This window comes from Myxocyprinus asiaticus, chromosome 46 (genome assembly GCF_019703515.2).
Source record: "Myxocyprinus asiaticus isolate MX2 ecotype Aquarium Trade chromosome 46, UBuf_Myxa_2, whole genome shotgun sequence".
In the NCBI taxonomy this organism is placed as follows: Eukaryota; Metazoa; Chordata; class Actinopteri; order Cypriniformes; family Catostomidae; genus Myxocyprinus; species Myxocyprinus asiaticus.
In genome coordinates this window covers 12,833,108-12,977,286 of record NC_059389.1, presented here as the reverse complement: position 1 = coordinate 12,977,286, position 144,179 = coordinate 12,833,108, and the positions used below count along the sequence as shown (strand labels likewise).

Genomic DNA, 144,179 nt, shown 5'->3' with positions numbered 1-144,179 from the left:
ATACTTTTTTAAAGGAAACATCTGAAGCGGGCTGTACCCTCACTCCTCCACATCTGAATCTGTTTGCTTCATCTTTGAGTGCCATCCACTAATATCATGGTTATTGACTGAAATGAAAGACCATTATCATGTGGTTCTGCTTTGACCTGCCTTAGCAGTTTGATCTTGCAGTGATTTATCTTCCGAAGGGTTTGATAGATCATTATCTTTTAAAGATGAAAGCACAATGTTATGGTGGGCCTCCCTCCACAACTCCTCCTTTGTATCCCTCCGTAACCTTCATACCTTTCTCTGCAACAGCACCCTTTTAAAAACCAAAAACAGTGACATGTTATCTTTTTGCATGACACTTTTCTTGCCATCAAACAATGTGTGTCTGTGTGTGTGTATTTAGGAAATATCAGTTTAGGTTTCCAAACATTCCTTTTACAAATAGAAGTAGAACAAGGAGTCCTGCAACAGATGGCTTGGCCCGCACAGAGTCTGTATCTCAACATTATCGAATCAGTCTGAGATTACATGAAGAGGCAGAAGAAATTGAGTACCTAAGTACATAGAACTGTGGCAAGTTCTTTAAGACAGTGTTTCCCAACATTTTTTCTGGCACGACACACTTTTTACGACACAAATTCTACGGCACACCACTATCCCACATAGGCTAACCATTGTCAATATTTTTCCTTTTCAAGAACTTGTCCATGTTTTCTGTCATGTCTTAGTAGTGTGTTTACTTGTAATGTTTGAAATTCGGCTAGCAAAAAAAAAAAAGTCACATAGGTAGGCTATGCTGTGTGAGGTCACAGGTGGCAAGAGTGCTAAATGGGTAATGGAAAAACAACAAATTTGCTTCTTTTCTAATTTGTAGATTTGTTCTTGCAATGCCACAACAAATTACAGGAATGCAAACTCACGAGGGGCGTAAAAGGTAAGACAATCACTGGTCCACGAAAAATTTTTCTGGGGATATTTTTTTAAAGAATAAGCTAAAAGCATCAATTCCAGCTATTTTAGTGATTCAAGTTTATTCAAGTTTACAATTGTGCAGAATTAGCTGCAAAAGAGTATTTTGGTGAGGCTTGCTTCTGTTTCACAGATTTGTTCAATTTTATTAACTGATTAGTTCAGTGACCCCTTCTGGAAATGTCACTAGATGGCGACAAATGAGCGTCTTATGAGCTATGAGTGAGTCAGTGAATCATTTTGAGTCGTTCATGACCGAAATCTACCAAGAGACTTTATAGTGTTTAAGCATTAAAAGAACACAGCAGATCTGTAGTCTTCCTTCAGTCTGAGCATTATTTTTCATCCAAAAAGACAACAATAATAGTCTAATAATAGTGTTTCAATAACGTCCTTCTCCTTTATTAAAACTTGCATGGCTACAAATCTACTGACTTCAGTATAAGAATTATAAACACAAAGCAGATCTACAGTATCATTTTCCTACAGTAGCCTATTTAAACTGCTGAGCATGGCTTTTATCAGAAAAGACCACAATAATAGACAAATAATAATAATTTTGTGTTTCAATAATGTTCTTTCCTCATTGTAAAGCGCATTTCACGTTGAGTTGAGTCGAGGCGTCAACGCTCCGTTCAACTCCAGCGTCAAGTGCCGCATTGCCCTCCACATGACGAGTTGCAGAAAGTGTCACAGAGGGGCGATTTTACGAGTTTGCCACATAAAAAAGCGGGAGGTGTGCACAATAAACATTGAAAATGTATTTGGAAGAGAGAAAAAAGCTTGCAGTTGCTTTGATAGCAGAAAGTAATAAAAGGACTCGTTTATGTTTAGGTCTAAGCGTTTTCTTGGTGAATTTTAATTAGTTCAATAACTGGGGTCTCTGATATTTGTAAACAATAAGGTAATATTTAATTAAAACAAATTATGAGACATTCAATGTCTCTTCACAAATTTGGACAGTTTTTTAATATTTCTTGTTGCTTAGTACTCTCAAAGACATTATTGGTGAAGCAAAAACGTGTGTGTGAAAAACACTTTGGTGTAAAGTGGCATCACTTCATAGACGTGAAAGACCCTTAAGGCATATAAATATCAGTCACTTTTGCACATTAATCTTTTCTCTTCACAATCACAAAAGTGACCGATTATGGTTTCAAAACGCCGAATTTCTCCGAAAGGTGAGGAGTTTGGATCCCTGAAATTATTATTTTTTTTTTCATGCATTTATTTATTTTGTGGAATTTGATCGTTTTCCACAGCACACCCGACAATCTTTCATGATTTTCCGCGGCACAGTGGTTGGGAAACACTGCTCTAGAGCAGCGGTCGGCAACCTATTCAAGTGTGCTAGCATTGACACGAAGGGGTAATCAGTGGCACGCCAGCAACCGCGAGAGAGGAGTAGACTGTTTTATTTATTTAAATTCCGCACCTGCATTCCTTGCACCGCGGCACAGTGGTTGGGAAACACTGCTCTAAGATGCTTGGAATAACCTATCTGCCAACAACCTTGAAAAACTGAGCGCAAGTGTACCTAGGAGAATTGATGTTTTAAATGTAAAGGGTGGTCACACCAAATTTAGATTTTTTTTCTTTTTTTGTATTTTTTTGTTTACTGCACTTTGTATGAAGGTAATATATAAATGAAAACTATTCATGGCATTATTTAAACATTCTTCACAGCCCTACTAATTATACAACATATACAGGTGCATCTCAATAAATTAGAATGTCGTGGAAAAGTTCATTTATTTCAGTAATTCAACTCAAATTGTGAAACTCGTGTATTAAATAAATACAATGCACACAGACTGAAGTAGTTTAAGTCTTTGGTTCTTTTAATTGTGATGATTTTGGCTCACATTTAACAAAAACCCACCAATTCACTATCTCAAAAAATTAGAATACATCATAAGACCAATAAAAACATTTTTAGAGAATTGTTGGCCTTCTGGAAAGTATGTTCATTTACTGTATATGTACTCAATACTTGGTAGGGGCTCCTTTTGCTTTCATGCCACGCCGAATTGAGGCAGTAATTGAGGTGATCAGTTTGTGGCACTGCTGAGGTGGTATGGAAGCCCAGGTTTCTTTGACAGTGGCCTTCAGCTCATCTGCATTTTTTGGTCTCTTGTTTCTCATTTTCCTCTTGACAATACCCCATAGATTCTCTATGGGGTTCAGGTCTGGTGAGTTTGCTGGCCAGTCAAGCACACCAACACCATGGTCATTTAACCGACTTTTGGTGCTTTTGGCAGTGTGGGCAGGTGCCAAATCCTGCTGGAAAATGAAATCAGCATCTTTAAAAAGCTGGTCAGCAGAAGGAAGCCTGAAGTGCTCCAAAATTTCTTGGTAAATGGGTGCAGTGACATTGGTTTTCAAAAAACACAATGGACCAACACCAGCAGATGACATTGCACCCCAAATCATCACAGACTGTGGAAACTTAACACTGGACTTCAAGCAACTTGGGCTATGAGCTTCTCCACCCTTCCTCCAGACTCTAGGACCTTGGTTTCCAAATGAAATACAAAACTTGCTCTCATCTGAAAAGAGGACTTTGGACCACTGGGCAACAGTCCCGTTCTTCTTCTCCTTAGCCCAGGTAAGACGCCTCTGACGTTGTCTGTGGTTCAGGAGTGGCTTGACAAGAGGAATACGACAACTGTAGCCAAATTCCTTGACATGTCTGTGTGTGGTGGCTCTTGATGCCTTGACCCCAGCCTCAGTCCATTCCTTGTGAAGTTCACCCAGATTCTTGAATCGATTTTGCTTGACAATCATAAGGCTGCGGTTCTCTCGGTTGGTTGTGCATCTTTTTCTTCCACACTCTTTCCTTTCACTCAACTTTCTGTTAACATACTTGGATGCAGCACTCTGTGAACAGCCAGCTTCTTTGGCAATGAATGTTTGTGGCTTACCCTCCTTGTGAAGGGTATCAATGATTGTCGTCTGGACAACTGTCAGATCAGCAGTCTTCCCCATGATTGTGTAGCCTAGTGAACCAAACTGAGAGACCATTTTGAAGGCTCAGGAAACCTTTGCAGGTGTTTTGAGTTGATTAGCTGGTTGGCATGTCACCATATTCTAATTTTTTGAGATAGTGAATTGGTGGGTTTTTGTTAAATGTGAGCCAAAATCATCACAATTAAAAGAACCAAAGACTTAAACTACTTCAGTCTGTGTGCATTGAATTTATTTAATACACGAGTTTCACAATTTGAGTTGAATTACTTAAATAAATGAACTTTTCCACGACATTCTAATTTATTGAGATGCACCTGTGTGTATATATATATATATATATATATATATATAATTTGTTCTCTCTCCAAATTATAGCATGACAAAAACATGAATAAACATAAGAGAGTATGTTGAAAGACGATTTATATGATTTATAGATTCACAACTTAACAAAATTGTGTACAGGGTTACAGTAAAAACACCTGTATTGACCATAACTAAATGTTTCCCTCTTGATAACACTGGATCATAGCCTAGGATTTGTCCAAACAGAAGGAAAACAATTAATCAGTGTGAAGACACCTCTTGTTATGTGTTTACTCTCTGCCAAACCTCCTCATGTCCACTTCAATCTCTTTAATGTCCTTAGAAGTCAGGGCCTGGATTGTGTCAGCAGCACACATCGTAACTTTGCTGCGGGAAACAGATGGCTTACCATTAAAAATGTTCATGTGTCATATTGCCACAATCAAATCCAAAGCTGGATGGAAGCCTAGAATTGTTCTCGTTAGCGAAAAAAGCTCTCTTTACATCCAAATGTGGTTTGAGTGATCGGATCACAAAACATTTTGGACCCTGTTTTAAACTATATTTAGCTATGTTCACTGTGAGCTGATAGTTCAAAATTAATATTTAAAAAATATTAATCTTACAGGAATAGTTCACAAAAATCTGAAAATTCTGCCACTAAAAAAGCACCCCAAAGTGTCAAAACTCATTGGTTCTTGTGTCATGACATCATGACATTTTTCCACAAGATGTGCAGAAACCAATGAGGTTTGATGTTATTGACAAGTTGATCATTGATTTTCTTTGACCTGAGAGAGATAAACATATGGAATTTTGGCTGTTCATAATATAAAGGGATAGTATGCCTTCAGAAGACTTGGAATATGATACATGAGTCTAATGGACTATTTTTATGACACATTTGTGTGCTTTTTTATGCTTTAAAGGTAGTGACTGTCAACTGCTATTGTATTGAAATCAGCAATACAATAGCAGAAAGTTGTATTACTTTTCCTAGTAAGTAATATGGGTTTGGAACTTGAACGAGGGTGAGTAAATGATTACCAAATTTTCATTTTGTGGCAATCCGTATTCCTTTAATACCAGGTGTGAACGGGTTCAAAGAAGTGAGCATGTTCATGGATGAGATTTTATGTCATAAGTCACCCTTAAAAGAGTTCTTAATCACTAAATGACATTGTGTTATCTCATGATGACCCACAGCTGTAACATAAATCTTATCAAAGGACATTAAAGTAGTTTCGCATGCCAGCTATACTCTGCAGAGAGACAGGTCTTTTAATGTTTCAAGAACTCACTTAAGTTCTAAATATTTTTTAGATTGTGATGGATGGTGACAAGCACGTTTGGCTTCAAGTTCAAAAGTCGTTATGAAACAGACACATACAGTCAGCAGATTCCCTTTGTGGTGTTGTGCATAAAGTATTGTGTTCCTTGGCTCCATCTCAGGACATTTGACATTGTCTTTGTTAAGCTGCATGTTATCCGTTTTCCTGCACTTACAGAATTTGCCGTGTAAACAGTGTTGTGTTATGAAGAATCAGTGGTTTTACATACAGTGGGGTACGAAAGTCTGAGTCCACTTGTGAAAATGCTTTTTTTGTATTTTCATTACTAATTGAATTATCAGCATAATACATTGAGTAAAAAAGATAAACATACACCTCAGAATCCCTAAACTTTGTTTATTTCCATATTTAAATGAAAAATGCTGAATCCTTGATGTTTATTGTCCAGGCCTAAATTAGATTTTGAATCCTGTATTTTCAGTGTGGTCAAAGGCACTGTATCTTTACAGCATGTAGTTTGGAATCAGTATTTTTAATTTTTTTTTTAAATATGTTCTTTGATTGCTTGGTATGATGATATCTGGGAAAACAGAAAGAATGGGCCCGAGGATGTAAAAGTTACAGAAATAAATGTTACATTTGTATTTACTTTTCAGTGCATGATCACTTACAGTCCCCTTCCTCATGGTGCACTGATAATGAGTTATGGAACACTGAAGTTGGTACTTGAACACTGATAAGATAACCTGCACTTTCACAACACTTCCATGAGCATATGATTTATGCTTGATTATGATCCTTCTGATAATACAGACAAAATTGATAGAATTCAGTAAACAAAGACAAAAGATCCAGTTCCTGCCTAAAATCCTGACATTTTTTACATTGTTTGCCATGAAGTAAAAACTTAGTTGTATAATTGTACAGTTTTGTCTCTTACTGTATGTCATATAGGGCAGTGGTTCTCAAATGGTTTTGCTTCAGGACCCAGATTTTACATTGGACATCAAGTAGCGACCCAACACAGTAAAACAATTTATATACTTATATTTAATGTATCCTGGGTCGCATTTTCTTTTATCTTGCTTATTTATTTTTTTTAAGTATAAGGGCATGTATTAAGTCACATTATAATTGTTGTTGATGTCAAAAATGAGGTCTAATAGATTCTAACTAATAGATTAATTTTAGTAATGGTGATGATGATGTGTAATTTGTAAAACCTTTATTTTGGCGTATGGCGTATGTTGTCTCTTTTCCACCGCAGTGTTGTTTAACATGTCAGGGCTCTCTACTGAAATTAAAATGGGTTGCATCGGTTTTGTGTTCAGCTCGCGGGCACCAAAGATTCTGTAGGTTAGAGTAGAACAGATGTTTGGCCACACTCGTGAAAACAAGACTTCAATGGCACCGCGCAAATGCATTTCAGATGAGAAGCATATTTAGCACGTATAAAGCGCTGAACGAGATATGAATATCATTACATTTGCCTCAGTGGACCGAACTTTCGCTTGGGCGGATACCTAAACATTTTCAATGGTCTGCAACCCTATCCGAACAGATCTGCGATCCACCAGTTGAGAAACACTGATATAAGGCAATTAAGGATAAAGCAACGCATGGCCCTTAAAGGGTCGTGAAACACTTCTCTTTCAGCTCTAGTCTGCCTCGCAACCATTTTGAAAAATGCAACTCAAATGGGTGTGGACAGCTGTGAGAACAAGGGCCCTAGTGGGTGGGACAGGCAGAAAGAAAGAAAGAGGGGGGCGAGCAATCTGTCATCTGTCAGTTGCCCATGCTGGCTCTCACTAAATATCAGGATGAAGTATGACAAATTGTAAGATTTGTATAGCTGGCAAAGTTAGGGAACAAATCAACTGTTTGAATTAGTTACTCAGCATTATTACACTAATACAGTTAACAGCGTCAAAGATTCTCACAATTGCTCATAACAGAATGCACAAATTATTCACTTTTGTAAGCTCACTATACAGTACACAGTATACTGAACCACACTGGTGATTTTATATCTGTAATTTAATATGCAAATATATGCCAAGCCATGTACTCTGTATTGAAAATATGTGAATGTTTTTACACTTTAATAACTTTGAGACTTATTCCAAGATGTTGATTCATAAATATAAGTGCTTGGATCAGTTAACACACCCACATTAAGGATGGATGGATGGATCAGTAGCATTTGTGTTTGGGACAATCAATGTAAACCGCATCTCAAACGAGTCCCAGTCAGAGACAGTCCACCTCACCGCATATCTCAAAACACTCACGTTAAAAAACACTTTTATATTGATTCTTATACAGAATAAAAAAAATAAAATAAAAAAAAATATAGGGGGCCTGGGTAGTTCATCAAATAAAGAAGCTGACTACCACCCCTGTCGCGAGTTCGAATCCAGGGTGTGCTGAGTGACTCCAGCCATGTCTCCTAAGCAACCAAATTGGCCCGTTTGCTAGGGAGGGTAGAGTCATATGGGGTAACCTCCTCGTGGTCACTATAAAGTGGTTCTCGCTCTCGGTGGGGTGTGTGGTGAGTTGTGAGTGGACGCTGCAGAGAATAGCTTGAGCCTCCACATGCGCTATGTCTCTGCTGTAACGCGCTCAAGCCACGTGATAAGATGCGCGGATTGACGTCTCAGACGCGAATGCAACTGAGAATCGTCCTCCGCCACCCGGATTGAGGCGAGTCACTACACCACCACGAGGACTTAGAGCACATTGGGAATTGGGCTTCCTAAAAGGGGAGAAAAAAAATGTAATAAAAAAAAATAAAACGATATAAATGAGTAGAATCAACTATTATCCCTTTTAAACCCCCATTAATTCCAATAAATGTACTCCCGAACCCATACATGTCCAAAATCCTAAAAATTTAATCCCATTCTACCATATCAAATGCCTTTTTGGCATCAAGTGAGATGGCAGCGACCGGAGATTGTTCATTCGCTACTGACCACATGATATTGATGAGACGCCTAATGTTATCAGAAGAGCTGCGGCCCCGAATAAACCCCACCTGATCTATATGTATAAGAGATGTCATAACTTAATCGATTAGCCAGAATTTTTGACAACATTTTTACATCTAACTGGATCAGGGAAATTGGACGGTAACTTTTACACTCGCTTGGATCTTTGTCCTTTTTAAGAATCAGACTGATCCGGGCTTGTGTCATGGTTGGTGGAAGCTTTCCATTCTTTAATGATTCAGTATAAACTTCTAGCAAAAGTGGAGCCAGTTCTGTAGCATAAGATTTGAAAAACTCAGCAGCAAAGCCGTCAGGCCCCGGAGCCTTGCCTGTAGGTAAGGCCTTAATAACCTCGCCAAGATCCTCCAAGGTTTTCTCAGCATCAAGAGAACTTTTTTGCTCAGTCGTCAGTTTAGGGAGATCTAATGGTTCCACAAATTTCTAATATCTTCATCAGTAGATGAAGACGTGGAACTATAGAGATCAAAGTAGAATTCTTTAAAAGCATTAGTAATATCAATGGCCGAGGTAAATATTTCACCACCAGCAGATTTCACTGAGGGAATGGTAGAAAAAGAGTCTCTCTGCTTTATATATCTAGCCAAAAGTTTTCCTGCTTTGTCCCCCGACTCAAAGTATGACTGTCTTGCCCTGAATAACCAAAACTCCACTTTCCGTGACAAAATAGTATTATATCTGTATTTCAATCGAGTCAATTCTCTGAGGCCATCGGATGACAAATGGCGCTTCAGCTCTGCTTCGGTATTTTTAATATTTCCTTCCAACTCCACGAGTTCTCGTGCTTTGGATTTTTTGATGAATGAGACATACTGTATGATTCGACCCCTAAGAACCGCCTTAAATGCCTCCCAAGCCACGCCTGCAGTGGATACTGAGGAGCAGTTAGTCTCCATATAAACATTGATTTCAGTCTTTAACATTTGTTGGAATTCAGGATTTTGCAAAAGGGACACATTAGGGCGCCAACTATATGATTTCTTTTTCTCCGAATGTGGCACCACCACTAAACTCACCAGGGCATGATCTGAGACAAGATATTTCCAATTGAGCAATCCACAACAGATGAAATGAGGGATTTGGATATATAAATAAAAAAAAAGAATCTATTCTAGAATAAATCTTATGGACTGATGAAAAAAATTTATAGTCTCTACCAGATGGGTTCAGAAGTCTCCAAATATCTGTAAGACCAAGATTTTTATACATCATGTGAAGCGTCAGTGTTGCTCTAGGGGGTTTACACACTTTTGCTTCACTGTGATCAAGGACTGAATCCATCAAAAGACTAATGTCTCCTCCTGAAATTATACCATGAGGGGTGCCAGCGACTTGCAACCCCTTCAAGATCTGTAAAAAAGTCCTGATCATCAGCGTTAGGCGCATAAATATTAGCCAAAATCAAACTTTGCCCCTGAATTTCAGCTAAAACAATAATGACTCTTCCTAATTTATCTTTAATCTGTTTGAGACATTTGAATTGTAGATGTTTATTTACCAATATAATGACTCCCTTGCTCTTACTTGAGCCAACACTAAAGAAAACATGTCCACCCCATATCTTCCCATTTTTTTCAGCTTCCTGCAGGTAGAGATGTGTTTCTTGAAGAAACACTATATCATATTTCTTACATTTAAGAAAAGAAACAACCTTCCTTCTTTTTATGGGGTGCCCCAACCCATTTACATTCCATGTGGAGAGAGATAGTACACTCATATTAACAACTGACATATTAATATAATAAAAAAATAAAAAACTGTGTCAAAAACAAAATTATACAGACCACATTCCCCATTAGTGAAACAATCAAACCCCGAACTTCCCCCGAACAAAACAAACAGAAAAAAGAAAAACGTGCTCATTAACCCCGCGCACGAGAGTGCCAACTGGTGACAATCCCTCTAACTCAAAAGGTCCATGAACGCCCACGAGCCCCCACGACAACTTTGCCATCGGATTGCTCAATTTTGCCTCACAAATTTGTGAAGCAAAATTACATAACAAAAAATACATTGTAAAATAAACCCCAGCCAAAAGGAAGAATGAACACAGAACATGTAGATTAATTCACAGAACGGTTTTAAAGGTGTGATCCTCCACAAAACAAATTTCAGCTGATATAAAACCGTTCAGTTTCACGGATAGATAAACGAATGTTCAGTGAGCCAGCTGTTATGAGTTCAGCGGATGACGTAATCATTCCAATTTCCCGTAAACGGCACAAGCTCCAGCCGCTAGGTGGAGCCAACACAGAAAGAAACAAAACCGACATCCCGGTTCCCTGGATGGTCAAGTCAATTCACTCGGAGGCCGCATAAAATTATATACCATGACTTACTCAATCCGTCAACTTTATAAAAGGCATCCTTTGTGTGAGCATGTAGATATTTTGCGGTCATCCGTAGTGTCCTCTCTCAAACTGGCCGGGAACTTCTATGCAGAAGTAATTTTCCGTCAATGCAAAAGCTTCTTTAAGGAAAGTGTTATTCACAAAACAAGCTCCAGCCGCTCGGCGGAGCCAACACAAAAAGAAACCAAAATGATGCCCAGCTTCCTCAAAAGCCAGAGTAAGTACAGCGAGTCAGACCCATTCATATGAGAAACATCCAATGGTTTACTCACCCATTGATTCAATAAAAGACATTGCCTGATTGGGGGATGTAAATACTTTGCGACCGTCCTTCGTTTCTGTTCTCAGTTTGGCCGAAAACATTAGAGCAAAAGTGATCTTTCGCTGATGTAAGAGTTTCTTACATTCCTTGAACCGATCGCATTCCTCTCTTGTTGAACTCTCAAAGTCCGGGAACAAGAAAATATTATGATTCCTCCAAGAAAGCTTCCCTTTGCTCCTCGCCTGTCGCAACACGAGATCTTTATCCGATGACCTCAGAAATTTGGCCAGAATCGATCGGGGCCTATCTCCCTCAGCAGATCTCCGAGCAGGGACTCTGTGAGCTCGTTCGATTTCCAGCTTGTGGCCTGTTATGTCGAGCAGACTCGGGAAGAGCTCGTCTAGGAATTTCACCATATCCCTGCCCTCCTCATGCTCAGGAATTCCAACAATTCTGACGTTATTCCTGCGGCTTCTATTCTCAAGATCTTCAAGCTTTTCAAGAATACGTTCCAGATCAACTTTGGTCACAGGCGGATTAGCGGTTGATTCCCTCTCCGAAGACTCCAAATAATCTATTCGTTTCTCAGCGTCTGACACTCTTGTGACTAACTCAGAGAATTTTATTTCCATCACCGTAATCGATTGACGTATTACACCGAGATCCTCCAACTCAACAAGAACCTTCGTCAACATCACTGACATGTTGGACAACTGACGCTGGATTCCTTCTCCCGCCGCACCATCTAAATCGAGTCCCCGGTCTGTAGGCCTGTCAGGGCTTTCATCCTGAACACGTAAGTGTCTTTTATTGTCTCCAGAGCCCGAGGATTTTGACTTCTTTGCCATGTTTTACCTCAAAGAGCAAATGTGTAACTGGATGTATCGAATTTCACCAGATTATAACATGAAAATAATACAAAATTTAGCAAAGTGCGCAGAGCTCGTCGCTCACACGTCTGCTTCTTGCATGGCGTCACTTGACCTCCCCATTTTTTATTAAATAACTCTAGGTTGCCTAGCCATCTTTATGACATCTCTTAAGATGCCACTACCCTGCCCATCTCTGTGTGCCACTCTTGAAATGAGGGCGCTCCAACTGACTTCCATCCCCTAAGAATGACCTGTCTGCCGATCATAACACTGGCTAGGACCCAAATTTTTATATATTTATCCCCTATATTAATGACCGCCCCATCGCCTAAAATGCAGAGTCTGGGGCAAAATTAAATTTGAGTGCTCAATACATCACACATAAAACTCTGAACCCTCAACCAAAATTCTTGGATCTTAACACACCACCAAAAAACATGGGTCGTGTCCCCATCTTCTGATTGGCATCGCCAGCAGGTGGGTGTGTCTTTAAGACCAAGCCTATACAATCTAGTGGGGGTCCAATAGAATCGATGTAAAATCTTAAATTGTATAAGGCACACCCTTGCATCTCTAGATGTAAACTTGATGTTTTTTTAATCCTAGCCCACACTCCATCCTCCAATACCAAATTTAAATCTTTCTTCCATAATCTCTTGAGAGAAGTTGAAGCTCCGTCCCCCAGACTCTGAATTAGCAGGGAGTAATACACTGATACCTCATGACCTTTTCCAAAAGCAGTAATCACCACTCCCAGAGTATATGCTGCTTAAGGGGGGTGTTTGCTACTCCCAAGAATAGTACAAAGCAGGTGGTGCAGCTGTAAATACCTAAAGAATTGAGATCTGGGCATCCCAAAATGTTGAACCATATTTTCAAAGGATCTCAACACTCCACTCTCATATAGGTCACTGAGCATATTAATCTCCCTCACAATCCACTCTGTCCAGCAGAAAGAGGACTTATTAATACATAACTTTGGGTTCAGCCATATGCTCGAAGCAACATTTAAATAAATGTCCGAATTAAACACTCTGGACACTTTTGTCCATACCACGTACAAATGCGAGATAACGGGGTGTAACTTCTACGGTTAGTTTGATAAAAAGGCTTTGCAATGGCGAAATAGGGGCAAGAACTTCCTGTTCATAATAATAAAACAAAATCTTGGGTAGGCCTAGCCCATCTTTGTCAGTCGGCCTATGCAACTTATTGAAATGTAATCTGGGGACATTTACCATTCCAAATGAAGGACTTATAAAGATTATAAAGACCACATTCCAACATTGGTGCAACCATCAAAACCCGAAAATCCCCCAGAACAAAACATACAGAAAAATGAAAAACGTGCACATTAACCCCGTGCACGACAGCGCCAAATGGCGTCCATCCCGCCAAACTCAAACAGTCCATGCACGCCTACGAGAGCCCCTCCGACAACCTTGCCTTCGGATTGCTCAAGTCCGGTGTTTCTATACAAATTTTGTGAGACAGAATTACACAGCAAAAGATAATCTATAAAACAAACTCCAGCCGATAGGTGGACTAAGCACAAAGAGCATGTAGATTCATTCATAAAACTGTCCTGAAGGTGTGTTACTCTACAAAATAAACTCCAGCCGCTAGGCGGGACCAGCACAAAAAAAGCATGCAGATTCTTCAAACAGTCAAGCGAATGTTCAGTGAGCCGGTCCACTCGGCTACAACGTGAGTACAACAAGAGGACTTACACATGCCATTGACTTTATGAAGGACATCGCTTGCTGTGGGCATGTGTAAGTTTTACGGCCATCCTTAGCACCTATTCTCAATTTGGCCGGGAATATCATTGCAAAAACGACCTTCGGTTATGTAAAATTTCTTGCATTGCTCGAGTCGATCACGTTTCTCTCTTGTCAAGTTTGCAAAGTCTGGGAACAAGAAAATGCTGTGGTTCTTCCAAGAAAACCTTCCTTTACTCCTCGTCTCACGTAACACAAGATCTTTATCGGATGATCTCAGAAATTTGGCCAGAATTGATCGGAGCCTGTCTCCCTCTGCGGATCGCCGAGCAGTAACCCTGTGAGCTTGCTCGATTTCCAGCTTATGGCCTGCTATTTCGAGCAGATTCGGAAAGAGCCCATCCAGGAATTTCTCCATATCCTGTCCCTCTACTTCCTCCGGGACTCCTACGATACGGACGTTATTCTGCCAGCTACGGTTTTCCATGTCCTCCAACTTCTCCTAGACATGCTCCAAATCCACCTTGGTTGCTAGCCAATTACCAGATAATTACCTCTGTGATGACTCCAGGAAATCGATCCATTTCTCGACATCCCCCACTCTTGTAACCACATCAGTGAATTTCGCCTCCATGGCGGTGATCGATCGACGTATCACAGCAAGATCCTCCAAGTCTGCAACGACCTTCGTCAGCATTGCCAACATTTTCAGCATCTCCCGCTGCATTTCCCGCACCTCCCCGACCAAATTGACTCCCAGGCCCGCGGCCTGCTCGGGGGCATTAGCTTGAGCACTTAACTGTCTTTTATTGTCTCCAGAGCCCGAGGATTTTGATTTCTTTGATATATTGTCCCCCTAGAACAGTTATGGAACAGAGTGTATCGAATCTCACTTATCGTGTATCGAACTTATGTCATAAAGTATTAAAACTAGCAAAGTGCGCAGATCTCTCCATTTACACATCCGATCCTCACATGGCATCACGTGACTCGCCAAAAAGGTGTTGCCTTTGACTGAAAGTCCTGTCCCTCTGTTAGTAGCGCAGAGGGGAATCACGTCACGGAAAAATCAACTCTCACAACTGAGGCACTTGCACACTGACAAACCTGCTGCACTCGCTTGTCAAAGGGTAAAGGCCACACCTTCTCTTGAATAATATCGAGAACACCCTTGACGTAGAGGCGCTGAAATTAAATGGAAAGCTAAACCTTGTTGTCATGTCCTGTGGCCTTGACTCGATGTTCATTTCAAACCCGGAAGACGGAAATAGCCAGAAAAATCCCTAAATTGACCATTTTCCTCTTGAAATTTAAAAAAATAATGAATGTTGAAATTCTCTTCCCTTATGTGCAAGACATATATACCTGTTAACGTCTCAAAAAATGTGTTATAGTGTTTCATGGCCTTTTAAAAAGGTGCTTTTAAACTTCAGATCAAAACCTAAAGCTGCTGATTAGACACTACAATCCTATGAATGACTCCTGACATTAGGTAGAGTTAATGAAGATGATGACCCTAGCAATGCCCTATCCACCACCTAGAACTCCCTAGAAACCGCATAGCAGTTATGGCGATGAGTTTTGCATGAGCTAGTGCTAGAGGTCGAACGATATAACGGTTTTACCGATATATTGGCACCAATAGTTGCTTTTTGAACAGTCAGTTATCTGCAAAAATCTACACCGATAGTTGCCAATAGTTTTTTGTATTATTGTTATTATTATTCAACCGTGGCAGGTGCTGGAGGGTTCTGCAGTGTAACATTGGTCACTACAGTAGAGGTGGAATAAAAACAGTCACTGACTCTGCATGATGGAGGTCTAATTTGTTACTGTAAGATAAAAATGAGTGCTCCAAAGAGGTTTTGTTGTTCAGTAGGTATAAGTTAATTAAGTTTCATGTTAAAGTTCATGTTGATTTTGATTGATGGTGTGCCTAGAAAAAAAGTCTGTTTTTGTATAATACCGGATTACCAGAATATCGTACAATTATGACGAGCAATAGCTGATGATCTACTGTTGATGAATGATGATCTGCTGTTGATAAATTACTGCTGCTGTATTTATTAGCACAAACATTTCAAAATAAGTGTCCCTGTTGTATTTCGGTTTTGTTCATAGTTGAAAGTCCCATGTTATTGTGATTTTAGTTGCGTAAACTGCATCTAGTATTTTATTCATTTTGGTCTCTTGTTGCATCTATGTCTGTGCCTGTCTCAGTAAGGAAAGACGAAGAAATTTTTTTAACATTCAAGAAATCGATTTGAAAAACTATCAGCCAATTAATCTTTTATCACCTTTCCAACCAGCTTAGTTATCAGTATTGGCAAAATCTACTATTAGTTGACCTGTAACAAGTACCACTACCTTTTCTTAAGAAAATGTAAAAAAAAATAAAAATAATAAATAAATAATTAGCTATACTATACTACAGTGTCCTTCAAATATCCTGTGTGGAAGTAACTGCCTGCTTGTTCATAAAAGAGGTCAAGTCTCTATGACAATACATAGCACTGGCATCCAGAAAGAAACTTAAGGTTTAATCTTGGTCCTGCAGAGTTCCTGTGCACAGACGCCATGGTTACCGGTTGCCAGGCCAACATTGTTGCTCTTTGTGCGTCAGAGGAAGTTGATGCTATCAGGGTAAGAGCAGGAATATGCTTTAACTGCTGAGCCATGCTGACCTGCTTGCAACCCTGCACTGATTGGTACACAAACATCAAACCTGACATGGAAAAGGAGTTTTTGCACATAGGAATGATAAATCGTACATGAGATCTCTTTAAAGGAATAGTTCCCCCAAAAGTTAATTTAAATTCTTAAATTAGAATTGACTATCCTTCATGTTGTTCCAAATCCATATGACTTTCTTTCTTCTGTGGAACACAAAAGCAGGTGTTAGGCAGAATGTTAGCCTCAGTTACCATTCACTTTCATTGTGTGGAAAAAAATATGCAATGAAAGTGAATGGTGACTGAGAATAACATACTGCCTAACATCTCTCCTACTGTGCTCAGATTCGACAAGATGCAAAAGTCAGAGTTTTTAATATGAACTCAAATATTTCTCATCAAGTTCTTCCAAGTCCAAATTATGTCCATGAGTTAAGTGATCCACATTATTGTATATGCCTATACTCCTACTGCACTTCCACAATTGAATAATTTGTTTATTTTTTGTATTTCTCCTCAGGAATTCTAGGAGAAACATTTGAGACAAAGCTGATACTTAATAGAATTCACATTTTTATTTATTTTATGTGTCCTAAGCTACTGTATGAAAGAGCAATAAAAAAGGTTCTCTAATTGACTGGGTTTTGTGGTACTACAACCAATGTTAATTATTATCATTATTGCACAAATATATTGAAATTAAGGGCTTCAACTGTCCAAATAATGCTACAACTCTGCATTTTTGTCTTTTAAATTCAAATAGTTCAGGTTGAGTTATTCACAATCTGTCTTGATAACAAATTAATCTATGATGATGTTATCGTGTGCAGATTTTAAGTGCTCTTTGTATTCTGCTTTGCCTCCAGGGCTTCTCTTTGATTTGCATAATTGGGCTTTGTGCTTAGCCAAAACAGGTGTGTGACCTTAAAATCTTTTAAAGTAATCTTTTAATGAAGTGCCATTTTACAGATTTTTTTTGTACATCTTAGATTGATGACATGGATTTTTTTTTTTTAAATTTATTTTCACTGAAGCCAAAATCGTATGTATTAAGGCACAATACAGTTTTTCTTTGGAGACTGTCTGTCTGCTGAAGTTGTACATACCTTCTATTAAATCTTTGTTAAAGCATCCATTAAGTCATGATAAACATCCTATAATATTTACTGTGTTATAGATCTAAACAGTACCTAGTATGCCACAAATGTCTTTAGCAGTGTTTTGTGTGAGCCTTGAAGCTTAAAAGCTTAATCTAATTGATACACAGATTGTACCCCAAGTCTTAAAATGAAACATTAAAATAGTGGATGACAGTAATACATTCTCACTAGCACACATACACACAAAATGTGTGTGTATCATCACCAATGTGTTTACTATCATGTTTACACAGCCTTTAAAACACGGTCATTTACAAAGGCAGGCTTTTTTCTTGCGTCTGATAGATTACGATGGCCTTCTGGTTATCAATCCAGTCATGCAAGAGGAAAGCTGCTTTTCAGCATCATCCAAAACTGGCCGTATTGTTCTTCAAAGAGTGTTTGAGTCAGTAAGAGAGAGAGTGTGCAAAAATGAAAAGCTTTTCGGGGCTTAATGATAAGAAGTTCAGACTTTTATTTGCCCTGCCATAAAAGGGTTCACTTGCCCCACCACACAAAAATATTTTATTTTAAGAAACATATTACATTTATATGTGTCTGAAAAAAAATATATATGATTTTAAGTTTTCCTTACAAAAAAAAAAAATACATTTTCAAAGTTTTCCATTTACAATAATAGTGGGAAATTAAACCGCTATATTGTAATTCCATGACAAGTATGAATTGAAATGCAAACTTTTCCTGAAAAACAATGGCATATGGTTATTTTTTAGGATTTTCAACTCCTCTTAACCTTGGAATGGCTTCCAAGATCATTCATTATTCACCATGTACTAGTCATGCTCGCCATTAACAAAAACAATTTTTCACCAGCCAGATAACATTACCGTGGCCACATATTTAAATCAGCAGAATTTGCAACAGCAATATTGAGTACATCACAGAAAACAAAAGGTTTTCAAGGCATAATGACACTTGTACATGGTCAATGGACGTAAGAAATAGTGACAACGCAACACTGGCCCTGAGCCATCGTGCAATCCTTATTGTTGAGCCCTGGTTGAACAAAAACAGCCCAACATTGTCATGACCTCTTAATAACCCTCTGCCAACCTTCTCTTTTATTCCTTTTAAATTCATATTACTGCAAATGCAAACATTCTGGTTTCGAATCATTTCAAACATGCACCGATTCTTTCTAAACTGTTGTGAATCCTACCATCTGACATCTGTTTGTTTGTATATGATCTTATCCACGGACTTAGTCACATCAGTTTATCATTCTTCCCATTTTGTGACGCAAGTTGGTGGAGAAAAAAATACAATGCCTATTCTTTCTTTAAAATAGCACTGAAAATCTGTACTGTCAATGATGGATTACCCATCATACCCTCAGAGTAGCGGCTCCATCATTATGACATTACATCCATGGGATAAACCCACCATTTTATGCATCATCTGCTGATCTGTTTGGCTCCTGCTCTTTGAAATAGATGCCAGTTGAACATCCATGGTGGCATGCTCTAATAATTTTCATCCCCACCAACAAATTATAGAGAAACCCTCTGGCTTATTTTAGCTATATGTCATCATGAGGCAAAGCCACAAGAAAATGGACTGAATTAGAGGATTTCTTTCTTTAACTGTCCTTTTAGGCCCTTAGGTGCTTCTGTTACCTTCCAGCATTTTGTCAATAAGCTCCTGAGCATGCCAGAAGTTGTCTTTATGAGATCAACTGCTAACTAAAGCTTTTAAACTAGCGCTGTCATTGATTGAGACAGATTACAGTTCTTGCTTACTCTCCCAAGTTACTATGTTGACTCTTTGCACAGTTAAGCATACACAAACTAGAACGCCCGAGACCTACTTAACGCAAGTACGTGATTATAATTCTAGCTATTTTGTATCTCATTGCATGTTCATAATGCAACGTAAGTGTGCAATGCACTCTAAGCGTTGGTTATGCGATCAAAAATTTATAAAAGGTTTTGACGACCTTAAGGCATATCCAAATTTTTGCCCAATAAAATGCTCTCTAGAATAAGAATGTCCCCTCCCCTAACTCCACCCACATCCGACTAGCAATAGCAAGTATGGTTCATAGCTATGTTGTAAACTAAGGTTTATTGACTATTAAAAAAGAAGTGATGAGCCATTCAAGATGTTCTGTGTAGGGCTGGGCGATATGGCTACAAAAATTATACATCAACATTTTTCAGCCTAATTTTAAATCGTCAGAAAAATCATTGCGAGTATATGTTGAATACTTGATATATCGCCCATCCCTAGTCCTGCCCTGCTTCCTGTTTCAAGAGGAAAATATGTGAACAAAGGAAAGAAAACTGTGTGTTCGTCACACAATTTCATGGGGTCTTTTGTCACAAGGTGTTGCGCATCTGTCATGGATTGTGCACTAGGTTTTATTCACCCAAACATTCTTGTAAAACTTTTAACAGAAGAACATTTCTTTGTTTCACATTCTTTGCAGCAGAGAAGATTCAAAATGAAAGCGGAAAGAGTCATTCGAGTTCCTTCAGCGCCAGACAAAAAGATGAGAAACCTCGACTGAAAGTTGCCCAGAACACTTCCAAGACAGGTGAGCCGGTTCAGATGGATGTAATGGGTCATTGCTACAAGAGAGATGGATGCTGTATTATAAAGAAAATTGTAGAAATCCCCTGATGAATCAAATTGTCTTTCAGTATACCAGTACCACAATACGGCACTCTGCTGTTTCACCAAGAAGATTATATTGTCGTTTTGAGCCAATCACACGGCACGAGTTAATACTGCTGGCAGAGTGCCCAGGAAAAGAAATCAAGACAATAGGCTAAAACCCTTGACACACTGTATTTCAGGTCACCGATTCATGCATTCAATGTCAGCTGTATTACACCTCAAGGTAGAGAACATCTCAACCCAACCTCTGTCACCTACCCAATTCAAAACATCACACATCTCAAACACAAGCTTTGAAATGCAATACGGCTTACATTCTTGTAATGTTGGTGAGATTACTAGGGACAAGCAGGACTATTGAAATCCCTAGTGGCATATGTGGCTGGCATGGATATCTGCCCCAGCACACAGCCCGCATTAGTGCGAGCAGGCCTGCACCACCGGTGTAAATGTGATGGAGTGTGATAACATTAGTTTGTTTAATGTGGGCCCGTCTGTGGTGTGATGTTTGTTTTGTTGTACCTGGAAATATACTGCAGCTTACAGAAGTTAACTGATTGGTACTGTTTTGAGTTTACTGTCAAAAGAGACAAAGTGAAATATTAAAATTAGGGCTGGGTATTGATAAAATTTCCTGATTCGATTTCGATTCACAAGCTCATGATTCGATTCCGATTTAGATTCTGTTTGATTCGATATCTATTCATAAGGGTATATTTCAGTTATAATGTCCATTTTGCTTACATTTGAACGAAATTTTCTCTAGCTAATGCTGTTAATTATACAGGGGACATTCTAACTAGGTACATTACACAAATATTAATTTTACAAATTATATAAAGACTGTAAATCGATTAATTTTTAAAAACTAATTAATCACACTGTTTTCTGATTAATTGTTCGTCATTAACAAGCATTACAATACAATCATAAATATATTTAATTTATACCTTGTCTCAAAGAACTTGCAAGAAATTGGTTAGTCATCATTTATTTTAATTATTTAAATATGTACATGTGAATTGTTTAGTTATTTTAGTTTATTGAACACATTTCAGTGGACATGCTTTAATTAAAAGTTTAGCAAAACCTTCTGCCGATTTTTAGTGGGCTTTTTTAATAATAGCCAGATTCAATTCATATCAAGCTTTATTGGCAAGAGAAACTTAAGTGTACATTACCAATGCATCATTAGACTACACATGCAGATATAAAACAAATTGAGTGCTTAAGGTTAATTTGCTGAATTTTAAAATCTCAAAACTATTATTTTCGCTGGCTGCTGTTACATCTATGTAGACTGGCTGCTCTTGTTTTTCAGCGCCGCCTCTCCGGGGAGAAGACTGTTTTGCAGCTCTCAATGTTTTTGCTTGGTTTTAATCACACTACCAGTTATGTATTTATGTATTGTATGATACATATACTATCTAATTGAAAGTGTTTTTTTTTTACACCCCTAATTTACAAGTACTCACATTGATTTGTGGAACACATGTTAAAAATCAGTACTGTCTCTTTAAGAAAATGGGCAGTTCTATAAAGAGCATCGGTAAATGAGTGCATATTAACGAGAGAGGACTCGAATGGCTTCTTTATCTCATCCATGCTATTCGTAACTAGAATTCTTTACAGTCAATTGTATAAACAATAGACTGTAAAGAACAAAAAGGATATTAAAAGGGACATTATTCAATGACAAATGGATTGCATGGATCTCTTCTTCGGACACACATTACATGGAACGAGTCAAATCAAACTTTAACAATCAACACGCAGTGAAAGGATGCTGAATTTTTGTCACTATACTACTCAATCACTGGTGAGTGAAAACTGAACATTTACCAGCCAATGACCGATAACAGACATTTTTAGTCTTATAGCGCAAAATTTGGTCTCATATGCGAGTGGTGAGTGTAGAGATTTACGCAAGTAGTAAAAGTTCAATCTTGGGATTTAAGAATCAATATCGAGATCTTTCAAATGACGATCGCAATGCAGCGGAACATCATTCAGTCCTAGTTAAAATACATTCTTCTATCCAGCTTAATGTGCAAAAACAACAATGTAAAAATCTAGTTATTTTTGCAATTCCATATGGTGCCCCTAGTGCTGCAGAAATTCCACACTTTATGTGCAAGTGTACCTCTAAGTGTTGACTAGATTCACTTTTAGCAGATATACACATTTACAGTCTTCACAGACTGAATGACAATGTCCCTTCCTCTAAAAACACCTGCAGCCGACTAGCAAGTAGCAAATCATGGTTCATTTGACGTATCTTAAGCCTGTTGGGTTATTCCATGTCAAATCAACCAAATTTCAGAAACTTCCCTGGCTGGACTTTTTTTAATGCTTTTACTGAAGAAAGCCAAAATATTTAATGTCATGGATTAATATTTACTGAGTAATCCATTATTTTTAAAGTGGTTACTCAGTAATCCAAAATTATTTTGTCACCTTTGATTTTGGAGCAAAAAAATAAAAACTTTAGAAAGGTGGCTGCATTATTATTATTATTATTATTATTATTATTATTACACAGAGATTGGTAGGTATATTACTAAACTCAGTTTCTTTCTGCATTATATGCTCATTTTTGGATTTACATCAAAGTTGGTGAGCATATAACTCTAGAAGTATTAAAGATGTCTTAATACAAGAAAACACAAGTCTGATCTACAAATAACTAGAAATTTACCTTTATTATCTATCTTTCTAAGGTTATTTTTTGACCTGCGAAAGTTGTCATTTTGACCCCCTGTTCAAAATAGTAGATTACTCAGTAAATATTGATCCATGGCATTTAATATTTTGGCCTACATCATCATTTATGCTTTTCTACTTGTAAAAAAATAAAAGTTAATTATCAAAAAAATAATTTAGAGGTGGGGACCTCTGGTTGAGTTGGCACAGAATGTCCCTATTGAATATTTTAAAAGCAGGGACCAACCCCTCAATAGGTCGATCCATCTGTTTCAATAGAAAAATAAGTTTTAAAAAAGGTGTCTGTTTTATCATTCTATTCTTATTTTTTGATGTTTTCTTTTAGTATTGTTAGACACATACTGCTCTCCCCTGTAACAAATGAATAAACTCCATCTCTAAATCATGACACCAATCCACAGATTACATTTCTCACATTATGTGTTCCTCCAGAGACTGCAGGCTCGAACAGTAAGAATGTTTTCACACGACTGCTGAAGGTGGCTCAGCATTACCTTTTGGAAACAGGCAAGCACAGTGCAGCTGCAAAGTCTTCATCTGCCAAGAAGAGCCCCGCCCCCTCCCGCCTCCCCAAAACTAGAATCTCCACCTCCCTCACTCAGGCACACATAATTTATTATTCATCATAAATTCTTATGTTGTTCCAAACCTTATGCATTTCTTTCTTCTGTGGAAAACAAAAGTAGATGTTTTTCAGAATGTTAGGAACTGACACCCTCAGTCACCACTTTCATTGTATGATATGATAAAAAGATGCCTAACATCATTGTGTTCCGCAGAAGATAAAAAGTTATTCAAGTTCGGAACAATATGAAAGTGACTAAATGATGACAGAATTTTCATTTTTGGGTGTATGGTACATTTTTTTTAAAAAGAAGTATATTATTGATATTTTTTTTTTTTATATTGGGAGTTTGTTTGTGATTCTCAGGTTCGAGCCATGAGGAGCAGTAGCAGGCGTTCCCAGAATTCAATTCTGGGTGGCGTCAAGAAGGAGCGATTCCCTTCTCAAGATTCAGATGGAGGTGCCACTGAAGAAAGGTATTTTTGTACTGTATGTGTGAAAGGAACAATGGAGGGACCGACAATAAGACATAACACCACTTCTGTATGTCCCCTTGTGTGGTTTGTTAATTGGTACATTGACTTTAATTACTTAATATAATTTAAAATGACTGCAGCACCTATGCCTCATTGACAACTATGAATATATTGATACACTTGAAGTCTAACACTTCAGAAACTCAACTCTGTTTGGTTATATTGTAGAAAATGTTTCCAAACAATTTGTGCAAATTAGCTTTAGAAAAGATGACTTTAGCTGAAATTTGAGTAGTTTTCATCCCTGTGTACTGGCACTGCAGAGTCTGGGTGCATTATAATAGAAATAGCCACTTTCTTTTGCTTTCTTACTAAATTATGTTGTCGTCACTGATCAGGTCCTATCGGATTTTCACATCGTGACTTTGTACGTTTGTCTAAGCAAGAATGAATCTTGTTCTGGGGCTTTTACCATCTGGGAAAATGCTTCTGGCTAGATGAGATTTGTGTTCTTTTTGCATGTCTTTGTATACGATTATCTTGGTGCAGGAAAATAAAGTTTATTACGAGAGGTTGTCTTCATGCAGAACTTTGTTGAAATGCCTGGTAATGGAGCACACCTTTGGGAGGCAGATCTTTATGTGTTTTGGGCTCATTTCTTTACATACTGTATTACCCCACAATTCCAATCTGTTTTTCTTAGTCAGAAATTAATTTGAAATGTGCAGTTGAAATTATGCAATTAATTTAAAGGAGTAGTCATAATTTACTCACCCACATATGTAAGTATTTTAATGATAAATGTCTAAAAAAAAAAAAGGAAAAAAAGCATGCTAAATTGCACTAATTAAAAAATAAACACATTGCATTAACAGTGCTTGTATTTTTTGGGGATGTAATTCTATATGGCTGTATATTTGAGCTGTAAATATTTCAATTTAAAACACTTCGTACAAAATTTCATAACTAAAAATTCAATAATAAATATTCACCTTCCAAAGTTCAGTTCCAAAATATTCAATTTTTTTAATTATTATTTCATCTTTATTATTCGACAGGTAATATTCGGTCCATCATATTTCGCTTTGCAAATTCGCTTAGAAAAAGTCAGAGGTTAAAATTTGGTTGGAAATTCAAACTTTCCCCTCAAATCCTGGCATTACAGGAAAATATAACCATATGAAATTGCATCCTCAAAAAATGCAAGCACTGTAAACAGTTTATTTTTTAATTAGTGCAATTCAGCATGCTTTTTTTCCAAAAACATTTTGTCATTAAAATACTTCCATAAGTCGTTCCAAACCAGATTGTGTTCAGAAAAATACAAGTTTCACTTAATGTTCACACTGTTCTTTTCTATTCAATGAAAGTGCATGGCAACTAAAAAGAAAAAAAAAAAAGGTAATCATAAATTCAGTTTAAATAATTGTGCTTTACATTGCAAGTCTTCTGAAGTCATATGATAGTTCTTGTGATATAAACATATACAAATTTAAGTCATTATTCACTGAAAATCTCGCCCTCCATTGTAGCTCTCAAATGTCATGTACACTTGGACATTTTTTAAATGTTTAAGACTCATTTTGGCAAGTTAGATGGCAAACTTGACAGTATAAATCACTTTTGTTTTATGAAAAAGGTGAGTCTGGGCATGACGTACATGAGACAACATGACAGAATTACAACATGTACAACATGACAGAATTTTCTTTTTTGGGTAAATTATACTTTTGCAATGAACAGAAATTAAATCTATTTTTAGGTAACACTGCCCGCAGTGAAATCTCATCACAAGTTGCTTGTCACTGGAAGTGTGTAACATTGCACCTGTTTAGTGCATTGTGTAACAGTCATAAATTGAAAGTAATAATCATAACAGTGCTCTGTCTCCTTTAACTTGAGAATATGTTGAACACCCTGGCTGTCTTTATATTTCAACTCTTTTCCCTTTGAAAAGGGAGAGCGTAAAAGAGCTGTCGCAAGAAAGCGCCTGCATACAGTAATTTTCATTTCTGCCAGCTCCAGTATTAGCGTCAAGAGACTTGCTGGGAGCAGATGAGGTCAGCGAGGGTCAGAATGTGGATTATTCTAATTTGACATAATTAGAAAATAAGGGAACTGTGTCTCTGTGTGTGTCCAAACCTCCAGCTTAGCCTTTCAACACTTCACCCTGATCCCAGAAAAATAGATGCAACAGCCACCGGGATTTGTTCTGTTTGCCACAAAAAAGAATATCATTAGGGATCAAGTAATATTATGTCTGTAGCATAGTTTGTATTGAAATACTGATATTCATTAGCCTTAACAGAAATACACTTAATTGTGATGATGTTTTGTGGATTTGTAGGGGTCAGTGATTTGAGGGGTTTGGATGGCACTCAGAAAGTCCAACTTTGCATTAATAAAATGTGTTGTCAGAAACAAGTCAGAGCCTTGTCTGAAAGATCAGAATACTCAGGAAAAAGTATAAAGCAGCGGTCATATTGGACTTTGCACTCCATTCACTCCCATTCAAATGCATAAAAATGCAGGAGACCAGAAACGCAAGCTCACGTGAAGACATTTCGCATTCTGCTACGTACCAAAGTTCAAGTTTGGTGAACTCTGACCTGCAAATTTGTATGAAATGACCTGTGACTAATAGAAGATTGAAATTTCACAGATTTACTTCTTGGCTCAATACTAAGAATACATAGAGTATTTCAAAGCTAAATTTGTATTGTTTTTTTGTTACAGGAAAGTGAGAAGATATTTTAACATTTTGAAGATAATATAATATTCATATTATAATGTCTTAACATTATGAATATAATATACACTCTGAGGCTACTTATGTGATTATCTATTCAGCCAATTGTGTGGCAGCAGTGCATTGCATATGCAGATACGGGTCAGGAGCTTCTGTTAATGTTCACATCAACCATCAGAATGGGAAATAATATGTGATCTCAGTGATTTAGACTGTGGTATGTTTGTTGGTGCCAGTCGGGCTGGTTTGAATATTTCTGAAACTGCTGATCTCCTTGGATTTGCATGCACAACAGTCTCTAGAGTTTACTCAGAATGGTGCCAAAAACAAAATAACATCCAGTGAGCGGCAGTTCTGCAGATGGAAATGCCTTGTTGATGAGAGAGGTCAACGGAGAATGGCCAGACTGGTTCAAGCTGACAGAAAGGGAGTGTATATTTGTTAACATTGTTTGTAAAGATTTGTAATAATCATTGTCATAGAGAGGTTACATTTTTTTACACAAAAAAAAAAAAATCAACTGTCTGGTTGAAACTGTGCTGTTTAATGACTGAAGTCAGTACTTGATCTTAGTTCCATTATTCCATACAGACGAATGTGTTGGATGTTATCTAGTTCATCTGTGACTAAACCACATGTATTTTGTGATGCAGCAAGCTTATTCTTGTAAGTTTGGGTGCAGGTGTGTGTGTTTGTGTGAACATTGTAAACAGGGTGTATCAGGACTGCAGGTGCTTCCTCTGATGTACAGATAAATTGGCCCATAGTTATGTTCATGAACGTGTCTTTACTACTGTGTGTGTGTGTGTGTGTGTGTGTATGGTGTGTTGCTTTAGTGTAAAAATTATTTAGTAAGAAACCAAAAAGAAGTGGCTATTTATATTACAGTATAATGTACCCATACCCTGCAGTGCCAATACAGCACTGACACACAGGGGTTAAATTTGCCAAGAATTTATTGTGCCCGGTGATAGTGTCATGTATTTGCATGTGCTGTCTGCATTGTTTGTTTTAGCACCTGACACACAAAAGGAATAATGCAAATAAGTTAATGGCACAAACACGGCATACTTCACTGGGCCAGTGCAATATCCCTCCACCACTGTGATGCAGGTGGATCTGCACCTGAATTGGCTCTTTGAGATACCACATACAAAAAGTGCCACATCTGTTAAGTGATTTGGCTTCATAGTTTCAGAGTTATTAGATGTAGGAAAGTTTAGAATGAGACAACACTTTTACAGTATATTTAGACCCAGTACTTTATCCCTGTTCTGCTTTTCCACAGTTCTCAGTCTTCGACCTGGTGGCTGAGGTCAGGGCCTGTGGGCAGAGTAGCCCGACGAAAGAGCCGGGGTCAGTCTGGACGAAGAAATTCCCTCCTGCTGAAGAACCAGAAATCTAGATCTCAGCAACCACCTGCTCAAACATGCATGCAACCAGAGAACAGCAAAAACGATGATTGTCAAGAAACCCAAACCAGGTACTCAGTCATTTGCATTAAAGATTACTCTATTTTGATTGTTCAATTATGGCATTCCATGGTCAAATCGTTTTTTATAATGACCACCAAACTCTATATTGACTATTGTCCATGGAAACCAATTTCCTAAACTGTGCTTGTTTCTTGTGTCTCATAGCAGTCTCTTTCATCTCATGTAATCAAATAATTATATTAAAAAAAAAAAAACATTTTCTTTCCGTTTCTTTATTTATTTGGTAAGTAGCCATGTAATAAGCAGGATATGGTACAGTTAGCTGGTCACTATCGTAAAATAAACTCCCTCTTATTTGTTTCGAGGTTGGGGTATATTTCGTGATAATGTCTGTCTGACTGCACATTATATCCCTCACATTTGATCTTCCACCATAAACATTTCTTCACCAGTGCATACAATAATTACTATTTTCTTAACATTCTCTCTGTTATGGGATCGGATTAAACTGACAGGTGCCCACTCCAGTTCAGTTAGGCAGGTTTTTGTACTTGAAGACAAGTTAGTTGTAATGATGTTTTAATCTGGGGCATATTGTATCCTTAACAATGAGAGTGATTAATAGGCCCATTGACCATATGTACTGTATTCTTTACTGCGGAATAGGATTTAAATGACAGTACAAGGATCCACTGAAGATAATGCTTTAATGAGATGAATGGGAGTTTTAGGGGCTTTTTGCCACTTAAGAGTTGAATGCCTGTGGATTAGTTTGATTTAAGAAAAGACTTCAGAGTTCTGCTTTTTGTAAGAATTTAAAGGGATTGTCAGGGCTTGTACGTAGTATGGTTCAAAAGCCATAAATCAAAAACTCAAGCATCATTTAGATCAGTATTCCCATGTACAGAAATTCAACAATTTTCCAGCTTAGTCTGCATTGCAATGAGAAAAGCTGGTTATAAAGATATAAAAAAGATATATTTAGAAGGGCTGTCAATCACTTCAAATATTTAATCACGGTTAATATATTTTTATTTTCTGACACATCTCAGTCAGTTCCTTTTTTTTTAGGAAAGAAAACTAAATAATATGTTTTTGCATAGTCGAGCTACAGTCTGTATCTGTCTGTCCAAGTATACGTGACTGTAATTGAAAGATTTGAAGAAAAGACATCAACTGAGACACTCAAATACACGTTAAACGTAACCTCTGTTTTTCGGAGCATGCGCATAACGCTGAGGCCAGTTATGATCTGAATAACGTGTATACCTGCTGGATGAACCCAATTTACAATGGTTTTATCTATGTCTTTTAATCTGACTTTGCAAAAATCGGAAAATTGCATCAAAACGCACTGAAAATATAAACATGAAACTTTATGGAAATTACTTTCTCCACACTTTATGGACGTAATCGAACAAAAATAATGTAAAATTGAATTAGTCCTGAATTAGTCCTGAACAAATTTACAGCATTAAACAATTGTATTTAATCATATGTGTTTATGCATTAACAGCAAATATGATAGCTTTGTCAAACACAGATTGACAGAAGATAGAAGAACTTCTCTTATTCTACGTTCTCCTACTAACACTTGTTTTGTTTTTAGTTTTTATCTCGTGTTACCAGTCATCTGCTTATAAAAATACTCTATTTCCATTTTCGTCTGCTTTGGAAAAGAGGCACTACAAATGAGGGCAAAAAGTAAACCTTTATTATGCTTGCATCATCTTTTTTTAGTCCCTGAGACTAAAAAAGTTTTACATTCGACATCTTGCACCCTGTGGGATCAGGCGGAAAATCTGTAGGTGTGGCGGAAAGATGACAGAAGCAGTGATCTCCGGTCAGTTATGTCAGCAGTCTGTGTTTAAACCAGCACATGTACCCTCAGGCCCCCAGAGCCCTCATTTGTGCCATTTCCACCTGCCCCCCAGAATTGAGGTAAAACTGTCTAAACCTCCCTTTGGAGAAATCCTCAAGTGGGATTTTTATTCTAAAAAGTTTTCTTTTAGTGGTTGGGTTAGGGTTGGGTTAGTAATTATAACCAGATGTAAAAATTAAAGAAATCTATGGTATGTTCCAATTTTTGATGTAAATGTTTGTGTAACAAACACATTTCACAAATCTTTGAGAATTTTAATCCTCCCATGAACCAATAATGCAGTAAATAAAGAGGGTAAAGTAAGGTTCTCAGATCTGAACACTTGCCAGGAACATCTTAATTACTACTTTGATTCATAAAAGTGGTCCAACTACATTTTTTACCATTCAGATATACAGTATGTAGTCAAGTGGATAGAAACTGCTTTTCAGGTTCATTGCCTTGGGTTTCTTCCTGTAAAAATCTTCCACATAAAATGTAAACACAAAAAGCATAAAACAAAATAAATGTGCATTTTAAGAGGTTTCAGAGTAGCATATACAGTGTGTGTATGTGTGTGTGTATATATATATATATATATATATATATATATATATATATATATATATATATATATATATATATATAATATTATGAGTAAACCAATTCAGCATAAGCTTCCTTAATTTTTAAATGACAGCATAAAATCTAGTTAATGCTAGTTATTCTTTTATTTTATTAAAGTTTATAAAATAACTATTCAACTTTTTACTGCACTTCTGCAATGTATAAAAAATAAAAATAAACTGACACTTTGTTTGATATCTTAAGTTCCTAAAACATAATTTCTATAAACACGCTTATGTAGTTTTATGTATCGACACAACTCTGGAAGCTACAGTATTTCACAATTTGTACTAGATTTCAGCAATGAACATGATTATGATAAAACCCACATTGAGCAACAGAAATTTAACAAATATACTTTCACTTTCAAAAGAGTAATAGCTTCTTGCAGTTCATCAGAAGAGTACTACTACTTTGAAGTGCGACTATGAACTTTTTTCCTACTTTGAAGTTAATGCTTCTAGTGGAACTGTTTTTTTTTCTGTCACTTCTCAGTATCTTAACAAACCTGACTGTGTCTGTGGTGTGGTTCTCGTCTAATCATGTGATTTCCAGAAATCCCACAGGAGAAAGGAGCCTGAGTGAGGGAGAGGTTTGGGAAAAACCTGTCACTGTATGCCATGTGTGCGTTATGCTCCGTACAGAGTAGCAGAGAGACATGTGATCCCATGCCCAGTGTTTGATCTGCCTCTCTGTATCTGGTTTCCAGGGCCTCTCTGAGGGAAATGATTACAGAATATCTGGCAACCCTGAGAATGTATTGATAGGATACATGGGTTGAAATACAGTACACAAGCAGCTTTGAGGCTAAGCATCTATGCATCTAAAATGTACTAAAAGTTTGCATTGTGGTTATATTTTTTTAAGATGCCTTTACAGATCCTCTGTGCAGTTGTAACATTTTATTTTTTATTTTTTTATGATAAACACACTGGAACCAAGGTATGCTATTTCCTCATGTCTTTTTTAATTGTCACTGATGCCAGTGTTTTACGCTACTTCTTTGGCTCTATGATGAAGTAAAGCAGTAAGATCAGCACTTGTGCAAAGCACAAAGTCCATTTAAGACAAATAAGAAAAGCAAATGCGAGTTTTGAATCGCAGTACAGTAAACAAAGGATTGCAAGATTATTGTTTCGTGACCTAAATTACAATATAATATTGTATTGCCTGGTCCCTGATGATTCTCACTCTTACAGTACTGTGCCAGAGTCAGTTGAACATAAACTGAGGGATTAAATCCCAAAGGGAAATACTGGTAGTATAAACATGATTAACAACAGAGCTGGAGTGGCTTTTACTAATTCATGGTTTAGCTCCTGATTTCCCAGCATCACCCTGCTGTTTAGAAGGCAGTGGCTATCCCAGTGGAGCAGGTCATTAGGGAAGTTTTTCCACCTTCTAAGAAACCCAATTCCGTGTGAAGTTTTTAGAATGCACGGTCACTCAGTGGTTGTAGATGGAAACTAGAGAGTTCTGAAACATGGTGAGCTGCCTTGCTATATTGGCAGCTGCCTTCTAAGACAGCATCTTAACTGAATTTGAACCTCTCAACTGACTGATTTGATGCACTTTACATAGGCAGCAACTCTGCATGCCACACAAACAAGGACGACTTTAGGAGTTTGTTTTAAATGTTGATTAATCTCTTGAAATATCTGAAGGCAGACAAAACCAGATGTTTCCCACTACAAGACCATTAGAATAGAACAGATTTTATACAGTTGAAAAACTGTATTAATTCCAAGAGGCCCCAGAATTAAAGCCCTCAATTTTACTTGTTTTCAATTTTAAATAATTACCACAGGTTTGACCATGGATGGCTTGTCATTGAGTAGATCAATGTAACTATGTTTTCCATAACAAAAATTTTTTTTGTTTTTTTTTAATTTTGTTATGGAAAAAGTGGTAGCCTAAACACATAGAATCTATAATTAAACTGCCTTTGTTATAGTAAAAATGGCGTAGACTTCTTCCCCTTTTTATAGTTTTAAAGAATCTCTAACATTTCTGTCAAATCGTATCAGCTACTACAGTTGGTGTTGCTACAGTAATGGCATATTACGTTTTCCCGTCTTTTCCTCGTCAACGTTGTTTAAAATGTCAGGACTGTCTGGCCTAATGAGATGTTTGACATTCTCCATAGTGCTTAAAAGTTGAAAATTCACAGTCTAGTTCAGGTTATGTGGTCTGCGCTGCGCTGTTTTAGAGCTCTGCGCGACCCAGTCAAGTTTTTTTTTTAAGACGCATCCAGAGAGAGAAAGCGCACAAGTCTCGCCGTGCTGTACAAATGGGAAGCGCATTTTGGGGAAACCATTGAATGCCTTAAGGGGGATCCCATACACTAAATCATCTTTTATTATAAAGTAAGAGCAGTCTTCATTTTAGCTAACCAGTGTGAAGTGTCCATTTATCACAAAATCATGCAGAAATAAAGTATCTAGGGTTCTGCTGCTAGTTTTAATTAGCATACAAATATATAGCACACACAAATATTGGGTTAAATAGTTTTTAATAAGCTTAAATACATAGCACACCCAAATGTTGGGTAAAAGTTTTTAATAAGCATAAAAATTCATAGCACATACAGATATTGGGTAAAATAGTTTTTAATAAGCACAAAAATACATAGCTACATAATTATTTGGTAAAGTCATTTTTAATTAGAACTTTTTATCGATACTTAGTATTTAATGAAATATAAGAATTTACAGTCAACGTTTCTCTCAAAAAATAAACATCAATCTGATCTGAATCAATTTTACAGTGGACTGAATTATTATTATTATTATTTTTTTAAAGAAACAAATAGAGGGGACTTTCAGAAGTCCAACACCTGCCACTTGTGTTTATATGCTTATTTCTAAACTTGAGTCAAAATAAAAATGTTATTGAATGAAATCTGAAAGTTAGGTCCTTTTGAGGTTTAGGCTATTATTTTAAATAAAGAGTGAGGGTCTTTGGACTTTGGCCAGTTTTTGATACTCTTTAACTCTTTGCACTTAACAAATATTTCCCAACCGAGGGGAATGATCTGCATCACACACACATCTGTTTGTCCTGCACACAATCAGTGTACTGAAATGTATTACTTTGAAGAAGTGTAAAGTTGTTGCTCCACCCCAAGTTTTTCAAAGAGGAAAAACACTTAACCAAGAGCCTATGGTTCTTCTCTTTTTCAAGTAAGTTTTGAAGTATAGTTCAAAGTTTACACAAGGAACTCTTTTCATCTTTGAATAGTGCATCTTGTACTACCTTTTTGCCCAGTACTTTTTTGTTTAACGAGCCTCATTTGTGAAACATTCATAAAACCATTTTTCTTATTTAATTTATTATTTTCTTCTCTAGTATAGTTTTTAGTGAAATTACAGATTATGAATTATGTATATGTCTACCTGACCACAGGTGCAACAGTTGGTGGCTTAGTCTTATGTAATTAATGGCTTCTCCGATGTACAAGGTCCATCAAAGACACAATTCCAGTTCACTCCTATTGTGACCACATGAATTCTAAATGAAGTAAAGTCAATGCATGGTAATTTAAACCAAAATACTAAATTAGTAAAAGCCATCCATGTGTGTGCACCTACATGTATATTTACACTATTTGTGCTTTTGTTCATGAGATTTGTGCTTTTGTTGTTCTTTGCTAATGTGACGATTTTTTTTTTTTAATACAGTTTGTGCCTCTGCTGTTGAATAGTGCAGCAGAAAACACTGTCAGATTAGTACAGTGTGTATAGGCAGAAAAAGCTGTAGAGTCGAGCTGTGGAGCTTGAAAGAGACACATTGCAGTGTTTCCCCTATATGCATTTTGCAGCGGCGTTGTGCCACTGATGAATTATGCGTGCCGCTGTTGGGATTTCACATGGTTAATTTAATATTCTTGACGCAACATAAAGCTTGCCACCCCCAGTCAGCTGTGTGCTTTCTACACTGCGAAAGGGACCCCACCACACACAAAAATACACGCACTTACTCAGTGAAGTCACCGCATAACGTGTCAAACTCGCTTAATTTCAAGTGGCCCGTGAACTCATTTCTGAAACGTTTCACTGAACAATCAGTTATCACTTTCCTTGTGAATATTAATGACCCTTCCTCTCTCATCTATATGTTTTGGAGCGCATTTTGCTCACTTCAAAAACGAAACAGCGCTACATGGGTCAATTATCTACACTTCTTAATCATAGCAGCACGAGAGCAGAGCAGGTGCGGTAATTCACGGACTGGTCTCAACCGCACAGACTATTTTCAATGTGCCTGTGAACCAGTGAGATTCGCAGAGGGGATCGCAAAACCCGTTTTAATAAGGTACAGAGTTGTCTGTTACAAAACTGTCACAAAAAATTTTTAAAACAAACATCCCCCACATTATAAACAGTACTGACAAAGAAAACAAATTAGAAGGCTTTTTAATTCTGAAATCACAACACTTACAAACATTTACCATGGATTTACTGCAGTAACACTAACTGTACTTTATTACCTATGGTAGTTGTGGCAGAAAAAACTTTCTAAATTTATTTAGACTGCTGTTTTTTTTTTTTTCATTACAAAAATTTCATAGTTCTTTATATAGAACAGAGGTGGGTGGAGTAGCCAAAAACTGTACTTAAGTAAAAGTACAATTACTTGAGTAAGTGTAAGAAAGTATCCAATTAAATGAGTACTCAAGTAGTAACTCATTACTTTTACAAATGTCATAATAGACGTTAACTCCCCTATATTCCATTACATAATACACATTTAACATGTATTACAGAATTATTATTATTATTAATGTAAATTCTGTCATTATTCACCATCATGTTGTTCCAAACCCATATGAATTTCTTCCATGCAACACAATGAGATATTAGACAGAATGTTTGCCTGAGTCACCATTTACTTTCAGTGAATGTGTTTTTTTCCTCCACATTCTGTCTAACATATTTTGTGTTCAACAGAATACAGAAGGTCACATGGGTTTGGAACAACATGAGGGTAGGGAAATGATGACAGAATATTAAATGATGGCTGAGCTATCACTTTAAAGGGATAGTTCAACCAAAAATGAAAATTCTCTAATAATTTACTCACCCTTATGCCATCCCAGATATGTATGACTTCCTTTCTTCTGCAGAACACAAATTATGATTTTTTGGAAGAATATTTCAGCTCTGTAGGTCAGTACAATGCAAGTGAATGGGTGCCAAAATTTTGATGCTCCAAAAAGCACAAAGGCAGCATAAACGTAATCCATAAAACTCCAGTAGTTAAATCCATATCTTCAGAAGTGTTGTGATATGTGTGGGTGAGAAACAGATCAGTATTTGTCATTTTTTGCTAGATATTCTTCTCCCTGCCCAGCAGGGGGTGATATGCAGAGAAAAATGTGAATCACCAAAAACACAAGAAGAAGAATGTGAAAGTGATCTGTTTCTCATCCACAGATTCTCATATCACATCACTTCTGAAGATATTGATTTAACCACTGTAGTCTTTTGGATTACTTTTATGATTACTTATTTGATTTTTATTTTTAGCTTTAAAATGTTGGCACCCATTTACTTGCATTTTATGGACCAAAAGAGCTGAGCAATTCTTCTAAAAATATTCATTTATGTTCAGCAGACGAAAGAAAGTCATACACATCTGTGATGGCATGAGGGGGAGTAGATGATGATGAGAAAATTTTCATTTTTGGGTGAACGATCCCTTAAAGGGCTCTTGTCAGATCTGGATGAATTTGTCAGTAAGAAGAGAGGTTTTGAAACCTTTCTAGTAATTATTATGGTGAAACCATGAAAATATCCCACAGGGACATTATATATAATGCTGAAATATTAACCAAAGCAAGATCATGATTTATTAATGCCTACTTTCGCTATTTGATAGCTTTTAAAGTCCTGTGTGGATTCTTATTTCAATGTAGTTACAGTTTTCAGTGTCAGAAGAATTTAGATCATTAGTTCTGTACAGCAGTACTGCCATTCTCTAAACACAGAGTATGCAGCCTGGGTAGGGCACCGACCCCAGTCGCGGAACACTTGCTGTGTCTGAAACTGCCCCAACCACTATGTAGTGCACTATTTCGGGTGTCCACCATTTTGTAGGTGTGAGTCACTCGTTCCCTACTTCTGTTCACTCATTCTTACCCACAGTGCACTCTTTATTTCGAGTGTACATTTGATGTACACTCGACGATGGTTATTTGCCCATAATCCACCGTGGGGAAGACGTATGAGCTGAGAGTTCACTGCTTTCTTCACTCCTGCAATGTTTTATTTCATGCTTAATGTATTAAATTACTTTTTGATAAATCACTACTTGATTAAAATAATAACAGAGGCAAAACATACGAATACATTTTAAAATGTACTCTTATATTTATACAGGATTTTGCCATTAAAATGAAGAATTCTTTATTTACTAAATAATTAACTGAGGTGATATTATTTTAGCTCAGGAGATTCCACACAGTGGAAATGGCCCAGAAACGCTACCCAGCTTGTATTGGAGTTTAAAGATACTAAAGTATAACAAATAAATACAATAATGTACATTTGATCAAATGTGCTTACTCTTTATATTAACATATATATTAAAAATGACAAACAGAATGAAGATTTATTGTATTAATATATTATTTAATAATAATAACAAGTAAGGCTCAAGTATTTTATAAGTTAATATGTGACGTTGTTTCTGTGACAGCCCCAGAGCTCTGATGCTCGGTGTATACGTCAGCGTCTGAATTCACTCACTCATTTTGTTCACTCAATGCTGAGATATAGTGCACTCACTGCCATTCACTATATAGAAAATAGTGAATGAGTGAACGATTTTGGACACAGCCACTCTGTTCGCCATACGATTGCCTCACGCCTGCACAAGTGTGCCTCGTGCCCCTCGCTTTGCACGTGCAGAAATGCTGTCTATTCGCGCTCCAGTTGTCAATCAAGCGATCGGCAGAGCAAAAGGCATTTATTTACACTTAACTTGGATGTTTACATGGATTTATACAGTTAATCAGCCCGAAGTAGCCGAGATAGTTTCCAGTATCCCCGCGAGGACACGGGGTAAATGCATAAATACTACTAATGACATGTGGGACAAAGCGCACTGATATATTGCTGCATTGATTTAAAAATGTACACTAAAATTAAACCCAGGAATGTAATGACAGGAATGCTGTCCATTGTAAAGAAGTAAAAGTAATTTTTTCATTAGATATTTACTTTGAGTGAGAGTAATATGTACCCACTTTTAAACCTACTCTAAAAGTAACTTTTTTTCCCAAAAAGTTACTCGTAACGGAGTAAATGTAGCACATTACTACTCACCTCTGATATAGAAACCATAGTTACTAACCATGGTAGTGCGGAACCATGCATGGTTTTACCTATAGTTACCATAAACTATTACAAATGTCATTGCTAAAACTATGGATGCTATGGAAGATCTATGGTGAATCTTCATAATTATGGACCAAGCTATCAGTTTTCCATCTGTATAAAATCTGTACTCTTATAATGCTCTCTGATTGTAGGAAAATGTTAGTTGTTTTGTTTGCCTTCAGAAATTCCAAGACATGACTGTAGTTTAATTAGTAGGACCCTGATGAAAGGAATCTGTAAAGAAGACCCAACTTATTCACACTGTCAGAATATGTCAATTTAGCCATATAAAAATTAGGTGCTCATTTTTTGCACAGATGTTACTGTTGTTAATATCATAATTTTCATCTGCATCCCAACCTCAAAATCAATGCTGTACTACCAAATGTGCATTTCAATGCACATAATGTAATATTATTTGTATGGATGCTACCAAAGCAGATTCTGGTGCCACATTTTCAAAGGACCTTTTGAGGGCACAAATAAACCCTGATGTGGCCCAGGCTGATATTGAGTTTGACACCCCTGTTTTATTCTGTTCTTTGACCAACATGCGTTAATAGGGGTCTGGAGTTGCAAGCTTGTGGACGCGCACAACAGCACTACTGCTGAAAAAAATCCTAGGGGAAACGCTGCATTGTGATGAACTGTTTTTAATCTGAAAGCAGGCTGCACTGTTTAGCCACCACTGAGCTTGTGTTGTCTGCATGGGCGCAGTGGTGTGGAAGCAGATCGGCCCTATTCATAGCGCCAGCTGTTGGATTGTGATTCTCTTTGGATAGAAGAACACTTTAAAAACTTGTTGTGCTTATGTACAGAAACAGTAGTTTGTAATCTTTATGTTAGTAAAGTGTTTTTGTAATGTATACTACATGGCCAAAACATTGACATCCTAGAGAATTGTGTGCTTCCAAATGTATGGTAACAGTCTGGGGAGGACCATTTTCTGTTCCAGCATGACAGTTTCCCTGTGCACAAAGTACAAATGATTTACTGAGTCTGATGAGAAAGAATGCGACTGTCCTGCAGAAAACCCCATTGAACACCTTTGGGATGAATTGGAATGCCAACTGTGACCCAGACCCCATCACCCTTCCTGACCTCACTGATGCTCTTGTTTCTGAATGTGAGCAAATCCCCACAGTCATGTTCCAACATCTAGTGAAAGACTTCCCAGAAGGGTGGAAGCTGTTAGGGGGACGAACTCGCTTAGTGTCAGTGGTTTTGAAACTATATGCCCATAACAAGCACGTATGGATGTGTTGTTTGTGTGTCCAAATAATAATACACTGGCAAAAAAACAAATTTCTGAGAAAGACAATAACAAATCATTTGTATTATTACAGTGTATTTATGTAGTATAATTGTAGCACATTTTTACATTTGCATTAGTTTGAAAGAGTTTATTTGAGTTCAATCTGATGTTCAGCAAGTACACACTGAATCCCATAGCAGGGCAAAGTGACATTTTGAGTGCTCCTGAGAGACACGAGAGAGAAAATAAAGCACGAAAGTGCTCTTGTTGCCTGAGGTGACCGGAGCCATGAAAACCTCATGCTTGTAGTGCTCAGTTTTGTATAGTTTTTGTACAGGGTGTTGCTATTATAACTACCTTTTAAAGATAGGAAGTAGCATAAGGCTATGTACATGAGATGTGCATTGTTATTTCCCTTGTTTGAGAAGAGATTTGCATGTTTTGGTTTGTTGAATCTACAGTATATTAGGGCTGCACAATTAATTGCAATAGCAATAAAATTGCGACATGAGCAAATGCGATTTCAAAAATGCAGCAAGCTGCAATTTTTTTTTTACTCAGAATTCTTTGTTTAATTCTCCATTCTGATTGGTGCACATCTTTTACGCACAGACTAGATCTCACTAATCAGAATGCAGTCCGCAAAAAAGGTGAGTGAGAGAACAGAACAGAAATTGGGAAGTCTAAAAAAAAAAGAAAACAAAAAGGCATAAAGAAATAACTAACACAATCATGTATGACATGCAAAGACCATTTGTTTCAAAGCAAATAGATCCCATTATAATCAATGAAGCTGTCTACACTGGAAGCGTACGTTGGGTTGGGCAGCACTGACAGTAAACTGATGTCCCATTCCATTTTGCGCTGCAAGTCAAATAAACGTCCAGAACACGGTGTGAACTAGAAACACACACATCCAGTTTCCAGTATCATTTGCATTGAAATGCACATCACCAGAAATGCATCAAAACGGTCAAAGACATGGGGGCCTGGGTAGCTCAGCGAGTACTGATGCTTGTCCTCCGCCACCCGGATTGAGGTGAGTAACTGCGCCGCCATGAGAACCTGCTAAGTAGTGGGAATTGGGAGAAAAGGGGATCAAAATAAAAAACGGTCAAAGATGTCCATCTAGTGCATGTTTACGTACACCAACAATTAAAAATAATGCAGATGGGCGCGAGAATGCGTCCATGACATATTTGTGCTCAAAACAACAAGAGTCAGAGCAGCTGAAAGAAACCGAATGACTTCTCCTTTTCAGAGTTGTAACCTGACACTGTGTCTTTAAAAAGTGGTTTGAGATACATGACAATGGTCAAAGACGTCTGTCTAGTGCATGTTTATATTCAAAAAATAATAAAAAACAGTCCAGTGGGTCCCCTTTGGTGTTCAGTAATAGTGAGGCCACACTAGGCCTGTCTGTCCTGCTTTCTCTCTGTTTACGAACTCAAGCACCAGTGGGCTGGGCCAAGGGTGCAATTATGTGAAGTAGGCGTTGATGTTTTTTCGCTGTAGAGGTGGTCATGAATTAATGGGCCCCCAGTAGTGTAGTTGCGGAAGTAGAGAACGAGGCGTTTTTGCAGCTTTGTTTCAATAAATGCTTTTTTTTTACCGAGTCCACATGAAAATGGGGGTCTGGAGTACTGTTCAAGTTCGGTTCACAATTGGTATGAATATATCAAACCTGATTTTTGAAAGTGAATCACAGTTGATGACGAATTAATGACGACAAACAGGACTGCATGCAAAGCGGCAAATGCATTTCTCATTGCTGCAGAAATTTACTTTGGTGAGCAACTTGCATTCCTTGCATGGCTTGCAATGCATCTTTTGGCAGACAAGCGCAATTGCCATTCATTGCATATTAAGTTTTAGTACAAGACTTTCCATTTTTGGCATCTTTTCCTGGAGTCGTCACCTAGTTACAGTGATAAACAGCTGTCACAGTGTTCAGGGTGGTTCTCTCATCAATAATGCAAACTGCAGTTCATAGACTAATAATACAATAAAAAGAGACATGAAAGGGGGTGGAATCAATTTGAACCATGCAATCCAACCAAGTGTAAAAACAATCTAAAACTAAAAGGGGTTGTGGTGGCATAATAGCTTAGTTTGAGGTGGTAGCACAGTGGTTGCACTATTGTGATCAAGGGACTGTCCCTGTAATTATTGCACTTAAAGTCATTTGAACCAACACCCTGACTACCTACCTTTCTCTGTTTGTAAACACAGGAATGTTTCTACCCGGTGTCCACCTCTGACTGAGAGAAACTACATCACGTGCCCAATGACAGCAAATCAAGTGCAGGAATCACAGCTAATCTGAGTCAACTACAAGATTCATCATGGAACATAAAATGCTGACCTCAAAACCCTACCTGGCTCATGCCTTAATGTCATTGTTTACTACTAGCTTAACAGCATTCTTGACCGTAACATACTGACTGCATTTTGGTTATATGCACTACCGACTGAATGTCTAAATCAATGAATGTCCTATTTGTAGTTTTATGGCTCTTCAATAATTGTGGGGATGTCCATGTTTTAATGTAGCATTTATATTCAATTGAGAAAATAAAGGATTAAAAAGACACTTTAAAGCCTCTTGTCTTTATTCATGAATAAGGGATTCAAAACTTTAAGACCCCATTTAAAATCTGAAGAGTGTTTTAATCATTTTAGGATTTTGAAAAAAGTTGTGTAAAAGTTAAGCATTCCAACTGGAATCAAGTTTGTTTTCGTTACATAAAATATCTGGTAAAATATAGAGATAGTGTTCCATAATCAGAACAAGCTGTTTTAATATTATAAAACAGTATTCTGATAGTTTCATTCAATAAAACCTCCATAAAACACAAAATCTGACCTTGTTAGACACTAACTGTGTGGGATCTATTGTGTCTCACAGGCTTCACTGCTGTGGTCCCACGACCTTCCCTGATAAGAGGTTGATAGTAGGAGTACAGTGATGACACATAAAAACACTGACAAGTACTGTTTTTTTTTTTTAAGAGATAGAGCATATGTGTTTGTGAGGGTGTGTCATAAAGTGTCTGAGCGTCACGGCCCTATAATTATCTGAGGTGTAGGTTTCAGACAAGCAGCACCACACGCGAGCAAACCTAACACTGATGTCACATGTGGAGGAGCTGGTTTCTATTTTTCCTCTGAATTTTTTTATTTTTTTATCTTCTCATCTCTATACTTGTTTCTTCTTTATACCCCTCGATGGGTTGGTCTGTTTTAAAGGGATAATTCCCACCAAACTTAAATTTCTCATTTGCTCACCTTCTTGTTGCTGTTCTTCCTGATATGTCAATATGAAAAACAACCTAGGAGGGGCCCCATTCACACACTGGTCTTGTGAAAAAGGCTGATTATCTTAAGCTGATTGTCTTATAAGTCTTGTAAGGTTTATTCCGACAGACACAGCACTGTTTCACTGGTTGACTTTAGCTATTTTAAATTCTTTAGTTGGAGGGTTGGAGTTTACGTTTGTCTACATCTCCAGAACTGATGGTAAAGTATCCTCAATGGGTCAAAGTGAATATAAAGCATGCCAAAAAATACTACAAAGGAATGTTTTTTATAATGCTTTTCTAATGTTAAACTTTACTACAATGTGTACTAAGTTACTACCAGTTGAAAACTATGTAACTAAAAACACTAAGCAGGAGACCAAAAGTATCATAAAAGTAGTCCATGCGGCATGTCCGTCATATTCCAAGTCTTTTGAAGAAATATGAAAGAAACAAATCCATAACCCCAAGTATAAGCAATAATAATACTGATGCTTTGTTGTATTGTGAGACACCTAAGTTTTTTAAATAAATGTAGAATGTAAGAAACTCTCCTACAGAGACTTTCAAATGTTAGAGGCCTATTGCTTCCTGTACTTTGTCACAACTGCTCTGAGATACTGCATACCTGTGTCTAAACAACCCCCCCCCCCCCCCATCTCCACATAATCTATTAGTGTAGTGACCTGTTAAGTCAAGGAATGCTTTGAGTGAACCTCCATGACCTTGTAATGGCTCAGAGCCACTAGTTCAGGATCAAAGCCGGAAGGAATGCCCCTTCAAACCCGGGGCAGGCTTGCACACAGAGGTCAGCTTTGTTTGTATTTGAAAAACGTCTCTTGTCTGTTTGAACTTCCTTCTCTCCATAATGTGCTTGTTAATGTGACGCACCATTTATATTTCATCACAAGAGCCACATTAAAGATATTGTTTGTGACGACAAAGCGTGGAGAAAAATCCAATCCATCGCTCCCTCGAAGATGGCTTGTTTTCAGTGAGGGTCTGTGCATGTTAAAGCCGAAATATATGTGAACGCAGGCGCTTCTAGCTACTCAAGCACAATTTAAAATGTTGTGTTCAGAAATGTGTCAGGCCACAATTAATAACACAAGTTTGAGTTTCATTCTCAACGCTGCTGAAAGGGGTGGTATAGCGGACATTTGCGTGAACCGTCTCCTTCTATAGTTTTCTCTTTCAAGCTAGTCTCAGCCTCAAACAGCATGCCCACGGACTGCCCACCTTCTGATGCTTATAGCACACAAAACTGGAAAACACTCTCTCGATCAAGTCAGCGCAAATCTGATTAGCTTGTTCGAAGGAACTTCTGTGAGTAGAAGCACAGATTTTATCAGTCCGCCTGAAAGCCGAGTTGTTCACAAGGATCTGTGTTGATATAATGAGCGCTTCTGAGGACGAAATAATTACAGAATTTGCCAAATTTTGCCAGATTAGTGACATCATATCTCTTAAAGATATTCAGAGTTCCATTTGAGGTACGTAGCAGAAAGTAAAGCAGATATCCACAAGCAGAGCTGCATTTTCTACTTTGTTTACTTAGTTATGTCTGTGAAATTCTTTATAAGAGGTTTTCAGTGCTGTACTTTGACTCTGTACTGCTTTTCTCCTATGTGTTTTCTGTGCAATCGCTCGCAGAGACTTGCACTCCTCCTTGTCGGACCTTTATTATGGTATGGTACATCTCCGATAACCCCGCCCCTAAACACCCGTAATGACAAAACCGACTGTGATTGGTAGCTTTACATGTCAGTTAGATGATGGTTCTTGGCCATTTGAAGCGGCTATAGACACCAGACCTTATGCCGCAGTCATAGGTCTGGCTACTCGAGACTACTTTAAAGCAAATTACTGTCATGGCGGAGCAACAGCTTAAAGAAAATAATGCGTGGCAATAAGTTAGTCAATTTATTTATAGCAACTTACCTGAATAATAACACGTCCAGTTTAATGGCACAGACTTTTGAAGATAACTCTATCGCCCCCTTGAGTAGTGAGGCTTGTTACCGCCACAGTAACACATGAACATACATAAAGCATGTTTAACCAGACCGTGCGTTGGCAATGCTTTAGCTAAGCGCTCGCATTTGCATATGCCTACTTGTGAAAAGTATGTCTTGCGTAGCCAGAACTTTTAAAGTCTGGCTAAACATCACAAGGTCTGGTCCGCAGCTTATTCTGGCCAAGAACCGCCCACTACTAGACAGTAAGAGAGAGTCTGAACGACATTTAAAACAACCAACCATTGTTTGTTTTTTTACGTGTCATTTAGTGGTGGGTTTATCTGAAATTGATTGCACCACAATAATATAGTTGTGTTAAAAATTTAATTAAAATTAAATAATGCGGGTGTCGCTATGAACAGTTGTACAGAGAGCACTGGGAAATTAGCGAAACGTGTACAGACTGTAAATTTCTGCATTTCCAAAAGTATTAAATATAGACTAAATCCACAGAAAATAAAGTGCAATAAAGGCTGCGTCCAAAACCAGGAAAATGCTGCCTTTGGAGGCTGTATATGGAGGTAGGAAGGGATGAAGGAACATCCGAATCCAATGTTCACGTCACATCCTGTGTATTGAGATACCTTCATCTGATCGATTTTTGAAGACAGCATAGATGTATCCTTCGCTGCCTATGTAATTCCACAATCCTGTGTATGTGGATCCACACCGGTTGAACTAAAAAAAGAAAATGGTGTCAAAAGAGGCAGTTTATAGCCAGTTTGTGTATAAATGTTTGTTTTTGTCCATTTTTCCCAACTTTTGATTCCATTTCTAGCGAGAAAGTATTATTGTAGTTATTAAATATGTGCTTCGTTATCGCCAAAACAATCTTGATTTTGTTCTAGATTAATAGTCCGTTGTGGTTCAGTTGGACTGAATGAATGCTGGTATCCTAGCAACTATTCAAAACTAGTTTCCAGAGGTACCTAGTATGCAAATGCTGTCTGTTAAGCAGGGTTGGGGAGTAACGAAATACAAGTAACGGAAATGCGTATTTAAAATACAAAATATTAGTAACTGTATTCCACTACAGTTATAATTTAAATCATTGGTATTTAGAATACAGTTACATTCAAAAAGTATTTTGATTACTGAAGAGATTACTTTGCATTTTATTGTCATTTGTTTCATTTAATATTTAGTCCTTTCAGATGGAAAACATTTATACATATAAATGATGCGATCCAAAGTGCATTTGAACGGCGGTGAAACACTTTCTTATGATGTGTTGCATTCATACGAGCAGACAGAGAAGTAAGTTTGAAGTAAGTTTGGAGCAGAAGAAATAGAAATAAACCTTGTGTAAATTGTCAGCTTTACGCTAAGATAAAATGCTATTTCTAGCCATTTTACATGCACGTTACCAGGCACGATCATATTTTTTTATCAACAAAATTCACGTTGGATCATCATTTTTTTTTTCTTCTAGTAAGACCTTTGATATTAGGGCAAAAATTTTATTCTTGATCATTTTTTTATTGTTTTCCTGTAAAAATATCTAAAAATCCTTAAAACAAGATCAATTTGATTGATCTTGTTTTAGAAACAACTCCGCATAAGATATTTAGGTTTTTAACATGTGTATTTTGTCTTACTGTACTGGCAGAGTTTTTATAGTCAAAACAAGTGAAAAAAATCTACCAGTGCTGAAGAAGTAATCCAAAGTATTTAGAATACGTTACTGACCTTGAGTAATCTAACGGAATATGTTACAAATTACATTTTACAGCATGTATTCTGTAATCTGTAGTGGAATACATTTCAAAAGTAACCCTCCCAACCCTGCTGTTAAGACATTGACTGACAGGCCAGTGAGGCAACAAGGCAGCTACATAAGGATTCAGACACAATTCTACAATAGTGGAATATAAAATTCTGCACTAGTCTGGCAGACTTTGAAAGTGCTTGATTTATCCACCTGGACTGATACAAGATGATATTTGCCCTTTATCCTGGAAGTTGTGTTAAATCAGCCAATCAGATTAGAGCTTGCCAGATCAAGAAAGTGCTTTCCAGTTTTGTGAGAAGTTTGCATCAGACGGTTAGTGAACGGACTGTAGGTTGGTCTGTCTGAGGCTGAGACTAGTGCATGTTAACACTAGTGTTGCAAGTTGCAGTCACCTAGTTTTCTTTAGTCAAATTGAAAATTAAAGCTACTACAAGAGTAAAACATTTACACATATATCTCACACCCCCATTCCAATGTGATCCAGATTCTCAGCAATGCCTGAGGTTTCTAGATCATTTCACTTTTTGTCAATGTTTTGCTTGGAGGCCGAATGGAAGTGGAATGCATATTTTCAGCCTATTTTCAGCCTTTACCTTCAGTCCAACACGCAATGCAATATGTTTATAGACACTTTTAGTATATAGGTCTGAGGTCAGTTTTCATGAAGCTAATGGAGCTGTTCAGGTCAGGGCTTGGATACATGAAAGCTGGTCACAGATCTGCCCTGAAGGGTTATCTTTGCCAAGGACTGTGCTTTGGTCTACATTCAGGATGTAATTTGTCTCTCCCTGCTGTTTTTAGATGTGAGGTCTGATAGCACAATTTAGAAACATGTTAACATCTGCCTGAGTCGTGTTTAAAGGTTAAGGGGGCTTAATTATTGACCGCTTCCTTTCTCGCAAGCTTCTGCCCCTCTGACGAAATTTGTCAACATTATTGCACTAAAAGTGTTTAAGTGAGTCTTAACATCTACTGCTTCTATTGATTCAGATATTTTCATTTGTTAATAAAGTGTAATTTAATTAATATCTAAATTATGTCTCCTATCTCAGCTAAATATGCAGAGACTATAAGTCAACTATAAGCCATTTGAAAAGTGTGGCTCTGTGATGGTTTTGGCTTGTGGTGCAAAGAAATTTGCTGTTTGTTTGAGCATCCTGACCAGCCTGACACAGCAACATTGGCTAAACCAAAAGTTTGGGTTGAGACTATCTGTTTGTTTGACCAATGGAAGATGGGGGTAGTGTTCTGGGAATCCTGTATGAAGTCTTTGAAATTGCAATTCTGTTCTGTTCCACTAGTGGTGTATAAAATGACACACTTCGCCTGTAACTCTGAAAAGACAGTACACATATCATAAAGATCAACAATGCAATAGAGATATTTTTTTATTTTTTTTGATGGAGAGAGAAATGACAGGTAAAAAAGGGACAAGACTCGAAATTGTGGCACCTACATGAGCACTGCGACTCAACACTACAAAGCAAGTGTGTTAGTCTCAGCCTAAGATAGATAGAACCAACCAGGTCTTAAGGCAAGTCGTAATAATAGTACGAGATGAAGTCGTATGACTTAGCTCCTACAAAAATATACAACATTTATGTCCATAAAGAACAATAAATGAACCATCAAATTATGTTATTACAATTTTCCCTAAATTTAGTCTCTAACCTAAACGTAACCATAAAGTCTAACCCCTTACCCAAACCTTAAACCTTACCATGATTTTGCAGGAAATTACTTTTGTGTACCATGAAAGAAAGAAAACTTCAGGGTTTGGAACGAGAAGAGGGAAGTGTTTTACAGGTTATTGACATACATCAGTCATTTTTATTGCATAAACAAACAAGTAACGAGTAACCAAATTTGTTTTTAAAATAAAGTTGAATAAAAGACTAGCTAAAATTTATGCCTGGTTTGTCTCAGTTTGAAATTCTATTTGTTGATTAGTTGATCTCTGTGGGAATAAAAGTTGTACCTAAGTCATACAATATTTTACGATTTCGCCATCTTGTATGTATTATAATGAGTTGTCATGAGACTATGTTAGATGGAACACCCACGGACCGCCCACAGTATGTTCACTGTACAGATCAATGAATAGAGCTAACTGAAATTGCCAGTTCCGATCTCCTACACAACTTCCGAGAGTCATTGGCAAAGACTACTGTGCCATTATTTGAATGCTTTGGGCTGTTCTTGGCCAGAATAAGCTGCACAGTGGGCCAGATTCTATGCACATGGTCTGAAAGTCTGGCTTTGCAAGACTACTTGTCTACTACCAACCTAATTTGTAAGACTACTAACCACTGGGTCATGGCTCTGATTATTGTTTTACTTCTAAATAACCTCTTTGAATGCAGGTTTCTTGGAAAGAGAGAAGACAACAGCCAGGTGTTCTGTAGCAAGAGACTTATTGCTGAAAGGGAAATTCTGCTCATCTCTTTGAAAAGATCCTCCCTCTCTCTTTCTCTTCCTCTCTTTTGTCAATACATTTGGGGAAACAGTGTGCAGGAAAGGGTGAAAACCCATCTGCTTCCTGAGATTCATATTATGGGATGTCTGACAGTGCAGTTAAAATGAACTTCCGGCACATCTGCATGCTAATTTTGACTCGCTCTTACAAATCACAACTTCAGCCTGAGAAAAAGGTGGAAGGCTTTGCTTCTCCAGGCAGATTTTATATTTCATGTATGATGTCACCAGATTAGATTAAGAGTGCTAATCTGTATGCTTTATATATATATATATATATATATATATATATATATATATATATATATATATATATATATATATATACACTATATTGCCAAAAGTATTCGCTCATCTGCCTTTAGATGCATATGAACTTAAGTGACATCCCATTCTTAATCCATAGGGTTTAATATGACGTCGGCCCACCCTTTGCAGCTATAACAGCTTCAACTCTTCTGGGAAGGCTTTCCACAAGGTTTAGGAGTGTGTTTATGGGAATTTTTGACCATTCTTCCAGAAGCGCATTTGTGAGGTCAGACACTGATGTTGGACGAGAAGGCCTGGCTCGCAGTCTTCGCTCTAATTCATCCCAAAGGTGCTCTATCAGGTTGAGGTCAGGACTCTGTGCAGGCCAGTCAAGTTCTTCCACACCAAACTCGCTCATCCATGTCTTTATGGACCTTGCTTTGTGCACTGGTGCGCAGTCATGTTGGAACAGGAAGGGGCCATCCCCAAACTGTTCCCACAAAGTTGGGAGCATGGAATTGTCCAAAATCTCTTGGTATGCTGAAGCATTCAGAGTTCCTTTCACTGGAACTAAGGGGCCAAGCCCAGCTCCTGAAAAACAACCCCACACCATAATCCCCCCTCCACCAAATTTCACAGTTGGCACAATGCAGTCAGACAAGTACCGTTCTCCTGGCAACCGCCAAACCCAGACTCGTCCATCAGATTGCCAGATGGAGAAGCGTGATTCGTCACTCCAGAGAACGCGTCTCCACTGCTCTAGAGTCCAGTGGCGGCATGCTTAACACCACTGCATCCGATGCTTTGCATTGCACTTGGTGATGTATGGCTTGGATGCAGCTGCTCGGCCATGGAAACCCATTCCATGAAGCTCTCTACGCACTGTTCTTGAGCTAATCTGAAGGCCACATGAACTTTGGAGGTCTGTAGCGATTGACTCTGCAGAAAGTTGGCGACCTCTGCGCACTATGCGCCTCAGCATCCGCTGACCCTGCTCTGTCATTTTACGTGGCCTACCACTTCGTGGCTGAGTTGCTGTCATTCCCAATTGCTTCCACTTTGTTATAATACCACTGACAGTTGACTGTGGAATATTTAGTAGCGAGGAAATTTCACGACTGGACTTGTTGCACAGGTGGCATCCTATCACAGTACCATGCTGGAATTCATTGAGCTCCTGAGAGCGGCCCATTCTTTCACAAATGTTTGTAGAAGCAGTCTGCATGCCTAGGTGCTTCAGTTTATACACCTGTGGCCATGGAAGTGATTAGAACACCTGAATTCAATTATTTGGATGGGTGAGCGAATACTTTTGGCAATATAGTGTATATATATATATATATATATATATATATATATACAGGTGCATCTCAATTAATTAGAATGTTGTGGAAAAGTTCATTTATTTCAGTAATTCAACTCAAATTGTGAAACTTGTGTATTAAATAAATTCAATGCACACAGACTGAAGTAGTTTAAGTCTTTGGTTCTTTTAATTGTGATGATTTTGGCTCACATTTAACAAAAACCCACCAATTCACTATCTCAAAAAATTAGAATATGGTGACATGCCAATCAGCTAATCAACTCAAAACACCTGCAAAGGTTTCCTGAGCCTTCAAAATGGTCTCTCAGTTTGGTTCACTAGGCTACACAATCATGGGGAAGACTGCTGATCTGACAGTTGTCCAGAAGACAATCATTGACACCCTTCACAAGGAGGGTAAGCCACAAACATTCATTGCCAAAGAAGCTGGCTGTTCACAGAGTGCTGTATCCAAGCATGTTAACAGAAAGTTGAGTGGAAGGAAAAAGTGTGGAAGAAAAAGATGCACAACCAACCGAGAGAACCGCAGCCTTATGATTGTCAAGCAAAATCGATTCAAGAATTTGGGTGAACTTCACAAGGAATGGACTGAGGCTGGGGTCAAGGCATCAAGACACAGACATGTCAAGGAATTTGGCTACAGTTGTCGTATTCCTCTTGTTAAGCCACTCCTGAACCACAGACAACGTCAGAGGCGTCTTACCTGGGCTAAGGAGAAGAAGAACTGGACTGTTGCCCAGTGGTCCAAAGTCCTCTTTTCAGATGAGAGCAAGTTTTGTATTTCATTTGGAAACCAAGGTCCTAGAGTCTGGAGGAAGGGTGGAGAAGCTCATAGCCCAAGTTGCTTGAAGTCCAGTGTTAAGTTTCCACAGTCTGTGATGATTTGGGGTGCAATGTCATCTGCTGGTGTTGGTCCATTGTGTTTTTTGAAAACCAAAGTCACTGCACCCGTTTACCAAGAAATTTTGGAGCACTTCATGCTTCCTTCTGCTGACCAGCTTTTTAAAGATGCTGATTTCATTTTCCAGCAGGATTTGGCACCTGCCCACACTGCCAAAAGCACCAAAAGTTGGTTAAATGACCATGGTGTTGGTGTGCTTGACTGGCCAGCAAACTCACCAGACCTGAACCCCATAGAGAATCTATGGGGTATTGTCAAGAGGAAAATGAGAAAAAAGAGACCAAAAAATGCAGATGAGCTGAAGGCCACTGTCAAAGAAACCTGGGCTTCCATACCGCCTCAGCAGTGCCACAAACTGATCACCTCCATGCCACGCCGAATTGAGGCAGTAATTAAAGCAAAAGGAGCCCCTACCAAGTATTGAATACATATACAGTAAATGAACATACTTTCCAGAAGGCCAACAATTCACTAAAAATGTTTTTTTTATTGGTCTTATGATGTATTCTAATTTTTTGAGATAGTGAATTGGTGGGTTTTTGTTAAATGTGAGCCAAAATCATCACAATTAAAAGAACCAGAGACTTAAACTACTTCAGTCTGTGTGCATTGAATTTATTTAATACACGAATTTCACAATTTGAGTTGAATTACTGAAATAAATGAACTTTTCCATGACATTCTAATTTATTGAGATGCACCAATATATATATATATGTGTATATATATATATATATATATATATATATATATAGCTGTGTGTATACAGACTATTTGTACATGAAATCTAAACCTAGACATAATACAGGTGATTACAGTAGTACAATAAAACACTTCAAGTCACCTGTCAGCATGCACTTGTTTTGATTTGGTTCACTTGCAGGTCAACTAATGGATGTCCTGGCTAGTGCCAGAGCTATAAACCACATATGGTAGAGTGGGGTAAGCTATGCCACTGTTTCCTTAAAGGAAGTCTTCATAATCTTTATCAAGATGTAACAACTTGCTCCACCTCTGAAATGACTCCCTATTTTGGCGGATGTCATTGATCCCTCTAATTTTTCAACCCCTCCCCTCCAAACACCTGGCTCCAAAATGGCATATAACGCCCACTTTTTATTATCCGTTTCATCGCAGTTGATAAAATCAAGTCCTGCCCTTTATTTTTATCTCATTGACATCCAGTTTAATTTGAAAGTAGACTCTTTTGAAAAGATTTTTAATAAAGTCAGGCCTGAATCAGTTTTAGAGTTTTTAGCTAAAATAGACATTAAAAACCTTGTATACTGTAGGTTTTTAATCGCTATACCTTTTATTGTATTTTAACTTGTTTTTCACCATGAAAACAGCCATAGAAGCTGGCATGCCATTAAATCACAAACAAAATCATTAGAAAATATGCCAGAATACATAAGTAAAATTAGTTTTATGTAGACTTCAATAGTGCTCAGGATTCATAGTGTTGCCATAGTGGTGTTCGATATAGATTAATGCATAATGACGGGGCGCAGCCCCTCCCAATCCCTCTATTTTCCCTGTGTACCTGCCTAACTCTGAGCTCACTAAGCACTACTGTATCGAAAACACAAAGGGTGGAGGTAAACTCAAGGTGCATTAAACAAGTTTTCAGCTGAACAAGTCAGGGCACTTCTACTGGAAACTATTTCTTCCACTGTACCTGTCAATGATTGTAATCTCAAATAAGATCCTACTAATGTGTCCTTTTATGCAAACTGATGGTAAACACCCATTATGTTGGTGTAATTATTGTATTAAGAACGGAGCTAAAGGCAAAAGAATTAGCTTAACAATCAATCCACACTTGAGGTGTTTCCTCATTTACAGAATTAGGATCATCCCTGAGATCATTCGCCAACCGAGTATCAGTTCAAGTTTCATTGAACTGCTTGGTTAATAACTGCAGGCAGAACACAAGTTTTATACTTCATACTTCATGTGTCACCACATGTTTAACTGTGACAACATTTTTGCTAAATTATATTACGTTGTTGCCTCTCCTTTCCCAGTGTAGTAATCACCGCATGGCCACTGTCTGGCTTGCCAGGCTGGAGGTCACTGCAAATGGCCTCTCCTACATTACTGGGTCCATAGCAACACCTTCTCGTCAGCCTAAGAGAAGGACAAATCTGACTCCAAACCCAGGCAGATGATGCTCGTTAGCCCTTTCAGGCCATCCATATAGGAGTAGGACACGCTGATATAAAACCTACGACCCGAGGACCTCGCTGTCACCGTCCCAGCTCGCTAGGCTATGACAGATCAACTCCGGGTGTAAATGGTGCGGCCAGTACTGCGCACACTGCACTCCACCTAAAAACTCCACTGCGCAGGCTCGAAGGGCATGCCCACGTCACAACCTAACATCATCATCAAGCCCTACAGCGATGGGAAAGGGGCAAAATGGCAGGTGGAAGATGACATTGGAAGCCGCAGGTCCAATCCTGCGTGCAGGTGGTCCAGGTGTAAGGGTTGTCTGATGTTGACCCCGGAGACAACGACATCATTCAGCAGCACCCTGAACGAACAAGCAGCCTTCTAGGGACAGCACTGCTTGCTCCACAAGGAGAGGGGCCTAGAAAAGGTGGCCTAACCAAAGCTTGTTTCCATTTTCCCCAGTTGGCTAGCCGAGGTCAACAGGCATCTTCAAACACGGTCGAAAAACAACAAAGAAGAAAAGGTACACACCTGCCTCAAAAGGTGTGCTAGGACTAAAGATCGCATGTTGGAACATCAGAACCATGCTCGATACAGCAGACAGCGGTCGCCCAGAATGATGTGCTGCTCTAGTTGCCCATGAACTTTCAAGGCTGAATGTTGACATCGCTGCTGTCAGTGAAGTCTGCTTTACAGAGGAAGTCAGCCATCAAGAACATGGTGCAGGCTACACCCTCTTCTGGTCTGGAAAGTCAGAGACTGAGAGATACCTTACTGGTGTTGGTTTTATGGTCAGAAACTCTGTTGCCTCCAAACTTGAAAACCTGCCAATGGGACACTCAGACCACATCATCTTCATGCGCCTCTCACTTCAAAACAAGCAGCATGCCACACTCTTCAGCGTGTACACCCCAACTTTTCAAGTGGATCCTGCAGAAAAGGACAAATTTTACACTGATCTGCGAAACCTCATACAGAACGCCCCTGCAGACGACAAGGTCATTATCCTTGGCGACTTCAATGCTTGAGTGGGCAAAGATTCAGAAGCTTGGAAAGGAGTACTTGGCAAACATAGTGTTGGAAACTACAATGACAACAGGCACCTTCTGTTAGAGTTCTGCGCGTAGAAGCAACTCGTCATCACCAACACCATTTTCCAGCAGGAAGACAGTCTGAAGACAACCTGGATGCATCCTCGGTCTAAACATTGGCACCTCATAGACCATATCTTGGTGCGCCAGAGAGACCGTCGAGACGTCATACTCACCCGAGTAATGCCCAGCGCAGATCGTCTTGTGCGCTGCAAACTCTGTCTCCACTTCAAATCCAAGCCAAAGCGGGGAGGCCTCCAAGGAAGAAGTTTCAGGTTAGCAACTTCCAGTCAGCTGAAGTTAACGCTGATTCCAGGTGAGTCTTCAGTCGAGGCTTGAGGATCCCAGTTGCCCTACAGAACCCCCCCCTTCAGAAGTGCTTTGTGAACACCTGAAAACCACCATCCTGCAGACCACTGAAGACGTCCTAGGGTTTTCCATAAAGAAGAACAAATCCTTGCAAGAATAATCCTGAACAGACTGGTACCCACCATTGCAGAAGAACTCCTCCCAGAGAGCTAGTGCGGTTCAGAGATAACATGAGCACCACTGACATGGTATTTGTTCTCAGACAACTCCAAGAGAAATATAGGGAACAGAACAAAGGATTGTACGTGACGTTTGTCGACGTTATCAAAGCGTTCGACACTGTGAGCAGAAAAGGTCTATGGTAAATCATGGAATGACTAGGATGTCCCCCAAAGTTTCTCAACACGATCATCTAGCTACACAAAGACCAGCGTGGCCAAGTCAGACACAGCAATGACCCCTCAGAGCCCTTCCCAATAGGCAATGGTGTAAAGCAAGGTTGCGTCCTCACACCAGCTCTCTTCACGATCTTCTTCAGCATGATGCTCCAAAGGGCCACAGTAGACCTTGATGACAAGGATGGTGTTTATATCTGCTACCGCACCAATGGCAGCCTGTTCGACCTGAGGTGACTAAAGGCCCACACCAAGACAGCAAAGCAACTCATCCGAGAGTTACCCTTCACTGCCGATGCTGCCCTTGTTTCTCATACACTGACAGATCTGCAGCGCTTAATATCCTGCTTCGCAGAGGCTGCCGAGCTCTTTGGACTAGGAGTCAGCTTGAAAAAGACAAAAGTTCTCCACCAGCCCCCTCCCTGCGTCATCATTGGCGAGTCAGAGCTGAAGATGGTCCACCAGTTCAGCTACCTTGAGTGCATCATCTTCTCGGACGCCAAGGTCAACAAAGAGATTGACAAAAGACTGGCAAAGGCAAATAGTGCATTCGGCAGACTGTACAAAATAGTCTGGAACAACAAGCATTTGAAGAAAGGCACAAAGATCAGTGTGTACAGAGCTCTTGTGCTGACCACCCTCCTGTACGGCTCCGAGTCGTGGGTCACCTACCATCACCACCTGCAACTCCTTGAGCGCTTCCACCAGCGCTGCCTCCACACCATCCTCCCAAGTGGTACAAGGACTCTCTGAAGAAATCCCTTGGTGCCTGTCACATTGACCACTGACAGTGGTCTGCTTTAGCCTCTGGTCACGAGGCTTGGAGACACACCATTCACCAGGCTGTCTCCTCCTTCGAGAATGCACACAGGGCTGGTCTTGAGGACAAAAGGAGATGAAGAACCGTGACACAGCAGCACCAAATCTAGAACAGACTTTCTATTGTACTCGCTGCAGCCAGATCTGCCTGTCCTGCATTGGCCTCGTTAGCCACCAGCGAGCCTGCAGCAGACGTGGACAATCCCCTTTCTAATCTTCGTTCGCGAAGCCAAAGCCATGAAATTAATTAAGTTGTTCATTCCAAGTATCATGGCAGTTTCGAGGTGAAATGTCTACTGTGTGGCACGAAAAGTTTAATTTTCTCCCAAACATATGTTTTTAAGGTTAATGCTCTATTCAGTTTTTAGCCAACAAAACCTACCCTTCCAATCCTAAACCTTAAACCTAATAGATAGTGTAATAAAAAGCACATTTGAGATGAAAAACATATGATGTTTTTAAGGTTAAATGTTCTGAGTTTTAAATCAACAAAACTTACCTCCCTACCCTAAACCTTAATCATAAACCTAACCAACATTGTCATAAATGTAAATGTGAGATGAAAAATGCAATTGCTGAAGCAACAATGTCATTTTGTGGTGCTTCTATGACACTTTCGGGTCATGTGTCGACTCGCTGGTCTTCAGGACTCTACCAGTTGAGCTACTGTGCAATTTGATCGTACTCAAACAAGCTTGTAAATGTAGTTTGTTTATCTAATGCAAACGTTCAAATATATCACCTTACAATTCATGCGCTGTAATAAGTGTTTTGATGTCATAAGATAGCATTTTGTGCAGAACAGGGCATAAAGTACGTTTATGTTGTGTATTCTGCCAATTTACTCTTTGTTTGAAAGTGAATAAATGTCATTGTTGTTGTAGCTCCTCTAGTGTGCATTTTACCAGGAAACTGCCAAGATACATCGAGCCAAGTAAAAATCATTCTGCACAAATGTAGGTACAGTAGCGTGATTCTGTGAGACCCATTTGTTTGTTTCAGTTTAACAGTCTGCACTGCATACCTTGCTAAATGAACCAAAACGGCAAACAATACTTTTAAAACTATTAACCAGGTTATAAAATGAAACATTTTCTCAGGATTTAATATCAGGTTGTCAGGTTTGGGCTGTAAAACAGCTCTTAGATGAACATTGTGTCTCCAGTAGAATATTTCCTCATAGATTGGGCTTGTCTTTGACTGACACAGGGATCAGTAAGAGGTCAAGGCAACGAGCCAGATGTGTTTACCTTTCGTAAATGAGTAATCCTCCATCCAAAGACTCCCATTCTTTCACTGTAAAATACTGCACTCAAGGATTTTAGGACAGGAAAATGACATCACATTTGATTATATTGTATTTAAATAGTTGTGTTTCTTATTTTTGTTAGCAGTTATGGACATTCGTTTTTTTTCCCCAGCAATTTTATGTTTACAGCATTTTTTTAGTGTCATGTAACACTTCCACTGTCTTTAAATGTTTTTAGCTGATTTTGATTAACTTTAAGTCATCATGTATGGCCTTCTATTATTTTTTTATTATTATCAGTATTATTATTGTGGTTATTAGTATATTTAAAACTACAAAGAAGATATTAGTAGTCTCGGTAGATTGGAATATTAACATTATATCAGTCAATAAAATGGTTATGAACTAAAATATACAGACAACAAAATTAAATGCCATAATTACAGAACTTTTCAGCTAAGTTGCATTTTGAAACATTCATGAGAGAGCCGCTACCTTCATTTGCCCTGTCAGTCTTATGGATAACATTCCATGACTACTGTGTCTTTCCCTCTATTTGTTCAGTCAGTCAGTTTACAAGCTTGTGTGCAGCATCAAGCTCTATATTGAAATGTTGTCAAACTTTATACACTCACTGAGCACTTTATTGGAAACTCTTTGGTCCTAATAAAGTGCCAGACGTGGTCTTCTGCTGTTGTAGCCCAAGGTTCAATGTGTTGTGCATTCTGAGATGCTATTCTGCTCACTACTACAATTGTACAAAGTGGTTATCTGAGTTACTGTAGCCTTTCTGTCAGCTCGAACCAGTCTGGCCATTTTCCGTTGACCTCTCTTATCAACAATGCATTTTTGTCCACAGAACTGCCTCTCACTTGTTGTTTTTTGTTTTTAGCACCATTCTGCGTAAACTCTAGAGACTGCTGTGCATGAAAATCCCAGGAGATCAGCAGTTAGAGAAATACTCAAACCAGCCCGTCTGCCACCAACAATCATGCACTGTTGGTCGAAAACACTGAGATCGAATTTTTCCTCATTCTGATGGTTGATGTGAACATTAATTGAAGCTGCTGACCCGTATATGAATGATTTTATGCATGCACTGCTGCCACAAGATTGGCTGATTAGATAATCGCATGAATAAGTAGGTGTACAGGTGTCCCTAATAAAGTGCTCAGTGTATATCTCAACACCTTTCCCGAAGGGAAATTATCTTATATAACTTTAACCATTCCTGTTCCATACAAACAGGTTTGTAAACTCATAATGGGCCTGTTGTAAAAGGTTGGTGCACATGATATACATTGATGTGGTTGCATGTGCTATGAACGGCATGTCCTTCAGACAATGTTTGCCATGTGTTAACGGATCATTCCCCTTGATCAGTTACCAGTTATGAAAAAGTCAAAATTATGTAAGTGAAAGGTTGCAAGCAGGTTCCCTTCATGAGTTCTGGGATTTACACTGCATTATGGTTTTGCCTCCAAACATAGTTGTTATTGGTTTGTGGAAAGGCAATCTTTAAATGTAAACATTCTGTGCGAATGGAGCTCGTCAACTAATGGGAACTGTGTTGAGTTTGTCCCGGACAGATATGTGTGCACCTGGGTGCTGTAATTTGCTCAGTGGCTCTGCACTTATTTTACATGACAAGCTGCTGCTGATGATATAACAAGTTCATCATCTGATGTTCTTGCTGAATGTGATGATATCTCTTTTAGCTACAATTTTTTTTTTTATAGAATCAAACCTCTGAGTATGTGCACTGCCCATATTTTTAAGAAAACATGTTAGCTCAGGCTTTGTATTTCAAAACATCTGTCCTCATAATACTTCTGGATATGCGAGAGCAGGCAAGGGAACACAATACTGCCTCAATACAGATTGAATTTCACAGAAAAGCAGAAATTCACCAGCGCTGGAGGGTCAGGAAAGCACCTTACATGTGCTTAGAATATCATCATCAAAGACTCATGCACTCAGAGTTAAAAGATAACCTAAAATGCCTCTCATTTGTGGATGCTTGCTCCACAGTCTTCATATGAAAACTAAATTTTTCCCATACATCTGCAACTATGCAGAAATGTCTGCCAGTAAGGAATTTAAAGCCATAGTTTTCCCAGAAAGGGAAATTCTGTCATTTTCTCACCCTCATGACATTTTTTAAACCTGCATGAATTTCTTTCTTCCGTGAAACACAAGATGTCAGGCAGAATCTTAGCCTCAGTCACCATTTACTTTCATTGCAACTTTTTTTTCCTTACAGTGAAAGTGAATGTTGACACATACTAACATTCTGCTTAACGTCTCCTTTTGTGTTCCATGAAATAACAAAAGTCTTACAGGTTTGGGATGAGTAAGGTCAAAGGGGTGAGTCAACGATGACAGAATTTTATTTTTGGGTGAACTATCTTGTTGCATTGGTGACTGATTGTTCCTCTAAGAGATTTGAGGAGGTATTTTCCCTCATAGATTCAAATCTGTCTGTTTAACTTTAATTGACAGGTAGGTAAATCTAATTTGACAGTTAGCAATGATTACATGCATTGACTTTGATGCCAAGTTCAAAAGTGACATACTTTTTTGCCTTTGAGGTATTTTAACTTAAGGACTTCCTGCAGCTAATTTATTTCATGTGTCGGCCAATCTTTAACGCACCACTTCCTCTAATGAATGACAGCGCCTAATTGAGTGTCCCCCTTCAAAATGAACTTTCATGTATTACTGTCATCTCATTGTGATGCAGAATTTGAAGTTCTTAAAGGACTTTTTGACTGGCATGTCTTTGATCTTGCCAAAACTATTGTTGTACTGTTAATCTCAATTATACTTAGGGCTCAGGCAATATTGTGAGCATTGTCTTCTTTCATGAAAGCAATGTTTTTGTAAAATATTGACCATGTTTACATGCACAGTATTTTCCGATTAAGGTCCATATTCTAGATAAGCCTTTACAAATTTTACATTTAAAAAATGAAAATTGTGAAAAAGATGTTTACATGCTCTGCAGATATTTATATATTTCTGTATACATATAATCAGCATAAAACAAATAAACTAAGACATGCATGTTCTTTTCCTGCTATTTTCTTTTGGAAATACTGGAGATTCTCACTCTTTTGGGCAGTAATTTAATCAACTAATTTATTCTTCTTGTCCTTAAATAAATATTCTGGGTTCAATACAAGTTAAGCTAAATTGACAGAATTTGTGAGACAATATTGATAACCACAAAAATTAATTTAGTTTTGTTCATTCTTTTCTTTAAAATTGGGTTACAGTGAGGCACTTACAATGGAAGTGAATAGGGCCAGTTCATAAACGTTGAAATACTCACTGTTTCAAATGTATAGCCACAAGATGTAAACAATATGCATGTTAACATGATTTTAGTGTGATAAAATTCACATACTAACCTTTTCTGTGTTTTCTGATAAGTTATATCCAAATTTACAACTTGTCATGACGATATAACACTAAAATGACGGTAAAAACAAAGATTTAAACAATTTTACTGCTCAAATAATACAGAAGTTTTAAGGGAAAAAAATTATGTGCTTTTATAAAATTATAAACTTCACATTTCTGCCTTTAAACCCTCCAAAAATTGTCCCCCTTCACTTCCATCTTAAGTGTCTCACTGTAACCTGCAAATTTGCTCTAAAAAAAAAAAAAAAAAGGAGAGACGAGTCAAAATAATTTTTTGTTGTAATTAACATTATGCCACAAATCCTGTCGATTGAGCTTAACTTGTATTGAACCCGGAATATTCCTTTTACAATTATGCATGAGAGCAAAAATTGCAAAATGTAGGTTTGAGACTCTTACAAATGTAGGCCATGACAGAGTAAAACAAGTTTCCTCGCTTCAGAAATGTTTTGTAAATTTTTACAGTTGCATGTCTAATATCGACCACAGTTACCTTTCTTTGGACACGCACAAATAGAAATGAATGTTCAATTAGGGTGAATATTCTGAATAAATTCTGATTAATACAGGCATATGTGTCAGCTGTCTTATTTAGACTTCTAGAAACTGGAATATTGGCTTAATTTGATTATGGAAAACAGGTTAAGGTGTTATGATGCTTACATAATCGGAATATGACCAAATTCTGAATTTTCTTGTGCATAGAAAAAGCCTTTCTCTGTAAGTCTCCTTCCTGTACAGAACCTATAACACATCGTCACAAGACCCCTGCTTTTATTTTAGACAGATAAAAAGGGAAATAAATAATGGCAAACAATTGATCTTAGTTTTTACAAAACATACTGCAATACAATAGTTCAAAGAATAATGCTGAAGGTTTTTAAATGTCATTCTCGCCCCCTCAGCATGATTTCTAATTCAACATGGCCAATGTTTGTCCCATATTGGCAGGCTGTGGATCTCGGCTTGTCCAGCTGTTCTTGAATCTCATCCAAATCCACAAGAGCCACTGGTGTCACAGGGGCTGCAGACACACATCCATCCATTTCCGCTGTTGGTTATTTGAAATGGTTCAATCCAATCCAGATTAATGGTGCTTTAGCATCCTCCCCAACCCCCCTTCCTCCTCTTCTACTGCTTTAATCACAGAACAGACTGCTGCCAACAGGACACAGAATTTCCCCCTCTTTTTTCTTTGAATATATCCATATATGGTGGAGTTTAAAAGTCTGAGACAACGAGAGTCACGTGGCGCCATGTGAGGGTCGGACGTGTGAACTGCGAGCTCTGCGCACTTTTCTAGTTTTTAATACTTTTTATTTCATAAACCGGTGAGATTCGATACACCCTGTTCCATAACTGTTCTATGAAGACAATATGTCAAAGAATTAAAAATCCTTGGGCTCTGGAGACATTAAAAGACACTTACGTGCTCAAGCTGATACCCCTGACAGGGCCGCAGACAAGGGACTCAATTTGGACAGTGCGTCCAACAGTGCGTGGGAGAGATTCAGCGTCAACTGTTGAGCATGTTGGCAGTGCTGGCGAAGGTCATTGCAAACTTGCTGTAATACGTCAATCGATCACTGCCATGGAGACAAGAGTGTCGGACATCAAGAAACGGATCGATTTTCTGGAGTCATCAGAGAGGGAATTATCTGTTAATCCACTAGCGACTAAGATAGACTGGGAAAATTGGAAGACCTTGAGAATCGTAGCTGGCGAAACAACGTCCAGATTTTTGGAATTCCTGAGGACGAGGAAGGCTGAGATATAGTGAAATTCCTAGACGAGCTCTTCCCGAGTCTGCTTGACATAACAGGACATAAGATGGAAATCGAGCGAGCTCACAGAGTTCCAGCTCGGAGATCCGCTGAGGGAGACAGGCCTCGATCAATTCTGGCCAAATTTCTGAGATCATCTGATAAAGATCTCATGTTACGCGAGGCGAGGAGTAAAGGATGGCTTGTTCCCAGATTTTGCAAATTCGACAAGAGAGAAATGTAATAGAGTCAAGGAATCCAAGAAACTCTTACATCAACGGAAGGTCGCTTTTGCATTGATGTTCCCGGCCAAATTGAGAATAGATACTAAAGATGGCTGCAAAATATTTACATGCCCACAGCAAGCGATGTCCTTCATAAAGTCAATAGAATGAGTAAGTTACTGTGTGACACTGTCTATGCAGCCGAGTGGACCTGACTCACTGAACACTCACTTGACCATCTGAGGAAATGAGCTCCTTTGTTTCTTTTTGTGCTGGTTCTGCTTAGCTGCTGGAGTTTGTTTTGTGGATTAACACTCCTTCGGGACAGTGTTGTGAATGAATCTGCATGTTCTTTGTGCTTATGCCGCCTATTGGTTGGAGTTTGTTCTGTGGAATATTTCTTGCAAAGCACTGGAGTGATTACGGCATTTTTTAGCACTCATGTAACAGCTGAGTGGACCTGACTCACTGAACGTTCACTTGACTGTCCGAGGAAACTGGGCACCTTTTTTGTTTTTTAGGTGCTAGTTCCGCCTAGTGGCTGGAGTTTGTTTTATAGATTATCGTTTGTTGTGTAATTCTGTCTCACAAAATTTGTACAGAAGCACCGGACTTGAGCAATCTGACAGCAGATTTGTCGTGGGGGCTCTCGTAGTCGTACACGGACTGTTTGAGTTTAGAGGGATGGACACCGGTTGGTGCTGTCATGCGCTGGGTTTGTTTGGTTCGGGGGGAAGTTCGAAGTTTGATTGTTGCACTAATGTTGGAATGTGGTCTTTATAATTTTATTTTTGACACGCAATCTATTTTTTCTAATATGTCAAAATGTCAAATGTTAATATGAGTGGATTGTCTCTCTCCATGTGGAATGTGAATGGATTGGGGCACCCCATTAAAAGAAGGAAGGTTATTTATTTTCTTAAACATAAGAAATATGATATTGTGTTTCTTCAATATACACATCTTTCCCCGCAGGAAGCTGAAAATTTTGGGAAGATATGGGGTGGACATGTTTTCTTTAGTACTGGCTCATGTAAGAGCAGGGGAGTCATTACATTGACAAGTAAACATCTACAATTCAAATGTCTCAAACAGATTAATGATCAATTAGGAAGAGCTATTATTGTTTTAGCAGAAATTCAGGTCCAGAGGTTGATTTTGGCTAATATTTACGCACCTAACGTTGATGATCAGGGCTTTTTTTATAGATCTTGAAGAGATGTTGCAAACCGTTGGCACCCCTCATGATATAATATTGGGAGGAGTCTTTAATCTTTTGATGGACTCGGTTCTTGATCATAGTGAAGCAAAAGTGTGTAAACACCCTAGAGCAACATTGGCGCTTCACAGGATGTGTAAAAATCTTGATCTTACAGATATTTGGAGACTTTTAAACCTATCTAGTAGGGACTATACATTTTTTTTCATCAGTCCATAACATTAATTCTAGAATGATTTATATATATATATATATATATATATATATTCTAAGTCCCTCATTTCATCTGTTGTTGATTGCTCAATTGGAAACATCTTAGTCTCAGATCACTCCCTGGTGAGTTTAAAGGTGTTGCCACATATGGAGAAAAATAAATCATATAATTGGTGCTTTAATGTATCCCTTTTGCAAAATCCTGAATTCCAACAAATGTTAAAGGCTGAAATCATTCTTTATATGGAGACTAACTGGTCCTCAGTATCCTCTGTGAGTGTGGCTTGGAAGGCACTTAAGGCGGTTCATAGGGGTCGGATTATACAGTATGCCTCATTCATCAAAAAATCCAAAGTACGAGAACTCGTGGAGTTGGAAGGGAATATTAAAAATGCTGAGGCAGAGCTGAAGCGCCGAATGTCATCTGATGGCCTCAGAGAATTGACCCGACTGAAATACAGATATAATTCTATTTTGTCGCAGAAGGTGGAGTTTTGGCTGTTCAGGTCAAGACAGTCATACTTTGAGTCGGGGGATAAAGCAGGGAAGCTTTTGGCTAGATATATAAAGCAGAGAGAGTCTTTTTCTGCCATTCCCTCAGTGAGAACTGCTAGTGGTGAAATATTTACCTCGGCCATTGATATTAATAATGCTTTTAAAGAATTCTATCTTGAACTTTATAGTTCCACGTCTTCGTCTACTGATGAAGATATTAGAAACTTTGTGGAACCATTAGGTCTCCCTAAACTGACAACTGAGCAAAAAAATTCTCTTGATTCTGAGATAAACTTGGAGGAGCTTGACGAGGTAATTAAGGCCTTACCTACAGACGAGGCTCCAGGGCCAGATGGCTTTGCCGCTGAATTTTTTAGATCTTATGCTACAGCACTGGCTCCACATTTGTTAGAAGATTATACGGAATCATTAAAGAATGGAAAGCTTTCGCCAACCATGACACAAACCCGGATCAGTCTGATTCTTAAAAAGGACAAAGATAAAGCGAGTGTAAGAGTTACCGTACAATTTCCCTGATTCAGCTAGACATTAAAATTGTCAAAAATTTGGGTTAAACGATTAAGTAAAGTTATGACATCTCTTATACATATAGATCACGTGGGGTATATTAGGGGTCGTTGCTCTTCTGATAACATTAGGTGTTTCATCAATATCATGTGGTCAGTGGCGAATGATCAGACTCTGGTCGCTGCCACCTCACTTGATGCCGAAAAGGCATTTGATATGGTAGAATGGGATTATCTTTTTAAGGTTTTGGAAAATACGGGTTCGGAAATACTTTTATTGAATGGATTAAGTTACTTTATAGACACCCGGTAGCGGCAGTACAAACAATTAATTTCAGATTATTTTACTCTGGATAGGGGCATCCGGCAGGGTTGCCCTCTTTCCCCATTACTGTTCTGTCTTGCCCTGGAACCATTAGCAGCCGCGATAAGAAAGGAGGATGATTTTCCTGGGGTGATGGCGGGAGGTGTGGCGCGTAAGCTTCCACTTTAAACAGATGATATTTTGTTATTCGTCTCCGACCCCACTAGATCTATGCCTTGCCTCCACAGGATTGTTAATTCCTTCTCTAAATTCTCAGGATACAGAGTCAATTGATCTAAATCCGAAGCTTTGGCTCTGACAGCGTACTGCCCAATAACAGCTTTTCAACCGGGTGCCTTCCAGTGGCCCAAACAGGGCATTAAGTATTTGGGCATTTTCGGGGGGGCAGGGGTTTAATGTGAATAATTGATTCTGTATTTTATGTTGTGTTTGTATGTTTTATGATTGGAATTAATAACAAATTGTTAATAAAAAAATAAAATAAAAAGTCTGAGACAACAAGTGAAAATGCTTTTATAATATAATACTTTTTTTGTTTTATAACAAATAATATGATCAGTACAATAATTGAGTGAAAAGTTGAACTGAATAAATTAAATGAGCATTTCTTAGTATTTGTTATGTACCCGTTTTGCTTTAATGACAGCATGCTCTCGAGCTGGTTTGTGAAAAACCTGATGATCAATGTTATCCAGCATGATTTAAGAATGTTCAAACTTTTGTGCAAACGAGTTAACATAGTCAGTGTCATAAATGTGCTTATTTGATTAGTGATGGAATCTGAAATGTTTCTTGTTATTTACATCACAACTTTTGTGTGTTAAATGTTTCGAAATCCAAAAACTTTGTTTTTGTATTTAATATGGTTTCAGACCTTTTGACCCCACTGTACCTGTACACCCCACATTTTTAAATTTGACAAATTACTGTAAATGGCCAATTCCCTTGGCTCTATTTTAGAGCATAAAAAGTAGACCATAAACAGAACTTATTTCAGTGCTTCTTGCCTTTAATTTGATATTTATGCTGTGTATATGATTAAAGGTTGTACAGATGGAACATAAAAACACAGTTTAACACAATTGCCTCTTTCATCTGCAAATACAGTATTCACAGTGTGGCACCAACATAACTGGGCTTTTCCAAATGCAATAATTCTTATGTTACCAGTGCTGCAACAAATGAAAAAGTGAAAAACAATGAACATAATAATGGATTAGGAGGGTGGTTATTTCCTTTTTATTCCTCTGTTTTAAAACATCACATTTAAGGCTTAACTCAAATCCTCTTGATATACAACAGAATCTGTGAACTCCGTGACATTTCACTGTATTAAAAGTCGTATTTATGCCATGCCAAAACTTCAGACACTTTGTGTTTTTGCTGTGCTTACAGATGAGATGATGCTGGATCAAAATGCACAGTTTCTGACATGTTTTTGGCAGTTTCAGTCTGTCTTTGTGCTTTATGTTAATTTGGTATTATTGGCACCAAAGTTCAGACTTTAATTTTGACATTAAAGGGACAGTTCACCCAAAAATTTATATTCTGTCATCATTTACTCACCCTTGTGTCATTCCAAACTCGTATGACTTTCTTTCATCTGTAGAACCTGAAAGGAGATATTAGGCAAAATGTTTGTCTCAGTCACCATTCACTTTGCATACCCCCCCACCCAAATACAATGAAAGTGAATGGTCACTGAGGCTTACATTCTGCCTCACATCTCCTTTTGTGTTTAAATGGAGAGTGAGTAAATGATTACAGACTTCTCATTTTTCCATGGTGTGTAACGTTAATTCAATAAATAATGATTGAAATCACACCAATGCCTTTGTAGAGAACAACGAATTAGCTACAACAGCATTCACAAAATCATTTCAGTGTGCAGTCACTTTTTTAGGCATTACACATTATAATTGTGCCATTGTTGTCCTATTTGTTGCAATGGAGAATTCATATGTATGAGATTAGAGACTTTAGTCAACCACAGAACACATTTGATCTTGAATGGTGCCTCCTGACAAGAAAATTAATGGGTATTAAGATAAAAAATAAGCAGCAATGACTTAATGGCAAATTCCATTATGTCTAGAGTATATTTAGGTTAACTGCAGCAGTCTCGTTTAAATTGCTTCAGTCTTTCTCTTTACTGTAAGCAAACATTTAATGCAGGGATTCACGCATCACTTCCTCAGAGGTATGACTAAACACAACAGTGCATTGCACGCACCTTTTTTTTTTTTTTTACAGGTGGTGAGCCTACTTTTGATTCTCATAGTTTTGGTTTCCACAGCTTAGGATCTTTTTGATTATGCTTAAAATTTTGGATAAACCGATGCATCATTCAAAAGCTATAAGTGGATCATTCTAATTACTCAGCTGGTGAACATGACATTGAACTGATTACCTCAAATCTGCACAATGCAGCTATTTTTTGCCTAAATATTTCTACAATAAATAATTCTGTAGATCTTTAACAGTAGGCTATATAATTAGACAAATACATGTCTAAATAGTGTTCATATTTTAACATGAATCTACAAACAGTGGACATTTCTTGGTCTAGGCATTGGTTAATTAGTTACTACTTGGTAAGTTGCACCTTACAAGCCACTGACGTGCACAAAACGGGGGCTACAGGGGCACAAGCCCCTGCTCCTTTCGTTCACAAATATAAAGGTGCCCTTTTAAGCGGAGGTGCCTTTAAGAGCACTGAGATTTAAGCGGAGGTGGCTTTACTACAGCACAAGTGATTCATTAAGCCTGTCAACATAAAAAGCATTGTGACATTAAACAAATTTTACCACCCAAATCTCATTACAGTAATGCTTTACCACTTTTTACTAAAATCAGCAGAAATGAAAGGCAGTACCAAGGGAGGACTACTATGATGTATAAATACTTTATAATTTAAATATAATTTTTTTCACATTGTGGTAAAGGGAATATCATAATTACCATATATTTTCACATTGTGGTAATGAGAATATCATATTGACCATCTTTTTAAGCATTGCGGTAATGAGAATATAATGACCGTCTTCTTTTCGCAATGCAGTAATGAGAATATAATAATGACCGTCTTTTTTGCATTGCGGTAATGAGAATATTATAATGGCCTTTTTTTACATTGCAGTAATAAGAATATTATACTGACCATCTTTTTTCGCATTGGGGTAATGAGAATATCAAAATGGCCATCTTTTTTTTACATTGCATTAATGAGAATATCATATTGATCTTTTTTTGCATTGCGGTAATGAGAATATTATAATGACCATCTTTTTTTCGCATTGCGGTAATGAAAATATCATAATGGACATCTTTTTTAGCATTGCGATAATGAGAATATTATAATTACAATCTTTTTACGAATTGTGGTAATGAGTATCATAATGACCATATTTTGTTTGTTTTTTTGCATTGTGGTATTGAGAACATCAAATGACAATTTTTTTTCACATTGCGGTAATGAGATTATTACAATGACCATATTTTTTAGCTTTTTAGTAATTAGAATATCATAATGCCTGTCTTTTTTTAGCATTGTGGTAATGAGAATATTATAATGACCATATTTTTCGCATTGCGGTAATAAAATTATTATTATGACAATTTTTTTTAGCATTGCGGTAATGAGAATTGGGGGGTAAAATGAGCATAACTATTGTGTAAATAATGTCACAATGTAAAAAAAAAATGTAATGACCATAAAAATAGGATTCCATTTCTATATACAAAATATAATTTCTTATTTGTTTCTTTTGATTTTGGAGTACTAGTACCAGAACATTTTCTTGACAGGTTTTGTGAGGATCACCCATATACGATGCAGTTAAAGAGTGAGGCAACCATAACACTACACTGGTATATTCTGCATGCATATCTCTCTTATAAAGAAAGAATAGTACATTGAAATGTTCCCTGAACTCGCACAGTATCAAATGATCCACACGAATCATACGAGTGACTCGCAAACAGTTGGATTATCCGAGTCTTGGCTGTGCATTGAACTCAGTCCCGTGTCCGAGTCATCATCATTGGTGCTGCAGGTTTTTGACAGTCCTCTCGCCTGCTCTACCCAAACATTGTCCTTGTCTTCAGAGGGTAACTGCTCAGTTTCAGTTTCAACCTGCTCATCTTTGCTGTCCTTCGACCGTTCGCCCTCTAATTCGTCTAATCTGTGAACCTTTTCAAGTAATTCCCTCAACTCCAGCTCCTTCGAGTCCAAAATCTCCTGGCTCATGTCCAGGTCGCTCCTCACAGTCTCCAGATCAGTGTTCAAGCGCAGCCCTATGTATAAACTCGTATCCAGTTCTGTTTTGATTCTCTCCTCCTCTAATTGGAGTTCATTGTCTGATAGGGAGTCAGGTACAACTGAGACTGGCTCCTCAGGGACTGAAGTCACCTTGAGGGCCATTTCTTCAGCAATACTCTCGGTGTCTTTGTTGGAGAGCTCCTCCTGCCGCCGTCTCATCCATCTGTGGTTGAGTTCCTCTTGAATTTCGCCCGTAAGTATATCCATAAGAGCTTCCCGCTCCGCTAGTTCATCTTGAAGTTGAATAACTTGGTCGCACCGTGACGCGTACTGCTCAAACTGCGCGATAGCCTCCGACGCGTCCGTTTGCGCGCTGGAATCCGTATCCGATCCCTGGTCCAACAAATAAGTGTCCTGCACGTAGTTTACACCGTGTCTTTTCATTCTGTCAAAGTGCACTTTTGATTCATACCTCTCGATTTCACCATCCAACTCTTTTATCCGTTGTATCTGCTGGCGAATAGTGTGATCCTGTGAAACAATAAGATGCACTAAGGTCTCCATTTTCTCCACAGAGGATCTGTCTCTCACCAAAGTCTCTTCTTTCTTCTTATTCATTTTGTCCAACTTTCTAAAAGCCTTTCTCACAATCCGGCGCTGTTTGTCTTGGGAAAACGCCATGGTGGCTCTGGCGGTGCCCTTGTAGGCGCAGGGACTCTCTTTGCTGAGCACAACCCGCGCTTCGGCGCTCCGAGGTCCGTTGCTGGGCATGGACGCCTCGTTCTTCACCAGGACGAACCTCACGTTCTCCTGCTCGTCTCCCCAGGCGCCCCAAAGGCGCATGATTTTAGTTTTATTAGGCAATGTCCGTTCAAACCCTCTCCACTTTTCCACGATACAATACGACTGTGGGGTGCCGGTGAGCATCGCCGCGCTCGCACCTTGCTGCAAGATCTGGTCCTCCAACAGCACCTTCACCACGTCCGCGCAGGTGGTGCGCCTGGACAGCCCGGACACCAGCTTCTCCTCCCGGCATACCCACACCGAGATTTTGCTCTCCTCTGGTTCCATGATGATTTACATCTAGTTCACGCAAACAGTCTTTTATATGGGAAGAAAATGAAGCTTAAAATCCACTCTCCACGGGGAATCTGGAAAGTTACATTTCGCACAAGTTTAGAAGGTGAATGACGTTTAAAATATGAGGTAAAGAGATATGGCACTTTGGCTAGCTGACTGCGTTGCCTTCTGTGCGTCTGTAACACCACTGATAATAGTGTTTGTCCCTAAACTACAGCAGCGTGTTTCTGAGCGTGCAGGCACCGCCCACACTTCACTGTGTGTGTGTGTGTGTGTGTGTGTGTGTGTCCCAAGATCACGTGACATTATACGCCACCAACTTCAGTCATTTTAGAAAAGAATGCAATGTAATGATCATGAGCAACCACTGTGTATAGCAATATCATAGATAAAAATAAAAAAATAAATAAAAAAACATTTAATGAAAGTTTTCATTTCATTACTTTGATTAAATACGCTAATATATTATGCTTAAAAACCAATGTTATTCAAATATGAATTGTATAATATGTAATAAATATATATGTGTGTGTATATATATATATATATATATATATATACACACACACACACACACACACATAAGGCACTTACAATGGATGTGAATGGGGGCCAATTTCTGGAGGGTTTAAAGACAGAAATGTGAAGTTTATATTTTTATTAAAGCACTTACATTAATTCTTCTGTTAAAACTCATGTATTATTTGAGCTGTAAATTTGTTTAAATCATGTTTACAGTCGTCATGGCAACAAAGTTGTAAAATTGGATATAATTTTACACAGAAAAGGTTAGCAAGCGATTTTATCACACTTAAATAATGTTAACAGGCATATTGTTTACATTTTGTGGCTATACTTTTGAAACAGTGAGTATTTTTAACGTTTACAGACTGGCCCCATTGTCTTCCATAGTAAGTGCCTCACTGTAACCCAGATTTTAGCTTTATTTTTTTATTTTTATTTTTTTTTTGGAAGAAAAAGAGGGACTCGAATTTAATTTTTGTGAAAATAAACATCACGCCACAAATGCTGTCGATTGAGCTTAAATTGTATTGAATCTGGAAAGTTCCTTTAATATAATTAAAAAGTAAGGTTTCAGCTAATGTATTTAAATATGCTTAACTTTGCTAAGTATAAAATTTGTTCAATTAATGCCAAAACAAATGTAGTTGCTTCGCCATTTACCAAACTGTATTGTAAAACAAAACTGAATATTATTTATTAAATTTGTCATGAAATAAAAATGCATAACCCTTCAAATCAGACTGAATGATATTTTGGAGTGTACTAGATGATATTTAGAATATTGTGTATGATTTTCAGGCTTCCTGTTCACTAGGGAGGCTTTTTATGGTTGCTTATATTAAAAAATAAAAGGTCAGTGACAGAGTGAATACAACGTGAATCACTGCTGATGGCATCTATCCAGTTGTGCAAAACCGTATGTCCAGATTTCCAAAATTCCCATGGGTCAACAAGGATTTAGGGCGTAATATCTTTAGATGAGAGAGACCAAAGGATAATTTTGTTGATGAAATAAGCCATCAGGCCCACATACACACGTTTTACTGTATTAATATAGTCCCACATCGACATACATCAGTGGATGCCCATTACTAATTTGCTAATGATGATGATAATAAATCATATCAAATAATTTAATTGTAATATAATGGTAATATAATAATTATTTTATATATTTATTATAATTATATTATTAAAACAAATTTTTTTTTGTCTTTTAATTGCAAAACAATCATTTAAAAAATAAATATAATGTATTAGTGACAAAAAATACAACCAATTAAAACAGTGTGGGCCCTGTAAATAATTTTTTAAAAGTATACTGCCATCTGGTGGTTTCTAAGAAACATTACATGTGTTTTAATAAAACTACATAAAAAACATAGATTCTCTCAGAAACGTTAGAAGTGCAACGGACTTTAAGGTTGTTAGTGCAAGAGAAAAAATACAAAAGCTATTCAAAGCAGTCTGCGGTACAAACACTACAAGTTTATTTTCATTTTCTTTTCGTTTCATCCCTCCAACGTAAAAGTAAACATTACACAATTGAAACAATTATTTGACAAAAGTCTCCACCTATTAAAAAGCTACCCCAACTCAATGCTTCAGTGCTCTCCAGACAAAAGAATTGACAAAAACATTAGTGTTCTGTTTCAGTGCTCATTTTGCTAACAGATACTCTTCAAAACAGGTTAAACACGGGTGTTTAGATTTCAGATAAAATATGCAACAATCTTATTTGGTGAATACAACGGAGATCAACAATTGAATTCAGATTATGAGTCATTTTACCCAGAGCAATATGAAATATACAGTCCTTTAACCACTGGACTGTCATTCAGATATTCAGGTTGTTTCATTGTAACTTCACCTCACATGATGCCTTTGTGTACATAAAATCTTATCATCCATTCCTTATATACATAACATTAAAATGAATTGTTGTCCTTACAGGGTAGAGGAGTACCTGATTTTTAACCTTTATTGTTTTATACTGTGCCTTTTGCCCCTGTCAAACAATGTTGCCTTGTTAACTGGTCCACAAAATAAAAATAGAAAAATCGAAATTGCTAAATGCACAAGAGAGACAACACTTTTCTGTCAGCCAGTTTTAGAATGAATCACATTTCTCCCAGCTTGCAAAAGAATTCAAATGTCAAAGGCATTATGGTGATTGATCCAAATCTGACTCACTTTTTTTGGTGTCAACATTTCAAATCTTTTCTAAGCTGGAAAATCAAACAAACACACAAGGCACTTTCAACACCTGTAGCATTCACTTGGCATGAACAGAAGTGATAGAGTGTATTTATTTGGTGTACGAAAAGAGAAAAATTAATGACCTACTTTGCTTAGACTGGCTTGAAAAAAAAAATGGTATACCTGTCAACATTTTTATGGGACAAAATACAAACAAAAGTGAGGTCACATACTTTTACTCAGTGTTTATCCTTATACTTTGTCTAATTCTAAGGCACGATATTCTTTTATGCTTTGGTGATTTTGCTATGTAAAATCCTTTGCTTGTGTAGCATCTTTTGATATGGGAAGGAACAGACAATTTATCGGATAAAAATGTGCTAGTTTAACTAAATGCTCTTAAATTCACAAATAAACAATTTTATCACCTCAAACGACTACTGGATATACAAACAATACAACAAAGGTAATTATTTAGATTTGTTTGTCTTTAATGGCTTGATTTATCTATATCCTGCAATCTGTTCAATTAATTATTTTTAGCTGTTTTCTAAATGGTTCTATTTTAAAAAATGCATGTATCTAAGTATAGTGTTTTAGTATGTTTAATTGTAGGTCAGACTGTGCAGTGTATAAAGCAGTAAGTTCCACATAAATAATACAGTACCTTTTTATGCTCTTTCATTAATTAAATTCACTAAAGGTGAAAAATACCTGGGGGCAAAGTCTTTGAAATCTACTGTTCAGTGTGAGAATAAAAGACAGTGAAAAAAAAACTTTGCCATTACAATTTTATATAGGCAACGTCCATCCAAAACACATGTTGATTTAAAACATCCACCAGGTTAAACACAGACATCCTAACAAAGTAACAAGACCGTACCGCCAGTTTACCCACACAACAGATTAAAAAGAAAAATAAACACCAAAACACAAATGACAAAAAAATATAATAAATGTAGTTATTAATTCCAGAAAAAATTTGCTGAAAGCCTTCTGGGTGGGACGGCCGGAGACACAGCCATTTAAAATGAGCTTGTGAGACATTCAAAAGCTTTTCTTAGTCAGACAGGCTCTTCTGCCATTGGCTGCTGTCAGCTGTGTAGTTGCCACGAGTAAAAACCTCAGTGAATATAAAGTCGCCACTGTTCTCAAGTTCTTTTTCCGCTCTCTGTGGGCAGCGTGTAGCTGGCTGACTGTTCATAGTGTTGGTCGTACGAGATGTGGCGTCTCAGTCTTTGACCAGTCTGTAGATGTGATGCTGAGCGCCGTGCTCGCTGTTTGATACTTCAAACACGCAGGCCATGCACAGCAGTGTCTCTTGTGTTTCTCTGTTCGACACCACCTAAAGGGACAGCAAGAAATGCTGTAAGTTGCACAGACAAACACGTGTATGCAATCCACAAGAGATGAGGTACACTGCGGTTTGTGGTTTGTTTTGGCACTTTATATAAATGAACAGTTTATATAAGTCTAAAGTCAGAACGTTGGAAGAAAAGGGCTAGTTTTGCCAAAGTTGTGAGGTTCTTAGTTTTTACTGTTTAAAAATGCCAATAAAATCTTATAAAGACCTGCATTTAAAAATGTATGGCTGCCCTATACGTTGTAAATGATACAACACGTTCTTGCATGGAGATTGTAAGACCTACCAATAGTATGGTGAAGTTCTCTAGTACACTGTTCATCATGTATTTCTCAGGCAGGTGCTTTAGTTTATGGATGAAGTTGATCATGTATTCACACATGGGCGACCGGCTGATTTTGTACACAAAACGGCCATTATCAAACCGAGCATACTCCGTCTGTGAGAGCAAGGAAGAGGAGAAGACAAGAACAGTTAGCTTTTATTAATGACTGGAGAAAATTACAGAATTATTAACAATAGGGGCCTGGGTAGCTCAGCGAGTATTGACGCTGACTACCACCCCTGGAGTCGCGAGTTCCAATCCAGGGTGTGCTGAGTGACTCCAGCCAGGTCTCCTAAGCAACCAAATTGGCCCGGTCGCTAGGGAGGGTAGATTCACATGGGGTAACCTCCTCGTGGTCGCGATTAGTGGTTCTCGCTCTCAATGGGGCGCGTGGTAAGTTGTGCGTGGATCGCGGAGAGTAGCATGATTCTCCACATGCTATGAGTCTCCGTGGTGTCATGCACAGCGAGCCACGTGATAAGATGCGCGGATTGACTGTAACTGAGACTTGTCCTCTGCTACCCGGATTGAGGTGAGTTACCGCGCCACAACGAGGACGTGGGAATTGGGCATTCCAAATTGGGAGAAAAGGGGATTAAAAAATAAAATAAAATTATAAGAAAATTAATTATCATCAAAATAATTACGATTTTGTTCATAAAATTATATAATACAAAAAGAAGTAATACTTTTTAATTTAGAGAGGTTTGAAAGTTACTTCAAATACAAAGTTACTACATAATTAATTAAAAATAATCAAATAACACATCCCTTAAACTTAAAGGGTCATGAAACCCCGAAACATCACTTAAAACAATGATAGCACTCATTAAGTTTATTGTTAAGGAAAAGGTGGTAATTTTTTTGTTTTATCGGCCCTGTTTACACGCGTTTCATATCCGGATAGTATCTGGATATTCTTTTGACTGCAAAGTGTAAATATAAACCAACTAACGCATCTCCACTGTGGTCGGATAGAGATCCGATCAAAATTACCCGTGCAAAATGGAAAACACTTCTTATATTACATCAGTGGCTTTGGAAACTAAAATTCTCTGTCTTTTAGCAGATTGCAAAAACACTGATGGATAATCCAAATGCTTTCTACCACTTTAACAGTCAGGGTTTTACTTCTTTTAAAAAAATGTGGCAGCCGACAAAGCTAAATTTCGGGTTGCTGAAGCAAATCTAATGATATTCATATCCAACCCAGTCTCATGAAAATTGGTACATATTTTCCGAGTTGACTATTTCGTATGATTTCATACGAGTTCGTTTGTATAAATTTGTATGACTTCATCACATGCAAATGTCCAGATGTCTAATGTGGAAGTAAGCGAGAGTTTTGCGCATGAGGCGTTATTAATAATATGCCCTTACCTAAACCCCTTATCTAAACTTAACTGATCAATAGAGTGTGCAAACATGATAGGAAGCTGTTGTGTGTGACAGAAGCATATTAGATGGAAACGATGTCCAGTGATGTCATTGGCTAAAGTGAAAGTCATACGAATTCATACGAATGCAGTTGTACGATATACGAATTAGCCAAATTTAGAAAAGTTGTATGAATCCTTACGATTTCACCATGAGAGTGTGTAGTCATATCACTTTAGGCGCTTTGTATTTGCTTCTCATCTGAAAGACTGAAAACTATTTCCACCTGATACAACTTTCATACATTTTGAGATACTCAAAATGTATTTCAATGTAATAGTTAATGGGATTTTGTTCATTGTTCGGATGATAAGACTGCAAGATGGCAGTGTCTGTTGTGTTCATCACATTGTGATGGCTGGATTAACAGAAAAAAGGCAAGAACACACAACACAGCGCTTTAACAACTGACAACTGTAGGGTAATCTCACCACATATTTAATTACTTACTAGTTGTATCTGGATAACGAAAACGCATTTGCATTTACACCTTTAAATGTGGTCATAATCGTTCATGACCACCTCTGAATGTGGTTTGAGTAATCCAATCAAAATGTCATTTAATGTGGCCAAGTGCAATCCAATAGTAATCTGATCACCGAAAACGTATGTTAATGCAAGGTATAAATGGGGCCATTGAGCCATTTCGTTTTTCTGGTTTAAAAAACGAAAGTTGAAGCAAAGTCACAAAAATTAGGTATATGTGTAAACTCTGGGTTATAATTGGTAGGAAAGTACACATGTACTGCCTTATGCATGAGCTCACATTACAGTGGAGAACTCAGAATACATGCAGACATGACAGAGGTTTGGTGCTAGTTCAAAACAGCACTCGCTGAACAAAAATGAGAACAGACTTTTACACTAAACACCATGGTGAGATCGAAATCACTCATCAGAATGGACCACAGTCCATAACTGGACCGATGCGAGCATTTCTTGGGTGCAGTACTGCTTCTCGCGCTCCAAACATGCTGTTTATGAAGGGAGACTGTTATTTCAGATGCTGATTTTATCGCATCTTCTCCGTGTGTTATGGACAAGATATCACGGCGGCTTGTTCAAAAACAGAAAACAATAATAAGACTGAAAACTCAAAGTAATGTCAGCTCTCTCTTTTTTTTTTACATTGTGCGAATGTTTCCGGGATGGTTTCGTACATGGTTTACCACTGTTATGTTGTCATGACAACATAGCTGAAATACTGGATAACTTTACACAGACAAGGCTAGTAAGCAATTTAATCACAACAGAGTCATGTTAAAAAATACTATGCTTAAGTGTTGTGGCTATACTTTAGAAAAACAGTGTGTATGTAATGTTTTGTGTATTGGACCTGTTTACTTCCATTGTATGTGCCTTACTAAATGCAATTTTATTCCTTAGAAAAATTATTTTCTGTGCCAGTCAACATTATGCCACAAATACTGTCAATAGATTTTAACTTGTATTAAACCCAAAACACTTCTTGTAAGAATAAATATCTATGAATTAATTTAGTCTCAAAGCAGTGCTGGTTTTGATGGTAATGTCTGCTCTGAGTGCTGCTCTCACTTCATTCTCAAAATTTTAAACAAACCATCCAAATCTTTTTTGCAGATTTCCAAACTGTTCTATCGTCTTTCACTCTTCACACTTTTGTCCCATGATTGATATACAGCAAAGTGCCGCAAAACTTTTTGTTTTCATCTCCACTCATGATGTGATCTCTGCCATCTCTGTTGTGTGTGTGTTTTGGAAGTAGCTCTTGTCCCCCTCCCATCCTATCCCCGTAACCGCTCATATTTGTACATATTTTTATGCTTATTCCATGAGTCTTTTTTCAGTCTGAGGTGTGAACGATTGGTGCTGAACTAGGGGGGTTTCATGACACTTTAACTGAATTTTTTTATTTTATTTGATGAATGGGTAAATCATACTATAAAACATACATTTCGATAAACTTGATGCCAAAATGTCAATGTCAAACTTTGTCTTTTTTTAGTCTTTTATGTAATACTGCTTTTGTGATCCCATTTCGAGTGCCCAGGTCCATCTACATTTGTGGGTCAATGATGTGACATTGTTTTATGTCTGGATCAATAAAGTTTTTCAAAAATGCGTTAAAAATGCAATTCACACAAACAATTATGGTACTTGAATAGACCACTACTAAGATTAACATGTTTTCAATTCTTGAGTAACAAGTCATTTTGATATTTTTTCTAGGGTTTAAAGTAAAAAATGTCTAAAGTGGTATAACCGTCCAGAGACAACAATAAAAAAAAAGTCTCATTAAAAGCTGGAATTCTTGAAAAACGAAAGTTGGTATATGTGGTTTGGAATAATCTTTTATTATTATTTATTTAAAAAAAAACATAAGCAGTGAAACAATTTTGTTATTAATATAAAGTCAGGTGGTGTAACCAACATGAACTTAAAAAAAAAAAAAAAAAAAATCAGAGAGGACCCCTTTAGACCCTCATGACTGTATGTGAAGGTTTGTTTTATTATTATTATTATTATTATTATTAGGTCATATGGAGTAACCCTAAGAAAACTTCTTGATATTCGTGACTCAAAAATGCACGATAATTGTCACAAATATTTTTACCTTGAAAAATATGTTTAAAGACTTTGTTGAAATAAATGATTAAGTTCTGTAAACTCAAGTGTATTCAAGGTGCAAGGAAAGTATTTTAATACCTTTAACTTGATGGTTTCACTGCTTTAAAAAATTAAATCATTAAAAAATAAATTTCTTTAGAGAAAATGCTATATATGTTTTTTTTATTTTTATTTATGAGACAAACATGAACACATTTCTACATTTACATTTCTGCAAACTTGACATATTTTTAAAGTAGATTTTTAAAAGATTTCTCATTTTTATCATCGTGGACAAACGTATTTATCAATGATCCTTATTTATAACATTTTATATAATCTAATTTAATTCCTTCTTTTAGTCATGCTCGTTTAAACTTCATCAGTTTCACTGCATAAGAGTTTTTTCTCAATTCTCACCTCAACTTTTTCAACCACTTGTTTTCCGAAGGAGCAGACCTTTGTCGAGCAGGTAATGGTCATGTTCTCTGAGCTCTCATACTGACTAGTCACGCCATAGAACGCTCCAGAATCCTCCTGTATGTTACAGTTCAGATCGGCCTGTGGAGACAATGATAATTTAATAACCAGATGGAGAGGAAAATGGTCATAAAAATACACTTGTGCAATCTGACCAAGGGCTCAAGGTTCCAAATTAATGTGTAATCAGCAGACAGTTATAAATTAATTTTTGACAGGATTAATGTGCTCAATGTAAAGAGTAAACTCTTCTTCAGTTACTTTAATCTGTGAATAGAGCCTCCTCTGATAACCATCAAGGCCACAGACATATGAAGTAACTGCAGTCTTTCTTTCACAGGTTCAGATGTATTTAATGCAACTTTTTTTGCAACTTTTAAGGACTAGAGATCTTCAATGCTGTTGAAAGGTATGAATAAAAAAATCCCTTGCACAGTCTGAGATTTCAAGGCTATAAAACAAACGATTTAGTGCCATGACTGCGTCTATAGATCAACATTCTGCTACATCTCCTTTTGTGTTCCACGGAGGAAGTCTTACGGTTTAGAATGACATGAGGTTGAGTAATGACAGAATTTCCATTTTTGGGTGAACTATCCCTTTAATAACATCAGATAAACTACTCATACTGGCAAGCATAGACCACCATTTAAAAACAGCTGTAGTAAGCATCCGTTCTAAGAATGTAAAATTCCAGAGAGGAGTGCCAGTGTATAAATGAATATAGAGAGAGAATGGAAGTGTGTGTGTATATGGTGGGGTGGGGGTGGGGGGGGGCGGGGGGTGGTACACTTTATATCAGCCTGTCCAGGATGCTGGCGTCTGGTTCGCTTGTGTGCTTGCACCTGTCGTCCAGAGCGGCAGGTGTTCAAATATAGCCTCCCTATCAAACACAGCATCAGCAGAATTAAAGGACAGCACTAGCTCAGTTTCACATTCAGACCACGCTGGGATTAAAAACGACACTTCGGGCTTTTAGGCAGCACTTTAATCAAACGTAAAGGTGTTGAACATGTTGCTCTCAGCTGCATGAATTAAAAAAGATGCTGGTGACCCACTAGACAGTGGAATGCAGGAACTAAAACTACAACACCAGAAAAAATTCAAACTGGAAAACCTTTGCAACAGCACTGTCGAATTGCATTTTTACATTTTCTGAGCAAAATGTGAGGGGTGCTTGGTCATGCAAAATTTGCAGTAACAATGCTGCAAATTACTGCATAATTTTGTAAATGCATAGTGACTCACCCAGAACTTCACCAGGAAGAAGGCATTCTGAGGCCCTTTTCCAAACAGCTCCTTTAGCCCCCCCTTTTTCTCAGGGAATTTATCGTAGATTTGATGTATATCCACTGTCTCAAGGAGCGCATCACTGTATGAATAATTTGTCTGGCCGATGTGCACAAACAGATGCTTGTTGTACTGTAAAGAGAGTTTGTAATTAGAACAATACAAATACAATTACTGCAGGCATTTTTGTAAACACTCAACAACTTTTCAAAAGAACATTTTCATTTTATAATCAGTGTTGGGTAAGTTGCTAAAAAATAGCAACCCACTACAAATTACTTCTCTAAATTTGTAATACAATTATTTACTGATTACTTCACAGAAAAGTAATGTAATTACTTTACTTTTAAGTTACTTTCTAGAAAGTTTAGTTTTTTTCCGTTCAACGACTTCAAAATAATGTCTACCTTTCCTGTCACAGAACAGGATGTACACAAACAGATGTACACCTGAACATAATGAATGTTTTAAATGTATTCTAAAATACATACATAATATTATTTTAGAAATATTTGTAATCCAAGTAATGTACTCAAAACTAACTTAATTGAAATTCTCTAATCTGGTTACAAAAATTTACATTGTAATGTGTAACAAAACTCTGACAAAAAAGTGATTAGATTTCAGTAACTAATTACTTTGTAATCAGATTACACCCAACACTAAGCCCGTTTACATGTACTCCAATATGCTGATAACTCCCAAAAATCATCTAAATAGAAAAATTCAAAGCAAGAAAACCGCATTTACATGAAATTTGAAATAATCGAGTTATTCTCTACTTTTGATGTTAATCCATGAAGAGACATGCCCACAACACTTACATTCATTGGATAAGCCAGTAAGAATGCCGGAAAAGGTGTTTACATGCCATGCGAAATCAGGGTAATGGGCAAAAATATACCTGTGACGATCGTTTTATTCTTAAGCGCATTGTGACCTTCCCGATAAAGGAAAACTGTTGTCGCTTATTAAGCATAATCGGTGTAAGAACGTGCATGTAAATGCACTCACTGATTATAATTGCGTAAGCAGTTGTCAGTAGATTTGGGATTGATGCCGTTTTCATGTATTGATAATCGTAAGATTTTCCTGATGATTATCGATATATACCGATTTGTTTTTCAAAATATAAATAGGGCTGGTCATTTCACAATATTCTTTGTCTTTTCAAACATATTTCTCAACACAACTTTGGTAAAGTGCGAGCGGCAGGGTAAATAAAGTGGTTCGTGCACCGGAAGCACCTGGTGGACGACACGGCGCATTCTAAAATTCAAAACAATTATTTTCTTTTAAGGTACGAACACACCTCAAGCTCACCGTCTCCGGAGGCTGTTAAAAATTTTGCAACACTACGGAGCTCAACTCGCATATTTTTTCATTAAATTCAACCCAAATCATTATCAAAGGACATAGATTATTTACTCTAGTCATTACTGGATTATATATTGTGTATAAGTATCATTCATAGAGCCTACACAAGTCTTTTTGTGGTTTGACAGCTTGAATGAAAGACCTATTCAGTGCTACATACAGGGAAATTGCATAATAAACGTCACCATTTATAATCGTTCAGTTTTCACAGTTACTCCAGTTTCATACACTAACCTGCAAACTCATCCACGTCACTGTGTTAATTCTTGAAGAAGTACAAAATCCTTCGTAACTTTGGACTGCCATCAGCACGTAATGTGTGTGTGATATCTATGCCTGTCCTACCCGCGACCGGCTTCAGCAAATGTCACCCCCTTGTGGTCTCCCAAAGCTATTACGTCAAACTACATTGAATGTAAGTCAACTGAAGTGAACTGAAAACACACAAATTAGGCTTTTAATTTAAATGTTGGCTGATGTTAATATATCAATGCCTCAAAAATCGATAAAATAACGTACCGATCAATAATCGATATATCAGTATTTTATGACATCCCTAGTATGGCAACAAGCTTTTTATAATGTATCCATGAGTTCAAAAGCAATTCCCAAATAATGATTGTATGAGTAAATTACCATTTCAGATTGCTTTTGTAAGCTGTTCAGGTACATTCAAAAGCAGCTCCTTGGCGAAACTAAAAGTTTGATAACTGGACGATTGCATTGGGAATTCAACTCATTCTACGTATTACATAAGATTTATAGCTGCTGTCAGGCCACACCAGAGGGACAAGCATTTCATAGAGATGCTGCCAACATGATAGATGGCACAGGTCTGCTTTTAAAGGGATGCACAGCATTTTGGTCATCCCAGGTCTTACTCTTAATCCATCCATGTCTTCATGACTCCAAAGGATGTGTGTCCCTCTCAGGGTAAATATAGTTTTGAATTTTTCTTGTTCAAATTGACTATTTTTTGTCAATTTGTCCTATCAATTTTATTTCGTTTTCATTAGTTTCCACTCTATGATTGTCCGTTTTAGTTTAGTTTTCTCAAAGTTTTGTAGTTTGTTTAGTTTTATAGTATTATTTCAGTATAGTATTATTTTAGCATTTTAGGACAGCCGAATGTATCGTGTTGATAACTGATATCATTTAAATATGTTTAACTGTGTTATCTGCTATTTAGTGGCATTTTAAAAGACATTATAATTTTAATGAAGGTGGGTTGTAAAGCTTTCAAATTTGATAGTTGACTGTGTATCATGTAAAGTAATTTGTAGTCTTTTTTCCCCATAAAATTTAATTTAATTTTTATTTCAACTGTGTTTTAAAAAACATGTATTTCCTTTACAATTTTGTTTTTTGTTTTCATTAACAATATTAACACTAGTCCCTCTTGATCATGCTTAATATATATGAAAAAAATGTAAAATGAGTGACAGTGGTACTGTGTCTATGTGGTAAAGCAGGTCAGATGCAATAAATCTGGATAGGTGTGCAGACTCACTGAATCTGGGTCCCGCTGATGCTCCAAGAAGGCGGCGAACTCCACAAGCCTCAGTTTGGAGGTGCCGATAGAGCGTCCCTGCCACGCCGGCACTGCAGCAGCTGGGGGTGTGGGGGACTCGAAAGCTAAAGACACACATGCACAATATATAAACATGACTGATGCATATACTGTACATATCTTAATTAATGGTTACAATCAGAACCTAAAAGGGTTTTACAGCTTGATGCCATTGGAAAACCTTTAGTTACACAAAGCACTTTTAGTCAGTTGTTAGTCCGCCTCTTGAGGGCCAGGGGAGTGAGGTTTACACATAATGTACTGCTACTTACCAGCTGGCTACCTTTACACATGCGTGGACAATGTATTTTGGCCTTGCTATACGCAATGCTTAATTTAACTGAGACTCTGGGCTGTCATTAAAGGGTTAAATGTCTGATGTACGGAGTCATGTGACAAAACAACATGCTGCTGATCACAGCAGAGTTTGTCTTTGGGAGAAACAGCAACAAAACTACATCCGGTGAGAAACCTAAGTAATTTTTTACATTGAAACCTGTTTGCGTCAAAAGATTGGAGTCTCTTGTTTCATCCGATATGCCATTTTTAAAATGTAAGCAATTTATCATGAAATGCCACTCTGTTAAACACAATGTAAACTAATGTGTACAAAAGCACAAGGTTTTCATTAGAAATCCTACATATATTTATGGTGCATTTTCACATTGAGAAAATCAATGTTGTTTTCAGAGGCTTTATACTGAGTTTGGACGAAAATAAGGTGGATAATGCTGGCCCTTAATTGTATCAGAATTAATTATGCTGATTTCTGATTGGTAAAATGCTTCAGCACTGGCTATCACTTGTTTGTTTGACAGTGCAAAAAGAGAACATTGAGATTTTGTTGCCAAAGTAAAAGAAAATTGTAAAATAAAAGTCAAATCAAGTCAAATAATTTTTATTTGTATAGTTTTTACTTGTTATTTTCCCATTACACATTGTTCCAAAGCAGCTTTAAAGAAAGTCGGCTGTAATTTCTGTAACGTCTCAAAAACACGAATAACCAACACACCTGGAAACATAATAAACAATTTGACTCTCTATAGCTTGGTCACAACTTAGTTCCGCTATCTACATATGTGGACATTAATTTTCAGGGAAACTATTTGCTCTAGATTTTCTTTTTTTTTTTCATTCTTTTTTCATGTTTATTAGGTGCTACTTGTTACAAATCAAAATGGAAAATGCACACAGCAATCACGCTCGGGTTTCAGGAGGTTAAGTTGGTAGGCTATACAGTATGTAAGCATGTAATTAAGTTCAAAGGCAACAGTGAATGTACACACCTGTAATGGCTGTGGCTGTCTGGATGGGGTAATTCTGCTGTGGGAAATGTTTAACACTGAGGAAACAAAAAATAATATTTTCTTTTAAGTCTATGTACAAATTCATCCATGCTTTCCACAGTTGTTGAATGGCCATTCAAGAGTATAATCTACATGTACTTACTCTTGCGAGGAACCAGGCTGCCCTGTTGACATCTGCCAAAACTAAAAGAGTGGAGGGGAAAAAAGTCAGTATACTGTATGTTAACTAACACCAATTAATTTTTTGCATAAAATTTATTTGAGTGAAATTATGCATGTGGTGGAGGGTGGCCAGGCTGAGAGGATTCACTGAGAGGATTCTTTCCGATAGAGCCCTCACTCGGCATTGCGGAGGATCGCTGGACAGCTGGCTGAGGACCGAATGGCGCCGTGGTCGGGAACCAGAGTTTTTTTTTTTCTTCTCTCTCTCCCTCTCTCTCCCACTAGCTTTCTTTCTCCTCTCCCCTCCCCTCATCCTGCCCAGGTACCTAGAAGGCGGGAAAGACCAGCCGGCGACAGAATGGCCAAAGGGGCAACTCCTCCCCTCCAGGAAGGGAGGTGGAGTAAGTCAGACCGGAGGTTTCCCCGGCTTGAATCGGGCGGTGGGGGTATGTGACGAGGAGGAGGGCGTGGCCAGGCCGAGAGGATTCACTCCACAGCGCTGAGTTGCCCAATCAGCAGGAGAGAGATAAAAGGAGGAGCCGGGGACGCCAGAGAGAGAGAGAGAGAGAGAGAGAGACGCACGCAGCAGTGTTTGTGTGTGCGCTTTTGTTATGTTTCAATTCAGTGTTTTATGTTGAATTAAAGTCTTTTTTTTTTGTTAATCCGGTTCCTGCTTCCTCCTTTCCCCATAAACGAGAGGCTTGTCTGCCACAGTAGCATTAAACATTACAGATGCATGGATAAATTCTTCTGCTTTTCCTTTGAACGGATACAAATGTATTTAGGTGGAGTAGCATCTCTTACCCCTCCCGCCCCAGTCAAGGTGGGCCGTGGGAGCCCCGCCAGACCCAGTCTGCTGTGGATGGCGGTGGCCGAGATGATCTGTGCTGAAGACATGGCTGCCATCCTGTTGAGTGCATCATTTTTCACAGTCTGGTCCTTTAACGAGACAAATTATAGAAGATTGAACTGGAATGTTTGTGATAAAGCTGAAAGGATATGTTAGGTATTATGTTAGTCTGAATCACCATTTACTTTCATTGCATCTTTTTTAAATACAATAGAAGTAACTGATTACGGAGGCTGTCATATTGCCTAGCACCTCCTTTTCATTTTTGGGTGAACTTTCTCTGCAGTGATTCTGATACATTAAACTTTTTAAACTTTTTTTTATAGATGACACATTCTAATACAATGAAAAAATAAAGGTCATTTTAACTTTTCTAACTCTATATATTATACAGGCTAAATGAGAAAACAGATAGAGACTTAAAGGCAGAAATGTAAAGCTTAGAATTGTATAAATTACTAATTATTAATTAATTATTAATTATAATGTTTTTTATTTTTATGCACTTAAATTATTCTGTTAAATCTTGTATTCTTTGAGCTGTAAAGTTGTTTCAGTCGTTGTTATTATAGTAGTTTGCATGGCATTACATGGTAAAATTAGATTTAACTTTACACAGAAAAGGTTAGTAAGTGATTTTATCACACTAAAATCATGTTAACACGTATATTGTTTATGTCTTGTGGCTATACTTTTGAGTATTTTTTTTTTTACGTTTACGGATTGGCCCCATTCACTTCCATTGTAAGTGACTCTAAACATTAAGCCCCAAATACTGTAGATTAAGTTTAATTTGTACTAAACATGGAATATTCCTTTAAACAGTATTAACCATCAAACCACTGATATTCTCTCAAGCTAAACCTCAGATCAGTAAGCAATATTAAAGTTACTGGATGAAAACTGCACTATGCTTTGCCCTTTGATCTTGGTTCGTGTAAAGGAAATGTTGAGCCAGTTAATTGTCATTTGCTTTTTAACTACCAGATGACATAGTATCCCTTGAATGCCTTTAAAGGGATAGGTCACCCAAAAATGAAAATACCAATATCATTTGCTCACCCTCATGTTGTTCCGTATATCTTTATTTCTCCCATGGAACATAGAAAGAGGTGTTATGCAGAATATTGCCCATACAATAAAAGTAAATGGTGACTAAGGCTGTCAGTCACTAACATTTTGCTTAACATCTCCTTTTGTGTTCCACCAGAAGTATAAAAAGTCATATCATTTGGAACAATATGAGGGTGAGTAAATGACAAAAGAATTTTCATTTCATATCCCTGTAACACATCATGTTTTAAGCCATGCATGTTTTTGTACTTGGTGTAATAAAAAAACTATATATATATATATATAAATTGCATTATAGATGTCAGGCAAATTACAAATACTAAAGTATGCGTAGACTGTAAATGTAAATTTTCCAGATACTTTTAAAAATGGACAGATACACATACATTTTCATACAGTATGTTTAAATGATGAGTTATCCAAAGGGGGCACAGATGCATTTGACCTTCATGCTGCATTTTAAATCCTGCAATCTCCTTAACAATCTTTGCATAACCCATATATCACAGATAAAAGAACTAAATATATCGGTGTGCATTCAGCCCCTCACAATACGTATCTTCCTCCAAAACGAACACAGTTTGTGCGAAATAGGAAGGAAACAGATGACAAACATGACAAAGAAAACCAGTCAACCAGTCCAGTGCATACTAAGCAGGGCAGTTGCGATCAGGGAATATAGGTTACAGACAGCCAAACAGCATGTACCTTTAGCTTGGTATGAAATTCTCTGGATTTCCGCCGGGCAAGAACCTGGATATGACTGGAGACCTGGCCACACACACAAACAAACAAACACAAAAGAACATTTTGTAACCATGGAGATGAAAGGCTCTCTGCCATTAGGCACAAAAACATCCATTTTAATTACAAACTTAACATATAATACAACCTTTAACATCATTTTGTCATGACAAAGAAAAAAGGCAATTTAATTAGTTCATTTTTTATTTACTTTACAATTAAATTGTGAAGATTTGCACTGAATTTAGAGCACAAAGCAACAGGTGTTCGCTGTTGTAAAGAATACTTCAGTAACTAAGGAAGGCAGTAAACAAACACATTATATACAGAGGCCTTCAGAATGTCCTTTATGTAATACTTTTGTGGGAACTACCTAGTGTACTACTAACCTGCTTTCTTGTCCGTGTCTTCCCTGTCCTGAGTTTGATGTATCTGGCAATTAATTCGTTACGACCTGTAAGAGAAAACAAAGAAATGCTTGTTGATAGATGACACAATTACATAACCTATATTTTTACATAGTAAAGGAAGTGTTTCAGTGTGTGCACTGACTTGAGATTGATCATAATTCATTGTATACTGCAGTTTTATTAGTGTTTAAGGTTGAGTGATGAATATTTACATACTTGATGTTGAAAACAGAGATTCTTGAAGAAAAAAAAACATCTCGTTTTGTGTTCCACAAAAGAACAATCTTATGTGTGTAAATGATCACAGAATTTTTGGGTGAGCTATTCCTTTAAAGACAACATCTGACTCAAAGCCAATGAACAGCGCAGGGGTTCTCCAGATAGCCTTTACTGAACGTGCATGCAGTGTAATCTCTTCTAACCCAGACCTGGGCCTCCCTATTCTTCAAAACACAAACACACGCATACACACGCACACACAAACACACACACACTATGTATGCTCACAATGCGGGCATTCATGCACACTGCACTCTTAGATCAAAGACCCTCCAAACAGCCAGCTGTAAGCATGCTTACTGCTGCCATAATTCATTCTTTTCACTCACTTGAAAACATGCTCAGCTGGACTTGGCAAACCTGCAAAACAACCTCCAGAGTGAGAAGGGAATTTACAGAGAGAGAGAGAGAGAGAGAGAGAGAGAGTGAGAGAGCCTGTTGAAGAGTGCTAAGTTTTGAGAGTCCCCACCCATGGAGCTGCTAGACAGACCAAAGCACAAACTGATCAAAGACACAAGATAAGGATAAGATAAACAACTGTCATTACAGAATGAGAGCAGATGACTAGTCAACATTTCTTTTCAGAATGTATTGTGGGACAGTGATGGTATCAGATAATACCACTCTACTTGGATACAGGTACTCTATACTATGGGACTGAATTATTTGCATGTTAACGTACCAATATACGTATATGATACTCCAAGGTATTTCAAGGAATATCATAGATATACCATGGTATGTGTGCAAAAACACTGTATTATAATTTTATATATCCAAAAAAGCATTGTATTGCCATGGTGCATGTTAAAAAACAAACAAAAAAAAAAAAACATAGCATTACAACAATAACATGTTAAAGGAAAAATTGTTTTACCATCATACATGTCAAAACAGAGACGGTATTACTATGGTATCATGTCCAAAAACTATGGTAGTACCATGTTAGACATTTAAAATATTATTGTATTACCATGATACATCTCCAAAACACAATGGTATTACTATGGTATACTGTGTATCCAAAACACTATGGTATTACAATAGTATATATCAAAAACACTCTAGTAGTTTATAGTAGTTTATATAGTACTATGGTTCATGTTCCAAAAACAATGCTATTACCATGGTACCAAGTCCAAAACACTATGGTATTACCATGGTACACTTTCCAAACAACTATGATAGTTCCAAGGTACTGTACATGTCCATAAAACTATGGTACTACCATGGTACCATGTCCAAACAAGTATGGTATTACTATGGTACCATGTCCAAAAGACTAAAAAGTAAAAAACTGTCTACTGATCACCAATAACAGGAAACATCAGAGTCTTGTGATGAGTAAGCATTACCATTACCAGTGCTTTATGGAAACAAATGCTAAAAGCAAACACAAGGGCTGAAGAAAACTAACAGAGCTCAATCACTTATTAAGAATGGTACAAAACGTGGTTTAATGGACAGACTGGTATGGGCACATTGAGTTTGCCTTAGAAACCCCTAGGGGTCAGACACCATTCCTTTATAGAGGGGCTGAAGTTTGAGCTTATGCTGGTGGAAGTCATACCACAAAAGCCATTGAGGATGTTTCTGGTCAAAGGTCATCAAAAGAGAATATCAGGAGCTGTCCTAATGTCAGCTCGATCAGAAAAAAGCAGAGGACCAAGTACAGAGCCCTGGGGAACACCCACTGATGACAATTAAATCTGAGCTGATAAATGAACCTCGGATTGACCCATGGATGACTTGGGTTGACCTCAGTATATCTTCAGTTGAGGGAAAGGATTGCACCAAAAATGTGCAGAATAGGGTTCATCAATTACTCTGCATTAACATCTTCTGTTAAACTCTTTTGATGGCTCAAAGTGCCATTGAACCAAAGTGTCATTGAAGACCTGCTGTGATATTTATCAATGTTTATCTCCCCTAAGTGCATTTCTCCATAGAAGCCTTAAATAGCAAGATTGGCTCAACCAGTGGCATGAGTCTGGGTCTGCAATGTGACACTATAGGGACAGAAATGACAAACTTCACCATGACACTTCACCATGACAAAAACTTAAAGTCTCTATGATTGCAAAATAACTCAATTCATTGCTTAGCCTGTTTGAAGAGGGTCATTGCCGTAAAATGGTGATGTCAGGGGCAAAGAGTGTGCCATACTTAGAGTATAACTGTAATTGAAGCCAAGACGTACTACCATGAACTACTCATTTAAAATCTGTTCTCTGTATTTAGCAAGCCATGGATTGGTCAGAACTCACAGTGACAGTGCTTCCTATACACCGATAAACATGAATAGAGACTCTAGGTAATCACTACCATATGTTGTCTTTTAGACACTGGTATCCACAATGGGATGCTGGTGCATCTGTGCTCCCAATAAATCACACAATAGATGATGAAAGAGTGTCTTAAAGCAGGAAGAATTCGGTTCAACTCGCAGGTCAAAGCTTTAACTATTTCAGATGATAATTTTACCATTCACTTACAATCGAAATTCACTCAGTTTCTGTTCTTTTCTTGAAATGTCCTGCAAGTTTCGGGGTGTGGGCCCCAGGGTGTGTGTGTGCGGACAGGGCAGAAGCCCAAAATCTTTGGGACAATGGCCCCGCCGCCCTGCCAGGCCTGATGGATGACTCGAAGGTCTCAGAATCACATTAGAATCATAATGGCCTAAACTAACAATACAAAGATTTTCTGTAGGAGGTCCACGACTCAGTAATGAAGAGAATAAACTCATAGTGCCCAAGTTTAATTTTAAGTTGGATTTCATGGGCTGCACATAGATAAAAAAAAAATTTTTTACCAATTGCCTACTGTACATTAGTGGTTCTCAAAAAGATGTTAGGCAGAATGTTAGCATCAGTCACCATTCACTTATGCATTTCTTTCCATATATAATGCCATAATTATTTTTTTTTTTAAACAGAACAAGAAACCAACCCTTTAAATATTAATTACGGGTTTGGTATTGAGGTGAGTCCCCACTTGATGTCCATTGTAAAATCTGGTTCCTCAAGCAAAACCTGTTGAAAGACACTGACTTGGACCACAAAAAATATGATTATGATAAAACAACTTATTCAGGAGTGACTGTGCTAGCAATGTCCAATCATGCTAACTAACTATCTACCTGATGATTTACCGCAACACCATGAGAAACGGTGAGGCACGACAAAATGCCATATGGTTCAAAGTAAAGGTCAGCCTCCCAAACCAGATGGTGGTCTGAACAATCCCCTCACTGAAAGTCAGGCAGCTTAGACTGATATGATCTTCAGGCTCAATGCAGGTGTTCCCTGAGAGCAAGTCCAAGGGGTGCGGCCAGCTTTTTCCCTTGCCAGATAAAGCCATTCACACACACAAACACACTTATATGCACACACATGCCTGCTAGCATCTGATTACAGTTAGCCAGCTGTCCTTTGTGAAGGCTAGAGCCCATAACACGATGACACCCCTCCGTCCGCAAACCCATTTTCAGAGGGAAGGTCTGAGAGAAAATTCAAGGCCAGATGGCAAGAGACCGTGACGGACAGTCTTTTCTTTTCCAGTGGACATCCCCTTACCCCCCTCATCCCGCCAAAACTGCTATGATTATTTAGTAGACAAAATCTGAGAGGAAAGCTGAGCCTATGATCAGATGGACCAGGGGCACCGAAACTACTTTGAGCCCAATCAACCGAACTTAGTAAGCTGCTATTAAAATATGGCTTGTGTGGTGTTAGATCTCCATGTATTTAACATACCAAAGCCAACTCTACATTAGAGTGTGTATTCTGGCAGGTGTAAGGGGCCGTTCAGATGGAAAGCGTCGGATGCAGCAGCACAATAAAAGAACAGAACGCAGGTGTCTCCACACTTTTTTCAACTTGATACAGCATCTTAAACATGCTGGGCTTCTGCGCGAGGTGCTACAAAACGAGATGCAGCAGTAAGAGACATCCGTTTAGTGTATGTCTGCATAGAAAAACAGTTAAAAAACACCGCAGAGAGTCGTAAAAATGCAGTCAGTGCAAACGGCCCCTAAGACTGCAGTCCAAAAGTAAAATATGACACAAGCTCATTTGTGCTTGTGAATTGAGCGTAAAGAATGACCGTCACACAAATCACAGTGAGAGTGAACTTAGAAGAAATAGCCAAACCAATGTGCCAGCTAATTAATATTCATGAACTCAGCCATCTCCAAACTCACATTCAGGTCTGGCTCTATTCTGTTATGGAACGCCCCCTTTTCACAATCTATTCCCAATGGGTAAAATAAAGTTCTGTGCAATTCTCTTTCACTTGGAAGTATGTAACATCATGAAAGTAAAATGGATTGTAAATGCCATTTCGTTTTGACTTTGGGCTAGTAGATTTTGTCTAATAAAAGGAGGCATTGGACCTATAGCACAGTTTACCCAAACAATGACTATATGAGTTTAGATTTTTGCGTGAACTATCCCTTTAAAGCCCTGAAAGTGTGCACATGTACAACAATCTGGTTGAAAGACTTCCAAAAGGTGAGTTCTTCTCTTCCTGCAATAGAAAAGCCAAACTGGAAACACAGAGTGGATGGAGTAGGTTTGAAGCTGTTTTCTTTAACGGGAGCAATTAAGCATGCTTCCTCTGAGTGCGCAAGGGAGAAAGTGTGTGTGTGTGTGTGTGTGTGTGTGTGTGTATGTGCATGCACGTGAGAGCAAGCGTGCTTTTCTGACTGCTTCCTAACGGTGCGCTGGCTGGATACATCACACCAGCCTATTGGAAATCACACATGGAAAATCCAAACAGCCCCAAATGACCCCTCTCTCTCTCTCTATCTCTCTCTTTATCTTGCTTCATTCTTCATATAGTTTTGGTCGATAAAGTTACTTTGTGAATACTTTGTCAAGGGAGAACTAAAGAGAACGTTTCTCTGTGCACCAAGGTCAACTCTACACTAGTGATGGGTAGTTCATGAACGATTCGTTAATTTTGTCTCAGGAAGATCAAGTAGTCTCAGAGAGTGATTCGTTCATTTTGTCGTGGCCGCACATGATCTAAATTTATAGTTCGTGTTTCATTCGTTTGACACGTGACAGCCACATAGGCTCTGTACAAGAAACAGAAATTATTTGTTCACCTTCCGAGTCTTCGATCACAAGTCTTTCATTCATTTGATTTGTGACAGCCACATAGTCTCTGTGTTGTAAAGAGAAATTAGTTAATACACCCAACCTTCCTTAAATACAAGTGGTTAATTATGTTTTATTTTTGCTCTTACAGTTACACAAAGAGTTTCTGGTCTTAAATCTTAGCTTTATTTTTTGCAATTTATAACTTTGTGAATTTTTCACTGGAGTCGCATGGATTAGTTTTATGCTGCCTTTGTGATTTTTGGAGCCATTCAAAAAATTGCACTTGCATTGAGAGGACCTACATAGCTGAAATATTCTTCTAAAAATCTTTGTTTGTGTTCAGCAGAAGAAAGTCATACACATCTGGGATGGCATGAGGGTGAGTAAATGAAGAGAGAATTTTCTTTTTTGAGTGAACTACTCCTTTAAATTAAAGCTCAGTGCTAAACTGTTTATAATGGATTTACAACTTTTATCTTCACTTATGAAAATATCATAGACTAGAAAACACCACATTATTGACTTGACTATTAAAATGATTTTGAAAAATTTTAATTTTTTCAGTCTCCTTCAGCTTGTTCACAGGGGTTCTAAATACAATTATTATTTAAGTATTAAATTTTTATACACAATTTACAATCATATTTAATCAAACTACACAATGATCACTCTAAGACTTTAAAGATATTACAGTTTAATTTTTTTTTTTTTAATGCATGGTTTTCTGTAAAGCTGCTTTGAAACGATGTGTGTTGTGAAAAGCGCAACACAAATAAAAAAGACTTGACTTTTTATTTCTAAATTTATCCTTGTACGCCATGATACCAGGGTGTTCTGGGTGGTTGCTATGGTGTTCTTGAAGGTTGCTAGGGCATTGCTAGTTGGTTGATAGGGTGTTCTGGGTGGTTGATAGGTGGTTGCATACTGGACAAAGTCATAAGAGGACACTCCCAAGTCTCTAGATATGGCTCGGGTCCATCCTTTAATGTGAATCTATGTGATGAGCAATTGTAATAGTGATGCTTTAAATGTATACTATTGCATTTTACAGATGCTTTTCTCTAAAGTTACTTACAGTGCATTCAATTTGCAAGCACCACTAATTAGTGTACATCAATACAGGAAAAAAATAACCGCAAATATTTCAAAAACTTTTAGAAAATCAATTAAACATGTGACCAGTCATAAATTTACCAAAATTGATTTTAATGCAGAGAAACTAAAATAGCCTAGTGAGGAACAAGAGCTGTTTTACAGGCAGCACTGAGTGACAATAGCATGTATTATGTGGATCAAGGACTCTTTGTAACATGATATCAGTGTCTGTTTCAATCACTCATCCGTCTCAAACAGAGAGCTGTGGGGACAGAGCATGCTGTGACCCGTCTCCTAACTAGCTCTCGGTGCAGTTACATCGATGTCTCACACCTATCAAAGCCAAATGAGAACATTAACACGGCTCAGACAGAACCCATTTCTTGTGTCTATCCGGTCTTCCGGGCCTCTGTCCTTCCTTACACCAAACCCCTTTTTCAAATTCACACGCCATCCCTTTGGGAGACATGATTAAACTCTGTACATCTGGAAAGAAAACGAAACAAAATTACTCATCCTTGGCCCCATTTTATGCAACACAAAAGAAGCAAAGCGCAGGCTTTAAAGTGGGAATATACATAGCTTTTTTTTTTCTCAGAAGACCTTGGATTTTGAAAAATGAAGACTTTTTCAAACAGACCACATCCAGGGACCTCCTTTGGCACACAATACAACCCTCAGCACAAAAGCAATGGCCTATGTGATTTTACAAACACTCTCAGACACCACCTGTCACCCACCTGAATCCCACTTCTTCCACCAAACCACATCTCACACTGACAATCATCCTGTTCCTAAACTATACTCGATCATTTGGGGGAAAGTCTGTCTGTGTTACCCTAAGGACACCCATAGGGTGAGGTGTGTTTCTTAGTCATCTAGAAACATGTTTTTTTTTTATAGAATTAAAATATAATCAGCTGAGTAAGTGCAGTGAGTAAGCAATTATGGGTCTATTACATGTACTGTATAACAGACCAAAATATAACTCCTTTCTCAAAAGAAATCTTGACATCAGCAGTCTCCTTGGTGATCACGATTTCAAGCTTGATTACACTTTCTAACACCATCTAGTGCTCTGCGCATGCATCAGGCTCTAGGAAGTGTAATAGAGCTTCAAATCATGATCGTGCCTAGAGACTGCAATGCAAGATGTATAGTGAAAAAGGAGTTATATTTTGGTTTGTTGTCACTCAAAACCGATTGGATTGCTTCAGAAGACGTAGATTAAACTACTGAAGTCTTATGGATTACTTGCATGCTGCATTTATGTCCTTTTTGGAGCTTCAACATTTTGGTCACTATTCACTTGCTGCTCCCCCTTTTTCTCATTTTCTGTCATCTCTACTGTCCCTCTACATAAAAGAGGCAAAAGGCCAAAAAATAAAATGAACGTATTCATTCATTGTGTGCTTGCTGGCTGTTTCTCCAAATGAATGGGTGTACTCATTACTTGTCTTCTCCTCTAAGAGTAAAGGACAATAATAAGGAAAATACTTTAAGAAAACAGTGAGAGCTAGTTTTGTGTTTTTGGATGGCTTGTCGTGTACTTCCTCTGCTGGCTGCGATTCAACAGCATGGTAGTTAGCCAGTGTATAAGAGCAGAATGACGCTAACTCCCATAACCCCTAGTTTCCCCTGCGGTATGTAATATGGCCCAAACTGGCACTACAGTCTCAGAGTGGGTCTGTTATCCTATTGTGAAAGACACAGTTTAAATTCACAGCATTTCCAACCCTCTGAGTCAGACATTATGTTCACACAATTTTAGAGCTGATCATAACTAGAATAATCTATATTCACTACAGATTTGGCAACATAGGTGTGTTTGATATCCTATAAGAAGAAAACTGAGTTAGTAATACTTAATTCCACGTTATTTGTTAGTTGTGCTTGAAACCGATACATTACTCAATGCAAGCACAGGTGGAAATGGATGTAGAAATATAAATTGGTTGTGAAATATTAATTCTTGACTGAGATTTTTAAGTCCTGACACTATATCCCCTTAGAAGTGAAACCAGTGTGATTAGATCTTGCTTTCATCACCCCAGCGGGGGACTGTCCAATCTACTTATGGCATGCTTTCTCTTTCTAAATTAAATACCAGTAAATGCAGAGCCAAGTGGTTTCTGATATTAGTTGACAGAGAGGGTGCATTAATTATCTTAAAAACAAAATATTTGAATTATGCTTCATAAACAGCATATTACACAGTAATAAAAGGATGTTTATTGTTATATTAGTGGTGATCTAATAGAGGATGGTCTATGAGAAAAGCATAACAGAATAAAATAAATGTTTTTTTGCTGTAAAATGTAATGTTATATTTTAGTACAATTATTTCTGTTTTAAAAATGAACAAATTAACACATTCAATTAACACACTGAGTTAAAAACAGCTAGAAGGTGCGCAACACAATGGAAAAAAGTACCTTGGAAAAAACACTTGACACGTGTTTTTAACTATTAACTTGACAACATCTTAAAAATGTGGCACCAACAATAAAAAAATAAAAAATTCAGGCATGAACACATTCTGTGTGAATGGCCCCTAGTCTAACTCAGACAGACAAACTCAATTACAAAATGAATTGATGGGGACTGTAGGCCATTGATACACTTATGTTTAAAGATATGAAAATAAAACAAACAATATATTAACTTCTAAAGATTTTTGTAATGTCTATTTAATGCTTTACTTGTCTTTATATTCATTCATGGGCTTTTCTCAGCAAATGATGATATACGCTATTATTTTCATTTAATTTGATTAGTTAATCAGTATGACATCCCTTGTTTTTTTGTCCTAAGAGGTTGACAAGAACTTATTATAAACTGGTCAGCAGGGTCACCTGCAAAACTAAACTGATCCCCAGTGGTTTGTACCATCTATGGTGTGAACTGGGACTCTTTGGCTTGCCTCCAGGTTTCATGCCTCCATAAGGCTGTAAAAAGCTCCCTAAGGTAAACAGTGAGATAAGCCGAGCCATGACACAAGGAAAAAAACGACATATTGTTTTGAAGTGAAAGGCGGTTGCTATAGGGATGGCAACTAATTAACCACACCGCGCTGGCAGACCTGGAGATCATCAGGAGTACGGACGGGGATCTTGACTTGTGTGGGTCTGAGATAGGTACTCTCAGATAAATTACATCAAAAACTGTTGCTATGGACAATGAAATAACGAAAGTGATGTCAAATGCTCGGCTATGGAATGTCACTCGCTCACCAGTGTAGGAGGTGATAGGTTTGCTTCAATGACCTGAGAAACCCCCCACGAACATCAGCCAATTTATTTAGAGTGAATCTGAAAAGCCTGCAGAAAAAGCACAGTGGCCATGGGAACAAACAGGTGTCTAAAGGAAAAATTGTCATTTTGGTATTAATTTGACTTTAGAAAAGATTTCAAAGAAACTTTGAAAAGTCAGCTGGTCATTAACGCCAATGGTGATCAGGACAAGGACACGAAGCCATGCGATATTGTGATAACTGCGGCAGACTTTACACTACCCCCTTAATACATGGCTACTTACATAGAAAGAAATGACATTAAATATTGTTTTGAGTTGAAAATATTATATTATGTGAAAAAAAGACTGCTGAGGTATACAAGACAAATTGTTTGCAGCTAACTAAATTATCCGCATAATACATGGCAACTAAAACCAAATAAAAAAAAATGGATATGAAATATTGATTTGAGTTGAAATGATTATATTATGTAAGAAGACAGTTGAGTGATATGAGACACATAACTATGTAGGAAATTGCAACATCAGTCAATTATACAGTTTAACGCTCATTACAGCAGAATGCTGCGATTGATCAATCAGAATCAAATATTCCTGAGAGCCGTGTAATAATATGATTTATAAACGTATCCACATTTTCCAATATTTGCTAAATTTGACTTTCTTTTTCTTTCAAGAACTGTTTGGTTACCAAGTTGTTCTTTATGAAGAAAGTTTAATATACATTCGAGCCAAGAGAAGAGTTTTCATTGTGGACAAGGCCAAGAGTATGCTCAATATTCAAAATGAAAAAGAAGAGCAGTATTCCCTCTTTCCATGACATCACCCCAGCCGGGAGTTTGAAAGGGGGGCCATAGGGGTTAAGCGCAGCTGGTGTTAGCCGCACGACCATCTGCTCCTAATTAATGGTTCACGCTGACTTTACAACAGAACCAAGGAAAGCCCACTCGCTCCACAGCCTGGCCCACTGGAGACCCATTTTCCAGTTTCCCAACAGACCTCACTGACTCACCCTGAGGACGAACAACTAATACTTTCCCTGAGAACTTTCTGATGATCACTTTCCCCACCAACCTCAACAAACAACTCGCAGTCAAAATGATCCTGAATGGCAGTCATAACACCACATACCCAGTCAAAACATCATAATATTGATTTTGAGGTTAAAAGGTCTATTTGTAAATTGTGCTAAGATGTAGAAACTTCAACACACTAAGGCTGTGGTTCTCAACTGGAAGGTCACGACACAAAAATGTCTTGATATGAAATAACATCACCTTTGTTACTTCAAATAAAACTACTGTGAAACACTGAGTAAAATACAACAAGATCACAACAGGCTGTGATTTTAGTGTCTGTTTGCTTTTACAAAATTGCCAATTTTCCTATTCAGCATATTTTATGTGAAAAAAAAGAAAGAAAATTCTTTCAATTCATTTCAGCTAAAAGTTTTTTTTTTTTTTGGACTCACCATACATTTTCCCCTCATCGGACAGGATGATTTTCCGTCGGCCGCAGGGCGGGTAGATGGCCAAAGCCTCCTGGAAGCTCTGCTCAATGTCAGGGCTCCACACACCCTCAGCGTCGTTGTCCATGGGCTTATCTGCCGAGTCACTCATCCTCTCGATATCCTCCCCGGCACTTTCACTGCCGCTCCAACTGCTGGGATCCATGGCAACGACTGGGACCTCCGAGTCCGGGCCTGGGGAACGCTAGGCACACTAACATGACACAAAAACCAAAACATTTGTCACCTATAAAATTTTGTCCTGGGCCATGTAAATGAAACCCTTTAACACTGTTGATCAGAGGTTTACAGTTTTACTGTTCGGGTCAAATTTGACCTGAAATATAAAATGTGTAACTCCCCTTTTTAAAAACATTTATTAAATATTTATAACTTTATTAAAGTAAAAACACTAAAGTTATGCATTTTTTGTGGAAATGTATGGTATTTTTGAATTTATTTACCTCTAAATTACTAACCTACTGCATTCATTTTACATACAAAATAAACACATTTTATGTTATCTTCACTTCTATAAACAATCTATTTCACAAAATTTTAAAATAGTCGAAATATCAAAATATTACACATTGGGGCCATCAGCTGAAATAAAATAACAAGTATATGAAATAACAATTATAACCAGTAGATGGCCTCAGTGCTCCATGCATTGGCTGATTTAAATAGTTACACAGCATAAAAAACAATTATTTGTCAAATTGTAGCATTTTTTTAAACCACTTGTGCCCCAATATTCTGTAAACCTGACCATGCTGTGTTACAAAGAAAAGACAGAGTAATAATTTTTTTTATCTATCATTTATTTCAAACATCAGACTTCTAGCATAAGGTTTTCACACAGAAGTCAGAATCAGACTTAGACCCGTGTGGTATGTTTAGTATGTGTGGACCCTGTGTTATAGTCGCAACCATTCATTTACTATGGTGAGTCATGTACAATTCTTTTTTGAGTGTGTCAGATGGCAAGTGTAGGAAAAGCCTCCAAGCCTTGTACCACTCAGATGAGGTAAGTGATGTCATTGACGTACAATGATAGTGTCAGATAGCAATGCCATGGTACTTTGAAATATACCCTTGTACTGTATGATTTCAATACTTGTTTATTATGGTACTTAAGTGGTACTCCAAGTTACTTGATATTACAAAGAATATCATGGCATTACTATAATGGTGGTGACCAAAAACCATGATATTACCATAGTTCAGTGTCCATAAAACAAATACCATAGTACTTTATTTTAAGTGTAAGAAGGAGCAAGGTTATTGACTCCGACTTTGGTACCAGTGTGTTCAATAGGATAACACAGCAATAAATATTGTCAGTAAGATGCAAAACATCTTAGAAATTGCCTGTTCACAGATTGAATCTGTTTCTGGTTTGGAAACTAACAATAAAAATGAATGCAGAGTACATTAAATACAGTTAAAGCATTCTCTCATCACCCATATAAAACATCAAACATCATTTAACTGAAAGTTAAAGATGAAGGCATGATTGAAAGCCCATGAAGGAAATAAGAAAACAAATAAGCCAGGCTAATTTAGGAGTGGCAATTAAACCAAAACAGTTGCAAGCTGTCAGTGATGTCAGAAGAGCTTTTAAATTTGTCGTGGAAGATTGCTGAACAACAAATTTTGAGTGATTAAGCCAACTCATATGCAACATCCCTCTGAATCACTACTTTTCCCATCAGCACCAAACAACCACCACTGTAAGTGTCATATTAAAGGGACAGTTAACCCAAAAGTGATAATTCTGTCATCATTTACAGGTTTGGAAAAACATAAAGGTAAGTAAATTATGAAAGAATTGTCATTTTTGGGTGAACGGTCTCTTTCAAGGGAACTGTTTGCGCAAGAGCTGAAAAATATCTGCGGCTAATCACAATCTCATTATAAACATTATGCTACAAATCAAGGAAAGAGTGCAACAATCTGGCAGCAAATTGGTTTCCAAATGAAGCCAACTGCTCAAATAAACAGCCAAGAGCAGTATGACATCAAACGTGTGTGTGCCCACAACTTCAAGATAAACTAAAGAAAAAAAAAAAAAAACAGAAACACAAAAACCCGATCTGTATGCTCACTCAAAATGACTGTTAACTACAAAATCTGTGTTCTCAAGGCACGTCTGGCTTGGCAGCCACACTTACCGGGGAAATGCCCAGTGAAAACATTGCTGCCTATTGTACAGCTAATACCATGTGTTTCCGGTCAAATGTGAGCACACTTCACAATGTGTTGGTGTGTGTGTATAACAGTTGTGAGTTACATATGGACAGAAACAACATTTGGGGAAATCTGGGGATGTCCTTATTTGGAAAATCATTTAATAAATGAAATAACAAATAAATGAGAAAAAAAAAATGAATGAAGGAATGAATGAATGAATGAATTTTATTTTATTTTTTTTATCTAATCTTAAAAAAGTAAAATGTTTTTTAAAGGGTTTAGTATAAAGAGTTAAAGTTAAAGGGTTTGTGTAAGTCCATTGTAATTATAATTAGCTTTATATAAAAATAATAGAAGTTAGATAGCAAAGTTAATGTGTGTGAGTGTATGAATGTGGGTAAGTGTGTGTGACTTGGTGGGTGGGTCTCACACTAACGCTCTGACTGCTTTTTTCATGCACTGAATGCTGACATTGCAAAACCTCACTGGTACTGCTGAGAGAGTGATAACAATTCTTGCATGCTGCAAACTGCTAAATGGTTTGGCTCTTAAACATCATCGTCCTGACTTGGAGATGAACTCAACTGTAATCACTTTCAGCACACTCATGTGTGCACTTTTGGTTTTGCCCACAATTACAATGCAATCTGCAGTTTTTCACTTCTTCCACATCATGGAAACACTTAGAATGTGGTCTTGTTTAGAAGTGTTTGTTCTATGTACTATATACCAGTTTAACTTAAAACTAGAGCTGTTTTTTACATTTTTAATTGAGTTTCAATTAGAATCTCTCAAATCCAAAAAGGTTTCCCTTTCCATACAAATACTCGTCAATCTCTCCTTACCAGCCAGTCGAACTAGTATTGCATGCAGTAATATCTTGTATGGTAATATCTTGGAAATCTGAGAGTTTTGAATTAACATCAACAAATGCAGGTTGGTGGTTTGGATTGCAGAGGATTAAAGGGAACCTGAGTGTGATGGTTTAATCAGAGGGAGCGAGACAGGCGGCTCTCGACACCACACATCCTCCCTATAATTTACAAGACTTTACACTTTAAAAGAGAAAGAAACTCAGTGAGAAATAAGCAGACAGACAGACAGACAGACAGATAGATACAGTGCATTCAGAAAGTATACCCCTTCATTTTTTCACATTTTGTTATATGTCAGCCTTATGCTAAAATGCTTTCAATTATTATTATTATTTTTTTTCAGTTCAATCTACATTCTTTCTCCTATAATGACAAAGCAAAAACCAGATTTTTGATAACTTTGCAAATTTATTAAAAAGAAAAAACTGAAATATCACATTGACATACGTAAATATTCAGACCCTTAACTCAGTACTTAGTTGAAGCACCTTTGGCAGCGATTACAGCCTCAAGTCTTTGCAAAGACAAGCTTTGCACACCTGGATTTGGGGATTTTCTGCCATTCTTCTTCGCAGATCCTCTCAAGCACTGTCAGGTTGGATGGGGACCATCGGTGGACAGCCATTTTCAGGTCTCTCCAGAGATGTTTGATTGGGTTCAAGTCCGGGCTCTGGCTGGGACTTGGTCTGTCTGTCTGGATGGATGGATGGAAGCTGCAGATAATGAGCTGACTTAAACTAAATACTGTGTACCACATGACCTTTCACCTTTCAAACCCAAATAAATGTGCACTAGCCGTTTCATCTTTGGATGTCAGGACAAATCTCAGTGTTTCGTTATGTGTGCACATGTAACCTCCCCTTAATTCCTGGCTGTGTGGCGAGCAGGCAGGCGGTTTAGGCAGTCTTTCCGCTCTGGCAAAGAAAGAGTGGCAAAGAAAGCCAAGATGTTGTGACTGCTACAATATGGCAGTGCTTGATGCTGGATAGACGTGCTTATGCTGGGGCCTAAGTGGCAGATGGAAGGCCCAGATTAGTCATGCAACAATGTACTGTGGTCACACTTACAATACACTTCACCCTCCAGACCGCCTCAGCCGGCCAAACAAGAGGCATGGGTGCAATTCAGCACAAACTGGGAGGCACACATCCACCCTGGGTAGCCGTCTCGCTCCCTCTGGTCCATTCTCTCTGCCGCCGGATAAGTGTACCTCAAAATATGTTTGTGCTTATGTTGTCCACAGGCAAGGACACTACCAAAGTGCCAGCTCATTGTAATGAAATGTAATGATATATGACAACAGAAAGTATTTGTATAGAATGGCATTTGTTTTAAAGGGATAGTTAACCCAAAAATTAAAATCTGTCTTTGTTTACTCACTCTCATGTCATTCCAAACCCGACTTTATTATGACTTTATTTCTTTTAAAAAGGAAGATATTAGGCAGAATGACAGTAGGTATTAGAGACTGACAGCTTCTACAATGTATATGTAAGGTGACTGAGGCTGTCTGTTCCAAAAATTCTGCTTATCATTTCATTTTGTGTATTAAATAAGAAATAAATTTACAGCTAATACAGGTTTAGAAAGACATAAGGACGACATGAATAAATGACGACAGAATTTTCATTTTTGGGTGAACTATCCCTTTTTGCTCTGTTATGCAAATATTGTATATTTCCACACAAATGTAGTCTCAATCACACATTCTGCTTTATTCAATGCAGAACTGTGATGCTAAGCTCTGTAAAGTGTTTGCGGGACCTTCTTGCTCTTTACTAAATGAAGCTGTAATGAAACAGCACATTAGCGTCTCCCTATTCATGAAGTTGGCAGCCAGGCCGAAGGAAAATGGGCTGTCCATTGATAATTTTTTTTTTTTTTACTCAATTAATTACATGATATGCCGATTATTTAATCAGATTCATCGCAATTAAACATATAGGGCTTAAATCAATAATTGCCACAAAAGGCATTATAAATTATTAATTATAATATTTAAATCATTATAAATATTATAAATATAATAATTAATATAATTAAAATACATTACATTATAGTGCAGATGATTAAAGTATTGATTAGGCAATACAAAAAGTGGCTTAGAAGGCAGTTATTTTTTTTCATATCATTGAACATAATCCCATCACTACAGTCCACAGCAATCGATTTGGCAATTGAATTTGTCAATCTATCCAAGGTAGACTTATAAGGGCTTTTCTTAGGACGTGTCTACAGTATGTATACATCTGTCAGATAGACGCTTTTGGAGTGTCTCACTTTGGTTGTGTTGACACTTTGTCCTAAAAACGCTGTTTATAATGCAAGTTAAACAACAAAAAACACATTTTGAGATCCTTGCATTTGGAGTTGCACTCCGTCCAGCTGTGTTTGAATGCAACAAAGCATCCTCATTGCTGCCTAATCAGTTAATGGCTAAACAACTAGAGTTTTTGGATGAATGCACCTCTTAAGGAAACTAGTCTCAACACAATTTGAAAGGCACCTTATTTTCATACTACCTCCGTATGCAGGCTCCAAAGGCAGCATTTTACAGATTTCGGATGCAGCCAGTATGGTTTGTTGCCTGTACAGATGGAGTAGCGCTCACTGCCCCTGCTGACTGAGACTCATAAAAACATGTAGGTGATAACTCCTTATTATGGAGCGGAGGCATGATTACTAGCTTTAACTTTAACACGTTATTTTTTAATAAAATTAATTGCACTAAAATTAAGCGTTAAATCGACAGCTCTAGATTAGCCCTAGATTAAATGCATTAAGAAAACGGTTTACTGGGAATTATTGTCCCACCAATTAGGTGTTTGTAACTGCCCTATGATTAGTAAAAAAACAATATATATATATATATATATATATATAAAGTCTTCTGAAGCCATATGATCACTTTTTTGAGCTTGACAGACCGAATTTATTTGCATTTTATGGCAAATAAACCTTGTGAAGACTTTTTAAAAATTCACCTTTTGTGTTCCACAGAAGAAAGTAAGTCACAGAGTGTCGGAGCAACATTAGGGTGAGCAAATAATGACAGAATTTTCATTTTTGGGCAAACTATTCCATTAAAAAGAAAACTGGCATGACAATAAACAAAATAAATTTAATCTTGGCAATTTGAAGTGTCAAAAAACATTACAAATTTCATTTCCAATTCAAAACAACAGCACTGTAAACACTGTAACGCTGCTCCACAGCATGCTCCATTCAATCAAATGAAACGGATCCTCCCACGTTGTTGCATTAACCCCTGTAAGCCTATTCCACTTTCATAACACGATACATAAGATATAATAGAGAAGGCTTATTAAGTTATTAAGTGAAGGCATAATGAACAAAGGGTTTTCATATATCCAGTGTCTGTAAGTGATCGCATAGAGCCTTTTTCCAGTGCATTTCTAGCAGTGACACGAGATGCACACACAATGCTATTAGTCTCTATATTACTCTGTCATCAGCCAGGAAATTCAATTAAGGATGACCTAAAAATGCCTTTTTTCAGTCCATCTCTGAGAGAGGCGTTTGCATTTCAATGGCATGTGTTGTATGGCAGCCAGCACATCTTGTACAGTGATTGTCAGTGCGGTATTTGCTTAAATGAAACCATGTACTTTTATTTCTGCAGAGGAACCACGCCAATCCTTCCTCAAACAAACCCTTGCCTTAGAATCCAAAAAGCATTACCAGAGGAAGACGACTTCAAGATGCAAGAAATGTGAAGGGTTCTTAAGAAAGCGCCGTAAGGCTGAGTTTGGCAAAGAAGTATCTTTAATCAGAAAACATTGTTCTCAACCTTTATAATTAAAGCATGCGTCTAGTTTTCCTGTGGCTCAACTGGTTGCTGTGTGCTAGCAATGTTAAGGTTGTGGGTTTGATTCCCAAAAAACACACCATTAAATATAAATAAGCAGCTGCCAAGTATGTAAATGTCTTAGAAAAGGGTATTACAGAAATCGTTCCAGTTTAAAAGTATAGCCACAAGACATAAACATTATATGAACATGCTTATAGCAGGGTTGCTGCAGAGTTTTTAAAATCAAATTTAAGACTTTAAGACCTGAACAAATTAAACTGATACTGTACCCCCATCCCAAAACAAACCCACACAATCTCAAAATAAATAATGTATCACAGATTCTTACTTAAACAGGCAGATGCACATATTCAACGTGGCCTAATCAGGGTAGGATATATGCAAGTTTAAAATACTCAAGACATGTTTTCCACATTTATATCACATTAAAATTGGTTTATACCATTATATAAATAAATATAAATTAGAGGTCGACAAATATTGGATTTTGCTGATACGACAATGTGTTGAAAGAAAAGCAATTAATCTGCAAATAGTTTTTAAAATTAGTAACCTATGTTAAATGTTCTTTGTATTTCCTTCCTGTTATTGGGGGGGGGCTTTTAGCGAGAACTTTTAACTTCAAAGTCTGAAATACACCGGGGACTCTTATTTTGAAATGTTTGAGCTTCACTGCTTCCAGCTGTTTGTTCAAACAGATAAGGGAAATAAAACAGGCACTCCTAAAAAGGATCTACAGCATATTACAATATAAACAATTAAAAGTAAACTCACGTTTCCTGTCTTTCCTCCTCCAAATTTAAGACTTCTTTAAATGATAAGTAAGATTTTGTTGTATCATTTAAGATATTTAAGACTTTTTCTGAACTTAAATATGGGAAAACTGAATTTAAGACATTTTAAGGATCCGCAGGAACCCTGAATAGTGATGTCAAAAGTACCGGTACTTCGGTACCAAGTCGATACTAAAATAAAAAAGATGTAACGATACCAGTGTTTCGGTAGTACCAAGCACCGACTCCAGATCCGGTACCACATCCGGTACCAGAACGCAGTATGACTGACACACAACAGCTTTAAAATACTCACAGGTTTATTTTGAGCGCATTCTGTTACTCCTTTTACACTGAAATTGACAATTAATCAAATTAAAATCATGGCATGTCCTAGTGTGATTTATTAAACCGCTAAAACGCTAATCTTAGTGTGGATGAGCTGCATACTTTAAATGAATGTATAAAGCCAACCGCTCATACACTCTAAACTCCACAGAATCTTTCACGTTGTATCAGATGACAAAACAGAGAACTAATCCACATTAAAGCATGCAGCACACGTAAATTATATATTTATATATTAAATCACAGCATCAACTTTATTTATATCACATTTAAAACAACAGAGTTGACCAAGGTGCTTCACAGTAATAAAATTAAAAACATAACATTTAAAAATTACCATATACACAAACACCAGAGGCCTGTACCTTGAAAGTCGCTGAACGAACTCAGGGTTTCAGGATTGGTTTCAGGTTGACAAATTCAAATCAATCCAATCAGGTTTAGTTGGTACCATGATGCAGCTCATCAACTTTCTCTGTCAACTCGATTCGATCCTGACTTTAAGATTTGATTACGCGCTCGTGCACATGAATGAGTGACGTTTGCAGCACACAACCAATCGTGAGAGACTCAGCGGGATTTACCTCTCTGCTGAAAGCTGATGATTATGAATATAATAATTTAAATTAATTTAAACTTTGCACAAGACATTGTTTTAAAAATATAAAAAAAAATTAAGTTGAGTTCAGCATTAAATCATGAAGACTTAAAACACATGATTGACACAGTACAAGGGATAACTAAAATTATGAAGCAATTAAAGACATTTACACAACAAGAAGGAACAGCGGCTGCTAGGAGAGCTCAAAAGGACTGTTGCAAACAAATTCTTAATGTAATAAAATATATATACACTAGCAGCCAAAAGTTTGGAATAATGTACAGATTTTGCTGTTTCGGAAGAAAATTGGTACTTTAATTCACCAAAGTGGCATTCAACTGATCACAAAGTATAGTCAGAACATTACTGATGTAAAAAACAGCACCATCACTATTTGAAAAAAAGTCATTTTTGATCAAATCTAATTTGGCCCCATTTCCAGCAGCCATCACTCCAACACCTTATCCTTGAGTAATCATGCTAAATTGTTATTTGTTACTAGAAAATCACTTGCCATTATATCAAACACAGTTGAAAGCTATTTGGTCTGTTAAATGAAGCTTAACATTGTCTTTGTTTTTGAGTTGCCACAGTATGCAATAGACTGGCATGTCTTAAGGTCAATATTAGGTCAAAAATGGCAAAAAAGAAACAGCTTTCTCTAGAAACTCGTCAGTCAATCATTGTTTTGAGGAATGAAGGCTACAAAATTCTTGAAACTGCCAGAAAACTGAAGATTTCATACAAAGGTGTACACTACAGTCTTCAAAGACAAAGGACAACTGGCTCTAACAAGGACAGAAAGAGATGTGGAAGGCCAGATGTACAACTAAACAAGAGGATAAGTACATCAGAGTCTCTAGTTTGAGAAATAGACACCTCACATGTCCTCAGCTGACAGCTTCATTGAATTCTACTCGCTCAACACCAGTTTCATGCACAACAGTAAAGAGGAGACTCAGGGGTGCAGGACTTATGGGAAGAATTGCAAAGAAAAAAACACTTTTGAAACAGAAAAACAAAAAGAAAAGAAAAAGACACTGGACAACAGATAATTGGAAAAGAGTGTTATGGATCTCAACAACATTGAGCTTTTGTGGGATCATCTAGACTGTAAGGTGCGTGAGAAGTACCCGATAAAGACAGCCACATCTATGGCAAGTGCTACAGGAAGTGTGGGGTGAAATGTCACCTATCTGGACAAACTGACAGCTAGAATGCCAAGGATCTGCAAAGCTGTCATTTCTGCAGGTGGAGGATTTTTTTTATGAGAATTCTTTGAAGTAGTTTAAGAAGTTCAGAATTATTTTTTCAAATTGTAATAGTAATTTTTCACGTTATTAATGTCCTGACTATACATTGTGATCAGTTGAATGCCACTTTGGTAAATAAAAGTACCAATTTCTTTAGATAAGAGCAAAATCTGTACATTATTCAAATTTTTTGGCCGCCAGTGTTTATATAAAATGCGTAATTTAATTCATATAGGCCCACAACAAGAACACGCAGGCTTATTAATTTTAAAAGCTCAAATTTAAATGTAAAGCTTTTATATTTATTTGAATTGAAAACTTTATATATCATTCAAAACTATTACAAATAAATATAGGCTAGTTCGAATCCCAGGGCATGCTGAGTGACTCCAGCCAGGTCTCCTAAGTAACCAAATTGGCCCGGTTGCTAGGGGTAGTAGAGTCACATGGGGTAACCTCCTGGTGGTCGCTATAATGTGGTTCGTATTCGGTGGGGCACTTGGTGGGTTGAGCGTGGATGCCGCGGTGGATGGCGTGAAGCCTCCACACGCGCTATGTCTCCGTGGCAACGCGCTCAACAAGCCACGCGATAAGATGCACGGGTTGGCGGTCTCAGACGCGGAGGCAGCTGGGACTCGTCCTCCGCCACCCAGACTGAGGCGAATCACTACGTGACCACGAGGACTTAAAAAAGCGCATAGGGAATTGGGCATTCCAAATTGGGTGAAAAAGGAAAAAAATAAAAAAATAAAAAATACATATAGGCTACTATTGATTACAAAACGAATACAGATTATAAAGATGAATATTCTCCCTAAGTTTATTTTCCTTTTTCAAAATCTACCAGTTAGTATATCAAAAAGTGTTTTTAGACAATGGAATAAACTACTTTGTAAATATATATATATATATGGGATAATAGGAAACTTAGAATTAGTCTTAAAATTCTTAAGTTGTCAAAAAGGCTTGGAGGACTAGAATTCCCAAATGTAATAAATTATTATAAAGCTGCCCAAATTCAACCTTTATTGATTTGGATGAACGAAGAATCTAAAGTGAAATGGAGGAAGATGGAAATTTATCAAATGGGGGAACTTATTAGTATATCCCTGTTCCTACCCAAACAAAGCAACAAATTTAAATCAATAGATAATATTTGTATTAATAGTACTTTTAGAATTTGGTTAGAAAAAAAAGAAAAATAGTACAATTAAGAAAGATACAGTTAATTTAGGAGAAAGTGCTAAAGATCCTGATTTCATGCCAAATAGATTAGATAATATATTTAAGTTTTGGGCAAACAGAGGTCTGAAAAGAGATCAGCAACTGTTCACTGATAAAGGAATGGATACCTTTTCAAACCTAGCAAAAAAGCTAGTAAGTATGAGCTTACAAATTCACAACTTTTTTTAATTATTTACAGGTAAGAAGAAATTTATCAGAAGATAAGTAAAATAAACAAAAAAAGGAAATACATCCATTAATAAATGATATAACTGATACATTCAATACAACTAATCCAATAAAAATTTTAATAATTTTAAAGAGTGCACTTGAAAGAGATACACAGGACACTCTGAATAAAATGATATGTAGGTGGGAGGATGAATTAAAAATAAATTAGTCATTAAGACTGGGAAGAAATATCATATAATACATGCCATACTACTCAATCCAGTGTTTGGAGGGAACCTGTTTGGAAGATACAAATTAGTTTTTTTTTTTTATAACACTTGTTATTCAAAGTAAATACAATAGTTAGGTAAAAGGGGATTGCTGAAGAAATTGTGGAGATAAAAAAGGCTCATTACAGTCAAATTCTATATGAGTGCTCTAAATTGACAGCTTATTGGAATGAAGCAATTAGACAGGTTAATTTAATATTTAACTACACAATAGAAATACATCCAGAAAACCTTATTTTGGGTAAAATGCCATTGTCCTTAAGAAATAAAACTGAACAAAATATATTTAGGGTAACAGAATAGCAGCTGTGAAACAGATGACAAAACATTGGCTTAAACTAGAACCCCCACAATTTCAAAGATGGAGATAAATGATATTGGAAATATACCAAATGTAGAAAGCAACATTTAAAATTAATAATAATAGTCTGGAATGTAAACATAAATGGGATTTGCTTAAAAATATTATAAATTAATTTAGACAGATTGTTTCTTTCAGATTCTTGATTTTTGAACAAAATTAGTTAAAATATGAGGTATGATGTCCTATCTCATTTAATATTTAAAAAAGGAGGTGATGCCTTAACTTTCTTTCCATTTTATTTGAAATAAAATATAACATGTAAATGAAATAAATTACACGTTATATATAGAATATGTTGTGAATGATTATTTGATATGTTTATTAAAAATATCGTCATATTTATTTATTTATTTTTTATTATTATTTCTCTTTCTTGATGTCAAATTTGTACATTGTCTTTAGTAAAAAATGTAAAAAAAGCAAAAATAAAAAGCATAAAAAAGGCTACTATTGATTAATTAAAAAGTGAGCACTTGGAATACTGTATGCAAAAAACTGGTATGCAATAATAAGACGTATTTTGTGTACTGCTTATATTGCTTATTGCTTATATTATTATAACTTCAAGTAAAATACTGTATGTTCATCTCGAGTCCATGAAAGAAAGAAGGGGTTTGGGTGGCATTCACCCTTTTCCATAGCAATTTTGAGCTTTTCATATTTTATAAACTATTATTTTTTGCAGGTAACATAATCCATTTTACTGTTTTATAGATAGCCTAATATATTATGTTTATATTTTTAAAGACATTTTTTGCTATGGCTAAAGAGGGCAAATGAAAAGCAATAAAATTTTAAATAAAATACAACACTCTTGCCTATCTGCTGAAAATCTACATTTAGATTCTCAAATAAATAATTTATCATGAAGAGTCGATTTTGTGGATTTCTGAGATTTTATTTGTAAAGTGTGCTTTCAGAGACACGGGGGAGTGACTTGATTGCATCAGAGATGTCATTTTCCTCACAGCTTGTGATTGGTTCAGTATCTGTTAGCGATCTGTAATTCAGAACAAAACCTGCTACGGTGCAGGTTAGTCGTGTAGCGTAAATTGCTGTGGCGATGAACACCGCTAAAAGCCGACCAACTTTCATGGTACCTGAAACCTGGGGTTGAGGCAAACTGTGACAGAAATATATTACGACTGTATAGTAAAATGTAATATTCACTGTAATAATAATAATAATAATAATAACTAAACAATCTATCACAAATACGACAGCTGTTGAATAAAAGTTTTGTAAAAAATGTAATGACATGTTGAAAAGTTCTATATTCACTTCTTGTTAAAAGTTTTAAGAATTAATTGATTAGACACCATTTTGATGATGAAATTAAACTAAACTTTAAAACATGGAGTTCTGAAAAATAATAATAAAAGGAAAACATGATTTGGGAAACAATAAAAACAGATTTCTATAGGGCGAAACTTGATTGAGAAACACTTGAAGGAAACATGCAGTTCTTTTACTTTATCAATGACATTGAAATTTAACTTTTTAAATAGGCTAAACGGGTGTGTTCAATTGCAAATGATCATATTAGCATATTTTTGCTGTGGTATCGAAATTAGTATCGAGAACCGTGAAATTTCACTGGTATCGGTACCGACTACTGAAATTTTGGTACCGTAACAACACTACATGCCAACATGGTTTTAGTGAGATAAAATCAGGGATTTACCTGTGTTACTGTGCATGTCAAATTACAGGATTTATTGGAGTTACATCATCATGACAAAAAAGCTGTAAAATTAGACTTTACACAGATATGGTTTGTGACTGATTTTATCACACTAAAATCATGTTAGCATGTGTAATGTTTACGTTTTGGGGCTATAATTTTGAAAAACGTGTATATTTTAATTAGGGCTGTTGATTTAACGTGTTAATTCAGTGCGATTAATTACATTAAAAAAATAACGTGTTAAAAAAAATTAATCATGTCCCCCGACCGGATTGAGGAATATTCCTGAGCAATTCAAGCTTGAAGTACCACCCGTTTTCTCCAGGGGGCAGTAATCGAAACTCCAGTTGTATAGGCAACGCGCAGCTTATACAGAAAACAAAACACAAACTGACAGCAGACAGCACAACATAGGCTGCGTTCCACTTCAAATTTGTATGCCCTTCCCTAGCAAACTTCCCTCTGTCTCACGGACTCGGATGTACGTAATAGCTTACATTGAGTGAGTGCTCACTACTGGCTGAACCTGTGCAGTGGGTTTAACTGGAACACCCTAAACCCTTGATCACTTGGAGCACGTTGAAGGCTGATGTCAATTTGTGGAATTATTAAGTGAATTAAGTGATTTTTGCACCTGAGAAACAACGTTTTGTGCAACCACAGATTCAGGTAAAGTTTAGTAGTAATTTCAGAGGTTTATATATAAATCTCATATGTTTAATTGTATTTTTATTTTTATTAGAATGAATTGTTAGAAAGGATTAATCAAGCTTTACAAAAAATGAAAATGGTAACATAACAATGAACACATAGGCTATAACTGGCTTAACCCCCCCCACCATGTTCAAGCCAAATCTACACCCTTGACTGGCCCCATTCACTTGCACTGCAAGTGCTTATTTTTTAATAAACGAGGGACAAGTCGAAATAATTTTTCAACAATATGCCACAAATGTTGTCGATTGAGCTTACTTGTATTAAACCCGGAACATTCACTGTCTCTTATACACTCTAATCCACTGTCAAACCATGCTTAAAATGACAATTTACAAGTCTAAAGATTTAACAAGCACAGATAGACCCACCTGAACAGAAATCGCATAGTTTGTCTGACTGCACATTGCTTGCTGCCCAGGTTACAACCTTTTTCAGTGCAATTTTGGAGGTCAAACACACCTGCAAACATCCAAGCGAAAACACGTCTGCGAATCGCACCGCATGAATTTGTAAAGGACACTGGGCATGTAAGCACTGTGGTTATTGCTTTGCCTCCAGCTACGTAATCCTGTCAACCAAGTGCTAATGACCCCAAAGTGATGGCTGAACTGCTGGAAAGTAATTGTCCAATGGCCTCAGAAAGTTCTCCTTCAGACTGCTTGCAAAAGGTGTTTAAATATGTGAAAGTCTGCTGACAATAATACTAGACATATTTTTGTGTTTACAGACATTTTTCAAATAGATCATGAGTTTAGCGAGATGCAACATGAGGGCTAAATTTGTACAACATGATGCAATGACTATATCTGAGGAATAAATTCACACAAAATTTTTACACAAGCAGGACATGTTCCTGAATCAACAAACTTGACAGATCCTGAAACAATATTCCTATCCTAAACCTAGCCCTACCCCTGCTCCTAACCCTAAAATCAACTTTGTAAAAAACATTGGTTGAAAAGAATGTCTGGTTGAATGCCCCTTACCCCAGCCCTATGCTTAACCCTATCCCTAAAATCTGATAGATCGATAGGTATGTCGCTCCAGGACCAACAAGGATGTTAATGCAGGAACTTGTCCTACTTGGATAAATCATGTCAAGTGACTACATTCAGTCCCTACATAGAGCTAGAGGCCAAATACAAAGTCCACTTCCTTTAAGTGTTGTAAGATACTTGAATCAGATCAGCTTCCTCCAGTTATTACGGGCAAGACAAGTTTTGAGATCACTCCACTGGCTTTGTTCTTCTAAAAAAGGCTATTTTTCACTGAGACCTTGCTATTATCCAATGTCTTACTGGGGTGTCACTCTCCAACTCTGTCCCACAATGCCTCGTCCAGGAAATGGAGATGATGACGTGTTCAAATAAGTGTGAGCTCCCGAAAAGCATGGCCAATGTTTGCTCATAACCTTTCCTGAACTTCCAGCAGGCGACAAATACATTTCCAAAGGGTGCCATGAACTCCGGTCGCCACATGATTTCTAACAGGAAACATAGACGTTTCTTATAAACATCGAAGAGAGTCTTTTCAAAACTCACAGACAGTACATCTGATCACACTGTATCAGAACAGAATTACTCGCCCTTTCTTGGCATCTCCTGAAATCCATCTATGTCACAGCAGTATCTTTTTAATCTTCTGTCTCAACAGGAAAAAGAAAGATTTGGGGCTTTGTTGTTATTTTTGTAAGAGTAAGCCATTTTTCCGATAGTATTAATCCACACAAGATGTATTGACACAGTCGGCAATGTAATTTTTTGATAAGTACTAACCCAATCCTCAGTTCTGTAACAGTTTAGACCAACTCTGATTAATGCTCTACAGGAGGTGAATAATTGGTCTGTTAACTGGAACTCTGAGGTTTGTGTTTGTGTCAGGAACTGACTCATTTAGTGACTGATTTCACTCTGACTCTCCCTAAACTGTTGTTCTGGTGTTTCCACTGATCTGAGGGAACATTAAAGTTGGCAAACAGATTTTAAGATAAAAAAAATACCTACATAAAGGAAATCTTTACAGTTTCCGCTGAACCTCACAAAGCAACGATCTGACGTGGTGTACATCAATATGTATGGCAATAACATAACATTGTCTATCATTATATGAACTAATTATGTATCTATCATCTATCTATCTATCCTGTCTCTTTCTATCAACTATCTATCTTATCGTTTGACTGTCTCTTTCTTTCTTTCTTTCTTTCGAATTCACTCACAAACTTTTCCATAAGCTAGGTCAAGCCCAGCAACATTTACAAGGCAGCTAAAAGGGAGTCCAGTAATCAGCCTCAAGCAGACATGCTGACGTCAGTGGCAGAGTTCCAGTAAGGGTCTCTCACGCTCACTCTGGCTGTCCTCTTGGAGTGGTGGGCTCTGTGGAAAGAGCGTCCCTTTTGTGACAACAGAGTTTACCTCAGGGCACGGCGTGGGCCTCCTGCCGCCCCGGGCCACTGAGGACACCCTATTGTTCCTGTATTCCCTGAACAAAGCCGGCCACCCGTGCCCCTGCAACACACAGTCTCACTGAGCTATTGTTGCCCTGACAAACTCTCAACCCAAATTTCATTACATATGAATTTTCCTTTTGTCACCCCTTAAGGCTCCCCTCTTGCGTTTTGCTCTGACAAATCTCTTCGGGTTTCTTATTCCACCCCCCCACCTTCCAGTTATCATACAAGACTTGTGATTATGCATGCCAAAAGAAATGCAATAGCAAAGGCAATGAACACATGTGACTCAAGAAGAAAACTAAGTTATTTTAGTGTGTATGATCCATTGAGTGCCAGAGAATACGATAAACATGAAAACTACATTGTAAGAACTTTATCACTATTAAAATTGTACATCCCTTTTCTTTTGATCAAAAACTTATCATAACTACTTTTTTTTTTATCTTACAATGCAGATCCTAAACACCTGTTGCTTAAGAACTCACATTATACATGTAACTTAAAATTGTCTATGCCGTAGATCTCAGAACTTAATTAAAAACAAGACCGCTGTTGTTGCTCAGCAAAATCTGAGATTATTTTTCACTTATCAAATAAAAAGGCAATATCCATGTTTGTTGATGACAAAGTCTGAATATTTCTCTGTGAGTTATCTACATTAAAATACGAAAACATATTGACAAGAGTTAAGATACAGAAAGCAAGTGAGTCTTATAAACATTTGCCTTCAACAATGATGATAAGCTTTATCAGATGTGTGGTTGTCAAATAACTTTTTTTTTTTTTTTTGCTCTGCCCTCTCAATGTGCTTTTGGAGATGGTCAAAAATGGTTAGTCTAAAAAATTTAAGTAATTTCCCACTAAAACTATGTCGGAAAACACAGGTACATTAATTACAAGACCCAAAGAAGTGTAATTTGGCTGCATACAACACAGTCACATCCTAATTAAACCTACTCAATCACCCTCTTTGCATTAAAAGGCATGTAAGAGAAAAGGACAAAATGCAACATAATGGTGTTGATAAGCTAAATTACCAGATAACATCGAGGCACACACAAGCCATATGGTGCCTCCGGCATATCGCCTGTTGCTGGCATAACAATGGGGTATACTAGACAGTGAGTGGCAGCAACAGTAAAACAAATGGCTGTTCCTCTGAATTAGCACAGAGGCAGAATGAATACACAGTTTAGCATCTTTCAGCCTACAGGTGCGCTTAAGTGGCAAACCAGATGTCAGCATGGGAGCGGGACTGTTTGTGGAGTAATTCAGGCGCTCCACGAGCCCCTGCTTCAATAGCAGCAGGAACAATGAAGGGCCCCTTCCCCCATTTTCCCACAATCCCATGCTAGAGGAAGCCTGTCTAGTGATTTTGGCAAAAAAAAAAAAAAAAATCCTTCTCTGAGAAAGTTTCAATTCTTGAAAATAGAAAAATAAAACAGTAAAATAGAAAATTAAGGGCATTAACTGATCGCCTTCCTCTGAAACGTAATATATTTACTTCAATGATAAATACACTTAAAGGGCCAGCACTTTTAGAGTTACTGACAGAAGAAAACAAATGTCCAGTTCAAATATCAGCTTTCAAAAATTGTAAACAGATAGGCCTATAGCTTATAGTTTGTATTAGTTATTAGTTCGTTTTATTAGTTAGTATATAAAAACCTAAACAGATACTGAGTAAAGTAGAGAATTGTGTGAATTTGAGCATTTTAGAAGCAGGGGGGTGTTTGAATTTTAAAAGAGTGTATCTACTCTGTTTACATAGCCTAAGTTAAATGGAATGGCAAGTCAAAACAATAACAATGGCGTAGGGGGTCGTTCTCTTTTGAGACAACAAACTACTGTCAGACAGTGGTGGGAGAGAGGGGGGAAACTACAAACACCAAAAAGAAGAAAAAACGTAACGAAAATAATTTTCCCTCTTAAGTACGAATAAAGGCATGCAGGCCTACTCGTAATATTGATAGTGTGGTAAGTAAATAAAGTGTAAGCTTAAATATATTCATTTTATTTTACGCCTAATTCCACCAATGATCGAATCAGGGGCCGTTCAAACCGAACACGTTCTCGCGCTAAAAACAATCAAAGCTAGACGAGAACACAGGTGTCTCGAGGCGCGGTTTTAAAAGTTAAAGTTATTTAAATCTTGACGCTGCGTTTAAAAAACTCGAGACGCTGAAGAAACACCGAGACGTCCGTCCAGCCCATGTTTACATCGAAAAACTATTGAAAAACAGCTCAAACGGACGCAAAATCCGTTCGGTGTGAACGGCCCTTAAGGCTCTTGACGTCCAGTCAGTTCGTTTAAATATACCAGAAAACAATACACACGCCTTTCCCAAAAATGTTCATTTTTTGACCCATTTATGATGCCCGAAAATGCAGTCCAGGTAGGCACTTGGCAGCTCGCTACTGTAGAGACTAATTTTAGACTGAGGGTGCTTTCAAACGTCCAGATTAATTATTAACAGGGTCTGGACCATGGACTTTCTCTCTAATCCTTTATGTACACAAAACTGACGTTTTTTTTTTTTTTTCTACAAGAAAGCAAAGAGAGAATAGAGTGTCAGCCAGACTAAGCAAGCAAATATACAACCACAGTCTACAAGTCCCTGAAGTCAAGTTAATAACCAGAAATCAATAACTCATGAAACATGAATCGGACCGTTATCAGCACGAGGATTATTATTAAAGTAAATATGGACTCACAGTTAAAACGAGATTGTGGGTAACTTGTTGGCACAGCTCGAAGGAAAAAATTCTGGACCTCCAGAAGTGAAGAAAATCTCTGCGGATGTTTTGCACAATCTATTAACAAGAAAACATATTTTATTATAATAGCCTCCTTTGGATGAAATACAGAAAAAATTATAAAATAAAATAAAAATTCCCCCGCTTGTTATGCTGCTGCCCGTGTCACTTTTTAAGAACTGGGAATACTACTATTCTCACAATATTTGGCGAATAGTTCATAATCCATTTAATAAACCCCATAAAATGATAAAATAAGTATAATTAATAGAAAAAAATAAAATAAATACATAATTCTTATAGTTTAATACAATTCACTGAAACATAGCCTAACTGCTAATCTCTTCTGACAACAAAAGTATAAAGCGCACACTTACTTGTCTTTTAAATGTGCGATGCACAGCAATCTGATCGAGCGCGTGCACTGATTTATTTCCAGCTGATCACTTTTTTTTTTCTTGTTGTCGCAGCGCGAGAGCGCGACTATTCCGCGTATCTAACAACGATGTGAAGTATGCGCGGAATGAGGGCAAGAATGAAATCAACGCGAAGAACTGAGTTTGCATTGGGGGCGGGGCCATGGTAACGTCACCGTAGAACTCCAGGATGGAGGGAGGGGCCGCCGCTGAATGTGGTGTGACCTCACTGGGGAGAAAGTAGCGCTCTAGAGTTCTTGAAAGCGACAACTACGCAAAGGAACTAATTTTGTGAAAAACCTTTCATGAAACTTCAAAGAGCCTGTCTCAATTTTGTCTGTATGATGTAAAATGAATGATAGAACAATAGATGGAATGATAGATACAGTAGAATGATAGAACGATAAGAACAATAGATAGATAAACAGAATGATATAACGATATAGAACGAAAATAGAATGATAGAAGATTAGACAGAATGAAAGAATGTTAGATAGAATGATAAAACGATAGATAGAACGATAGATAGATAGAACGATAGATACATAGAATAGATAGAACGATAGACAGAACAATAGATAAAACGGTAGATAGAACGATCGATAGCTAGAACGATAGATATCACGCTAGCTAGAATGATAGAACAATAGATACATAGAACAATAGATACATAGAACAATAGATAGATAAAACGTTAAATAGAACAATAGATAGCTAGAACGATAGGTAGAACAACAGAACGATAGACAGAATGATAGCTAGAACCATAGAACGATAGAATAATAGAACAATTGATAGAACGATAGATAGAACGATCAATAGAACACTAAATAGAATGATACAACGATAGAACAATAGATAGATAGATAGAATGATAAAATGATAGATAGATAGAACAATAGAATGATAGATAGAACACTAGATAGATAGATAGATAGATAGAACAATAGATAGATAAAATGAACCATTGATAGAACAATAGATAGATAGAATGGTGATAGCTAGAATGATAGATATATAGAACACTAGATAGAATGATAAAAATGCTAGATAGAACAATAGATACATAGAACGATAGATAGAATGATAGATAGATAGAACGATAGATGGCTAGAATGACAGACAGATAGATCAATAGATCTTTTCTTTCTTTTTTTGTAAGTATTAGAAGAGAACATTAGAAATGGGAACATTACATAATTTGAATTTCCTGGCTTCCTGTTATTACAAAAGCATAGATATTAAAATCCCTCTGGTTATTTGTGTAATCAGAGTGGAAAATGGCAGAAAGAACACCCAAGTAATTGACTGACCTGTATACAATGACCTGAATTGCTGGGTTGTCACCATTAGGGCGCAATTATATTGTCCTTTTTGCTCTTCATTATATTGTTCTCTTTACCTTTCTTCATTTTTTTTTTTATCTTTCTTGCCTTCTGCCCATTTTAGCATTAATGACAACTTTTTCCAAGTAACATGCTCAGAGGTTAACATCATGTTAGCATCAGTCACCATTCAATTTCATTGCATCTTTTTTTCCATACAATTATAGTAAATGTTGACTGAAGCTGTCATTCTGCATAAAATCTCCCTTTATGTTCCACAGAAGAAATTCACACAGGTTTGTAAACACATGCGGGTTAGTAAATGATAACGGGGTGAACTATCCCTTTAAGAATGACAAAAGACTTAATAAATAGAAATAAAAATAAATTAAATGTTCTCTGATATTTCTGAATTTGGGTTCCAAAGCTCCATCCACTCCGGTCCCCTCTCAAAGGGGTCACCTGATTGGTTGGCTCATCCACCCTCAGCATGTGGATTCTGAGAGTTACAGTAGCTTGAAATGCAACAGAACATCAAAGACAAAAGACCATTCATCCTGAACATCAAACACAGCTTTAAGGACTCCATTTAAAAAGCACTTACAGGGAAGATGTGTCATGCAATCTGCTCAAGAGCGTTTATAAGTGGTTTAATTAATGCAGGCATTTTTTATTCTGGTCAATGTATCTAAGAACAATTGATGTTTTTCCTACTATATTTGACCCTTCTGTAGTCATTACTTGATGAATATCAGAAGGAAAAAATGCACAAGGTCTTCCTCTGTTTCTTTTTCATGCCATTATTTGATTGCGTCCCTATAGTATGTGAGAACAAGCAGGCTCAGGCACGATGTCGTGCTCTCTCGGGGTAACAGTAACAAGTTAACAAGAAGCTTCATTGCTTATTCTCCAGATCCAATTATATAACCATTTAATTGCACCCCTTCATCTCTCTCCTGCTCTCTCCTTCTGTAAAAAAAAGCATATTGATTTTCAATTATTTTAAACGTTTCTCCTTGTGTTCACTGTTACCACTGTACAATGTATTTGCTGGATGCATTTTATGTACAAATCTTTGCTCAGTGGAGCACAGTTAATGAGAGCTGTTTTTGATGAGAACAGTGTATTCCTTGCCTTTTATTTCCTCTTAATGTAATGCACATTAAGAGCTTTTGCCTTTCAATGCTGACATCTCATGTATTTGACTGCTAATTAATTAATTTAATGACACTATAATAACTGCCAGAAATAGGAGGCTGATTTTTATTTCAGCGAGATGATAGAGTCAACAATTGTGCTGATCGTTTATCATCTATCTATATACAGTTGAAGTCAGAAGTTTACATACACCTTAGCCAAATACATTTAAACTCAGTTTTTCACAATTCCTGACATTTAATTGTAGAAAACATTCCCTGTCAGAGGTCAGTTAGGATCACTACTTTATTTTAAGAATGTGAAATGTCAGAATAATAGTAGAGAGAATTATTTATTTCAGCTTTTATTCCTTTCATCACATTCCCAGTGGGTCAGAAGTTTACATACACTTTGTTAGTATTTGGTAGCATTGCCTTTAAATTGTTTAACTTGGGTCTAATGTTTTGGGTAGCCTTCCACAAGCTTCTCATAATAAGTTGCTGGAATTTTGGCCCATTCCTCCAGACAGAACTGGTGTAACTGAGTCAGGATTGTAGGCCTCCTTACTCGCACATGCTTTTTCAGTTCTGCCCACAAAATCAGATTGAGGTCAGGGCTTTGTGATGGCCACTCCAATACCTTGACTTTGTTGTCCTTAAGCCATTTTGCCACAACTTTGGAGGTATGCTTGGGGTCATAGTCCATTTGGAAGACCCATTTGTGACCGAGCTTTAACTTAACTGGCTGATGTCTTGAGATGTTGCTTCAATATATCCACTTAATTTTCCTTCTTCATGATGCCATCTATTTTGTGAAGTGCACCAGTCCCTCCTGCAGCAAAGCACCCCCACAACATGATGCTGCCACCCCCATGCTTCACGGTTGGGATGGTGTTCTTCGGCTTGCGAGCCTCACTCTTTTTCCTCCAAGCATAACGATGGTCATAATGGCCAAACAGTTCGAATTCTGTTTCATCAGACCAGAGGACATTTCTCCAAACAGTAAGATCTTTGTCCCCATGTGCACTTGCAAACTGTAGTCTGGCTTTTTTATGGTAGTTTTGTAGCAGTGGCTTCTTCCTTGCTGAGCAGCCTTTCATGTATGTCGATATAGGACTCGTTTTTACTGTAGATATAGATTCTTCCCGTTTCCTCCAGCATCTTCACAAGGTCCTTTGCTGTTGTTCTGGGATTGATTTGCACTTTTTGCACCAAACTACATTCATCTCTAGGAGACAGAATGCATCTCCTTCCTGAGCGGTATGATGGCTATGTGGTCCCATGGTGTTTATACTTGTGTACTATTGTTTGTACAGATGAACGTGGTACCTTCAGGCATTTGGAAATTGCTCCCAAGGATGAACCAGACTTGTGGAGGTCCACAATTTGTTTTCTGAGGTCTTGGCTGATTTCTTTTGATTTTCCCACGTCAAGCAAAGAGGCACTGAGTTTGAAGGTAGGCCTTAAAATACATCCACAGGTAAACCTCCAATTGACTCTAATTAGCCAATTAGCCTATCAGAAACTAATTGGCTAATAGCCTAAAGGATTGACATCATTTTTTGGACTTTTTCAAGCTGCTTAAAGGCACAGTTAACCTTGTGTATGTAAACGTCTGACTCACTGGAATTGTGGTATGGTCAAATAAAAGTGAAACAATCTGTCTGTAAACAATTGTTGGAAAATTTACTTGTGTCATGCACAAAGTAGATGTCCTAAACGACTTGCCAAAACTATAGTTTGCTAATATGAAATCTGTGGAGTGGTTAAAAAATTAGTTTTAATGACTTCAACCCAAGTTTATGTAAACTTCTGACTTCAACTGTATCATCGTGCCATTTATCTATCTATCTATCTACCTTTCTTTCACTTTTTCTATCTATCTATCTAGCCATCCATCCATCCATCCATCCATCCATGTCTGTCTGTCTGTCTTTCTGTCTATCATTCTTTAGTTCTTTCTATCATTCTATCCATCTATTGTTCTGTCATTCTATCCATCTATCATTCTTTCATTCTATCTATCTATCTATCTATAAAATAATGCATACAATAATTACATTATAAATCTTTAAAATTGGCTAAAGCAAATAGACAAGAATTCACATGCAGGCTTCATGTGCAAGTGTAATTTTCTGAAAAATGCCTGATCTATTCTGATAGGAAGAGACAAGAGCTTTGAAATGTCTATCCAAGTGAAGTCTCTGAGAACATTTCCCTCTTGTTCAAACCAGTCTGTCCAATGCAGAAGGACAAACCTCTAAAATCAATGTCTTTGTACAGATTTTGTCTTTACTCAGGACTGCAGATGTTCCATCAGGGACAGTTTATTTTTTTTTTATTAGAGGTTAGTTGTAATTGGAGAAACCAAAGTAAAAGACTCAAGCACCAAAGCACAAACAGTCTTCAAATTTTAAGAGACCAGATCAGATCATTTATTTTTGCTGTCATTTTTAAAAGAATTCAATACCAATTTTGAAGCATTTCTCAAGCACCAGATCCCCATGTGGACACTGACAGTTTTGAATGGAAGTAAATTATGCCCAAACAGCCTTTCACTTAAATAAGGACAATGGGGCCCCATGTCTGCTGGTCATCCCTGCAGTATTTTTAAAGCTGCAAGCATCTGCTCCAGAGAGTGAAGTGAGTGGAGCCTATCTGTGACAATACGATTTAAATCAAAGTAAAGCACTCAAGAATGCAGCCATCGGATCGGGCAGAGAGAGAGAGGAAATGGAATGGAGAAATAAAAATGTCTGACAAAATCACAGTGTGTAGATGATTCATCCATATTTTAATGTAGATTTCAGTTGTAACTATGATATGCAGTTCTATAAAAGACACTATTGCAATGGAATCCATCAAACAAAGTTAACAAGATTGAGCTTTTTTTACTTAAATGCTTTGGGAAAAAAATAGTTGAGTAAAATCTTTTCATTTCAAATACAATTTTTGCCTAAAAATGATCGAAGACATTATCTTATAAGACTTAAGAGAAATAAATTACAAGACCAAAAAAAACCAAACAAACAAAAAACAATTGTACCCACTGCTATGGAGTCTTTGATTAATAAAGTAAAATTAACAAATTGAGCCACATTTTTGTGGCAACGTAATATCAGTAAAAAATATTTTTGGTTGATGCCGATGCACTTTCACTGAGTGTAAATTTAAAACACAAGACTTGACATCATGACAAATGCTGATTGTAACAAAGAAAGATATGCAGTGAATGTGCCACTCATTACAACTAACTCAGAATTATTTGGTCAGACAGACACTTGGAAATAGAGCTGAACTCTAATGCAGCTGTGGGGTTTGAGTTATTAGTTGCTTATAGCAACAAATGAGAGCTGTTACTATGGCTTTAATAAGATAATGTAGTGTTATGAATAATGTGTAGTGCAAGATAGGGTTGTGTCTGATACCTTCAATACTATTTAGGCACTTAAGGTTAATATATCTCAAACAAATACAAAACCGCCAATTCCATTTCCACAAACAAGAACTAAAGTTACAGTACGCTAGACCTCAATGGATCATTAGAGGAATGGAATGCTGTTGTATAAAAACATTTATATTCCCAGTGATAAATTCTTTAGTGTTTTTACATCCATCTAGATGCCAAAAAAAAGTTTTTTTTTTACTTAAGACAAATAATAGTTGTATATAATAATAATAGCATAGTGGCATTATATGATACTCCATTATTAGCACCATATTCCATCTGTCAAAAACGGTGGTCCCCCTATATATGTTTCACATTTCTGTTCACTCCACGTGTCTGTACCTGGTGAAAAGGTTGTAAAGAACTCGAAGTGTTGATTTTAGGTCACAATTTACAATATCTAAAAAAAAAGGAATAAAAGAGAAACAAAAAATGACCTTTTCTGGAACTTGATAGCAAATGCTTTTATGCGGTTATAACTGTCACTACTTTAAGAATGACTCATTGAACACAAGCAGCTAAAATACAAAGAGTGCGTGCATTTATTCATTCATTCATTCCATCCACTCTCCTTTTCTTTCTTTACTATTTCCTTCCCTTCCCTTCCCTCCCGTCCCTCCCTCCCGTTCCTCCCTCCCTTTCTTTCTTTACTCTCTTCCTTCTTTACTCTCTCCCTTTCTTTCTTTAAGGCCCAGATATACTTCATACAAAATTGAAGAACGAATGGGTTTGACATAATTTAGGACAAAATCTGGCCAAAAAGAAGGTGTTTTTGCATTATTTACAGTGGTTCGAAACAGCTCACCTGGGCGAACTTTTAGGAAAACTTCCTAACGGCTGCTAAACTCCTTATTTTTGCCATTGGTCCACATCATCGGTAGGTGTGATCTGAGGCTTCACCCACTACTTTGTTTACGTTTTTCAGTCAGTGTTCAACGTGAACACACCTGCATGCAAGTCTATGTTATGCGATTGTTTTGTTTGTTAATCAGTCTACAAAAGGAATCAAATCTACTCAAATACTCTCAAATGCCCATTCACTCATGTGCCATCTGCAGCAAAAGCCATTTATACATCTGCCATATCGAGATATGCCTCTCTTATCATAATTCTTTTGACTGTATTTTGCCCACTAACACTCTTTTATATACCCATCTTTGCAGTTCTATCAGTGTCATCATAAATTACAATAAAAGAGTGTAACCCGTGCTAATTACAGCCATGTTAGCGTGTTAGCACATTAGCGTCACGAATTCAGAATCTAAACAAGACAAATTAAACATTTTATTTTTTACATATAGCATCCTCATATTTAAATGCTCCTCTAAACACCTCCCACAGTGGTGCGGCAGGTGTCTGAATGTTCGGAAACAGTGTACCATCGCTCAAACGTTTAGAACTTTTTTTAACCCCTGAACGAAAAACAGAGAAGAACATCACCGGAAGTATATCGGGGCCTTTAGTCTCTCTCTCTCCATTCATTCATTCATTCATTCACTTTCTCCATTCTTTACTCTCTCCCTTTCTTTACTTCCTTCCCTCCCGGGGAGAAATAATATTTTTATATTATTTCTAATACTTAAGATCTGTACTTTCAGGTTAAAAGAACAACATTTTGAGAACTAGGTGAAATATCAGTTGCTATGTACAGTTCTAACAAGCTAAATCATTAGAAAATAACTTGTCAGTGCAATGGCATAAGTAAGCTGATAGGATTTGTTGAGAACAAAGGCTTAATTACCCTCAGGCCTGGGTTTTGGCCGCTCTAGGCCACCGTCCTGCATCAGTTCAAAGGAGAATGACACATTATGAACCTGCAGGTAAAAAAACAAAAAACAAAACCATATTTTTAAACCTTGTAGTAGTACAAAGTGGGGCATGTGTTTAAAAGAGGACATGATTTCCCCAAACTGGACAGTAGATAGACCTAAAGCAGGTATCTCTGACACCCACACACAAGCACACTAAATTACAAATCACACCAATTATCCATTTTCTGTACAGAGGCAGATTACAGATGCATCCTGGTGCTACATGCCCAATTGGCAGCGGTCTGGCGGCTGCTGGATGTGACCCAGGTGAGCAGCCTGTGCTCTGGGCCGACTGTCAACGCCACCCCCTCTCAATGACACTCAACATAGCACACCATGATGGCTTTCCACACAGAAGCATGGCTACCACAGATGTACTGCTAATTCATACCTTTTGGTCAAAATTCTCAGGGGTAAGATAGAAGTTGTAGAGGGGGACAAAATATCCTTCCAGAAGTCCCATCAGCAGGACCAGGTACACACCATCTGCAAACTACAAACATGCCACAGTAAGAACAAGAGAATCCTGTTTCAGACGCCAACTATATAAATGTTACATGTTTCAATAATGGTTAAAACTTACTTATTTTTGACCTTATGCCAATGTGCTTTAAGAGTAGTAGACAGAGGAGAGGAAATTAAGGTAAAAAGAGGTAACTAGATAAGGACATGTTGCAAGTCAGACATCGCCATTTTGAGTGCAAAAATTTAATGAGAGCCATAGTTTAAAAAAAACAAAAAAAACAAAAAACAAAAAGGGTCTGAGGTTGAATAAATGGTTTTCATTTATGGGATATTTTCATTTTGGGGAAATTAACCCCTTAATATATAAGTACAATGCTTCTATTTTGTGAATCTCTTATGTGTGAGGTGATACCTGTGTATCCAATTCAGCAACCTCCAAGTTCAGTTTATTTAGGTGTTTGTTCACAAAGGTAATTAGAGTCTGCAGAAAACAATGGCATATGTGGTTAGGCTTGTCTATGGATGTAGATTTGGAGTCTCTGGCTATTATTCATGCTATTTGGTTCATACCTTTTTCACCACGTTGAGCTTGTCAGGAGCATGGTCAAACAAAGTATCAAAAGCATCACGCTCTGTGTTAGAGAAAATTTCCATTAATAATACTAATTATACTGAAAATCTAAATGAGGTAACAAAGAAAAATTATAATAACATTTAACAACACTTACCATGCCTGCCAGATAATGCCCTATGGAGAAACAGAAGAGATTAATCTAGTGTCAGAATATACTAAGCTTGATACTAAATTAGACTCAAAATGTATTATATCTTGAATCTGAATATAGTTAGATATGTGTGCATATACTGTATACTATATGTAAGTGAATGGATGTTAAAAGCTGAAACCACATGACTCCAGCTAAACTAGGGGAGACAGTACCACCATTTGGACATTTATCCTCTTAGGAAGTCAGAAAACAATTCAGAGATATAATATGATATAACTGACCTATGTTAAAAGAGTAGTTCACCCAATAATTAAAATTCTCTCATAATTTACTCACCCTCATGCCATCCTAGATGTGTATGACTTTCTTCTGCAGAACACTAACGAAGATTTTTAGAAAACATATCTCCGCTCTGTGGGTCCATACACTGCAAGTGAATGGTGACCAGACCTATGAAGCTCCAAAAGCACATAAAGGCAGCATAAAAGTAATCCATAACACTTCAGTAATTTAATCCATGTCTTCAAAATCGATCCAGTTAGTTTTGGGTGACTTTTACGCTGCTTTTATGTGCTTTTTGGAGCTTCAACATTTTGGTCACCATTCACTTGCATTGTACGGACCTACAGAGCTGAGATATTATTTTAAAAATCTTTGCTTGTATTCAGCAGAAGAAAGAAAGTCACACATCTGGGATGATATGAGGGTGAGTAAATGATGAGAGAATTTTCATTTTTGGGTGAACTATTTCTTTAAGCAAAAGGGACCAATATCAGTTGTGCACTTCATTTATATAAACATGACCAATTAATTTTCTGGACTTTTCCACATCCTTTCCATTCATTTCCAATTATTATATAAGGATTTTTTTTTTTATAATTTTGACTGAAATATATATATATATATATATATATATATATATATATACACATACATACATTTAAAAGAATGATTTACCCAGAAATCTGACATTAAGCGTGAATCTACACAAGAGCAATATCTAGTTGAGGAAATATTTTAGAGCAAAGAAAAACTAGAAAAATGTATATTTTCTATAGGAATATCCATTCATTTTAAAATGTTATTACATTTCCATGACTTTCCCAGGCCTGGAAGACACCGTTTATGCCATGTCCACATAAATACATTTTCGTTTACCCCTCTCATCCACACTAGAATGCTGAGTTTCTTAACGAAAACTGATTAGTGTGGATGTGACCATAAAACCACCAGATATTTCCAGGATTTCCATGAAGCCTGTATAATATGAATATTTATCTCTTATAAATCAACCGTCATAATAGCCGTTATGGTCACTGAAAGCCACGCACAAAAGAGGGAAGAGATTTGGGTGGGAAGAAGGGTGATCAAATCGATCAGGCAAGTCTGGGACAACCCTGGACAGGGCACCCTCCCCATGAGGCCCCCGCCTTCCACACTCTCTAATCAATCCTGCCAGCCATCAGCCTGGGCAGCAGCAGCTACTGTGTGTGTGACAACAGCCTCAGGAAGTATTCCACAAAAACACACACACACACACGTGCAAAAACACACACTTATCTTCCCCCAGCTGCCAGGTGCCTGCTGGACCGCTCTACAGTCAGCTGTGCACATATGTGTGTGTGAGTGTGTCCACACAAAGGGTGACAAAATAGCACCATGGCAATCAGTGATCTAATGCATAATGATTAAAACATATTAAATGAATCATTACAAAATGTGGAAAGATTTTAAAACCCTGATATTGACCCATTTATTAACACATGTGGGTGAGATTTGAAAATTAGTGTGATGGAAGCGTTGACATACTCAGTGTTGCCAGTTATCTCCTCTAGAATCTGTCGAGACTGGAGAATGCCCTCTCGTTTCTAAACAGAGGAAAAAGGTTCAAGTTCGATATCTTAAATTGTTGCTGTATGAAAGACCCATCAAAATATCTGTTATGGTAAAACAATGGGTTCCTCTGATTACGCAATAAGGGTAAAATAGAAATGTCTTTCTTCTTCTTTCAAAACATAATATTTCCATAAAATCCATTCTTCGTCATGAGCTGTAATAGTATACTTTTCAAAAAAAGATTTCCACAGTTTTGGGCAGATACATTTTTTATTTAATTTTTTTATGATTTTTCCTGTCACTCGTTACTGGATAAGACAAAAAAAAAAAAAAGATACTGCACTCAAAAAGAGCAATTCTAGGCACTGACATCTTTTAGACCTGAGCATAACTGTACAAATTTATCTGCCCTAAGGAAAATCACATGTCTTTTTAAAGGGGTCATGTCATGAGGATTCAAATTTTCTTTGATATTTTCACATATAAGAGGTCATTCTACTATAAAAACATACTGTAAATTTCAGAACTCAAAACTTAATCCCCAATGCAATAAAAGCATTTATTGAAACCAAGCTGCAAAAAATGCATCTTTCTCTACTTCTGCGACTTCCCTATGTCATGTTCCCTATGTCACTCATGACATAGCGAAAAAACATCAACACCTATTTCACATCATTGCACCCTTGGCCCAGCCCAGTGGTGCTTCAGTTCGTAAACAAAGAGAGAGAGCAGGACGGACAGGCCTAGTGTGGCCTCACTATTCCTGATCACCAAAGGGGACCCACTGGACTATTTTGAATTATTTTTGTTCATAAACATACACTAGACAGACGTCTTTGACCATTGTCATGTATCTCGAGCTGCTTTTGGATGTGTGTTATGGGTAAAACCTGAAATGTAGTTTTATAATTTTGTGGAGCTTGTTCATTCTCTTCTGACTGAGTTTCAAATATGGCTGTATTCGAGGGGCTACACGATGTTAGCCAATCATAATAGCGGGCATTTAGGTTGAAGTTTTAAGGACATTAAGCCAAAACAAATATATATTACTAAATTATGACTGTTTTGGTGTTAAAAAAAATAAATAAAAGTTTACAAATATTATCAGTGGACGATAATAACATTATATATATATATATTATATTTTTATATAATTATATAAAAAGTATGTCATGACCCCTTTAAGATTTTGTTAATTGCAGGCCTATAAATCACAATTTCAAAATGCCTATGATTTTGGAAACCTTCAGTACAATAAATATCCATACTTGATTCAATTAGCTTCAGTAACTGATCCTAACTTGTTGGCATTGACATTTGCATCAGAATCTTCTCTTTTGTCACTTTATTCCCATTCACAAATTTTGGCATAGACATATTTGCAACAACAAACAAAATTTTTGTTCGCTTTTTTAGTGCGCTTTAGAATTTTTTTTTTTTGTTGTTATCTGTCTTCACTCTAATAATAAAATAATGATAATAATAAAAGCTCAATTTAAATGGATGCAAGAAATTCAAGAAATTATGACAGAAATGTATCGCTACTGTATGGAAAAATGTAATATTCAATGAAGTAATAACAACAACTGCTACAACGATTAAATTAATAATTATATTTAACATTGTTACATTTCACATACATAACATTAGCTCTGTTGTGCAGCACTTTATTTAAAAATAACCCCAATGTTGCTTTGTACAGTATTATGCTGTGAGGATCTGTATAGATTCTATAGATTGTTCTATATTTTAGTGAAGTTTTATGAATTCATTTGATTAATAATTTATCAGATGGGTTGACAAAAAAAAAAACATTGTCAACGAGTCTATTCGGCAGCCCAACATTACCGGAAAGTCCTTTGATTACATTTTAAGTATTATAAAAACAATAAATAAAAAAAACCTTATTAGCAAAGTCACAGAACATTATGATCTAAAAGCATACATACCTGGACCACAACCACCTGTAAAGACACATGGTCTGGGAGACGAATGGGAGCTCTGAAGTGCTGTGAGAGCGCTACCAACAGGTGGAGGATTGCTACAATGCTTTTGGCATGAACGGCTAGCAAGAAATCAAACAAGCGTAAAAATCAGTACATGTAATTCTTAAGACTCTCTGAATTAATCTGAATGAACTAAGCTCCGTGTTAGTATAAAACAGGCTGAGAAGTGGATTCAGCTTTAGCAAGCATCGGTAAACTGTTACTTAAGAACACAGGATTGATGTTTGCCTCCATTTAATACGAAAATCAATAAAGAGTATAAATATTTCTGCCTCATAAAACGCAATAAAACAACCTGCAATCACTTCAGTGTTTTTTCCACAAAGTGCAAGAATTGAAGTCCACTAAAGGTCGCTGTTACATCACCTTAAGTGTTCTCAGAGCCTTTGAAGCCTTAAGCTACAGTCACATTCATCAATAGTGTTTTAAACCTAACAGGGGTTCCTTTGTTGTAAAGCCCAAGTACAACACTGCATGTCTAAATGGACACTTCAAGAATGTCCAATACACGTCCATGTTTAGCATCACAAAACACTTCTGCGCTTTATTCAGGGACATTTCAATGATAACTTAAAGCTTTAAGAGGAAGCTCTAGGGACCTACAGTCGACATTCCACTTGATGCTCCTTGTGGAGACCTTCAGAGCATCATTGATCCTCTCCAGAACCGTCTGTAGCTTCTGTTTCTGGGCAATCTCAGACTGGGTGACCTCAGCAACATTGAGCTTCTCACCTTCCAGCTTTTCTATGGAATGAAAATACACACAGCCACATCAGAATGGGCATCAGGATGGAGAATTGGGAAACACTTATGCAGATGAAAAACTATTAACAGGGTTCCCATATTTTTGACCATCAAATTTTAATGACCTTTCCAGTCATTTGTTATTACTGGATAAAGGTTTTTAAAAATCATTCACATTAAGATCTAATGAATCATTAAAACCAATCTGTGAATTGGTTTGAGCGATTCATTGAAAAGAACCAACTCAAAACAACAATTCTCTCGCAAATCGGACATCACTTTTGCTTGAGAGCAATATCTAGACCAGTGGTTCCCAACCTTGTTCCTGGAGGCCCCCCAACACTACACATTTTGGATATCTCCCTAATCAAACACACCTGATTCAACTCATCAGCTCATTAGTAGAGACTCCAAGACCTAAATTGGGTGTGTCAGATAAGGGACATATACAAAATGTGCAGTGTTGGGGGGCTTCCAGGAACAGGGTTGGGAACCACTGATTTAGACAATGAAATTGAAAAATTTATTTTCACTATGGAAATTTCAATGCCTTTTAAGACTTTTCCAGACCAGGAAAGCACAATTTTAAAATTCCCAAGTTTCCTATACTTGTGGGAATGCTGTACTAGATTATAATGTATTATTGGAGTCTAGGTAGTGCTTGCTTAGTTATTTAGTCTAATAAACCTCTGCATAGCCAGTGAAAAGCAGCTCTGTAATGATATTCAATTTTGTAGTTGCCCAAGCAAAATAAAGAGTCATTTCTAACCAAAGAGTTTCTGGAGAACCTGTCCATCATAGAGATCTTCTGCCAGGTCCTTCACAATGATTCTTTCCCCAACCAGCACATCATTGATCCAGTCAATGAGCACCTAAATAAGGCATTTATCCAACAATGATTCCATTAGATCTGTATGGTCTGTGATTACATTGCCAAATCAACAACATGCCCCTTAAATGCAAACCTTCATGAGTTCCTGTAGTTTCCGATCATTTTTTGAGTTGGGGTCCACCATGGTGCGGACTTCATTTTCCTCTGTGAGAGAAAGAGAAAATGAGACAGAAACAGATGAGACAAGGGGAGGATGTAAGAGCTTATTATTAACCTAAGGGAGCCTCTAGAAGCATCAATTGAATAATGGGGCTACAGGTTCAGTACCTAGCATGATGTCCTCAGGATGAAGCTCAAAAGGTGTGGGACTCAGGGGGAGATTAATGGCGTTCATCCCCTCCTCCTGCAGCTCTGACACTATAGAAGACACATTGGGTGAATGATAACAATTATTTCTGAATACAGTGATGTACAAAAATCTTGTCTTTTCCCCATGGAACAAATTGTTGTGTTTATATTTGCTATTGCTTTTCTATAGGTGGCTGACAACATATTCATTGAGGCTGTTAAGTTATAATTAGTGGTGTTATAACTAGAAAATTGAAACTCCAAAAAGCACAGAAAGGCAGCATAAAAGTGATGCATATAACTCCATGTCTACACAAGCAATATGATAGGTGTGGGTAAGGAACAGATAAATATTTAATCCCCTTTTTAACTATAAATCAAAATTTTGACAGGCTATGTGCGTTCACGTGTGGACCAAGTTCTTCTTCTTTTGTTTTTGGTGAATTGCATTCTTCCTGCATATCGCCACCCACTGGGCAGGGAGGAGAAAGAAAAAAAAAGGCAGGAAAAAGGAAAATAATAAATAAAACATATTTGCACAACAGCCCAGTAGGTGGCGATATGCACAAAGAATGCGAATCACCAAAAAACTAAAGAAGACCTCTTGTGAACGCGCATTTCTCACCCACACCTATCATATCGCCTCTGAAGGCATGGATTTAACCACTGGAGTTGTCTGGATTACTTTTATGCTGCCTTTCTGTGCTTTTTGGAGCTTCAAAGTTCTGGCCACCATTCACTTGTACTGTATGGATCTACAGAGCTGAAATATTTTTCAAAAAATCTTTGTATTCATTAGAAGAATGAAAGTCATACACATCTGGGATGGCATGAGGGTAAGTAAATGATGAGAGAATTTTCTTTTTTGGGTGAACTATCCCTTTAATGGGAAATAAATGCCATTCGCTATGAAGCTGTTCCTAATTTTCACAATACAATATACTTTCCACCAAGTGAACCTCATCAACTTGACACACCCCCTCTCCATACTCATCCTTTTTTATCTTCTCCTAGAAATAACCTGAAATGCCTGTTCTTTGCTCCTACCACAGCCCAGCATGCATCTCTGTCTACAGCACTGATTATGGGGACATAAACTTCCTGTGCTGGATTCCAGAGGCCTCCCATTGAGGATGAGATCCTATTAATCAACACCATCTCCACCAGCACACACAGCTGCTCTCCTGCTGCTTCACACTGACATGAGGGTGGAGACGGGGAGGGGATACAATCCAAAGGCATGACTGAGACGTCATGCATCTTGTATTACAGTGACTGTTAAGGTAAACATGGGTGATTGGGTCGTTGTTTAACAGTTTGTTACCAACAATGCAAATCAGAAGAATGAATTTTTGTTTTTTTACACAGATTTTTGTCCAATAAAACACTATTCTTTCTTTCTTTGGAACACTATAGTCCTAAAATGTGCCCGATATGGTTTTCTGCTGTTGTTGCTCATCCGCCTCAAGGTTCAACGTGTTGTGCATTCTGAGATGCTATTCTGCTCGCTACAATTGTACAGGGTGGTTATCTGAGTTACTGTAGCCTTTCTGTGAGCTAACAACCAGTCTGACCAGTCTCCATTGACCTCTCTCATCAACAAGGCATTTCCATCTGCAGAACTGCCGCTCACTGGATGTTTTTTGTTTTTGGCACCATTCTGAGTAAACTCTAGAGACTGTCTATCTATCTCAAATCAACTGGTAGTTCAAAGACTGGACTGCTCCCTTTTAATTAGTGATCACCGATATGGATTTTTCAATGGTCAATGTCAATATATGAGCAGGATAGCAATGGTCGATAAAAATACAGAAATACATAATACAATTTATCAAAAGCAAATCAGTTGTACACAATTTCTCAAGTGAAACGAACACTTATTTTATACAATATTTACTCAAATCTGCTAAATCACTTTAAAAAAAATTATGAAAAATAAACTTGAAAATACAAAATGTTTATTATCCACTGACAAATCTATTGGTATTTTGGAACTGACACATATATTGGTATTGATATATAGGTCCATCACTACTTTCAATTCATATGTCCAGTTGAGGAATGACAGCAATAAACATGTCCTTTCTCCTGGGTAAAATACATGAAATACTCCTTATTAAATCATACAACAATTACTCAACCTGGTCACCATTCCCATCCTACATCTGGGTGAATAAGAGGCATTCAGAGCATCAGAAGTCTTAACTGCATATTCTTCACATTCAGCATTGTGAGTGCTGATGGATAGATACAATCACTACAGAAGTGCACTCTGGAAACCGTGCAAACCGGGAAGAAACACTCCAACATAATGGAGACTGAGATACAGCTTAATTTACTTACTGGATAAGAGGAAATCAACATGTATAGCTATGCAAGACTAATGTATTTGGGAACTATTTTTGGGAAGTCGACATGTCCTGCATGTGACATGCTATACACTACTTTAAACAGCATTTTGCTTATTCTTTTTATAATCATTATGCAGGCATCTTTAATCTTTAATTCTACATGGAATATTTATACATTTGAAAATGTATTTGTCACTCTACAAGAAAAATGTGATCTCAGTGATTTCGACTGTGGCATGATTGTCGGTGCCAGACAGACTGGTTTGTGTATTTCTGTAACTGCTGATCTCCAGAATGGTGCCAAAAAAACAAAAAAAAAATCCAGTAAGCAGCAGTTCTGCGGATGGAAACGCCTTGTTGATGAGAGAGGTCAATGGAGAATGGCCAGACTGGTTTGAGCTGACAGAAAGGCTACGGTAACTCAGATAACACCTCTGTACAATTGTAGTGAGCAGAATAGCATCACAGAATGCACAACACATCCAACCTTGAGCCGGATGGGCTACAACAGCAGAAGACCACGTCGGGCACTATATTAGGACCATAGTGTTCCTAATAAAGTGCTAATGTGAGTGAATATTTGATAAGAATGTGACTTTGTAAGGGAAAGCAACTCAAGCTCAGCATAAGAATGGAATCAGATTTACATCACTATAACTTGTTGGGAATACTATTGGTAGTCTAGCTCCGCAGCTGTTCTCGTCTCAAGGCTGAGATGACTCTGTGCTCATTCCTGAACAATAACATCTCAAGCCTTGTCCAGACAGAATACCTTACATGGTTACAACACTGCCAAGACTGGGGTGTTGGCTTAAGACTCTGTTTAAGAACACTTTATAATGTGCCAGCTTGTGATATCATGTCTTTAAAAAAGTCTGATCATTGCTTCAAGTTATTTTAAGGTGTAGCAAAACAGTTTGAAAGATTTGCATAATCATGCCTGCAGGGTGTATATTTTGGAGTCCTACTTGCCTAGTGGCAAAATGGAATACAGAAAACCGAATAATTGAGGGTAACCTTTTAACTGAGGCATTGTGTATGTTTTAAGGGTTATGGCGTCATCAATACTGCTTTAAGCGCAGTCACAGTGTACACAATAAATACAATTACGACGTTACTTCAGCATAAAACATTACAATGGAATTTGGAACGTAAACATTAGGTTTTCCACAACTTAAAACATATTCTGCGCTGTTTCCCTTTATGTTTTCATAGCATATGCAAGAAACAGAAATGCTGACAGTGTCAACAGAAGTAATGCTGCGCGCGCTTCTGAAAAGTTATGACGTCACAAATACTTCCCTGCAAAACTGTCATCACGCGATCAACTTTTCAATAGTTAAAACGTGTATGATATCACGTATAGCAAACTAAGCATTTTAAGTTTATTTCATACCTTCTTTCGCCTTTTTTCTCCTGGCCAGAGTCCCACCAAGTTTCCCCAGAAATGAGTCATCTTTCTTCCTCGAGGACGGAGACTTTGGAGTTGGAGACTTGGGAGAGGACGGAGATTTCTGCGGGCTAGACGCCATCGGTTCTCGATGTCTTCAAACGAACAAACAGGCTCAATAAAGTGTAAATATTCTTTGGTTTCCCCACCGCTGATGAAGTGAGTAAAATCACAGGAGCAAGAACGGAAACGGAATTCCACCTATTTGCCCAGCCTTCCGAAATGAGCTTCCCTTTCCCTCTGATCCCACCCTCTTCTTCTTTCTGATGGAGTCTGTTATGAAGTTAGTATACTAAGACGACAATATCAAACAATGTATATAAGTTGATTTCTTTCTTGAGCTATGAGGCGCCGAATGTAAAATAAGAGTGATGATACAAAAAATGCCCCATTTTAACAGATTTTGCAACAAATCTGCCCAATTTGCAAGATTTGTTTAAACATTTAAAGGGATAGTTTACGCAAAAAGGAAAATTCTCTCATCATTTACTCACCCTCATGCCATCCAGTGTTGGGTGTAATGCATTACTAAATAATTAATTACTGTAATTAAATTAATTTTTTATAAAATGTAAAGTAAGAGATTACTCTTGATTTTTCAGTAATTTAATTACAGTTACTTCTGATGTAATTGTGTTAAATACTGTATAGACTATAGAACAATTCTAAATAAAACATAAAACAAAAATAGTGAATTTAAAATCGAAATTTAACGTCTAATGTTAAAATATATGTTTTCTAATTTAACACTGCCCCCTTAAATTCTTTGGCCAGTTTCAGTTTCAATTCTTTGATTTTATATGATTTATTTGAAAGAATTAAAAAGAACAATTTCATGTCTGTCCTTGTATTTTTCATCTGGTCGAGGTTGATCAGGGTTTTAGAAAGTAATAAGTAATGCAATTACTTTTCAGACAGAGTAATTAGTACAGAAATCTAATTTCACTGTAGAAGATGTAATTAGTAGTTAGTAATGAATAACTTTTTTTTTTTTTTTTTTTTTTAGAGTAACTTACCCAACACTGATGCCATCCCAGATGTTTATGACTTTCTTCTGCTGAACAAACATTTTTAGAAGAATATTTCTGCTCTGTAGGTCGATATAATGCAAGTGAATGGTGACCAGAACCTTGAAACTCCAAAAAAACACATAAAGGCAGCATAAAAGTAATCAGTAAGACTCCAGTTTTGATTTTAGGAGGAACTATTGCTTTAAAGTGAACAATATTTATGAATTAAAATTATAATTAGCATTTTTCAAATGGTCATTTTTTATAGATATTTTTAGGTGCTTATATGCTTTTTTTTTGTATTCATAAATAACATTTAATTTTTTATTGTATTGTATACAATTAGCCTATATAATTATAAATAAATCTAAATGTAAACTTTAATTAGGCTATAAAACTACAATTAACTCCTAAGATAATTAGTCAGTATATGTAATGCATATTTATAAATAACACTGAATTATATTTAACCCATAATTTATATAAATTTTAGAAGTATAATTAAATATAAATGTAAACTTAAATTATAAAACAAGAAGTATTTTTTTAATACTTATTTTATACATTTAGGTTAAAGTAAATATATTTAGAATAATATTTATAAAATTTTATTAAATTTGATAAAATAACCTATATAATAATTATGATTAAATCTAAATGTAAACTTCAACCTGAAACTACAATTTATTCCTTAATAATTATTCAGTATAATGTTTAACATAATATGTGGTTATAAACATTTTATTTGATATGTCATTATATACAATTAAATCTAAATGTACACTTTATAAAAATAGTTGTCAAATCTAAAGCTTGAGCTACTGTATATATTTAGCTGCCATGCAAATTATATTTATTTATTCCTGATGGTAGATAATTAGTATCCATAGGAGAGTTAATAAGGAAAGTCCAATCATTGTTTAATTGTTTTTACATTTATTATATACATTAAACAATGGAACAGACAAATAAAACCAGAACCCAACCATACATTTACAGAAGCGCTTCTTAATTCTTGGAACAAATCAATGATATTTTGTAATGCTTTGAAAATAACTGCAATTTAAGTTGAGAATGCCTGTTTGTTGCAAGACTAAGAGAGAAACAAAGAGTACACTCAACATACACATCAAACTGTCATTAAACTTTAGCCTCTATTAGAATAATCACAGTAAAACTGAACAGACAATAATTAAACCTTTTAACAACACAGAAAGATAAATCAAACGAGTCCAAAAAACAAAACAGCTTTGACTATACACATACTATTGCACCATTGTGGATAAAATTTGTGGTCTTTCTCCTCACCTCTCTGTGGCTGTGCAACTTTTAGAACTGTGGCCTGAACATACTGACTAAATGAAATCTAACATTTATGAACTCATTTTCAGTTATTAAAGAGGCACATATTTGTTTTTGTTTTTATCATTTCTTTCTTTTAAAAAACAAAAGGCAGCATTAAACAAGTTTGTTACAGTATGTTCAAGATCCAGCAGCTGAACGTTAAATAATGTTCTCTCTCAGTCTTCAGTAGTTCATCTTGCAGGACAGTACAGTAGATCCACATTGCTCAAGGGAAATGTTTAATCCAGTAGATATTAGGAACAGCAGTGGGATTTTGTTTATTTTATTTTTTTTAGGTCCAGTGGAACTGATATCCCCTAGAGAGGATCATGCTCTCCAGGTCTCTGTCCTCAGCCTTCTCCTTCAGCCTTTGCTCCTCCAGTAAACCAACCAGTTTGTCTCTTTTCTCCACCACCTTCATGATCTCCACCAGCAAGCTCTGCTCCTCAGCCAGCTCACTTGCACTCTTTTCACAGTCTAGAAATTAAAGCAATACAAAGATTCAATTCAATTCAGTCAATAATGCAGCATTAATGGATATCACACTGATATCTCAGAAGTCAAAGTCTGCTGGTTTGAAAGTGTTTCAGATGGTTTCCTTCATCATGTAGCCTATAGGTAAGTTTCACAACAGTCATGTCCGTTTATGGAATTTTTTTCCACATTAACATATGAATGAGACAGAATAAAAATAAAATATTAAATATTCTTAGGAGTGCTAACCTTTCTTCATATTGTGGCTATTATTATTTCTGGATTGTGCATTTAAATTCACAGAGTTTTTACAGTGTTACTAATTAATTATAAATCAAACATCGATTTTTCATAAAAAAATGTCATGCTCATTACTGATATGCCAATGGTTTTAATTTGGTCAATAATTGGCTGAAAAATATCGGCAGCCGATACATCGATGTATCCCTACTGATATGGTTAGCAAGCGATTTTGTCACACTAAAATCATGTTAACATACTTTTAAAACTGTGTGTATTTTAATGTTTATGGACTGGCACCTTTAACTTCCATTGTAAGTGCCTTAATCGTAACCACGATTTTTGCTTATTTTTTTTAAGAAACGAGTGACAAGTTGAAAATATTTTTGTTGTCATCAATAGGGATGCACAATATATTGGCGGCCATATTGAATTTTAAAGATATTGGTTATCATTCTGATAAGAAATTAGGCTGATGCATTGAAGCCGATAAATTATTGCTTTTTCAGGCACACACTACTCACCATGAGGGTTTTGATTGGTGCCTTCTGCATGACATGACAATTCAGCACGCAGAAGTCTTTGCTTTAGAAGATCATACTCGATCTGAGTAAACACTCCATTTTACTTCTCCATGCCACACATGCATTTTGTTTTCTTTATTCTTTTTGTATTTTAAAGCATTTTGTCATGTTGATAGTGAGTTTGAGACTTGCTTGCATTCCTTTTGTGGTTTTTGCCAAGTTTGAATTAAGTGCAATGCACTGTATTTATAAAAGTAGCTCACTCATCAAATTAATTTTAAACTGCTGAGTCCAGTGGTGGACTCAGGCTGTCTGTGGGACAGGGTCAAAAAAAATATAAAGGGCACCAGCTGCATGTGGAGGGGCACCAGCATGAAGAAATTTATGATGCATTTATGGTGAAACAGTTCCAAACCCTGGTTAAGATTAAAATTGTTTTATTATGCGACTCAGATTTTAAGTATAAATGCTACACCTCTGTAATAAAAACACACAGGGAACTCAACTATTTAAGCATTTATTTCACACACAAACACACACACACAGGTGCGGTTATCCTTATGAGGACTATCCATAGACAATGATTTTTATACTGTACGATCTATAGATTCTATCCCCTAACCCAAACCCTACCCCTAAACCTAACCCTCACAAAAATGTGTTTCTGCATTTTAAATTTTAAAAAAAGCATCGTTTAGTATGTTTAAGCGATTTGAATTATGGGGACACTAGAAATATCCACATAAACCACAATTATCGCATAATATCCTTGTAATTACCAGTTTGTAATCTAAAAAAAAAATTCCTTGTAAACCACAAGGTTTTTTTTCTAACACCAGTGGTGTCTAAATTTCTATATAGATAACATTTCTATATTTAACTGGTTGAAAGTAGGCTACATTTGGTAAATGATTATGGGAAAAGAAAGATTTAGATGTTTCCTAGCAGGTTCCTTGTTTTCTGCATTTGAAATTGATTTAAAATAAAAGCAATTATCCACTTTACATGTTTGATTTCATCTGAAGTGCTCTGGACATGGCTTTATAAGCTGAGCCTTTTATTTTTGTAATCGGGCACACAGAATGTTGGTTTATATCCAGATTTAGATTTATCAGCAAATATATCCAAATATAATGAAGCTCAGTGGTAAAAGACACTGGCTACCACCCCTGGAGTTCGCTAGTTCGAATCCCAGGGCGTGCTGAGTAACTCCAGCCAGGTCTCCTAAGCAACCAAATTGGCCCGATTGCTAGGGAGGGTAGAGTCACATGGGGTAACCTCCTCGTGGTCGCTATAATGTGGTTCGTTCTCGGTGGGGCGCGTGGTGAGTTGAGCGTGGATGCCACGGTGGATGGCGTGAAGCCTCCACACGCGCTGTCTCCGTGGCAACGCGCTCAACAAGCCACGTGATAAGATGCGCGGGTTGACTGTCTCAGACGCGGAGGCAATGCTGTCTTTGAGCTTAACTTGTATTGAACACAGAATATTCCTTTAAGGGTGCAAAAATTATGCATCATAACCTCAGTGACAGAAGGCTTAACACAGCATTTGTCTCAGTGATAAACAGTGATCCTATTCATTTAACATGAAATAAATGTGAACAAATCCACCATTCTTTCTGGATGAATAAGTATTATGTATTAGTTTTACTAGAAACAAATTGTAAAAAATTTTTTGCTTTAGCCAATGCTTTTATCCAAAAGCATCTATGAATGGAACGCTGCAAAGACATATGTTGGCCTATATCCAAGTACGCATGACAAGCCCACCTTCAATGGCCATTCGCCGTCTCAAGTCTTGCTGTAGACGACTTTGAGTGTCCTCCAACTCCAGTTCCTGAGCACTAGAGACAAGAGGCTGTATAAGAGATAGATGCACAGAAACATTATAAATAAAACACTGTAAGAGTCACAGTCCTTACAAGATCATTATTTCCGACTCGTATCGGGCCAATTTGTTCTTCTCCAGAACCAGTTTGAACCAGGTTTGTAGGTGCGTAGTCTCATCTGCTGAGTTGTCTTCTGTAAACACATGACACAAAAGTAGACTTGTTGAACATTGGCATTTGCTAAACCACAACTAACTCAATGATAACTACTCAACCACAACTGTACTGATATGTCAATTTAAAAAAAAAAATTTGGAATGCCCAATTCCCACTACTTAGTAGGTCCTCGTGGTGGCGTGGTTACTCACCTCAATCCGGGTGACAGAGGACAAGTCCCAGTTGCCTCGGCTTCTGAGACCATCAATCCACACATCTTATCACGTGGCTCGTTGTGCATGACACCGCAGAGACTCACAGCATGTGAGGCTCATGCTATTCTCCGCGATCCACGCACAACTTACCACGCGCCCCACTGAGAGCAAGAAC

The 144,179-nt window shown here is 37.3% G+C and overlaps 5 protein-coding genes across 19 annotated transcripts in view; 1 reads left to right on the top strand and 4 right to left on the bottom strand.

The window, feature by feature from the left end:
- si:ch211-266k8.4 (TBC1 domain family member 12) overlaps positions 1–41,859 on the top strand; it is a 70,909-nt gene extending 29,050 nt beyond the window's left edge. Inside the window, exons 11-16 of one of the 2 annotated variants that reach the window (XM_051690235.1) lie at positions 866–925; positions 20,003–20,110; positions 23,350–23,519; positions 23,849–23,958; positions 27,996–28,190; positions 41,501–41,859. In XM_051690235.1, the coding sequence (XP_051546195.1) occupies positions 866–925; positions 20,003–20,110; positions 23,350–23,519; positions 23,849–23,958; positions 27,996–28,190; positions 41,501–41,594 (737 nt within the window). In that variant the 3' untranslated portion in view covers positions 41,595–41,859. The remainder of the gene's footprint in view (positions 1–865; positions 926–20,002; positions 20,111–23,349; positions 23,520–23,848; positions 23,959–27,995; positions 28,191–41,500) is intronic. The other variant, XM_051690236.1, reaches the window with a different exon arrangement.
- Positions 41,860–66,487: 24,628 nt separating this feature from the next.
- On the bottom strand, positions 66,488–71,060 carry LOC127436008 (ras association domain-containing protein 10-like). Its single transcript, XM_051689886.1, has one exon. The coding sequence runs from the start codon at positions 70,829–70,831 to the stop codon at positions 69,461–69,463; it is 1,371 nt and encodes a 456-aa protein (XP_051545846.1). The 5' UTR covers positions 70,832–71,060; the 3' UTR covers positions 66,488–69,460.
- A 1,773-nt stretch (positions 71,061–72,833) lies between these two features.
- On the bottom strand, positions 72,834–120,296 carry LOC127435813 (transcriptional enhancer factor TEF-1-like). Of its 4 annotated transcripts, XM_051689534.1 has the most exons (13): positions 119,695–120,296; positions 119,276–119,374; positions 99,745–99,994; positions 88,519–88,583; positions 88,094–88,156; positions 86,266–86,400; positions 85,442–85,482; positions 85,279–85,334; positions 83,933–84,057; positions 81,004–81,177; positions 79,696–79,836; positions 75,214–75,366; positions 72,834–74,909 (listed from the first exon to the last, which is right to left on the bottom strand). In XM_051689534.1, the coding sequence occupies exons 3-13, from the start codon at positions 99,944–99,946 to the stop codon at positions 74,796–74,798; spliced, it is 1,269 nt and encodes a 422-aa protein (XP_051545494.1). In that variant the 5' UTR covers positions 99,947–99,994; positions 119,276–119,374; positions 119,695–120,296; the 3' UTR covers positions 72,834–74,795. The 4 variants fall into 4 exon arrangements, with proteins under 4 accessions (XP_051545494.1, XP_051545496.1, XP_051545497.1 ...); XM_051689536.1 differs by lacking the exons at positions 99,745–99,994; positions 119,276–119,374; positions 119,695–120,296 and adding exons at positions 88,756–88,982; positions 89,148–89,655; XM_051689537.1 differs by lacking the exons at positions 99,745–99,994; positions 119,276–119,374; positions 119,695–120,296 and adding an exon at positions 89,148–89,225.
- Positions 120,297–124,969: 4,673 nt separating this feature from the next.
- Positions 124,970–138,448, bottom strand: parvaa (parvin, alpha a). Of its 2 annotated transcripts, none has more exons than XM_051689538.1 (13): positions 138,160–138,447; positions 134,392–134,481; positions 134,198–134,268; positions 134,002–134,104; positions 133,092–133,232; positions 132,432–132,547; positions 130,456–130,514; positions 128,647–128,666; positions 128,489–128,550; positions 128,331–128,399; positions 127,845–127,946; positions 127,384–127,456; positions 124,970–126,042 (listed from the first exon to the last, which is right to left on the bottom strand). In XM_051689538.1, exons 1-13 carry the CDS (start codon positions 138,293–138,295, stop codon positions 125,966–125,968), a joined length of 1,119 nt encoding a protein of 372 aa, XP_051545498.1. In that variant the 5' UTR covers positions 138,296–138,447; the 3' UTR covers positions 124,970–125,965. The 2 variants fall into 2 exon arrangements, with proteins under 2 accessions (XP_051545498.1, XP_051545501.1); XM_051689541.1 differs by lacking the exon at positions 124,970–126,042 and adding an exon at positions 128,037–128,061 and having other exon boundaries at positions 127,414–127,456; positions 138,160–138,448.
- Positions 138,449–140,145: 1,697 nt separating this feature from the next.
- mical2b (microtubule associated monooxygenase, calponin and LIM domain containing 2b) overlaps positions 140,146–144,179 on the bottom strand; it is a 78,942-nt gene continuing 74,908 nt past the window's right edge. For all 10 annotated transcript variants that reach the window (XM_051689635.1, XM_051689637.1, XM_051689642.1 and 7 more), the window contains 3 exons: positions 143,727–143,826; positions 143,575–143,648; positions 140,146–141,044 (listed from right to left, as the gene is read on the bottom strand). In XM_051689635.1, coding sequence (XP_051545595.1) covers positions 140,860–141,044; positions 143,575–143,648; positions 143,727–143,826 — 359 coding nt within the window. In that variant the 3' untranslated portion in view covers positions 140,146–140,859. The remainder of the gene's footprint in view (positions 141,045–143,574; positions 143,649–143,726; positions 143,827–144,179) is intronic.

Coding starts and splice junctions, on each gene's coding strand:
- parvaa (XM_051689538.1), bottom strand. CDS start 138,295: ATGGCGTCTAGCCCGCAGAAATCTCCGTCCTCTCCCAAGTCTCCAACT. Junction 134,269..134,391: donor TCCTGAGGACATCATGCTAG/GTACTGAACCTG, acceptor TTTCTCTCACAG/AGGAAAATGAAGTCCGCACC. Junction 127,947..128,330: donor TTGCTGAATTGGATACACAG/GTATCACCTCAC, acceptor GCATGTTTGTAG/TTTGCAGATGGTGTGTACCT.
- LOC127436008 (XM_051689886.1), bottom strand. CDS start 70,831: ATGGAACCAGAGGAGAGCAAAATCTCGGTGTGGGTATGCCGGGAGGAG.
- LOC127435813 (XM_051689534.1), bottom strand. CDS start 99,946: ATGGATCCCAGCAGTTGGAGCGGCAGTGAAAGTGCCGGGGAGGATATC. Junction 79,837..81,003: donor TCTTCCTGGTGAAGTTCTGG/GTGAGTCACTAT, acceptor TTGTCTCCACAG/GCCGATCTGAACTGTAACAT. Junction 75,367..79,695: donor AAGTGGTTGAAAAAGTTGAG/GTGAGAATTGAG, acceptor TTGCTCTCACAG/ACGGAGTATGCTCGGTTTGA.